This window comes from Vulpes lagopus, chromosome 10, assembly GCF_018345385.1.
Source record: "Vulpes lagopus strain Blue_001 chromosome 10, ASM1834538v1, whole genome shotgun sequence".
Classification (NCBI taxonomy): domain Eukaryota; kingdom Metazoa; phylum Chordata; class Mammalia; order Carnivora; family Canidae; genus Vulpes; species Vulpes lagopus.
Window position 1 is genome coordinate 91,973,382 of NC_054833.1, and position 106,617 is coordinate 92,079,998.

Below are 106,617 nucleotides of genomic sequence, written 5' to 3' on the forward strand. Positions count from 1 at the left end.
TTCATTTCTTTTCTGCGAGAGAGCATGGGCAGTGCTGGGTTCAGTTTGGGCCTGGTCACCTAACAGCACTGGTGCCCAGTGGGAAGCTAGGGTGCAGCCAGTGGCCAAGGATATAAGCCATCAGGACTTGAGCCCCCATGGGTGCGGCCAGTGCTGGGCCTGGTTTGCTGGTGCCGAGCAGGAGTGGGACCTTCTGGACCAGACCTGAGCTGGGCTTGTGGAGTGGGGGAGCCATGTGCCAGGGCTCTGGACTGGGGAGGTGGGTCTGGAAAGACACAAGTATTATCTAGGGAGCTGTCCTGAGGTGGGAGAAACTCGTCAGAAAGGAAGGCTGAGTAAGCTCCCCATGAACATAAATCAAAGGAGGCTGAACAAAGCGATGCCATGAGACCCTGGGGCAGAGCCTGTGGAGGGGAGTGTGTGGGGCCAGTGGTGCTGGTGGGGCTAACTCAGGGAGGAGGGGGTGCATGTCAGGCTGGGCTCCCAGAGCCCTCCTGCCCAAGTCCTAGGACACAGGGCTGCATCCAGGGGGAATGCAGGCTCTGCCCCAAGAGGGAATTCACATTTCTCCCTCTCAAAATTTTGGCATTAGAAGGAGATTGCCGTGAAGACCCTGATCTGTAATGAGATGATGCAAGGGACCCAAAGTTTTCAAATGATGTTTATTACTAAAAGGAGCAAAATTGTTTTAAATCTTGACAGTATCCCTTGCTTTCAGATAGTGAAATACATAATAGTGGTATGATTTGAAGTGTTACATTCATTAAGGAAAAGTATTTAATTTTCATTTTATAAGTAACCAAGCTATTTTTCCCAGCTAAAAGATAAAATGGCGAGGTAACATTTTTAGCCGCTTCATCAATAAGAAAAATCAAAACATAGTTAACATTCCCTTTTTGTCAATGCACAAACGATTGCACTGTATTAAAGTTTACATGCACCAGGGGGAAAGTGGGAAAGAGAAAACGCAGATCGAGACCGATTTATGTCAGAATTCACAAAAAGGCATCTCTGTCAGGGTGAGCGGTCTCCTGTGTAGTGTGAGGGCACGTGTGCACACGCTGCTCACCTGAGCAGTGAGGGCTGCGTCGGTTTTGTTTCGATCAGGCTACAGCGGTTGCTGTTTCTTTGGACGTGGTGAATGGTACAAGTAAGCAGAGTCCAGCTGTGGGTTCATCAGCTCAGTGCACTGGAGGCACCAGCAGCTCGGCAGCGGGGGGTCCCCGCCTGCCAGTAACCCCAAGTGCCGGCATTCCACGCACAGGGCCGACCCAGCACCAGCGGGCATCAGGCTGGAAGTGCAGGCCACATTGCTCTGGTGGTGGCAGTGACAGTGCTACATAGAGCAGGGCCCACCCAGGGATCCCAAGCTGGGGCTGCAGGAGCAGCCTGTGTTGGGGCGTGCCTGTGGAGCTGACTACCCCCCTCCTGTACCCACACCTTTCTTCTCCCTGCTGGGTGCCTGGGGGGCAGCTCTCCTCCTCACTCCTGCCTTCCGCAGGCAGACGAGGGTATAGGGTATCCTGGGGATGGACAGTGTTCAGGGAAGGAGACCCCCTCAGGTGGCAGGAGTGCTATTGGCCTCATGGTTGAACAGCATCTGATGGAAAGCTCTTCATTTGTGACGTGTGTCCTCGCACAGGAAGCACTGGGAGACAATAACTCTGATCTTAGGGGACTAGAAATCTCAAGCTGCTCTGCTAGATCACACGCTGACCTCTGACCTTCATAGCGGGCATGGAATGAATCGTCGGGGCAGGTGCTAGTAGCAACAAGTAGGGGGAGCAGGGCCCAGCCCACACCTGCCCTGCCCACCTGCCCTGCCGTCCCTTGGGGCCTCCTGCCCTTCATGAGTTTGGGCTGCCACTTCCCTGTGTCACCGGGAATTTGCGGCTCAGACAGGATGGAAGGGCAGTGGGAGAGGGCATGCGCAGACACAGCAATGAGGTGTGTGTGGGGGTCTTCAGCAGGTGGGAGTGGGGGGAGGCGCAGACAAGTGAGGTAGGTATGAGGTGTGCTGTTCTCTGCCTTCCCTGCCCGCCATCCCCTGAAGCCCTAGGCCGGGGCTGCCGCACCTACACTGGCCCTGGGCTGCTCTCAACTGCGCAGATCTGCCCTCAGCAGGGCTGCCTGCCTCTCTGAGGTCAAAGGACACGCCAGAGAGCTTGCGTCTGTCCCCCTACCTCTCAAGTATCTCCATGTGGGGGTTTTACGCAGAGGCAGACTCTGAAAGCGACCTCTGTTCCTAGCTCATGGGCTATAGTTTTGGAGAAGGTGAGGCCGTCCTTAGTAGTTTTCACCATCCGGGCGCCACATGGTGCTGGTGTCTCCTGTCTGCAGCTTTCCTAGGTGCCTGGTGTCCTTCCTACCCTCTTCCATGGAGGCTTTCAGCACCTGCGACCCTTGGTTTCCAGAGCTTTCAGACTGTAAAAATACGGCTTCATTTTTCTGTTTTTGAACAAAGGCAACTGTACTTTTTCTGCTTTTAAGGCTGAGTTAGCAACATTTCATGAGAACAGATCTCAGGGACACTTGAGGACAGATCATTTTTCCAGTCTTCTCTTACGGACAGTATCGCGGGACACATGGCCAGGCCTGGACAGGGAACAAAACTAACAAGGCACCTTGCATTTGCCAGCAAGAGCACACTTCACCCTTGTTCCTCATTGTTTTGTCTGAACTCCTGGTCCTGTTGCTTCACATTTATGCTTATCTGACATGAGCAAATCCTGTCTAAGGCAGGACACCGTGGACACATGAGACGCCATCAGCTCTGCTCCGTACTGGCCATTATGTGGGGTCAGGCCGCACACGCGGCTGTGGACAGAGAGGCTTTAAAATCTAGTAGGCACCTTTATGTTAAGTTTCTGAGACCAAAGGCAAGAAAAACCGGAAGACAAGACCCATAGGAGTTGGAGAAAGTGAGCTTAGTCCAGACCTGAGGCTGGCCCTCTCCTTAGTCTAGAGAGGTGTCCTCTTGTGTCTGTAAAGAGGAAGTGAGCACCTGCCTCCAGAGGAGGGCACTGTGGGTGTCTGAGGCATGTCCACCCAAGTGCCCATGAGACCTGCCTCCAGAGGGGACCCACAACTGGTGCTGATTCAGGAGGGGATCAAGAAAGGTGGCCAAAACCCAAACTAAAAAAATGCAGAAAACACCAGCACATTATCTTCTTCGTACCCCCAGGTGTTCGTCTACATGGAGCCCGTCAGGCTCTCAGTAACGTCCTTTGGTTTTAAGTGGGGTGCCCGTGTAATTTATCCTCCAAACTGGGACTGTTGAAAGTGAAAGGGAGCGTTTCTAAGACCACGTGGGGACATCAGGTATTAGCCAGGATGTGGGGTGCCTGTTGGTGTGGGCACCAAAACCAGGCACCGAGGGCTGGTGAGACCTGAGCCGAGTCCAGGCACCAGGGCATCTGGGTTGGCACAGGTGCTGAGGAGCCAGCTCTGCCACTGTGTATGTGTGTGTGTGTGTGTGTTCGCGTTTGCGTACACGTGCTCATAGCCCATGTAGTAGCTTCAGCAAAGACGTGAGTTTATCAACTGGTAAATGTGGCTGTGGACTTCTTGGGAGAGCGATTTTGGCAATGGGCATTGCACTTTTTTGGGTACCCGGAAGTTTTTTCCATCGATGTCCTCTTCCTGGTCACTTATTTGGGCGTCTGTATTGCATCCCTGCTCTGTGTCTTTGGGAATCCCGTGTGCTAATGATGAGGAAGCTTGGAAGTGTGAATAATTTTTCATGTGCTTGAAATTATCCAATCACTTTACAGGCCCTGAGCAAATTTCAGAAAGCAGAGGTAGCCTGCCATGTAAGTTTCCTCACATTTTTGGTGAATGCAGCAGGTGTACCGTGGGCACAGACAAGCTCCCCTGCTGAACCCGGGGGTGGGGAGGGGAGGGCAGCATCCTGCCCAGGTCTTCTAGGTGACATGTGACTTCAGGGCTCCCAGCCCAGGGAGGGCGGCAAGAGCTGGGCATGGAGCGGTGACCTGGCTGCCCCCTTCCCCACAGGCCCCAACTCAGGAGCTCTTGGCCTCTGACTTCACATCTAGCACATGGAAGCAGCTGTCAGGGGAGAAAAGGACTCTCATGAGGTTGTTCTGGGAGTAATTAAAACTTGTCAACACTTGGTACCACAGGGGGCCAGCCCTGACACGCATGTCCATCCATGCTTCCTGACAGTCCCGTGTGACCTTTTCTAGCTCCACATGCGCGTCCATCGGGAACATGCAGGAGAGATGCTGGTTAGCTGTCCCGGCCCCAAAGTAGGACAGGCACACCTGTTGGGGGATCCCAAGGCTTGGGGCCTATAGGAAAAGCCAGCCAGGTGTACGGAAGCACTCATGCCTGCTGAGCTGCCCGGTCCTTAAGCAGTTTGGAAACCACTTCAAGATCCACTTCTAGAGTCTCTGAGACCTGGGACGTTGTGGTCTTCGTGGAACCCACGGGTAGTTCCCCGGTGGGCAGGGAAAGGGCAAGCGCTCTGGGTTCCACAGCTGTGGTTTCAGTGGTCAGATGCGTGATGTGACCCAAGCCAGTCACTGTGTGAGCCCCTCCTGCTTTCACCGGGCGGCATACACACATTTATCTGAGCGCCTCCCAGGTCAGCACATGCATACGCGCACGTGTGTGTGTAACCAAATGTAGGTACCATTTTGTGTCATCCTGTTACCAGAATGTACTAAAATCTGTGGTCCTTATGAAGAGTTACAAACACAACTATAAAACCCATGTCCCAGCATGGAGGACTCTGAGCTGCAAGGAGCAGGAGTCTTTATTTGGTTCACCTCAGATCTGCAGCAACCACTCGATAGTAAAAAAAAGAACGGAAAGTAAGATGTACAAAAAGATGCAATTTCCCTTTAGAAAGTGACATTACCAGCAACGTATTTCTTACGGATCCTCGCCTCCCTCTCCTATGTCCCCACTCCCCAAAAAAGACCCCCAGACTAAGCCAAACTGAGAAGAAGTGGGGAGTGAATGTAGAACGGAAAAAATAAAACTGGCTTTAACTGGAACATGCTCTAATCTTTAGTTTATTTCTGGTTAAAAATATAGCAATCCAGTGCAGTGTAGTAAAGAAATCTGCTTGAAAGGTAGCAGAGAAACAGCTGAACATAAGCAAAGCAAGGCAGAGTCCATAGCCGGGCCGGGCCCAGGACGGCTGTGGAAGCTCCCGGTGAGGGCCGTCCCAGGTGTGAGCGCAGAGGCCTGTGTATGGACGTGGCCATGCCCCATAGACACGTCCATACCCACGGGCTGGGGCTGGCTCCAGCGCTAAGACCATGGGGCGCCCAAACCTCCTGGAACCTTTTTCCTTTCATTTGGATGATGGAGCAACAGTGGTAGAGGATATAGACCCAAACTCAACCACTTGTATTCGGGTGAGAGGGAGAAGCTACGACTGCTTAGGAATTTTCGTTCACATTCCTGTCCTGGGACCAGTTCAGCTCCAGGGTACGAATGAGGCATCTAGACAGAGTGTGCACATCGGGAGGGGAGGGGAGGCCCACACAGGACAGCGCTGCAGGGACCGTGTGCTGAGTGACCATGAGAGAGGATGGTGCGGAGGGCCAGGTCACTGCCATAGACGTTGGACGGGGCCAGGGGACCTGGATACACCTGCTGCATGCCAAGTGTACAAATGCCACACTTGGGGCCAGCCTGAGGGCTAAGTGGCCCCACGCCACTCTCCACCCTCGGTCCTGTCTGCAGCCCTGCTTCCTGGGGATGGGGGAGGGGTTGGGGGGAAGGATGGTGGGCTTGGGTGTGGGGGCAGACCCGGGGAGCAGAAGGACCTTCCTTTCAGACTCTGTGGGGAGCTAGTCTCACCTCCAAGGCCAGAGGGAGCAGAGGGCAGGATGTGGCGTTTCAGGGGGAAGAGAAGAGGCAGCAGGTCCCTGCTTCCTCAAGTACACAGCACATACTCCGAATAGACGCCCAGGCTGCTGCCAACGGGGATGGCACTCCCTCTCCCCCCTGCTGCACGCCCATACGGTCACCCGCTCACTCTGCCAGGACCCAAAGGAAAAGCAGAGGTAGCCGACTTCCTGTGCTCAGCCTGACAGCAGCTGCTTCCCCATCGGCCGGGCACAGCTGGACACGCGGGGGCCTTCCTCCACTGCCTCCTCTTCCAGTCCCAGGCCGGCTGTGATGGCGGCGAGGACCGTGGCCGCTTTAGTTTTCGGCCATTGATTTGCTGGGATCCCTTTCCTTTCCACACCAAGCTGGAGGGTCGGCGTGCTGGCCTCCTTCTGCCATGCCACACAGCATCGTGTTATACAAGCAAAGAATTTTGGCTAAAATCCAAAAAACATTACCCAGAAAAAAAGGCAAACTGTGAGTAATACCCAATCATGTTGTTCTGTGAAAAGACTCGGAAGTGGTTGTCGGGCTGTCCGAGTTACGATCCTTCCCTTTTGTCGTGTGTTAAGGTCCCTTTTGTACACCAGTCGTTTTTGCTAACGCGACATCTCATCAGATGAAAAAGTTAATAAACAAAATGGCGACTCCGATGTTGAGCAAGATCACCATGGCCACCAGGATGGGAGCCGAGCCCTGCAACAGGAGGAGGACAGGAGAGTTGAGCCCACACCCGGCCTGCCCCCTCCCCGCCCCTCCCCCAAGCAGGTGCTGTGGTGGCCCAAGGCCGGGAGAGGGTCCTCCTCCTCAGGCTGCAGTGACTGGTCTGGGCAGCCCCTGTACATCTTCCCTCCCCATGCGCCAGGTGGCCTCAATGAAACGTCCCCAGCTCTGCAGCTGGAATGAAAGATGACTGTCCCCGGGATTTCCCATGTGGCCCACCCAGAACGCCCGGCCTTTCCTGCCCCTGGAGCATGGCTGCCCGGGCCACAGCCTCCCTTCCTGGGGCTGGCTGTCCCTGGGACCTCAGCGCTGAGGAGTGCAGAGGCCACGTGCTGGACGAGGGGCACCAGCAGAGCCCAGCTGGAAGCCAGCCACCTGCTTGTGCCTCTCCCCCAGGGCGCTTCATCTTCCAGCACCAACGTGGTCCTCTCCCACCCCTGTCCCTCATCCAGCTTCCTAAAATAACTTCACATGCACTGTGCACATGTGTGTACACATGGGCACACACACCACATACAAATGTGTGCAGACCTTTCTGGCTGCTGGGTCAGTGGCCGGAGCTCTGGGTGCCAGCTCATCTGGCCCAGCAGATGCACTCAGGGCTGCTCTGTGGTGGGATTTGGGCACGGGGAGGCAGAAACACCAAGGAACCAGCCCACCAACAGGACAGAGGCACCTGACCCCAGAAAGCTTCCCTTCAAGGAGCACAGGGCCCTGACGTGCCAGATGGTGCCACTCCTGGGCACAGGCATGGACGCTGACTCCACCTGGCAGCTCTGCTGGGTCCCAGATGTGTCCAAGGCTCTGCATACCCCATGGCGCAGGCGTGTGGCCCTCCACCAGCAGGTGAACAGGCCCTTGTGGGCTGATGCTGCAGGTCCCAGCTGGCCCAGGCGGGTCTGAGAAGCTGTGGCCAGGGGAGCAGGGTGGAAGCCTCCAGGGGAAGGGTCCCAGAAGGTCCCTCCTGTGTGAGAACCCACCCGGCCCAACACAGTCCAGCCCAGAGCCAACATTCTATCCTCTATGCTGCCTGCCATTGGAGGCATACAAGGACCGTGAGCAAGCCCTGGTGTCCCCCACTGGACGTGGTGACCTAGATCATGACCCCATCCTGAGTGTCAGATCCCAAAGGCAGGTGAGCCAGAGGGGCTGTATTCTCAGGCTACTTGTGAAGACTGCAGCTCTCGTGGGGAGGGAAGCCTTGGCATGGATGGCCTTGCCCATGAGAGTGGGCATCGTGGGAGGACCCCAGCGCCTGGCCCCCAAGGGAAGGTCTGGACAAAGCAGAGAGGTGAGAAAAGTGTGGTCTGGACAAAGCAGTCCTGAGCCAGGGTGCAGCGCAATGCCCCAGCTGCTTTGGCCAGCTCTCCTTGTTCTCCAGGACCTGGGACCGTCCTCAAACCCAGTGTTAGCAAGGGCTCCTTGCCAGGGCAGGGGAGGACCCTCAGAGGCAGTGGAGTCCCGCTACAGCCCTGTTTCTTTTGGGAGCTTCTAGAACCGCCCAAGTGCATACCCTGTTGCCCACCCAGGCTTCCTCTGGGGAGGGTCCCTCCCCGCACTGCCAGTGGCCGGTGACGCTCACCGTGCTGGACTTGAGCTCGTCCCCGTTCTCCTCGTCCGACTCCAGTGCCACAGGTGAGGACCTCTGGGGCGGGGAGAAGGCCAAGTCCCAGCGCAGCAGGCGTGGCTCAGCCCGGTCCCCCAGCCGCAGGCTCTCCAACCTCTGCACCGCGGGCTCCGCGCAGGGGCCCAGCCTGGCACTGTCCTTGTTCTGGGACTTGGACCGCAGTCTCTGGGTCCCAAAGCCCCGGTCGTCGGCGCGGTGGTCCTCCCCCAAGCCCCGGCAGGCCGCCCCCTTGCTGTAGCGTCTCTTCTGGGGGTGCACCTCCTGCACGTACGAGTCCATCCTCAGCAGCGGCTTCATCTCCATCTCATAGTTGCTCAGCTTCTCCTCGTCCAGCTCCAGCAGCTTGGCACCCCCAGAGCCAGGGTTGCCGGCCCGGTGGTGGGAAGTCCAGGAGAACGTGGGGGGTGATTCCGTCCGCCGCTCCCGGGACTTGGGGTTGCTGGGCTGCTTGTGGCCCGAGCCTCGGGAGCGGAAGTCGTCCGCAGGCTGACCGCTGCGGAGGGCACCGCCGCGGATGCCCCTGGAGCCTCCGGCCTTCTCCTCACCCCAGCTATTGCGGGGATAGTCCCCTCCCCGGCCCTCCAGGAGCATCTGGATGTCCCCGCCTCGCTCCTCATCCACCGACACCTGCCGGGAGAAGTGGGCAACCTTGTTCCGTGAGGCAGGGGCCGGGGGCGGGGTGGCCGTGGGGCTGGCAGGGAAGCTCTGCAGGGGGCTGTCGTCGGGGGTCAGGTCCGAGGGGGTGGTGCCTTTGCGGTACAGCTCGGGGCTCTCCTGCTGCAAGGGCGTCCCCGTGGAGGCCACCTCGACATCACTGCTGGAGATCGGGTGCTTCGGCCGCTGGTACTCGAGCCCTTTATGGAGGGGCGGGAAGCACACACGGGTGGGGTTACTCACACCCTCGGTGTCTCGTGAGGCCTGACCTCACTAGAGGACCGCAGGAGAGCAGGATGGGGCGAGGGCCCTCGCCATGGTGCCCAAAGCCCTTTCATAGAACCACAGGCCCCCCACCTGGCGGGCACTTAGACGGTAGGTCCCACGGTGCAGTGGTGGACGGAGGCTCCAGTCCACCCCCCTGGCTACACCCTGGTTACCCAAGGCTCAGTGTGCAAGTGCACGGCCAGCCTGCTCTGTGCTCCCACGGCCCACCCGTACTCCAGGTCCCTCCAGAAGGTGAAGGAAGCCTCTTGGTAAGGAGGCCTTCTCCAGGGTCTCATGGCCTCCCTGGGTGCAGCGTGCTGTCCCCTCTCCACCCCCATGCTGGAGTCTCTGAGCTGCGGCAGCAAGGGCCACAGGAGACATGGCCCCCCAGCCTGGCAAGGGCTGGGCCCCAGCCCCTCCATCTATGAGGGAGGAGAGGTGCACCATGCCATCGGCCACACACGCCAACAAGGCTCCTGCTCCTGCCTCTGGAATATTGAGATGGGGCAGGGAGCAGTACAAGGCAGAGCTTCAGACACCTGAGTAGTCACCGTGGCTGTTGGTGACCACAGGAGGCCCCACCTGGTCCCGGGGAGGCTGTGTCTGGGGGCACAGTGCACCCCTTCAAGCACAGGGTCTGAAGCTCCACACCGAGGGCTGGTTCCCGCACTGGGGTTCCTAGGGGGCCAGTGATCACACCCCTGCGCTGTTGTGTTTGGGACTTCCAAGGGCCAGGGCGCCCAGGACGCCATGCCCTGTGGTAAGACCTGGAGGCTGCAGGTCCAGCTGCCCTGTGGACTCCGCACAGCAGAGGGAGTTGTGCCCTCTTGTGCGGCTCTAGCACCTCCACTGCCCAGGCCACCAGCCGGGAGATTATTCTCAGCTGAGATTAGTTCCAGAGCACAAGTCGTTCCTGGAAGTATCACTGTCAGAATCAGGGCAGAACATGCAGTATCAGTGGCTGGACTCCCAACATTGGCGTCCCCTGTCTTACAAGAGTCCTGGGGTTGCCAAGGCCACTCGGGTCCTCCTGCCTCCCAAAAACAGGCCTGGCCTCTTGGCTGCCCCGGAGGCCAGAACCCCTACCCGCGAGGCCTAGAGCCACAAGCTGTAGGAGAGCTTGGGGTTATCTCAGGACAGACTGGCACATGGCCCTAAAACCTTGAGTGGTTTCTTGCTCTCTAGTCCTAACCTTCTGTGGTTCGGGGGTTCCAAAGGTGGAAAGATATGGGGCGGCTGGTCCACCCTAAGGGCCTCCGCAGCCTCTGGTCATCACTCACCCCAGAGGCTCCAGGCCACCTGTTGGCCCCAGGCTGTGGGCTCACTGGGCTGCACGCGGCTGTGCCCTTGTTAACCCCTCGTGATGCAAGAGGGGCATACAGCCGGCTGACATGCACGGGCTTCTAGCACCTGCCGGAGGAGGGGCCCAGAGCTCCCCCTGCTCTAGAGCTGCGCCAACCACCTCGGCCAGCACCCCCAGTCCCATGTGGCGATCCACATTTCATGACGACCGAAGCCCTAGTTCCTCAGCTGTCCTAGCAGCCTCTGCATGGCTGAGAGCCACCGGGTGGGCAGAGTGGCTACAGAAGAATGACCGGAGCAGGAAAGGCAGGGACAGGACACGGACAGTGACCTCCACGGAAAGCAGGCGTGGTGCACAGATGGTGCACAGGGATGCAGGGGCGGGTGATGCCGAAGCCTCGCACCCCGACATGCACGTCTGAGGGAGCCGTGTGCTGCGGTGCCACGGATGCCCCTTGTGGGATGCGCACTCACCATTTTCCCGGTGCTGGAAGGAAGGCGAGAACTCTTTGGCAGTGATCCTGGCGATGCGAGCCTCCTCCTGAGCCTTCTGTGCTGCGGTGAGGGCGGCCTCGGCCTTGGCCCGGGAGTGGGAGGTCCTGGCAGGGGGAGGCAGGGAGGGCGGTAAGGGCCCCAGAAGCAAGGCGGAGGGCCAGTGGCCTCCGAGTCTCCTGTAGTCATTCAGCCAACATACTGCCCACCCAGCAGCCGGCCGAGGGTCTGCCAATGCCTCCAGGCACAGGGCCCCCCACAGCGAGGGCGGGACCTGGCCTCGGACAGATGTCTGCACCCAAAGGACAGCCTTCACCCCGGGCGAGCGAGCACCAGCTCCCGCGGTAAGGAGCCTCCCTCCTTCCCCGTGTCGTGTCCGTAGCCTGGAGGACAAAACGCATGGCCATCTCATCTCTGAGCCTCCGACACAAGCAGGAGCTTGATCAATGCTGGTCTGCCCGGGAAGGAAGAGTTGGGGGACACCTGTGCCCAGCCACAAATGGGGGTGAGCAACCTGCCGGCCGGGCGCCAGAGCCCGAACAGGCCAGGCCTGATGCCAGGACCAGGTCCGAGGGCATAAGGAACCCCAGCTCCAGGCCTGGCACCGGGCCCAGTGAGGGCATCGGTGGGCAGCGCTGGAGACCGTGTCAGAGCCAGACTCCCCTTGCGAGAGCGCCAACCCCGTGGCCGCCTCTACCCCCTTGCCGTGCCCTCCTCCCTCATCCCATCACATGGCACCTTCTGGGCTCTGGGAAGGGAAGCCAGGGTGACGGGGCTGGATTCACGGTTGCTGGCCCACGGCCACCCGACCCTCAGCACTCGCTGCAGGGCACAGTCTTGGCCATCACCTGGCACCTTCTGGAAGCTGGTATCACTCCTGTACGCGTGGAGGAGACCAGCTCAGAGTTTGAAAGATTTCCCCAAGTCAGCATGAATCATGGTCTCTAGAGAGAAAGCATGTCCGCTTCCCACGGGCTCTGCGCTGGGAGAAGCCCATCTCCCACTGGCTCTTAACTGGGGGTGACTGCGCATGGAGCCCAGGCACGGCCCTTCCTGGGGAGCCATGGCCCCGGGAGGTCACGCTTCTGTGTGACTCAGCTTCCCCCCCGGCAAGACTCTGGCACCACTGACCTCACGTGTGGGCCCGAAGTCCCTAAGCTCAGGCCTGACATGGGCGACTCTTCCACACACATACACGAGCCAGTGGCCCAGCCTGATGGTGCCACACCCCAGGGTGGGTGGTGGTGCACCTGCTGGCAGGACGACCTCCCCACCCAGAGTGGTCCCAGAGGCTCCAGCTCCGGACTCCAGGGGACCCTCCTCCTCCTCCTCCTCATCCTCTAATGGTTAGAGGCGGGTGGCTGAGCCTCCCACCTGCCTGCTGGCCTGGCCCCAGGGCACTGCTTCCCAGCCCTGGAGCAGCCAGTGTGCCACGGCCCATCCCTGAGAGGGGCAGACTGTCCTCAATGACTCCTCAGCTGACGAGTGGTCACTACTAGGTGGGGACCCCTTCCCCAGGTGCCGGGGCTCCCAGGAGCCCTGGAGGAGCCGCTTCTGCTACACCCTGCCCAGCCTCTCGGCCGCAGCCCTGGTGCACAGGGGCCTTTGGGTGGGTCCCCATGTCCCCCTGACCTTCTGCTCAAAGCGCCCCACACGGTGTTCTCCTGGCCCTGCAAGGCCAGCGGCCGTCACCATGCAGCGAGGTCCTGAGGCTGAGACGCAGCCCGAACACAGATGGACAGACAGGGCCCAGCCGGATGGCCTGGCCCGGGGAGGAGAGGTGCTCTTGCTGACGGGGCCTTCTCAGCATGCCCAGAAACACACAGCAGCGGAGCTTGGCTCTGGGGGAATGCCACAGCTCTTCCCAGAATGTTCCATGTGGTGGTTTGGTTTGCGGCAATGGCCATTCCATCCAGCGATAACTTGTGTGCTGTACAACTGCCCCATTTACGGCCCCCAGTGGTTTCCAGCGTCTTCATGCTCGTGCCTGCACTGCACTCCCCAGGCCCTGGCCCTTTCTCATCAGTGACTCCTCCCCACGGCCCGAAGCACCCAGGGACCCCCGCCTCCCTGTCAGGCAGTGGGCCTGCTCTGGACTTCCTGCCCAGATGATTCTTTGGGGACTGAGTTTTTCAACGGAATTGAAGCTCACATAACAAGCCAGAAACACAGTCGGGCAGTGAGCGCGCTCACCAGGCTGTGCAACAAGTATTAGCGTCTGTTTCCAGGACGTTTCCGTCACCCAGAGGGAGGCCCGTCCCCCTCCCACCCTGCCCCAGCGTGGGGGCTTCTGAACAACCACGTGGTGTTGACAAGGCGCCCACCATGGTCACAGGGCCCAAGTGCGTGTGGCTCCCGCACATCCCACACTGTGGCGCCCCCCACCCAGGACCTGGGTACACGGCTGGCAAGTGAGCAGGTGCTGTCCACAGGGGCCTTGGGACACATTCGTGCACCGAGTCCAGGAAGGCCCGGCCCGTGGGTGTGCAGGGCACTCCTGCCCGTGAGCTGGGATGCTGAAAAAGGAGTATGTCGTGCGGGCTGAGAATGGAGCCACGGAGAGGGTCAGGTGAGGGGACCCAGGGGCTCCTGGACTTGGGGGGGGCGCCGTGGACAGACGACGGGCAGGCCTGTTGGCGTCTGCAGCCCCATGAGGGCCCGCACCCCGGCGCCTTCCAGTAAGAAGCTGACCCGTGGGCATGTTCACGAGCAAACCGAGCGAACTGGACCTAGGAGAGCAGCGCCAGCCGGTCGCACACACGGGGCGTGCCTGAGGGTGCGAGGGGCACGTCAGGCACCCTCAGACCTGTGGCTCCGGGGAGGGATGGCCAGGCCCTGGGCCTGGAAGAAGGTTCTCGGCCTCACAGGGGCCTCAGGGGCTTCCCACAAAGACTCTCACTGCAGGCGGCTGGGGCCACGGCAAGTGAGCTCAGGGAAGACCACTGGAAGGGGCCAGGATGACCTGAAGCCCAGCATCGAGGGTCTGGCTCAGGGCCCGGCGCTATTAGGCTGAACGAGGGGGGCTTAGGGCAGGCACACACCCCCGCCAGGCCCCTCCCCAGGAAGGCGGGACGTCCTCTGCTGCCCACTAGTCTCCCCGTTCCCAACAGTTACTGGTGTCAATCAGGTGTGGGTGGATGTGGAGCCCAAATGGCTCTGGACTGAGAGACGGCTGGCACAGCGTGGCCACTAGAGACACTGCACGGACGGTCGCTGAGGAGGCGTGGTTAGAGCTTGCAGAGCGACAGCCAAGTGCAGGTGGCTGGATTAGACGAGGTGGCGCACGGGATGGAGTTGCAGGAAAACATGCATGAGATTTCATGTTGGTTAAAGCAGCGAGTCTGAGGGCTCCTACAGCAGCAGCGAGAGCGTGTGTTCGTGATGCAGGACTTGGCTGAAATCCCCCCAAGTGTCGGGCTAGCGGGTCGTTGTTTGGAGCCCCAACAACACGTGTAAACACGTGGGTGCCACCCCCCCAGTCCTCCGTCCCCACTGGACACGTGGCTGGGCCACAGCAACCTCCCCCATGCGGGGCGCATCCAAAAGGCCCATCAAGGGACGCCTGAGTGGCTCCATTGGTGAAGCATCTGCCCTCAGCTCAGGTTGTGATCCCGGGTCCCAGGATGGAATCCCGCATCGGGCTCCCCGCTCAGCGGGGAACCTGCTTCTCCCTCTACCGCTCCCTCTGCTCCTGTGCGTGCGCACTTGCTCTCTGAAATAAATAAAATGTTTGAAATAAAAATAAAAAGCCCATCAAGACTGATGCTCCCTTCCATTTCTGGCCAAACCCCTGTAAACAAAGTCAGCACACCCCAGCCCCCTTCCCCACCCTCACCTTCTCCGGGTGAGGCAGGTCTGCTGCTGGAGCAGGGGTTCTGCTGGACACAGCACGTCTGGGCAGCATCTACGCCTCGCCTGTGGGGCCTGGCTCGTTGGCCGGCGAGAGCCTGGTCACTACCTGCAGACCGTCCGTGAGCACCCGGCCTCAAGCCCAGACACTGCAGCAGGTCCTCCAGGCCAGCACAGTGGCCTGCGAGCCCAGGAACAGGGCCTCAGCCCCCACCCCCAGGGGACCCTCCCTCCCATGGTGGGCAGGCTGCCGGAGAGGAGGGCGTGCTGCACCCCTGGCCCCACTCACATGCCACCCCTGCAGGGGCCACTGTTTGGTTTCCATGTATTCGCTTGGTAAAAATACCACAAACGTTAATTCACCAACATCGTACGTGTATTTACATACATACATTCACACATAGAGAGAAAGACTGTGCTGTGCCAACCCTAAAATAAAATTGAATCAAGAAGAGTGCATTTAATAGAGAAGAAAGCCTCCCGGCGCGTCACGAGGGCTGATTCTGTGGGAGACTCTCAGGGCCGGCCGGGCAGTCAGGCCCCCTGGGTGAGTGAGTGGAGGGGTGAAGCCCCAGGCACCTGAGCCCCCTGCCCCCACAACCCCCACAGGGGCCCAGCGGGCAGGCGGGGAGGGGGCAGCGCCCTACGGCTCCCTCCGACTCGGGCCACCACCTCTGGCTACTGGAGACAGGGTGGCAGAGGATGCCGGGTGACCTGTCCCAGTGCATCCCCCACCCGGTTCCACCCTTGCAACCTGTACTGGACCGGTCCCCCCCGCCACCCCGTCCACCCAGAACCTGGGACTGTGACCTTACGGGGTCCAGATGGGCCACACTGGACATCCTGGCTGCCCCAGAGTATCTGACTCTGCGGGGCTGGGCCCAGAGACCTGCATTCCCGCTGCTCCAGTGACGCTGCCGGCGGGCGGGCCGGGGACCTCTGAGAACCACTGCACCACACGCTGGAGCCCCCAGACTATGCCCCCACCCTGACCGCGGCCCACTCCCCCTCCACCCGCAGTGGTTCTGCATCCAGCCCCCCCTGCCAGGTGGCCCCCTCCTCCCAGGTGCATGAGTCGGACCCCACAGCCAGCTGGCTGCCCACTCCCACTCTGGACTGAGGCCATCCTGCCCCCAGGCAGTACCCCAGACCCAGAGCAGGGGGTGCGTGTAACCCTGTGACGGGCTCCCCAGCTCTGGGGTCTCCAGCCTTGCCGGACTCCCCACCACCCAATTCAGAATGTGTCTTTCCTCACAGTCCTCTGTTGCTTGTTACTCTGTGAGGGCAGGTCTCTTGGAAAGGAGGGGCCCAGGGTTCTGTCAGGTTGCCATAGGATGTGGCTGCGAGGCCCCTGCTGGCACCAGTGCTGGTGACCGAGGGGGTGAAGGGGCCTTGGTAGGGGCTGGGGGTGCTTGGGGGGGGTCGTGCTGGGTGTCAGAGGTGGGCCACGGGGGCCCTGCTGCAGGGGCGCACCCCTCACCAGCCTGGCGGCAGGGGTCTTCCACACTGCAACATGACCCCTGCCTCATTTCCACACCCCGGACAGATGGGGACACTGAGGCACAGAGGTCTGGCCTGATGATCTAGTTCTCCTCCAGCTCAGAAAGGTGTCAGGAGTCTCGATAAGTGACTCAGGCTGCCACCGCCATCTGAAGGCATCTGCTTTCTGAAAGCCCCTGTAGGGGGTGAACAGCCTCCCCCAGAATTCACATCCATCCAGAACCTCCGAATGTGACCTTCTCTGGAAATGGCATCTTTGCAGATGTGCTTCGTTCAGATGAGGTCGCTGTGAATGGGAGGGACCCCAATCCCATGACTGGTGTCCTTATAAGCCGGACAGAGATGCACAGCGGAGGCCCTGTGAGGATGGAGATGGAGGGATTGGGCCGAAAGGGGCCCTGGGGGTGTGGCTGGAAGTGGGGCAAGACACGCATGCGTCTCGGGCCACGTGAGGGCCTGCCTTTCACAGGGGGAGACACACTTTGGGCACACTGAAGGTCCATTGAACGAAGGTCCAAACAGATGTCCCTTCTCCCTCGTGACCCCACAAGGTCCCAGGGTGGCCCACGGGGCTTCAGGCCTCGGGGCTGAGGATGCCTCCATGGTACCCAGGCACCTGCCCAACACCACACCTGCCCCTCCCGCCAGGGCCACTGGCCAAGGGGCCTCCGTGTTTCCCGAGAGGCGACCCGGGAGAGGTCACACTGGCCGTGGCGTCCAGATGCTGTGACTGCCACCCGCTCCCTGTCTCTTACACCAACCACCCCGTGGTTCACCCTTTTACAGCTCGGGGCAGAGCTGGGCGGTCATCACCACTGACTCTTGAACATCTCCAGCTCCAAAACCCTGGCCCCATCAGCAGTCACCCCCGCCCCCGGCAGCCACCATCTGCCTCTGATTCTGGCCCCTTCCTGTGATCAGGGTCCCGTGACACCCCCGCACCGTGTCTGAGGGTCACCATGCTGCAACGTGGCCAGGGCTTTCCGGGCTGCACACGCTCCCCAGCCTGCTGCGGGTTTGGGGACCACCTCCCCCCGCAACCAGGTAGTGCCCGACCCGTCTGCCCCCACCCTGCATGGGGCCCAGGGAAGGACTTGGAAGAAAAGCTGGCAGCTCAGGGCCAGAACAATTATTAACGCAAAATCCTTCCTTCCCCAGGCGTCGAGCTGGCGCCGTGAGCCCTGTTTCTACGTTACTGAACCTGCCGGAGAGCAGTGGGTCAGTCAACTAAGGGACACGCTGAGAGCCGTCACGAGGGAGGGCTGCGCTCGAAAGCCCACTGGCACTCCGAGCCAGGGCGGCCCTCAGGGACACCTATGTTGTGCCGGGCCCCCCCCACCCATCCCTCTGGTGTGCCGTCTGCTGGGCCCCCTGAGCCCAGCCCTGGGCCCCCCCATGGTCCGTGCGGCCCCACACAGGGAGGGGACAGCGGGCTGCCCCGGGACTGGCAGCAGAGACAAGGACACGGGCAATGGGGGTCCACGTGGCTAAGGAGGGGCCTGATGTCACTGAACAGGAGCACATTCCGTGTGCCCACCAGGTGCCCCTGGTTCGAGGTCTTGCCCGCATCCCACATGCGGCTGCGTCCCCAGCCCCGGAGGGCAGTGGCGGGAACCCGCGGGCCGCAGCGGGAATAGCACGCTCTTCCACGGGGAGGCTCGGAGGCCTCTTGCCCGCACAGGCGCCAGTGCACCAAATGAAGGGGCACCCCCGGCAAGGCACCCGAGGAGGCGGTTGGCGGCTCTGAGACCACGTGTGACAAAGCTGTGCTCTAGCAGCCACCCAGGGTCACCACAGATGTCCCTTCCCGTCTGGAAAATGCAGCTTTTGTCTTTCTTAAGCCCGGGAGGCTTGCAGCCTCAGAGGACATGTGTCAAAGTGAAGGGCCACGTTGTGTCCCCCAATTGACACACTGGGACTCCTAACCCCGGTACCAGTTGGCATGACCACTGATGGAGTTAAGATGTGGCTGTCAGGGTGGCCCCCAGGCAGCAGAGACCAGGGCACAGACATGCCCAGGACAGAGGCCTCTGGAGGGTCCAGGCTGCCCACACGCCCCCTCAGACGTCCAGCCCCCAGGACCCAGGGTGAGCAGTTCTGGTTGGCTGCCCACCCTCTGCCCCCTGCAGCATCTGGGGACGCGGCCCCAGCTGACACAGGGTGTGCTGTTTCCTCCACAAACAAGCCCCTTACTGGCACCATCACTTCCTCCTCAGCCAGCTCTGGTCCCCGAGTCACCCTCGGGCCTTTGGTTTGAGCCAGTCCCACTGGCCTGGTGGCTCCGAGACGCTGAGGCCAAACCCAGTTCCAAGAGCGAAGGAAGAGAGCCCTTCCACCACCCCAGCAGGCCAGAGCCCGACCCGACCTCCGTACGGAGCATGGGGAAGGCCCACTCGGAGCCAGCTGCTCCTGCAGACACGGTCGTGACAGCTCCCCCTTGTTAGGGCGGGACCCCCACCCCTGCTGGGGTGCAGCCCGCTCCCACCCCCTCTGAGCCAGTGCCCGGAGCACCCCCCTGCCTGTCTCTCTGAACCCAAGCCTCCCCAAGCCCTGCAGCCCAGCACCCGTCAGCAGAGGCTCCAAGTAGGAACAGGCGTTGTTCATACAGCAGGGGAAATGAAGGCCCAGGGGACGCAGAGCCAGCTTCTGAGTCCGATCTGCCCACAGCTGGCCTGCTCTGCACATCTGCCCACGAGGTGCTGTCCTGCAGCCCGGGTGTGCTCGGGGCCTCCTGAGCAGGACCACCTACCTGCCAGTGACCCGCCCCGCCCTCCCGCTGCCCCCACCTGCCCTCGCCTGCCCCTTCAGATCCACGACGGTACACAGAGGCTGCAGCTTTTGCAAACCCACATGACTTCTCCCTGTGAGTCCACTCTCTGATACACTGTAAGGAGGTGGACCCTTTCTGGGCTGGGCTGGGTAGGAGCAGGGTCAGGGCTGGTGCAGGGGAGAAGAGGAGAGGGGAGGGAGATGCTGGCAGGGAGAGCACGTGAGAGCAGCCACAGCACCACCAGGAGTTGGCCAGAAATGCAGGTTCTCAGGCCCCGTCAACCTGCACAATCACAGGAACCCAGCTCAGAAAAGGCCACACTGAGCCTCCAGCATGCTGCCTGACACCAGGACTCCATCCTCTGTCCTTCAGGGGTGCCAGGAAGGTGGGCTCTCCTTGGAAGGACACCAGAGCCTGGCCAGAGAGCCCTGGATGTGCCCTTACAGGCCTGGACTTGAGGCCTTCCAGATCCTTGGGCTGATCACCAGGCCCCATGGGCCCCAGCCTCGCGGCCGTGGAACAGAGGCCGCACAGGCCATGCTGCTGGCACGTGCCCAGCACACAGGACGCCCGGGGGACCCACAGCTGGGTTCCCCTCTGGCCTGGCTGGCAGCACCGCCCATCAGTGGAGAAGGTCCTGGTCCATCCCCCAGACCCCAATCTAAGGGGGCAAGCCCCTGGCAGGGCCCATGGAGCATGAGGCACAGGGCTGACCCCTACTCCAGGGGGCAGGCAGGGAGAGGGCATCAGAGAGAGCTGCCTCAGTCAGAGCAGACCGGGAGGCCCTGGTGACCCTGGGGTGGAGGACGGCCCTGGGACATCCCTGGTGGCATAACCCCGAGGCTGCTTTATTTCAGGAACCACAGGAGAGCTGTGCAGAGGGTGGCCCTGGAAACCACATCAGCAGTGGGGCAGAGAGGCTGCTCCCACGCCCCTCCAGGGCAGGCAGCACTGAGCAATCCCGCATTCTTTCCGGGGGGTCCTCCTCTCAGCCGCCCCAAGCAGCCGTGGTCAGCAGATAAGCTGAGAGCTGCGTGCTGCCCCTGGGTGTCTGCCACATGTGCAGAAGCACGCAGGGAGCCCCAGCCAAGTCTGATGGTCCCTAAATGCACCGCGCACGGCGCACATGCCCATCAGGGGGCCCCCACCCACCCACCTGTGCCCAACCCTCCCCATCACGGGGACGCATCAGCTGGAGGAGGAGCGACCTACAGTGAGGTCCTGGGGGGTCTGTGCGAGCTAGCCCCACCCCCCGAGAGGGCATGGGAGGAGCCAGTACCAGGGTGGGGGACCCGGAAGCTCATCGGCAGAGACAAACAAGACGAAACGCCTATGGGGTTATGTAATCAAGGCCTTGTCAGCTGAGCTTCATCAGCGCCTGGGATGGGGTCTGGGCAGGGGTGCGGCAGGGGGTGCGGCGGGAGCCCTGGGTGGGGGCCGTCCCTGGAGATAAGCCGTCAGGTTAGCTCCAGAGCACACCGTCCTCTGGAGGCCCCTCCTTCCCCAGGGAGGGAGCTGCCTTCCCAAGGCCCGCCGTCCCTCGGCCCTCGGCCAGGTGCTCTGTCCAGGGGGGCTGCTTATGGGACAGTCCCACGGCCTGGGGGCTCATTTCAGAGCCGGGTGCCTGGCCCAGAGCCCCTGGCGCACACCCCGTGGAAAACATTGCCACTGGCTTTCTGCTGCTTGTCCTAGGCGCCAGCCGAGAAGCCCAGCAGACAGGCTGGAGGCTCTCAGTGCGTTCTCAGCTCCGGGCTGCCTCTCCTGGCCTCCATCAGCCTCCCAGAGTCACGGGTCAGGGCCTCGATGCTCCAGCGCCAGCACCCTGCCAACAGCCAGTGCTCACAGAGTGCCCAGCACCCACACTCAAGGTGCCCCAGTGGCACATGAGGGCTGGACCCCAGCATCTGCACAGGGTGTAGGTGATGGGCAGCACACTCAGCTTGTCCTGACAGGTGAGGATGCCAACGCCAGAGACGGGAAGACCTCAGCTCTGAGTCACCCCCACGGCCAGCCGTCCTGGAGTGCCACCACTGTCAGACCTCAGGCAGGTGCTGCGGACGCGGGAGAGAGCACGACCCAGCTCTTGCCCCTAGGAGACTCAGAGAGCAAGACGGGCCTTCACCACCATGCCGCACATCCCCAGGCTAGCACCAGGTCAGCGAGGGCTTCCTGGAGGAGGCAGACTGGGACCTGGGATCTGAAGGACCAGGAGGAGAACGGTAAAGGTGAGTGGGGGAGACTGGGATATGTGAGGTCTTGGGTGGGAATGAGGTCACAGAGCACCCAAGGACATGAGCAGAGAAAGAGGATGGGGCAGGAGCTGGATCCCAGAGTCCGGGCTCCTCCCAAGACCAGCAAGAGGCCTCCAAAGGGGCCTGGGCAGGTGGGAACTGGCACCCACAGCTGGTGTGGGTGGACAGGCCAGGGACAGAGGGGACGCAGGTGGCCCGGTGGAGAACTAACCCTCCCCACGGGCCCACTTGGGCGGCCGCAGCGCCTGTCACCTGTCACAGCCCCAGCAGCAGAGGCAGCATCGCACGCCCGCCCAAGCTGGTCCACAGGAGGACTGTGGGGTTTGGTGGCATGTTTAAGCCCTTGTCAAGCCAGACAGGAACTCAAACAGAGCCAAAGAGTGAGACGAAAGCCCTCGTGGTGGTGATTTCAATGAGGTTTTCTATGGGAGCCAGAGCCAGGGAAATGGGGGGGGGGGGGCAGGTTTCTGCAGAGCCTGAGTCCCGCCTGTCTCTGGAAAGCATGTGTCATCTGGTCAGAATGACAAAGACATCCCTTGGAGCGGCCTGCAAAGCCAGGGAACATTCTAGATCAAGCCACAACAGCTGGCTTCTCTTCCTCCCGCCAGATCCTTCCCTACCCCCATTCTTTTCCTGTTAAAAAATCCTCAAAGAAAGAAAGAGAAAAAAAAAAAATCTAACGAAGGACATGTTGCCCTGCGCACTGACGGGGTCAAGCAAGGCTGACTCACAAAGGCGACCAGACGCCGACAGGGTCACAGAGGTGCCGTCACAGAGGGACAGCCAGCCGCCAGCACTCCACGCCCGTCCAGAAACGGCCCTCACCTGACACAGAGGCTGTGCCCAGAGGATGGGGGCTGTGCCAATGTCCTGGGGCGGCAGGAATAGGCCACCACACCCCTGGGGGCGGGAGCGACAGACCCGTGTTCATTCTCGCCAGAATCGCGGCCCGGGCCCCCTGCCTAGTCCCCAGCCCCGGTGCTGCCGTCATCGTCTGTGCTCCTTGGCTTGCAGATGCTCACCCCGGGCCCTGCCTCTGCCTTCTCAGGACACTGGTCACTACACGTAGGGCTCACGTCATCCAGGATGACCTCATCCCAACATCCTCAGTCACATCGCAGTTCCCTCGCTCCGAAGAAAGGCACAGCCGGAGGGTCCGCTGCACAGGTCCCCTGAGGCCCGCCCTTCGAGACCCTCCGTCCCGGGCCAGATGCTCCCAGGAAGCAGTCCTGCACCTGCCCCCCACCCCGCAGCGCCCGGCTCCCAGGAACACTCCATCTGGGGCAGGTCGGGCCCCCGTGAGCCTCAGTCTACCCAACTGTGGAGCGGGTATAGCAAGGGTCCCGCAGGAGGGCGCTCTCCGGAGCGCCAGGAGCTGGGTGTAGACCGCACACAGCCACTTGTTAGCGGCTGCTTTGTGGGTTTCGTTGTTCAGCGGCGTTATCGAGCTACAGTTCGTGTACTGTGACAGCCGCCGGTTCCAAGGGTACAGGTCGGTGGTTTCTAGCGTACTTGGAGCTGTGCAGCCATCACCATAAGCTAATTTTATAACATCGCCCTTACGAGAAAGCTCACGCCCGTCAGCGCTCACTCACGGCTCCTGCCGCCCCCGGCTCCTGCACCTGCTCGTCTGCCTTGTATTTTGGTTGCTGTGTCGAAAGAACCTCTCTCAGGAGGAAGCCGAGGACTCAAAGTCTGGGGCTGTGGTGCCACTGTGTGGGGTCCCCACCTGCTCTCTGGCCGCACCCGGGCCGCCTCCCACCTGGCATCATGGAGCTCCTCTTGGAGCTCAGAGAAACTCTTTGCTACAAAAACAGACAAAACTCCAGAAAACCACCGTCTTAGAACAGCAAAGAAGACAGAAGGAGGCTCACACTCTCACCCCAGACACAGAAGCACCCCCCACCCCACCCACAGCACTGCTCAATCACTGTAGCCCACCGGCCACCCCCACCACGGAGAATGGGCCTGGTGTGCCCATTGACCACGTGCTGGCACCAGGGACTCAAAGGACGAGGCGGGTCCTGCCCTGAGGAGGTGGCACGGCTGATGGGGACGGCTGGGGTGCACAGAAACACAGCGCAGTGGGTACCACCAATGCCCTGGGGCACGGGGACAGGGCATCCCTGAGCTGGAGGTAATGAGGGGCTGGCCAGGCGGTGAGTTCCAGGAGGAAGGGACAGCAAGTGCAAAGGCCCAGGGGCAGGGGAACGAGCAATGTGCAGCACATCAGAAAACAAGGAGGTGAGGTGGGGGGGGCAGCAGGATCCGCCTTGTAGGGAGACAGTGGGTGATGGAGATCATCCTAAAGACCGGCTACGACAGCTGGACATACACACACATTTCTAAATATACAAAAGCAAGAGGAGTCCTTTTAAAACCTCTTTTTTCAGGTGTAGAGAATGAATGTGAATTTCCACTTCCACCTGTTTGCCCACCCATCCAACGTCCCACAGGGAACTACTCTTAATTCTGGCGGACTCTCGCCCGGCGCACGGTCTGCGGACTTAAAGGCATTCACGTCTTATTTTTGAAACCCAAACGGCGCCATACGCTACATATTCTTTTCCCATTAGTTGTGTCGCATCTAATGTGTCACGGACAGGTGTGCATACGAGTTCACTGAGGTTTCCCTCACCCCTTACGGCGCCTGCATGACATCGCGCCGCTCGGCCGGGCAGCAGCCCCCACGCGCGCACACTCATCACAAACTTCGGACACAGATGTTCGCACACCGCGCCCTGCTCTGCCTCTTGCCGTTTTGTCGTTGGTGGTTTTTTTTCCAACCTAACGCTGTATCTGGGAGATTGTTCCACACCAGCAAACACAGAGCTCTCTTCTCTTGTTCTTTTTAATGGATTTTTTTTCCCCCGAAATAAACTGTGCCTGCTCCTGCTGATGAACATGGAGGTTGTTTTTGGTTTTGCTTTTACAAATCACGATCCGACGATATCCCGGCACATTTGAATCTCGACACACATATCTGTCTTCAAGGACACGCTCCAGAAGCACAGCTGCCGTTTCCACACATCTGCTCTAATTTGGTGACTGTCATTTTTTTAAAAAGCCCTTCCCAAGCTGACAGGTAAAACACAGCGTGATTCCATTGTTGTTTTAATTTGCATTCTGGTTAAGAAGAGGGAGGCTGGGTTTCTCCTGTTAAGGTGGAGGAGTTTATTTTTTTTTTTTAAAGATTTTATTTATTTATTCATGAAAAACAGAGAGAGAGAGAGAGAGAGAGAGGTAGAGACACAGGCTGAGGGAGAAGCAGGCTCCATGCAGGGAGCCCGATTGCGGGACTTGATCCCGGGTCTCCAGGATCACGCCCTGGGCCCAAGGCGGCGCTAAACCGCTGAGCCACCCAGGCACCCCAAGGTGGAGGAGTTTACAGAGAAACAGGGAGGCCGCTCCTGCCATCCCCATCTCACAGGTGAGAACACTGAGGCTCCCGCAGCAAGTCCCGCCGGGGCATGGCAGGTGCGTTTGCCACCCACAGCCCAGCCCAGCCAGAATGCCCGCAGGCCCCAGCCTTCCTGTTGGGGGGCTTGGGGGTGTGCATCCTGGTTGCCATGGCAACCCACAGGCTCCTCTCCTCAGGCACCCGCTTCTCTTAAGGAGCTGATTTTCCAACATCATTCTGCCCTTCCCGCCTCGCCGCCCCTCCCGGCCCCAGTCTATGTTTAGACTGAGCGCCCCCTCTTCTCCTCCCTCACCCCACACCCAAGCCCCCGCACACCAGGAATAGCAGGCGAACCGCCACCCTGCGAGTAGCCTACATACCCATTGAGCAAGTGGAAAGATGGCTAATTTGAGTGCTGCGCTTCCACCCGCGGGCGAGCGCACAGGCCACCTCTGCCTGTGACTATGTGTGCACCGGGATGGGGCCAGGGCGGGGGGAGGGGAGCCTGGGGGCCAGGGGGCCAGAAGATGCGGGGCCTATGGGGTGGGAGGGCACAGGACAGGACGGGGGCAGGGCACCAGTGTGGGCCTGGAGGTGGGAGGCCCAGGGGGTGAGAAGCATAGGGGGTGAGGGGCCAAGGATGGGGGGCCAGGCACAGGCATATCCTGGGCGTACGAAGAGCTAAGTCACGTGGTGGGTGCTGTCCTTCTCAGCAGCCTCCCCCCACGGAACACACATTTACCTAAGAAGCAGCTCCTGCCCCTGCCTTCTGTGGTTTGCCTACTTAACACCCTGCCCCAAACCTGATCTTTGAAATAACACTCAGGTATGTTCCGTGAGTAAAGGAACCCATGTGGCCATGACGCCTGGACTGGGCCCAGGACCACTGGCCTCCACGGGCTGGAGAGGAAAGGTGCCTGCCTCCTCCAGGAACCTCCTGGCACGGCACGGGCCAGTTCTGGGGCCACGTCAACAGGGCAGCAGAAGGGACCATGCACTGGAGGTTACCACCAGGGGCCCCGGTGCAAGTGATAAACGGGACCTGGTGGTTACTCTGCCCTCCCGGGGCCTGCTGTCCCTGCCTCCAGTGGAGGCAGGATCTCCAGGCCCTGACATGCCACTGTCTGATGGAGCAGAGCAAGGTGCCGTGCCATGTGGCCCATCAAACATGCTGTGACCCCATCCACTCAGGGCCCTGAGTGCCTGGGCCTACCAGGTACCCCCTGGGGCAGCGGGTGATGGTGGGACTTGTGTCCCTCACCAACATGACCTAGTCACCATTGTGGGATGATGAAGGGGATGCCAAGGGACAGGAGAGGTCGAGGGCTGGCAGCTGCACACCTGTCCCACGGAAGCCAAGGTGCCAAGCCTGCAGCTTGTGGTCCCATCAGACCACATTTACATGACACAGCTGCCGAGGTTGGGAATTTCAAAGATGGGAACCCCAGGCACCAAATCCCCAGAGCGGGACCCCTGTGGGTGTGGGGTGGCAAGTGCACCGTCTGCACACCCACAAAACCACCCCGATTACCACTTTGCCACCCTCTGGTGATGTTACGCTGTCTCCTGACTCAAGAAGGGCCAGGACTAATCTCTAAGGCCCCCTGACCTCTGACCAGGTGGTGCTTCTCCTGGCAAGTCCTTCCTGTCCAGTTGCCAACCCCCTGCCAGGCCAGGGCAGGTAGCCTCCGCCTCCCCCTCCTGCTTAGAAGCTCCCAGAGGCACGGGGCTTTTATCTCCTTTTCTATTTCTCACAGACAGTGCATCTTCATCCCAGGAACCAAGAACAAGGCTGGCGCAAGGCAGGCACCAACATGGACATTCGTCAAACCGATCCATTAACATACTTCTGCTGTTTTCTGGAAACATATCCTTCTCCGAGCAGGACTGTGACCGTCCCACGGCACACAGTGTCTGGTGCACAGCAGACACTCGAGATATCAGCGTGTGGAAAGGAGGACGGAACAGCATAAGCAAAGGCACGGAGGAGGCCTGACAGGTGGTCGCTGAGGAGGATCATGTGGCAGACGCTCGCCCGTGCTCCACCCTTGTGGATCCTGGTACCGGACACAGTACTGTTCACACAGCAGAATCAACACATTTGTTGATAGAATAAATGAAATAAAGCCAGGCCTGGCCCTCGGGGACCCCCGGTGGCAGGGATGCCAGGCGGCGGCCTTGCTCTGCTCCTACCTGCACCCCCATGGGTCTCACCCATTGCCCTGCTTCTCCCAGGGGCTCAGTTACAGGACAAATGGAGACCAAGGCCATTTATAGGACACACCATATTTCCAGCAGCTCCCCGCCCCAGGCCTCCCTCCCTGCTGCAGGGCGCCCCACATCACTCACCCCGCCAGACCCCTCCTCAGCTCCTCATCCTTTCTGCAGGAGGGACGCCAGTCGCGCTGAAGGCCTCAGCTTCTAGCAACCGGCTGCCTGAGGGACGGGCCCTGCTTGCTACTGACCTGCCGCCGCTGCCACAGAAACCTCCCCACGTCCTCGTCTCCATCCGTGGAAGGGTGGAGATGTGCAGGAGGCAGCCAGTGGGCTGGCCCTGGCAGCAGCCCCAGGAAGCCAGGGAGGTGACTGGGTTCCATGTGCAGCCAGACACATAAATTGGGGGATCTAGAGAGTCTGCAGGCACAGCCCCACGGGAGGGCCAGGCTCTGCGGACGTGCCCCAGGGGTGCTGGGCGCTGCTGCTGCTCTGGCTACAGCCAACAGCAGATCCAGCCTGGCCTCCTCTTCCCCCAAACTGGGGACGCTCACACACACATGCTACTTGGTCCCAGCCACCCCTGAGCCAGGCTGGAGCTGTCACCCCAGGCTGCAGACCGCCAACACCCTGCACTTCCCACACGGTACCCGTCTGCACACCTGTTGCTGGGGTCACTTTACAGAAAGGGACCCCGAGGCAACAATGTTCTGCAACCTGCCTGAGGGAACAGGAAAGTGTGTGGCCCAAGGGCCCACTCTTCCCCACCATGATAGAGCACCGGTCCAGGCACAAGCTTCAGCCTCAAGGCAGCCAAATCTCCTTTCTTCAGCCCCTCCCACAAGTCAGGCAAGGAGATTGGGTGCTTCTGGGCACTCAGCCTCCCCAGCCCGCCCCACCCAGCAGGTGAACATCACGGGTCCCACACCTGTCACTCAGCGACACCTCGACTGGGCCTCCTACTGGGGTGAAGGGAAGCAGGGTCTGCTCCTTGCACCCCCTGTGCCCCCTGCTGCTGTGAGGGCCCAGGGCAGACCCTCTACTGCCCCCTCCCACCTCCACCTGGGATGAGACAGCAGGTGCCAGGAGCATCCTGACGCTTCCCTGGAAGTCCTAGAAGCTGAGAGAGGCTTCTATGCCAGGGTGCAGTTCTCCAAAGGCAGAGCCTCAGGAGGTAACGTCCCAGGACACAGGGAGGATTAACGACATGTTTGTCAAGTGTCTGGAGCTCCCCGGAGACCAGACCTAGGTGTGTGAGGAGCAAGCCAGAGCTCTGCTGGGTGGTGTCTGAGGTGGCGGGATGGGTGCAGGGGCTCTGAGGCCAGGGTCCCAGCCTGGGGGTAGAGGAGGACGGGGAGGTGCCCCCCCAGAGCCCAGTTTTGTGGTTTGCCATGGTGAGCACCTGAGGAGCTGGCCACAAAGGACCCCTTAGACACTGACCACTGAGCAACCTGGCCAGGGGCCGTACTCCATGGGGGGTGGGGTGGGGCGGGTAAGGCCTACAGGCCACGGGCATCACCCAGGCCCCAATCAGCAACACTGACTGCTCTAGACACACCTGGCAGGCCAGGCGGCGTCCTCCACTTTACAGAAGGGAAGTCATGTTGGGCGGCATGTCGAGAGTACCCTGAGCAGAGGGAGCCCTCCCCCTGAGCCCCCCACACCCCAAATGCTGGCTTTCCCTCTCTTGGGATCTGTCACTCAGGGCAAAAGGCCAGCCTCTGAGCAAGCAGCATTCACGTGGCAAAGTCAGTGGGTCTGGGGTGGGACACCAGGAGGACTTCTCAGAGGAAGCGCAGCTGAAGCCGCTGCACCAGGAGCAGCAGAGCAGAGAGCGTGGAGCAAAGGTCAGTGGTGCCAGGGTGCTCTGCTCTTCTGCGCGCAGAGCGAGAACAGGGACAGACCCTGGAAAGACGCCTGAGGACCAGGCAGGGTCCACCGCCACTGCCGGGAGGGGCACGCTTCACACTGTAGGGGCTGCAGAGAAAAGGGAGCAGAGACCCCAGAGGCAGCACAGCCTGAGACACTTACTGTGTGGACCAGTGACTAAACTCTCCATCTTTGGGGCTCTGAGAGGGGTAGCACCTGACCCGACACAGCAGCTGTCACCATGGAGAACTGAGGGCAGGCTTCCCGGTGCCGGGCACAGCCCATGATCCCGTCCTCGGCCCCAAGGACCACAAGAGGGATCCTCAGGGCCCTGACCAGCCTGGGGGGAGCGCTCTTCTTTCTTTCTTTTCTGGGGCTTGAGGGGAGAGGCAGACAGCAGATCAGCAGATGGAGGGGAGACTCTTAGATGAGATGTGACACCCTCCTCCTCTGCCCGCACTCAGACAGCGGGCCCAGGGCAGCAGGGCACAGCTGTAGGTCGAGTGGTGACCCCATTTGGGAAGACGGTCCTTGCAGATAGGATTTTGTTAAGGATGTTGAGACGGAAGATCATCCTGGATTACGGGGTGAGCTCTAAACGCCATCTCGAGTGTCCTTAGACGAGGGGACAGAGGAAAGGAGGCACATGGCCACGGAGTTAGGGAGTGAAGGGATGTGGCCACAACCACAAACACTTGGGGAGGAGTGTGGAGAGGCAGGAAGGACCCTCCCCCGGCCATGGCAAAAGCGAGGCCCTGTCACACCTGGTTTGGGCCTCTGGCCTCCAGAATGGCAGGCTCCTAAGGCCCAGCCCACGGGGGATGGAGACACTCACACAGCCATCAGGGGCACTAGAGGGCTGCAGCGGGCCAGCTGGGCTCAGTGCCACCGTGCCGAGCTCTTGAGGGTCACAGTCCCTTTAGCCTTCCACATTCTACAGACGGGGACGTGGGAACACAATGATGCCTGCCTCCCAGGGTCCCTGCTGAAGGGGTGGTGGTCACCACGGGGAATGTGCATCTTGAAGTTAGCCATGGCCTTGCATCCTAGGTTTGTGTCTGTTGGCTCTGCATCCACGCTGCAGGATGGGGGTGAGGGGGGTGCCCGGCAGCCTGGGGTCAGAGGTCAACAATGAGATCCGACTTAGAGGGGAGGAGGGCGTCATGAGGACCAGAGTTCTAGCTGGGGACAGAACATTCTAGATAGCGAAGCCGGTGCTCTGTGAAAGTGGCCTCAGCAAAGGCGGTAGCTGTAGCCAACAGGGTGAGCAGGAGCAGGACCCAGGGCAGACAGGAGGAAGGGACAGCAGAGGGCAGGTGCCAAGCATCCATGTCCCTCCTAGCCCCTGCCTCCCGGACCCTCGGACCCCAGCCAGAGAGGGGGTGGCAGGAGGGGCTGCTGAGAGCATCTGTGATGTGCGGCTGACCCAACAAGGCCAGGGCCTCATGGGAGACTGTTCCTGGGGCGCACCAGCCCACCACCAGGGTTCTCCTGTGGTCGTCATTATGGATACAACGGCTCAAGCAGGGCCCCCTGCCAGGGTCTGTGGCTGCGAGTCCCATAGGCCCCTCACTGGGACCAGCCTGTGGGGCAGAAACCAAGGCCTCTGTGTGCCCCATGTGTCACCCACTGGAGCCAGCCCCTGAGAGCAAAGAGCAGGTCCCCAGACAGCCAAGCCCTGTGGGGTCCCAGCTCAGCAGCCCGGGTGCCCATCCTTGGGAGGAAGGTTCCAGTGGAACACGCTGCAGAGGGCTGGGTGGATGGGCTTGCTGCCTCCCCTCCCTGCATCCAAGGAGTGAGGGGCTTGGGGCAGGGGAGGAGCAGCTGTTAGCTCAGCCTCAGTTTCCCTATGTGCAACGTGAACCATGGCGCCTGTCTCACTGGTGTGACTGGAGTAAGGACATGTAGCCAGCCCTGAGGCTGGACAACTCTGGGGGCCTTTCAGTCCTGCCTCCCCCAGAGCCTCCCCCAGAGCCACTTACTTGGGGACAGCCATCCATCCACTAGATGGCCTGGGGCCACATGCCTGTCCAGCAGCAGAGACCAGGGTGTCCCTCTGAACCACCCGTGGTGACCAGTCTCCGGCCCTGCCCTCACCAGGATGCTAGTTCAGTCCTCCTGGTACCTTCCAGTGGCTGCACCCAGCCATACACCTTCAGCTGCACACCTGCATTTGCCTCATCACCTGAGAAGTGGGACGGTGACAGGTGGGCAAGTCACACATGTGAGCAGCTGGGACAGGGCCAGCTCTGGGCCCCGACGAGATGACTGTAAGCTGACCATCAGCCGGGGTGAAGGTGGGACGGGGCCCCAGGAGCTGATGCCCCGGGTGGACGCAGGTCTATGCGAAGCAGGTCTGACACCTGCTGGCAGGCGTTTCCCAGGGCCATCCCTCCTGTCGTCACCACCACGCTGGGCCTCACCCGTCAGAGCGGGCTGGGAAGCGCCAGGGCTTATTTGCAGGAAGTTTAAATAAACATTTGGTAAAAATGTTTGTGATACGTATTAACTGGAAAAGCAGAGTCTGGAGAAAAGTAATGTCCGGAGAGACTACGGTTCTGAAGGGCCCCGGGAGACGCCGGGAGGCGTGGGGGTCTCCCTGAGGCTGCCCGAACCCCATCCTGGGCGCTCCCCCCACCAGCCCCCCGGGGAGGCCAACGATGCCAGCAGCATTGTGGGCAGAGGGGGAACGGGCGCCGAGGCCTGCGCCTTGCCTCCGCCGGCCCCACTGCCCCCTGGACGCCCTCAGGCAAGCCAGCGTTCAGGCCCCTGGGGAGGTAACAGCTTTAAGCTCTAAATTCTTTAGCATTTCGTGAAATCAAGGGCATTGCCTCCTGTCAACACAGCGCAGTCAGGGCTGGGACGCAGCAGGTGTTTTCTTAACAATCACCGCACCGTGCAGAATCCCGCGACATGTACCGCAGGGGTCATGGGGGAGACTCAAACCCTTCATCAGCGACGCGTGGAGACGGGAGCCTGATAAAACGGCAGCCCAACTGCACCTGCGTTCAGGGTGGAACACGTCAGGACCACAATATACACGGCCCGCGGCTCGATGGGATTGCGGGGACTGCGGGGGTTGGGGGGCACCCAGCCTGGGATGGGGGGGGCGGGAGGGGCAGCTGCTCAGGGGCCGGAGGCGGTGGCAGGAGGGCGGCTCGCAAGCTCGGGGGGCGCCCTGTCCCTGCTCAGTTCGGGGGTGCAGCTGCCTGTCCACCCTGTGTTTCTGGAGGATGAAATCACGCACAAGAAATCACGCCACTTAGGTCATGTTCAGATTGTTCCCCAGTCGGGAGCAAACACTGTAGCCGACCTGGTGGCACGTCTACGCTATTCAGAAAGCCACCTTGAAAGCGTCCCGTCACCGGGTCTGCAGGCTGATCACACCTCACTTGCTCGTCCCCTCCGGCCCCGGCGCACATCCTGACAGCAAGGCTGGCGAGCACCGCCAGGCTGGGAGGTTGGCGCCAGACTCCGTAGGGCTGATGCTGTGGGGAGGGTCCTGTGCTCGTCCCTGCAGGCCACAGCAGAGCTGGCATGGGTCACTTCAGAGCGAGCCAAGAGGAGGCCGTCAGGCCCTTGGCTGGCAAGTGATTAGCGTCTGACCAACATTTTATTTAGGGGGAGAGCCAGCCAACCAACCCTGGCAGAGGGCATGCGCCTCACCCCAAACCCTCAGCAAGGCTTGGTGGACACAAGGCCCAGACCCAGGACTGACCGTGGGGGGGGCCAGGGCCCCCTTTCCCCTTGCGCCCCTCATAGGATCCTGACCCAAAACAAATACCTAGAAAGTGAGCCAGACCCCAACGTCCAATTCTATCCAAACCAGTCCCAACCCAGACCTGTTAGCTGATGGTCCCAGGAAATCAGACACGACCCTGGCAAAACCAGGCAGCAGGGAAAAAACCCAGCTGTCGTTTGGGTTTCAGGGGTGCACGGAGTCTGCGGCCAACAGAAACCACTGGCCTGCTGGTTCTCAGCGTCCTCAAAGGTCAGAGGGGCACCTCCCAGGCCAGGCAAGCGTTTCCCGTGGCGCACCTCTGACGACAGGGCTGCACCGTCCCGGTCATGACACGGGGTGGCCGTCCCGAGACCATGGACTCGCCTGTGCCGGCCGTGGGTGGTTTTCAGTAGGTGAGCTACAGCCCGTGAGGCCACCAAGGAAACCAATTACTGGAAATGTTATTGACAAATCACATTTGAGACGCGGGCACACGCCGTGCTTCTGGATGAACTCATGAAACAAGCCACGCTTGTGGCCTATGCTGCCCGTGACCCACGGGTGCTGGGTAAACGCTACTTCGCCGCCTGACCCTCCCCTGGCGGATGAACGTGGATGCTCCAGACACCAGAGCCAGAACACCCGCTGGGAAACCACATTTCACAGAGGCTGGCACAGCGGCGGAAGTGATCCCTTCCCCCTGGAGCTGGTCGTGAGCCCCTGGCACCCACACTTCTCTGACCCCTGGCAGGCTGGGGTGCTTTGGGGGTGAGGGGCATGTTCCCCAGATACCAGCCCTCGGTGCAGCTGCCCTGGCAGCCCGACTCCCAGAAGGCCAGTCCACCCTTGGGGCGGAGGCCTTGCTCCCTCCCACAAGGATCTACTGTCATCCCCAGGTTCAGAGGGTGCACCTGGGATCGGGCGGTCAGCACAGTGCCGGCCCCAAGACGTCCATGCCCTAAGCCCTGGAGCCCGGGAGTGCCCCTTGCGCAGCAGAAGGGTCTCCGCAGCTGCAGTTCAATCAGGTCTCCAGGTGGGGACAGTGTGCTGGACTATCCAGGGGGACTCCGCGTCTTCACAATGTCCTTGGTTGATGGGACGGAGGCAGGAGGGTCACAGCGAGAGATGAGACAGGGCCAAAGAGGTGGGATAGCAAGCTGGGAGACCAAGCTATGCTGCTGGCCATGGGGGCAGAGGAGGGACCACAAGCCACAGGATGCGGTGTCTCCGGAAGCCAGAAAGGGCAGTGAAGGGATGCACCCTGGAGCCGCCAAAGGAACCAGCCCCGCTCACAGCTGACCCAGGCTTCAGGCTTCCAGACGGACGAGGTGATAGATGTGTTTGTTACAGCAGCGATGGGCCACGGCAGGGCCCCAGGGCATCCGGGGCTGCAGCCCTGCTGGGGATGGGGCACAAGGACACCCTCGTGCCCTCTTCTGCTCCCTGCCCAGCCAGGGCTATTGGTGTCCCACTTGACAGACGGGTAAATTGAGGCTCAGAGAAGCTAGGATGGGTTGCAGGAGATCCAGTGGATGCGAACGGGAACCAGGAGGATATGGGGTCCTGAGCTCCAACATCAAGCCAGGTGACCCCCAGATATGTCTCTCCAGCCTCATGTGGGTTTGTCATTTAGTGCCCAGGATGGCTGTGGGGTGGGCACTGCCGTCCCGTCTCACAGACAAGGACAGGCTCGGGGAGGGGAGGTGTGGGAGCCACGTGTCCGGGGAGTCAGCTGGTAGGAGGCTGGGGACCTGCCTGGCAGGGTGCGGCTTCCACTCTGCGGCTGACGGCTGCAGTGGGGACGTGGGTGTGGACTGGACGCCACAGGATGACCTGGGTATGAGTGTCGGGCACCCCCCACTCTGCTTCCACCTCCCCGACATCCCACTGGGGCTCGCAGGCTCTGCCCTCGATGGGCAGATGTCCATCGCCGCTCTGGGGGAAGGCCCGCGGCCCTGGAACAGGCTCCGGAAGCCCTTCTTGGAGGGATGTCACACCAACAAGAAAGCCACCATGCCCAGGCACCAGAGCAGCCTGGGGCAGCTCTGTCCCCAGTTCCTCTACAGACGGGGAGCTCGAGTCACAGACAGGTGACGGCACCCACTCACTCTAACCTCTGCTGCCCTGGTCTCATCTCTCACTCTGACCCTCCGGCCCCTGTCCCATGAGGACCTCGTGGAGGAGTGAGCAGAGGTCCAGGGCCTGAGCTGCCCCAACCTGGGAGTCCCGGCAAGAATTCTCCTCCAAAGCAGAGAGGGGCGGCCTAGAAGTGGGGGCAGGCGGGGACCCGAACGTCTCACCCAGCCCGCACTGGTTGACACCTCTAGTGTGCAGTGGGGCAGGGTGGGAGGACACAGTGCTGCCCTCAAGGATGTCCACAGACCGGGAGGGGACAGGATGGAGTGGGTACCTGGCTGTTCATGGAGACAGGAGACCGAGATTTAACATGAGCTGTGCCAAGTGCTACCAGTGCGCACATGTTAGGTGGCCACCGTCACACAACCAGGACACAGCTAGGGTCGGAGAGAATGTGGGGGAATCGGGGCCCTATTGACAGGAACAAAGGTCGGAGCAGTGCTGCAGAAAAAGCCCCGCGGTTCCTCAAGGAACCCAGCCAAGGACCACCATGTGACCCACCCTAGAAGCACGAGAGCAGGGTCTCACAAGGGAGCTGTGCGCATGTGTCCACAGCAGCCAGAGCGCGCAAGGAACCAAGTGTCCACCGCGGGATGGGGGTGAGCAACATGAGTCCCATCCCCATGGCAGGACGCCCCTTGGCTGTAAAGGGAACAGCAAGCCTGAGGCCCACTGCAACCAGAGGGACCTCGAGGACATCATTGTGCTCAGTGAGATGCCACGGCCACAGGACATACACTGCACAGTCCCATGGACGTAAGGCCCCGGTGTCATCTGTCCATGGACACGGGACACATGCTGCACAGTCCCACGGATGTGAGGCCCTGGTGGCATCACCCGTGAACACAAAGCAGCTGATGGGCAGTGTGGCTGGGGAGGCAGGGTCAGTGTGTCAAGGGGACAGCATCCAGTTTGGGAGGATAGGCGAGCTCTGCAGACAGTGGTGGGGCCAGTGGCACGTGTGTGAATATACGAAGCACCACTGACCCGGTCACTTAAGGGTGGTCCACGTGGTAGGGCATATGTTCTGTGTATTTCCCTACAACACAAGTTTCGGAAAACCTGCCACCAGAGAGGGCAGCTCACCAGAGACAGGTCCTCCTGCGTCCACTCCCCTGCAAACCCCGAGGCAGCCCGGAGAGGACATGCACGCCTCTGGTGGCCCCGGTCCAGCCCTGCCATGGCCTCTGCATCCCTGGAGACCCAGAGCCCTGGGCAGGCACACCAGTTGGTGGACGGTGGCCAGCACCCACCCAGAAGCCGCTCTGGACACAGGCGGGCTGGCTCAGGCCTCGGCTATGAGAGCCATGCATCTCAGCTGTGCCAGTGGTGACCACAATCACAGGGACAGTGGCCCTGCTGGGACCTGCTCCCTCTGCAGACACTTCACCTCATCTCCCTCCCAGAGGCGCCAGCCAAGCTGCCTACTGAGCCAGTAACTAAGGAGGGGGGGTCAGTCGGCAGGGGAGGGAGCCGGGGCCACAGGGGTGGGTGTAGACACCACGCTCCAGAGTCACCTGCCGACCCACGGACAGGGGTTCGGGTCCAGATCCCCAAGCAGATGGCATGGAGGATGAGGAGGTCACCTGCGGGCCTCCCCTGCCAGGCAGCCCTCAGCCTGTCAGAACCCACGGGTGGAGACAGACAGGATCCCTGTCCCAACGCTCAGGCCCTTCCCAGAACACAGAGAACGCCGAATTCTCCATCCAGAGGCACTGTGTGTGGGTTCGAATTCCAGCCGGGCGCTCAGGGGCTCCGCGACCTCAGGAAGTCACTCTCACTGTCCGGCTCTCACTCATCCGCGTGGTATTTGCTGAGCACGTGCCTGGAGCCGGGTTCAGGCCAGGCCCTGGAGACACAGCTTCATGTGCAGGCGCACCTCGGCCCCCAAGGAGGAGGGAGGCTGGGCAGGTGGGAGAGACAGAGCTGGCCACATGGCCTCGTGGAGATGGGGTGGGGACACTCAGACCCCAGAAGTGACCGCTCCGTGGCCAGGAACCATTTGCCCTTCTCCCCCACAGCCGGGCGCCCAGGATGGAGACTATGTGTCCCAGCCTCCTGGGTGGCCGAGTGGCCGCGTCACTGAGCGCCAATAGTGTGCACAGCGCCCAACCACCCTCTGGTCACACCTTGGAGGAGGGACCGGCCGCGATGTTATACCTGTGAGAAATAAGCATCTCTCTGGTTTAGGCCACCGTGAACTTTTTCATTATGGTTTATATTATATTTGCAAAAAATTTTGCCAAGTCAACCCCTTTATGCGCATGATCCAGCAGCACCGGGCAAGTCACACTGCTCTGTAACTGAGCCTCTTCCCCACCGCACACAGAAACCCGCCCCCGCTCATAAGGAGACCCTGGTCTGCGACACTTTGTCACGGCAGCCGGAGCCGACCGGCACAGCAGGTGGAGGAGGAGCAGACATGGCAGGACAAGAGGAGGCTCGGCGCTCAGCTGTGAACCAGGCCTAATGGGTCCCACACGGCCTACAAGGTGGGACAGCTGGAGGAGGGAGGTTCACGGTCAGGGCACCTTGGCTGGTTGACCCCAAGGGGCATTGCTTGCCAACGACCCTCAAGACCCCATGTGGGAGGCGGTGGTGAACTCAGCAGTTTTGCAGAAGCCGTCGGGTGGGTGGGAAGGGGACTCGTCGGGCAGGGCGGCAGTGGAGCGGCAACCGTGATCCCAGTGTGTACTCGATGGAGGTGTGGCATGCACGTTCTGTTCCCTTGGATTCATCTGGAACCTCCTGGGAGGCAGGCACAGCACAGTGTGGACCTGTGATGGTCACACACGTCCCCTCTGCGGAGGCGGGACGATGGCCCACTGGCGCCACGCCAGGTGGGCTGTTAAATACTTTCACCATCTCCCCAGGAAGTTAGAGTATAGAAAGCACAGAAAATGAAGATGAAAACATTAGTGGAAGATGCTCACCCCATGGGCAGGGAGATGGAGACCAGGCAGCAAAGCCCCAAGCCAAGGGGGCCCGAGCAGGAGCCAGGCCTGGGGGCCTCGGTGTGATAGGACACCTGCCCACCGAGGTCCCCACGCCACATGGAACCAGATCTTCAAGGAGAAGGCAGGCCCTGGCGAGCCCCAGGGTGCCACCACTCTGCCCCCGAGGCTCACGGCTGCCACCAGCCCCCACCAAGGTGAACAACAGCAACCCGCCAGGAACAATCTTCGGGTGCTTGCAACGAAGAGCCGCTCGTCTGCAGGGACAATGTTTTCTAGACTCCGCGGGATTCACCGTGCAGCTCTGCCAGGAGGTTGCCAGGTGAGCATGCACGTGCGTGGTTTCCCTCGGGCTGGGCACAGCCGTGATCAGAACCCAAGGGAACTCTGGGGACACAGGACCCAGAGCCCTGCTGGAGGACCGTTGGTGAGCTTGTTGCAGCTTTGCGCCAGCCTGGAGGATCTCAGGCTGAAGACTATTACAATCCTGAGGGCTTTCTGGTGGCAGGGACGTGCTGAGCATTCCATGAACACCCTCCTGTCCCAGTCTACTGCCCTGGGAGTGGTGCCCGATGTACAGATCAGGAAACTGAGGCACTGACCCTACAGCACATGACACTGACTCCTCAGATAAGTTCATCTGTGTCAGAAGACTTCCCTCCTTGTGCTCTTCCTTCCTATGTCTGCTGCACAGAGAAGCAAAGCCCTGACTGCAGGGAGCTCATGGTCCCCCCACGATAAAAACTGCACCTCAACACAGATGCCAACATGGAGGGATCACTGAGAGGGGGCAGCTGACTCTTCTTCTCCAACTTGAGGATGAGTTCTGAGAGGTGCATCTGAACTGGGTCTTGAGGGTTGTGTAGGAGCTCACTAGGCTGAAGGAAGGGCATTGCAAGCAGAGGGAACAGAATGTGCAAAGAGGAAGGCTGCCCAGAGGAAGGCTCCCACCAGGGTGGGGCAGGGGCAGATCCAAGGCCAGAATTCAAGGAGGGCTGTGATTAGCAGGGGAGCCTGGACCGTATCCTAGAGACTTTGAAGCAATGGAGCAGAGACCAGACTCCTCTTCATCGGCTGTTGATGTGCCAGCGGACAGGAGATGCTAAAGATCCCCCAGAGGAGGGTACCCATCATTGCCTCTCTGCACCAGCAAAGACCTTGCATGCAGCTGGTCGATCCCCCTTCACAGGTCCCAGACCCCTGAGACAGGCCGCCACTGATTAGTCTGCACCAACTGGTCTCCTGGTCATTCCGGACCTCCGTGGGCACCTGGAGGCCAGCCTGGCCACTGGGTCCGAGTTGAAGAACACGCCCCGTGGGGTTGGACCCTGACCACTTGACCTCCTCTCCACTCCCCAAAATTCCCTCGTTCCCAAAGAGTCAGCAGCAGGTGCTTGGCCCCCTTTAGAAGAGCAGCCCCACAGACCATGCCTTGAAGTCTGTTCGGTGGGTGGCACCAGCAGTCACAGCCTCGAGCTCAGCCAACCCTTGGCGTCCTGAAGGGGATGGGACGCCAAGTCAAGGGGGCTGGTGGGCACAGTGCCGAGCCCTCCCTGAGGGCCTCCTGGGCCTGGTCTGTGCCGTGGGGGGGGGGGGGGGGCGGAGAGGAGCAGGGCACACAGCCCCCGCGGCAGGGACCCCACCGAGGCCCTGCTGCTCACCACCACCACATTTGGAGCCAACAGCGCCATGCTAGCCACGGGCAAAGTTGGGGCACTTGGGGAAGTTACGTGTATTAAGCCACGAAGCCAAAACTCGAGCATCTGAATATTCATAAGCACATACCTCTGTCTTCTTTGCAAAGATAGGATCGTGTTCCACACAGGGTGTTGAATTTCTCCCGGAGCCTCACGTTGGGAGCACCTTGGAAGGCGTATGTCTAACCGGTGCTGTGACACCGCGCCAGGTCGGAAGCATGGTCACAGAACTCCAGAAGCCTCCTAACACCCTCCCGCGCAGGCATGTGCGTCCACATGTGCAGGGGAAGTGCACCCTTGACGGGAAAGTCCTGACATGTTGACAGTGGGACATGAAGGTGGCGCCGGAGGCCATGGCCTGGGAGCCCGGGTGTCCCTCAGACTCCCCATCTTCAGTGACAGGAAGGGAATCATAACATCAGAACTGGCGGAGCAGGAAACAAGGAGGCCCAGAGGCCAGCTGGAGACAGAAGCGAAGAAAAGCTCCCCAGGCCAGGGGTCTTGTTCCTGAGCCCTGGGCACAGGATCCCACTGCCAGCTCGGCCCCCTCCCCTGCCTTCTGGGTCACAGCAAGTGGACTCTGCCGTACGCAGGGCCAGCATCGCCTGGATCCATCCAAACAGCACAGGGCTCTGGAGCGCCTGGCGGCTGCGCCCTCCAAACATATAAACCGGCATGTGGATGGGCCCCTTCCCTCCCCACTCCTCCCTCTGCACCCTGGGGTCTGGCCAGCAGCCTCAAGAGTGCCCAGCGGGCTGGGCTGGCAGCGCTGTGCTGCATCAGGATGACCTCCAGCTTTCGAACCCGTGGGCCGTGGCTACAGACTGGGCCAACTGTGTAACAAGCAGGCCCAGTGGGCAACGGCTGAGACGGACACACATGAATTTCTTGTTCACATCGAGTCAAAACTGGGTGTTCCTGAAACAACAACGGACCGGGCAGCGGCTGCAGCCGACCACTGACCTCACCAAGGGAGTGTCCTTGTGGAAAACAAGCAAACGGAACTAGATTCTGATAAAGTTTCCTGGCCTAACTAGCAGTTTTGGGGAATCCACAGGCCCGGAGAGCCAGTTAAGCCCACCCTGGATGCACTCAGCCAATCCCAGACTGTGGAACATTCTTGATTTGTTCAACAAACATGCTGCCAGGAGAGCAGGTTGGTAGAGAGAGCCTGAAGCCTCAAGACCCCAGAGCCATACCAGCCAATGACAGCAGACTGAGGGCATCGCTGGATTTTTAATATTAGGTATTGGTGCTATTTTTTTCGGGTGGGATAATATTGAGCTTATGGTTTAATTGTTTTTATCTTTATGGATGAGATGGCAGGATGCCCAGGATTTGCTCCCAAAGCAACCCTGAAGGGCAGGCTAGGTCAGGGGTCAAGTGAACAAGACCAGTCTGAGCTCTTAATGGCTCAAGCCAGGTGAGCGGCCCCGGGTGTCAGAGACACTTCTCTCCACTTTCATACGTATTGGAAATTTTCCCCAATACAAACTAACAATAAAAGGACACACCCAACTTCACAGCAGCATTAACTCACAGCAGCCAAAAGGTGGAAGCAACCTGAGCATCCACTGCTGGGTGAACCAAACAGGGTCTGTGCTGACAATGGGAAGGCTCTCGTGACACCTGCCACGGCACGGAGGGACCTCCAGGACATGCTGAGTGAGGTCAGCCCATCACAACAGGACAAATGCCGTAGGGTTCCACTCATACAAGGCCCCTGGAGGATCAGATCCACAGGGACGGGAAGTGGTGGGAAGCGCTGGTGGCAGTGGGCAACTACTATTCCATGGGGACATAGCTCCACTCTGGGAGGATAAGAAGGTTCTGGAGACGGAGATGGTGGTTGCACAACACGATCAATGTACGTAATGCCGTCTACTTAAAAACAGCTCTGCTGGTAAAGTCAATGCTGTATGTTTTTTACCACGGGTAAGTCTTTTAAATAACTGTTTCTGAGTGGCTGCGGCTCCCTTCCGGGGGGACGTGGGACCCAAGTGCCTTGGCTCCCAAGGCTGCCATGCGTGTGAAGCCGTGGACCCAGGGAGAGGGTCATTCCACGCCAGCTCCTGCTCTGTTGGCATGTGTCCGGCACATGGCCACCCCACCACAGGGACCGCTGTGCGCCCAGGGGGCAGGGGGACAGGTCAGTGGACGGCAAGCCAGCCCTGCATGGTCACGCTGACCAATACCAGCAGGGCAGGGACAGAAACTCCCTCGTCTTAACTTTTATTGTGGCCTCATGAAAATTCCAGCTCAAGGCAGCATTCAAAGCCAGAGAGGAAGTGAGGAATCTACCCAAGCCAAGACAGGCAGGTGCAGGTGGCCATGGGACCCACAGGGGGTGTGACGCCTCCTGTCACGGCTGTGGAGACAAGGGGCCGACAGCACCAGTGGTGGGTAACAGAGTCACGGTGAGAATCAGCATGTGAGCCTCCCTTCTGAGGCTCTGGGGGCGGGTGTGAGTCTAGGGGACCGTTCACCCCAGTGCCAGCCCCCATGACAGGCAGGGCTATACTGTCCATACATGCAGCCTCTGGCCAGCCACAAGGGGCAGTTCTTACCCAGCATGGTGGGAGGCCCGGGTGGCAGGGCTGGGACTCTATGTCTACACACCCACTACAGGCCCAGAGTTGGGGGCTCAAGGGGACGGGGTGTAGGAGCCAGAGAGGCTGAGGTGAGAATAAGAGAAGGACGGACGTCCTCCTGCCTCCCTGACACCCTGCAACATGCTGGGTGCCTGGGGGGGGGCATCTGCAGGCAGGCAGGGGTCAGGGTCAGGGTCCTGAGCAGCCGCAGTGCCCTCCCCGAGGGACCCACGCTGGGGAGGCCCTGCAACAACATCTCTCGAAGATGAGCACAACACGGCCTCGGGGCAGGAGGGACTGAGTCTTCCTGGAGACAACCCCAGAGACTCAGATCTGTCCCCAGCCTGGCCACAGCTCCCCCTGGGGTCAAGGACTCACGGCCAGCTTTGGAAGGGGTCCCTCCCTCAGGGCCTCCCTAGACCATGGCCCAGGCCCTCTGGACACTGAGGAACACAGGCAGCACACAGGGCCCGGCCCTCGGGGAGCTTGGCCTCAGGTGGGGAGCCAGACTCCAACAGGTAAGCACGGCCAACAGGGCAGCAAACATGAATATTAAAAACCCAGATTGCAGATGGCCCCCCAAGAAGATACACAAACAGCCAACACATGCATCCTTATCTCACCATCGTCAGCCACCGGGGGAGAGGCCCCCTCATGCTCACGGGGGCGGAGAGAAGCAAACCAAAGGACAACGAGAGCCAGCAGGGACAGAAGAGCCCGGAACCTTCCTGTGTGGCTGGCAGAAACGTAACACGGGGCAGCCACACGGCAAACAGCGAGGTCCCCGGGTTAAACCTAAGAATGCCGTATGGCCCAGCCATTCTGCCCCTGCTGTATACCCAAGAGAAGCCAAAACGTGTCCACACAAAACTGTGTACATGAAGGTGTACATGGCAGGTTCATCACAAAGCAGCAAACAGCCCGAATGGCCGCCGCCAGGGACCATCCCTGCCCCACTCTGCATCCCAGAGAGCGGTGGTCAGGGTCCTGGTCCTCCACCATCTGCTTCACGCTGGAGGTGCACACATGACCCAGTCTGGCCTCTCCAGGCCTTTCCAGATCGTTCCGACATGGGTGCTGGGAGCCAACACTCTTTTTATCCTTCTGGATCGAGAACTGTAAGGATTACGTGAGCACAGACCTGCTGGTCTTTCCTACCACATGCAGGGAACCTGCTGGAAAAGGAGATGAACACACAGAGGGCAGCAAGCCGAGGGGGTGAGAGAGGAGAGAGAGAGAGAATACACGAGAGCAAGCCCCGACATCGTCTGGACCCCTGGATCCAGCTGTGCCTGACAGCAACCCTTGGAAGCCCTTGCCCTGGCACGGGGGCCTGAGCAGGTGGTGGTGAGTTCCGATCCCGCCCTCTGAAGGATACACTGATTCCCCAGACAGGAACTGTGATTTACGGGAGGTGCAGGAGCAAGCGGAACAGTGTTCATAAGCACTGGAACAGCCTAGCTGTGGTGCAGGTGTGCAGAACACCATGGTTGAATCAGGAGTCTCCACCCAGAGTCACACCCACCCAGAACTGCAGCATGACCTTACACGGCCTGGGGTCTCTGCAGATCTAGTTAAGAGGAGGTCAGGTTGGGTCAGGGTGGCCCCAAACCCCATGATGTGTCCTTAGAAGAAGGGACACAGACACCAGCACAAGATGAGGGTAAGTGAGGACAGAGGCAGAGACTGGGTGGACATGGCCACCAGCCCAGAAATCCCTGGGACCCCGGAGCTGGAGGCGGCAGGATGGACCCTCCCCCGGAACCTCCAGAGGGAGCACAGCCCCACCTACACCCTGATCTCAGGCCTCTGCCCCTAGAGCTGGGAGAGAACAGATTCCCGTTGTTTCAGGCCCCACTGCTCTGAGTGGGTGGTACGTTGTCATAGTGGTCCTGGGACACTCACGTGGGGACAATGAGGAGTGTTCACCCCAAAAGGACCAACAGTCACACATGGCAGGAACACAGCAGAGATGCTCCTTCCTCCCTCAAGAACCACCCACGGGAGGCTGTATCAGTCAGCTGCAATGCTGTGTAACAACCCCCCCAAAGACGGTGGCTTAAAATACTCATTTATTCTCGCTGGCATACATTGGGGTCTTCCAGGGATCTCTCATCCCCAGGGACAGGAGTCTGTGGGTCATGCTGTCATGGTACTGACAAGAGCACACAAGGGCCGAGCTGGGGCTGGCTGCTACTCCCACCCCATCCCACTGACCAAATAGGGCACATGACTGAGGCTGAGGTACAGGGACCCCAAAGTCCATGGCAAAGGGCATGGCCAGGGGTGGTGGTGGTTGGAACAAGAAACAAACGAAACAAATGTGAAGTTTGCCACAAGCACCTACAGGATTCTAGGCTTGACTGAGACAAACTCCAGTAAAACTAAACTTTCAGGTCTGATCAACATGGACATGGGTGCCCTGGGTGCCAAGTGTGCACGTGCCTCACTCAGGTGGGGTCACAGACACTTGGTGACCACCCAGGGGTCAAGGGCAGGGGCTTCACTCCACTCTGCCCCTCTCTCCCTGCCTGCTGTAATGTGCCAGGGACAGACAACTGAGTGTCCCCTGTCTGTCCTTGCGACGCCACCAGGCACCTGCTGCTTTCAACCCATTTTACAGAGTTGAAGACACAACCCGGGTAGTCTTCAGGCCTCGCCGGAGGCCGGATCACTGCACACACAGCAGGACCAAGGGGAAGAAACGGGCTCTGGCTGCAGCAGGAGAACTGCAGGTCCCACGGAGGAGCAATACTCTACAGTCACCAAGTCTGGGGATGGACTGTGGGCACCGATTTGCAGTCCCTTTCTCCAGGCCTTTTAAGAAGTATTGCTTCCCTCAAGAGGCGGCCAGGTCAGGGGAGGACGCGTGAAATGGCCCCCAGGCCTGCCCTGGGCCTGTGCCCCCCAGTGCAGGGCTCTCCTGGACTTGGCCGGTGCGGCTGGCTCCTGTGTCCCGTGTCATCCAAGGTGCCTGTCTCAGGGCCAGGTGGGAACGCTGCCTGGGGCTGAGTCACAGGCTGTGTGCATTCTGTCTGACAAGTGGCACAAGTGCAGCCACGAGCCTGATCACATCTGACAGCCCACATCCCCTGACCCTGTGTGCACGGGTGAGGCACCATGGGGCAAGGCACGGCACGCAGGGGTGTGGGCAGGAGCCGCACCCCACGTCCCGGGCACCAGCCTGTCCCCGTGAAGCACCACGGAGGACCCTGGACCCAGGCCCACGCTCAAGAGCCCCCGACCTCCCGGGACAGGGGGAGGGCGCACACAGCCCCAGAAGCAGCAGCCTCTTGTCCCCGAGTGAGCGCGTGGCTGGCGCTGGCCCCGGCCCCTTCCCAGGATGTGCACCCCATTCCCCAGTGTCTCCTCCGGTTTTTATGTCGGGAGGCCAGAGCCGGAACAGATGGCTCTCGCCCACCAGAAGGCCTCTCCCAGCAGGTGGCGGGCCCTCCCCCGGAGGCAGGAAGCTCACGTACCCTGCACAGAGAGCCTGGCTCCGCGGGGCCTGGAAGAGCCGGCCGCCTGGCACTGGCAGGGAGGGAAGGGTTGGGCATGCCCACTCTCCAGAGGGGACCGGGGGTGACATACCCTGCCCTCAGCCGAGCAGGGAGTGACACGCTTCCCAAGGAGCTGCAGCAAATCACCACACATGCAGAGGCTTTAACACCCATTGACTGGCTTCTATCCTTGGAGGGCAGAAGCCAGGGTCTCGGGGGCCCAAGTCACAGTGCAAGTAAAGGCCGCATCGCCCACCTGGGCCTCCACCATCGGCCCTCTGACCCTGACCCCATGTGCACCTCCTAAGGGACGCTTACAATCACAGTGCCCCCCGGTCTTGCCTGGTCCCCTCCCCTCAAAATCCTTCCCCACATCTGCAAAGCCCCTTCTGCTGTGGAAGGTCACAAACTCACAATGTCCAGGGATTGGGAGGACGGCATCTTTGGGGCATCGTCAGGCTCTGACTGTGACAGAGTGGTCTGTTGAGGCCACCCCACCTCCTGCTGTGGGCCTCCCTCCCTCCCTCCCAGCCAGGGTCAATCAGGGCAGCCTTCCTGCCAGGCCACGTGACGGCATCTACCACGGACTTTAAACGTACGCATGTATCTGCAAGCGAGCAGCAAAGGGGGCGGCAAGCACAGCCTCTGTGGCCTCGTCTGTAAGACTGAACAACCGGATGCATCCAAAACCCATTCACAGAGTCAGGGTTGGACCAATACAGTGCGTCCATGTCATGGAATATCATGCAGCCATCAGAGAAACACTCAGGCCTGGACATCCTGACACGGAAAGACGTCCCTGACATAGGTGAGGAGAAAAGTGGGCCACGGACAGCACGGTCCCATCACTAACAGGAAACCACAAGGGTGTGAGACCTCTATCTGCACAGACATGGAAAAAAGTCGGACAAAAATGTACGAATGGGGCAACATGGGTGGCTTAGGGGTTTAGCGCCGCCTTCAGCCCAGGGCGTGATCCTGGAGACCCGGGATCAAGTCCCACGTCGGGCTCTCTGAGTGGAGCCTGCTTCTCCCTCTGCCTGTGTCTCTGCTTCTCTCTCTCTCTCTCTCTCTCTGTGTGTGTGTGTGTGTGTGTGTGTGTGTGTCTCATGAATAAATAAATAAAATCTTTTAAAAAAATGTATGATTGTTGGGGCACCTGGGCGGGGGGGCCCAGTTGGTTGAGCATCCAACTCTCAATCTCAGCTCAGGTCATAACCTCAGGGTCTTGAGTTCAAGCCCCGAGTTGGGCTCCAAGATGGGTGTGGAAACTACTTAAAAGATGCAGATTTGTCCTCCCTTGTCCATGGTTTCAGCCACCCACAGTCAACCAAGGTCTGGAAGCAGGCGATCCCCCTTCTGCCCTGAGGTCAGAGGTCAGAGGTGGCCTTAGCTTTGTCACACACCCACGTCATTCCTCGCACTCCATCTCCCCACGGGGGCACGTCCCCGTCCCACGCCACAGAAGAAGGGTGAGAGAGACCATGTTCCCTCAACTTCTGTTACAGTATATTGTTGTCGACGTTCCATTTTATTTTTATTATAAATCCCTTACTCTGCCTCATTTGTCAGCTGAGCTTCCTCACAGGTTCAGAGTCCTGGAAAACACGGCACACAGGCCTTGGTTCTATCCATGGGTTCAGGCATCCACCAGGGGTCTTGGAAGGGATCCCTCGAGGATGAGGGGGACCTCCGCTGTAATCCCCTCTAAGGAGATGAACTGGTCTTGGTGGGACACAGCCACCACACCAATCTGTTTTATTGCCTTACTGTTTCTGCGTGGATATATCATTTCAAGAAGAAATTTTTTTAAAAAAACCAAGCCACATCCTCCCCCAGTTTCAGATCCTGAAAGGTTTCATTTCCTTTAAGAAGGAAAGATGCCCCCAGGTAATCTCCTGGCCAATGATGATGATGATGATGATGATGACGACACTGCACCCAAGCCCTGGGGACGGCCCGGGACAGATCCAGGCCTCACAGAAGCTGAAGCCATGGAACTCAGCTGAAGGCAGACCAGCAGGGCGCCCTGAGGCCCGGCTGCAGAGACACCAGCTCGGCCTGGGCATATAGCAGGTACTCAAGAAGTGGCTGGGGGTGCGGGGGTGGGGAGGAGTGGAAGCCCCTCCTGGAGCAGGCCTCATGGAGGTTTGGGGCACCAAATCCTTCCTGTCCTAGTGGCAACACTGTATTTAGAGAGCGCTTCATGGAGCCTAGCCAGCGCCCCCATATTCAGGGGTCCCACACTTCGGTCAGGCTTGAAAGGGCAAGAGAAGGAGAGGGTGGAGGCGTGCACCTAGGCCTGACTGGGCCACTGCCCGCTGAACATGGGGGCCGGCTCTCGGCCACGCTGCCCACGCGGCTCACGTCCCCACCCTGCAGGCAGGGACAGCTCCTGCCTCAGACGGGCCGGCTGCCTGGCAGGAGGATCCTGAGTGCGTGGTGGTCAGGGAGCCCCGTCTGCCAGAGCGAGGGGCCAGCTGCCAGTGTGGCAGGAATGTCATCTCCCATCTAAATGCCTGGTCAAGGACGCTCCCATCTCCTCCCACCTGCAATTCTGCTCACTCAGTCCAGCATCCATGTCTTGCTGCCCCTGTCTGCCCTGCTCGCGGCCAGGATGACCCGGCCAGCCTCAGCACACAGGAAGATGTGTCCTCAGCCACCCAGCCACCACCGGGGCACCTCCCACCCCCACCAGTGCAGACTCGAGGACACCTGCCCCAGCCCAGGGCCTCCCGGCACAGCCCCTCCTCCCACCCACACACCGTGGCCCATCTGGGGCTGCTCCCGCAGGAACAGAGCCCCTCCTGAACAGCACAGCTGCCCCCGCACCTCCTCATCACTCACCCCAAGCTCCACGGCCACTGCCAGGAAACCGCTGGCTACAGGCGCCAGGCTGCAGGTGGAGCGCCAGAGGGAAGCCAGACCAGGAAGAGGGGGAGGGAGAGAGAGCACTTGGGTCACTGTCCTTGCTCCTGCCCAGCATGTCCTGGCATTCCATCCCCTGACCAGCCACTGTTAATCTCAGGAGCAGGCCCAGAGGCACACCTGGCCCCTGCAGGGGTCTCTGGTGTGTGTGCTGGGGGGTGTTTGGGGGGGCATATGCTGTGAGTTCTCATCCTCATCTGCACGAGGGCCCACCACACCCTGCACCATGCTAAGCAATGCACAGACACCATCTCATGTAATCCTCACGGTGTAGGATGCAGCCAGGGAACCTACTTCCACCCCCCTGCATAGCCGGTGACCCACCCATGGATGCACAGTGAGCCCCCACGGTCAGGACCTGATCCCATCTGCAGGATGTCAGGGCCCGGGAGCTGTGACATCAAAGTAACCCTGCAGGAAAATGCAGTTCTTGCTTCTCTGAACTTTGCCAGGAGGCACAGCCTTGCTGGACCCACCAGAATCCATGGGTGCCCAGGAACAAGAGGGTTCCTGGGGTCCCCTGGGAAAGGACGATGTAACTGGGGTGACCCTAGCTCCCCAGGAGGCCGTGGCCACCACCACACTCCCAGGTTCCCAGCCCCCAGGGAACCATTCATTCCTTCACTTATACATTCATACGAAGCATGGCTATTGCACAGATGCTCCACTACCCAGCCACACACCGTCCCAGCCACCAGGGGTTCAGCAGTGGCAGAAACACCCCTGGCCTGGAGCCTAGCTCCCTCGGCCCATGTGAGGGCTTTGCATATCCACTGACAGCTCTTCACAATAGCATTTGAGAGGTACCCCGAAAGAGGCAACAGACAGAGGGGCCCCTCACGACCACCATCGAGCCCCTCCTAACACTCACAGGCTCTGGACCCCTCCCCACCCTCGTCCGGCAGGGGGCTCACTGCACTCTGGTGGCCACCTTCTCAAGCAGCCCGGGTGCTGTGTCCCAGGGTCCCCCTGTGGGGAGCAGGGAGGGACAGGCCCACCCCCAGCTCAGCAGCCTCTGGGCCAGGTGTCCTGTAGGCATCCTTCCTCGCCAGGAGGGGACAGGTTTGATTTTGACTTCCAAGCAGACCCCGGGCTGGTCCTCAGGAAGACCAGCTCCTCTGGTGAGATCACAGCTGTCACATTTTGTCCTCCAGGCCAGAGAGTTTGCAGGAGCACTGTGATCAACCAGTTATGTCTGTCACAGGCACTGGGAGGGGCGATGGAGATGCAGCAGGTGCGAAAGAGACGGGTATGCTGTGCTGTGAAGGATGCTTCACGGGATACAAGCCGCCTGGAGCAGGTTCCAAGGGTACTCAGGGGTCCCCCAGTCACTGACAGGGCAGGGTGGCAGCCATCCCAATGGGGGCAGAGGACTCTACAGGCAGTCACAGGGGAAGGACAGCAGGACCTGCTGCTCTGACTGCAACCCAGACCGACCATCGGGCACACTCTCCCCTACTTGTCTCCTACAGCACCTCCACCCTGTGGGCCTCTTGCCACACGGAAGAGCTGGCAGTTCCCAGCATCCTAGAGGCTCCTGCGGAATGCAGGTTCTCAGACCACACCCAAACCCTCCAAACCAGCAGTTCCAGGGCCTTAGGGCCCCGGGTGATTCCTATGCACAGACTGGGGGCCGAGAACCAGGCTGCAGACACCCCCGGCCCCGCTGACTGCTTACCTGTGTGGTAAACACAGGACCACCTCTCAGAACTCAAGCTCTGGGTGCCACCGACCCCCCAAGCGTGTTTTCCAGGAAAGCCCATGTCCCTGTCCCCTCGGCAGCTGTCCCCACAGAGCTGTCCCCCCAGGGAGGGGCCTGGGCGCCCTGATGAGGAGACATCACACTGTCTCTATGGACTTGGCTCAGTAATTGTGCCCAGCTGGGCCCTGAGGAGGGAGCGGCGGCCCCTCTCTGCTGCTGCCCTCACGGCCTGGCCTCTCTTGGCAGCAGCCATGACCAAAGCCCACCTGGGGCCAGCCACCTCCCAGGCGCCAAGGCCACTTTCATGCTCCAGTGGAGGGTGGGCCTCGGGGGTTCTGGGCGTGGACCAGCTCTCCTCTGCGGGCTTTGCTATCGAGGACAGATGCTCATGCCCTGTTTTTTCCAAATCTAAGCCCATTGAAAAAGTGCAGGAAGCACTGCTCCATCCTGCAGCCTGGAAAGGAGGCTCATCCTCATCTCTATTTGTAGGGATACAGGACGCTGTCACCCCTGCCTCCAATGGGTGACCCTGGGCACTAGCAGGCCCATGTGGCTCAGGGTCACACTGCAGGCATATCCACATCCCCAAAAGGTCTCAGGGTTGGGGGTAGAGGGGCTGGTACGGCAACCACAGCCTGCTCCAAGCCCCACATGGGCTGAGGGCACTGTGCGCCACATTATCCCATTCTTCCACAGGGAGCCCAGCCCAGAGAGGGGAAGCGCCCACCCCAGCCTGCTCAGCAGCGATGGGCCTAAGCCAGATGGTGTCTGCAGTCCCCCTGAGCCGGCCCCCAGTACTCGGAGCTGCTGTCACTGGAGTTCTTGAACCTTTGTCATGGGCAGAGGCGGTCACTCTGCCCTAAGTGGAGCTCATCAGGTGTGTGGACTCTGAGCTTTGCTCACAGCATGAACTCTGTGGGATTTGTCGGACAACTGCCCTGCATCCTAGGCCTCAGTCCCAATCAAGTTTTCCTGGCCGCTGGACGTTAAAGTCATTTCTGCAGAAGATGGTCGGCTACATCCTGGGGCTGCCTCACAGACCCAGGGGCTGAGAACGGACCTGCAGCCAGACAGGTGCTGCTCCGAGGACCCCACACCTTGGAGCACGCTTCCCCAAGCCCTGTAACCGCCTTTTATGGATGGATGTCAACAAACCACACCAAACACAACCGGAAGGCAAGAAATACACACAAACGCCAGCCTGTCTGGATGCCGGAGCCAAGGAGAGCTGATGACGCTTCTTCCTTTTACATTCCACGTTCTGTACAAGCAAGTGTCACATTCAGGATGGAAAAAGATAACCAATAAACCTGATTTCATCTTAATCTCCCAGGGGAGTCATCATAAATGCTGGTCCTGTTTGTTTCCGAGCCTGAACATGTCTGGTGGATGGGTCGGGGGGGTGGTAAGCAGAGCAATTTGGGACCTCAGTGCTCAGGGAGCAGCTCCGTCTTTGTCCTGGTTTCTCAGAATGGATTTCCTTCCCTCTAAAATCTCAGATGTGGGGAGCAGCTCATATTCTGCTGATAAACCCAGGCTACCATTTTCCTTCTACCGTGGATCAAAGGTCACAGAAAAATCAGAGCCAAATAAACTAAATCTTTAATTAGTGATGAGGTTGGACAGCCTGAGCTATAAGTGAGCCCCTGGCTGGGGACACAAAATCATCCAGAAAGACGCAAGGGTCTGTCCTCCCAGATGCCTCTGGCCTGGGCAGGCTGCGGCTTCTAAAGAGGTCCTGGGGACAACCACCCAAGCCCTACGGGGCAGACCCCCAGGTCCCACCCTGACTTAGGAAAGCACACAGACAGCAGGAAGCTCTGGCTAACTCAGAAATGGTTTCCCTAGAACCAAGGCGTGCAGCCTCCCACGGAGACCTTGGCTTTCAATGGGGCGACTCCCATCCAGCTGCAGCAGATGGTCCCTGCCCTCCAGGGCCATCCACAGCTACCTACCCCCTCACCTGGCCCAGACCCTGCTCATGCACCTGCCCCTGCAGCTCCAGGGGAGCTGGGCCCTGAGCCCCTTCCTCCAGCCCGGAAGCTTGTACCCAACACTAAAGTCACCTTGGAAACCAACACAGTGCCCACCAGCAGCCACCTCAGGACCCATTGCTCAGTGCCCGGCAGCCCTGCTGAACCCAAACCCAGTAAAGGCCGCATCTCACACCAGCTGTTGGCCCACAGCACCACATATCACATGGGCCCCGTGCCGGGGGCCCCCAGCTGGTCCGTGCACCAGCAGAACAGCCCTCCTTCTGTATGCACCTGCTACCCCACAAGTAACACCAGCACATGGAACAAAGGAGATGCTGCTCTGTTGCAGGAAAGGCTGTTGGGGGGCCCAGAACCCGGTCAGACCATCCATGGCCTGGCCCCCCACAAGAAACTTCAAGGAGCCCCCTGGTTCCAAGGAGCACAGTTCGAGAAACACCGGTCCCTATCCTGAGGACAGCATAGCTGAGAGGACCAGGCCCTGCAACCCAGCCCTGCCCGCCACACCCTCCTACCTGGAGGCCGCGATCTCCGCCTTCTGCTTGGCAATGGTGGCAGCCCGCTCGGCGGCCTCCACCGCCCGGTCCACCTTCTCGCGGATCTTGCTGGCACGCAGCGGAATGAGGTTCTTGCGCTTGCCGCTCACGAGGACATTCTGCTTGTACTTGCCCTCCTCCTTGGTGCCATCGGGGAAGGTCATGCAGCCGTAGCCGTGCCGCCTGTTGCCGGCCCACTCGCCCTCGTACTTGAGCCCGTCGGAGCGCTGGCTCACGCCGAAGCCCGAGCGCTTGTCGCTCTTCCACTCGCCCACGTAGGTCTCCGTGGTGGTGGCGTCGATGTCATCCTCGATGACCGCCAGCTCGGCCTCGCCCTCGCCCAGGCTGATGGTGGAGTGGATGTCGCTGGCCGTGGAGCTGACCGTGCTCATGCCGGCCTCGCTGCGGAACGAGCTCTGCTTGCTGCGCTGGCTGGCCAGGCTGCTCTTGGACTCGGACTTGCGCAGCTTCAGGCCGCTCAGCAGCGAGCGCCGGAACAGCCCCTTCTTTTTGCTCTTGAGGATGTCGGAGTCGCTGTGGGCCACGAGCACGAAGCCCCCTCGGGACACGGCCGGGCTGCTGGCCACCGCCGGGGAGGCGTCGGGGTGCAGCGCCGCGCCGTTGGTGTGCTCGCTGCGCAGAGAGTTGATGGACGTCCTCAGGGGCGAGCGGATGACCGCCGCCATGCCGTAGGGGACGCTCTGCCGCACGCCGTAGCCTTGCCGCATGCCGCCGACCCACTGGCCCTGGTAGGTCCCTGCGGACACCAAGGAAAGAGAGGTGAGCCTCTGGAGGGCGACGCGACCGGAGGACGGGAGCGGTGGCCTGAGCCCTCACGCTTCTGTCCTGGGACAACCTGGTGGGCTTTGCTGGGAGGCAGACAGACCACCGCATGTCTTTAGGACTCTATCACCCATGGTTTTTGGTGAAGACGCACCCGTCCTGCTTTGCACCGTTGCATTTCTTTCTCTTAGAAGTTGGGAAAGGGAAGCGAGTTGTCAGAGTCTGGAACTGAGGGATCCTTGGGTAGCTCAGCGGTTTAGCGCTTGCCTTGGGCCCAGGACATGATCCTGGGGTCCTGGGATCGAGTCAGGCTCCCTGTGTGGAGCCTGCTTCTCCCTCTGCCTGTATCTCTGCCTCTCTCTCTCTCTCTCTCTCTCTCTCTCTGTCTCTCATGAATAAATAAATAAAATCTTTAAAAAAAAAAAAAAAAAAGAGTATGGCACTGAGTCTAGAGTGAACCGGAGAGCTTCCCCTGCACACAGGCAGAGGCCCCACCCTGAGAAGACAGGGAGGAGCACAGCGGGCAGGAAAGAAGCAGATGCTGTGTGAGTGGCCCCAAATGGTCATGGGGCCCGGGAGTCCAGCTACAGGGACACAGATCCCGGCTACAAACCCGGTGTGAAAGGGCTGCCCCGGGAGGCAGTAAATTCCCAACTGCTGGGGGTATCCAAGAAGGGTTTGCAAGAGCATTGAGGCACATTAAGGTGTTGCAACCAGCAAACCCAACATCCCCAAGAGAATCAAAAGCAGGAGCTCAAAGAGCTCTTTGCACACCCATGCTCACAGCAGCATTAATCAGAATAGACGACAGGTGGAAACAACCCAGGTGTCCATTGATGGACAAATGGATAAACCAAATGGGGTCCATCCAAACAATGGAATATTTTTCAGCCTTAAAAGTGACACCCACTACAGCATAGGGGAACCTATGAAACAAGCCAGTCACAGGAGGACAAACACCATGTGAGAACACTGACACAAGGCCCTTCCAACAGTCAGGTTCAGAGACAGAAGAATGGCAGGTGTCAGGGGCGGGGGTTGGGGACACAGGGAGTTGTCCTTTAATGGAACTAGCTTCTACTTGGGGTGACGGAGAAGCTTTGAAAGTAGAGTAGAGGTGATGGTTGCACAACACCATGAATATAACACCACTGAATTGTGTAAGGTGTGGTTACAGCTGCAAATTTTATGATACGTAGAATATCTTACCACAACACAATTAAAGGGGAAAATAAATTGATAAAACCAGGCTCATGTCCCTGCTCTACTTACCCCTGTGTGATGGGAACCTCTCTGACCCTCAGTCTCCTCGTCTACAGAAGGGGACCTACGTCACCGGGAGAGGAGAACAGCCCCCAGCGTTCCTGGACTCACTGCCGGGCCCCCGCTGAGCTCCACTGACGGGGTCCCCACCCTGGTCGGGCTTTTCAGGGAAAATGGGGAGAATCTGTCCCACCACACTTCCAGCTCACTGTCACAGGGGCTGCAAACCAGAAACTCACCAATACACAGGCTTTATTTGTCCCATGGTATTTTTATAAAAAACTGGAATTGCCAACATTTCAAAATCAAGACGTTTCACATAAAAGCTCAGCTCTTCTTTCTCCTAAAAATTTAAAGGCTCTGGCAAGCCAAAATCTTTGTTTTCAGATGGAAAAATGGAGTGGAGTCCAGCAGCAAATGGACTCCAAACCGGGTGCCCCCTCCAGTTTGCCCCACTCCCAACTCCTCCCTACTGTCTCCCACCCAGGCCCTCTCCATCACATGCCTGCCCTGTACCAGAGGAAAGACACAAAGCCTTGCCATGTGGCCCCAGAGAACTTCAGTCCCTGTTGTGTCACTGCCCATCACAGTCACTGACAACGCCCAAGTCAGAACAGGTCCCCACCCTTCACAGGCTTGTCTGAGACCCCGGGATTCAAATCCCACCCAATCCAACCCAGATGGCACCCCCTCCTCAGTAACACCTCGGGGTACCCCAGCCCGTAGAGCTGACCATGCTCCCGCACAGGACCTGCAGCATTTAAGCCAACATCCAGCATTCCACAGGCAGACTCTGGAGGGTCTTACACATTTGCAGGACACGTTTCCTGCTCAAGTGGGTTGTGAGCTCCCGGCAACCAGACACCTGATTCTGCTGGCAACTCATGCCTGGCCTTGCTGGGGAGAGATGTATCTGGGGCTAGAGGCCAGGGCAAGGGACCTGGGAGCCCTGTGCTCCAACAGACAGTGGCCTGTCCACTGAACAAGTGACCCCCCACAAAGGTACTTTCTAGAAGCCGAGCCTGAGACCAGTGTCCTCCTGGACATGTCCATGAAGGAGGGCGTCTTAGCTGCACGTGTGCTTTAGCCTAATCCCGTGGGACTCATCCCACCCTGAGGTGGGGGCTTCTGCACCCCCACAGCAGACAGCCATCTGGTAGCCCCAAAGCTGGGTGGGGGGCATGCTCTACAAAGGGACATAGCCCAGGGCACAAATGCAGAGCAGCAGGGGTGCTCCTCACCCTCTCCCCAGCTCCCACCGTTGCCCCAACCAAGAACTCCTCCCACCTCAGGCTGCATGAGCCAGGCGTGGCCCCTTCCCCATGGGAGGGCAGGATGTGGGTTTTACCCGTGTGCCCCACAGCGTCCACTGCACCCCTTCCCAGAGCCAACCTGGCTGTAAGCAGGTGACTGTCATGGGGCAAAGGTGGTGGTGGATTCCGTGCCATGCGGTGTGCCGGTGTGTCTCACGCTGGGACAGAGACCCCGTGGCTCACAGCAGCCAGGGTTATGAGTAGGACCCCGGGACCAGGCGTGGACCAGTATTGTACACTTTAAGTGGTTAAGATGGCAGATTTTATGTTTGTTTTGCCAATTTTTTAAAAATTAATAAAGTGAAGACACCTCCAGGAGCTTCATGCAGAGCCTGGCAGAGGCTGTGACCAGCAGGGGAGGCGTCGGGAAAGGGCCAGACCTGGGTTCGAGTCCTGACTGCACGCTTTCTGGATCTGTGACCTTGGGAACATCTCCTTGAACCTCAGTTTCCTCATCTATAAGGTGAGGAAGGCAGCTGTGCAGGTATGGAGGGGGTCACGGATACAGAGTGTCGAAGGTTATCAACACTCCTCATCCAAACCTGAGGGTGCCAGGAGCACCTCACTGCAGGTGAGGGAACACAGGCCCACCCAGGCACACTGGGCCAGAAGCCGAAGGGCAGATCTGAACCTAGGGCTCCCCATCCTCGCCCCTCTCCCCAAGCACCCGCATCCAGCCACACTGGCCTTCTAGGGGCCACGTGAGGAGCAGCACGGCCAAGACAAGCCACGGCCACTGCAAACTTCAGTTCCCATGGCGGTGGAGCAAAAGCAAGGACTCGATGTAGTTTTCCTGAGCTCTGGGACTCCTGAGGTCCTTCTACAGATCAGGGGAAAAAATGTACACGTGCTCCGGGGCCAGACAGGGGCAAAGGCCAGGGGAAGGACCTTTCATGTCCCGAGCAGGCAAATCCAGAGCAGAAAGCAGAGTGGTGGCTGCTGGGACAGGGAACAGGGCTTCATTTTGGGGGATGAAAATGACTTGGTGCTCAGTACCAGTGGTGACCACACAACAGTGTGAATGTGCCAGATGCCCATGAATTGTTCACTTTAAAATGGTTAATTTCGGGACGCCTCGGTGGCTTAGTGGTTGAGCGTCTGCCTTCAGCTCAGGGCGTGATCCCGAGGTCCCAGGATCGAGTCCCACATCAGGCTCCTCGCAGGAGCCTACTTCTCCCTCTGCCTGTGTCTCTGCCTCTCTGTGTCTCTCATGAATAAATATATAAAATCTTTAATTAATTAAAATAAAATAAAATAAAATAAAATAAAATAAAAATAAAATAAAATAAAATAAAACTCCTGTGCCCAACGTGGCGCAGCCGAGCAGAGCCCAGGGAGTTACACCATGAGTCAGGCAGCCCGAGCCCCGATCTGGGCGGCCTGGGGCGATGACTGCGCCCGCCACATGGTACACAGACCGTAGATAGCACCCACGCACATGAAGAGCTGGCCATGGCGGAGCCTTCCTTGGTCAGAGCCTGCAGTTTGGTTGTATTTGCATGGTTACCCCCAGTGGGAACACATCTCTGAGTATGGCCAACGTCAGGAAGAAACTGGATTCGACATCTCGGAAACTGCAGACCAGCTCTGCTAGGATCGGCCTGGGAGCACCTGCTGCAAAGGGCATGTAGGCATCAAGAGACCAGACCCAGGCCAGCTCTGCGACCAGGCAGGCCATGGGGAGGCGGCTTCTCCCGAGGGGAGGCTCCCCTCTACCCTCCTTCCCAGCATCCTCTCTGCCCCAGTCCTCTGGCGGGCTAGGGTGATAAAGGGTTCATTTCAAGCTCCCCCACCCCAATTCCCGTGATTGTTTGAATCCAACTGGTTATTTGCACACCGTTAAACCGTTAAACCCAGTGTGTTGTTTCATTTTACACCCCAAGCAACCTGTGTGTGAAGAGGCAGGAGCCAGGGTGCCCAGTTCAAGGGGAAGCCAAGTGGCCCCAACAGGTGTTGTCCCGCTGGATGCTGGAGGGACCCTGGAGCAGAGGCAGCTTCCTACACACACCTTCACCCTGATCCTGGGCTGCCCCTCACAGGAAGACACCCAGAGGTGGACGGATCACTGAGGGCATCCATTCCACCTTCCAAGTCAGCTCAGGAAAGCAGGGGACCCTCCCACCGACACTGCCACCCCCTCACCTGCCCACCACAATGAAGATAACGGACTGACCCGTCCATCCCCATCAGCTGGAAGTCGGAATCAGGAGACCCAAGGGGACCCCAGGCGAGCGGGCAAGCCTCCCTGGGCCTCACCTGCAAAATGCCCCCTGGAGCCAGCGGGGCTCACTTGCAGGGAGCAGCACACAGGACGAGGCCAGCGGGGGTGGGGTGCTAAACCTCCCACCAACTTCCTGACTACTGGACTTGGGTGCAGGCTGAGCTCCTGCATGCCTAATCCCCCAGGTGAGGCTGATGCTATGCGTGGGGCCCCACGGAGGTCCAACATCTGGCTGGGCTGCTGCCAGGCATGCCGTGGGCACCAGCGATTCCAGATTCAAGAATTCACCCCGTCCAAACCCAGCCCTCAGCGTCTAGCACCTTGGGCCGGGCAGGCAGCCTGCTCTCCTCGAGTTACAGAAGTCCCACTAGGGCCTCCACGCCTCTCACACGCCTGTTTGACCGAAACCCTCGCCTGTCAGCTGCAGTTCTTCCAAAGCTCTTGTCACACAGCCCCGAGGACCAGCCTGGTGGCAAACGCAGCCTTCATCACGGCCCAGCTGCTGGGGCTGAGCATCCGCAGACGCCCGGCCTGAGGAAGCTGCCTCCTGGGCCCAGGGCAGGGTGGGGCGAGGCCAGGTCGTCCTGGGGGGCACCCAGGGGAGCACCCCAGAGGCAAAGGAAGGAGAGCTGGGGGGCGGAACACGAGCTGTGATGTCCAGACACACTCTGCTCACCTGACAAAAAACACTGAGGCTTGTGGCAAAAGAGACACCCAAAGTCACCAACAGGAGTGGGATGTGGGCCCAGCTGGAGCCGAGCCTGAGGCCTGCCTGGAGGGCCTCGGGCCTGTCAGCCCCACACCTGCCTCCGCAGCCCAACACCACAACCCAGGCCATACTGCCCCCTCCAGAAACCTCCCACCCCACCCAGACTGGCCTGCCTCCCAGAGGGACATCCTCTCTGGGGGCACCAGGTGCGGTGCCTCCCCTCCCGTCACAGTGACTGGACCCAGAAGGGTGACTGACCACCTTCTCCCTCTGGGACGTCGGCCAGGAGGTGAGGAGGCCCGCATGACTGCTTCCTGCCAGAGAAGGAAACAGAGAAGCTGCCAGGGTCTTCTCCCTCAGAGCAAGGCACGGGGGTAGATGCTTCTCCAGTGCCGGGTCCCCAGGACACCCTCACTCCTTCTAGAGAGCTCATGTGCCCCTTGAACCCAAACACTCCCTGAGATACCCCAGAATCACCCCTGTCCTCAGGATCTATGTCTGTGCGCCCCAGGATGTGTCACACCTGATTGTGAGGGCCCCATGCTGAACAGGTGTCTCCCTGCGAGGAACAGATGGCGTTTACAAGGCTCCAGGCTTCTCTGTCCTCAGTGGCGGGGGGAGGGGGGGCTGGCCAGAGCACGCTGCATCCCCACCTTCATGCCCAGGAGGACACACAGAGGCCCCTCTATCTCTGCATCCCAGCCGGGCAGGGGGGGGTGCACAGGGGCCATCTGAGCAGCTGGAGACGACACACCGAGCAGTCAAGATGCACCCCGTATTTCTTGTGCTTCACACTTCACCAGGAAGTGGGCTTCCTGGAGTTTCTGGAAACGAATGGCAGAGTGCACTGCACCCCAAGTGCAAACTACCCTCCAGCACTTCCACACACCAAGGCCGACCCCAGAATCCCCAAGCCAGACAGGACTCCCAAACAAGGCAACTAGTGCTTCCTACACGACCATCAACATGAAAGACACTTGTTGCAATTGGTTTTTTGTTTTGTTTTGTTTTTGAGAAAACCACAGTTCCAGGCCCAAACTCTGACCTATGAAATTAGAATGGTCAGGGAAGACCAGGTGATGTGCACTGGCTACCACCCCCAGGTGATTGATTCTTCTGGTCGGGGCATCCCTGGGGTGAGGGATGTGGCAGGAGGTGAAGAGCCTGGGCCAAGGACACCTGGCCTGTGGGCTGCAGAGCCAGGGAGGCAGCATCACCGCACATGTGGGCAGACTAGGTTCTAGAACCTTCTTTCAAAATGTACCCTGGACCTCCTTCCACCTTTTCTGCATCATTAGGGATGGCTGCAGCTAGCCAAACACATGAACGTTCCACCACATAGAAGCTACAAGCCCATCTTCTGTGGGACATTTAAAGTCATTCCTCATTTTTGATAATTTATCTTTGTGTACAGATTATATCCTCAGGATAAACTCCTAGAATGAATTTGCTCATTCAAAAGAAGTTTTTTTTCTCTGTTGTTTTAAGGTTTTTGATATACTACCCTTGGAAAGGACCACGAGAGTGATTGCTTCCCCTCATCATCACCAACGCTAGAAAGTATCATTTTTAAAAGATTTTATTTATTTATTCAGGAGAGACACACAGAGAGAGGCAGAGACACAGGCAGAGGGAGAAGCATCTTCCCAGCGGGGAGCCTGATATGGGACTTGATCCCAGGACCCCGGGATCACGACCTGAGATGAAGGCAGATGCTCAACGACTGAGCCACCCAGGTGCCCTGCAAGTATCATTTTTAAAGCTTGGTTTTAGCTAGGCTCTGAAGAGTTACCACGGGGGTCAGGGTACAGAATTTATCCCCCGTGTTACAGTCCTGCCCCCCAATACCTTAGAACCAACTGTATTTGGTGACACAGTCTTTGCACACAGGATTAAGGTAGAAGGTGAGGCAATAAGCACCACGAGAAGATTCTCAACATCACTCGCCATCAGGGAAACACACATCAAACCCACAGCAAGACCCCACCTCACACCCACGAGGAAGTGGAGAAAGCAGAGACCCTGTGCACCATCAGTGGGAACATAAAATGGTGCAGCTGCTGTGGGTGATGGCACAGTGGCTCCCCCGACAATAAACCCAGAACTACCAGGTACCAGGGCCTGGATGGGACTTGTTTATGGGTGCAGGGGTTTTTATAAGAGAAGCTTTCTGGACATAGATGGTAGGAACTGCTGAACAACACTCTGTATTTAATACCAGTGAACTGTACACTTGAAAATGGTTAAGATGAGGGGCGCCTCGGTGACTCAGTCAGTGAAGCCTCTGCCTTCGGGTCAGGTCATGATCCCAGGGTCCTGGGATCAAGTCCTGTATCAGGTTCCCTGCTCAGTGGGAATCTGCATCTCCTTCTCCCTCTGTTCTCTCTCTCTCTCTCTCTCTCTCTAATAAATAATCTTTAAAAAATAGTTAAGATGGTAGATTTTATGTTGTATTTTACCACAACAAGCAATAGGGGGCTTGAGTCTGGGCCCTAATACAATAGTTCCTCTAAGAAGCGGAGATGAAAGGGTACAGGCACAGAGCATAGGAAGAGGTGGTGAGAGGGTGGCCGCCTGCAAGCCCGGCAGAGGGGGCTCAGAGGAGCCCAACCTGCTGGCACGCTGACCTTCAACCTCCAGCCTCCAAACGGGGACAGAACAAACAGCAAGTGGTTAAGCCCTCCAGTCTGTGACATTCGGTTACGGCAGCCCCACAAGCGAATATAAATCCTCCATCGTCAGCCAAGTGATGCAACTATACATGTAAGTCAAAGTTAAGAGGACAAACCAAGAGAGAGGATAAAAACCGGGGTACTGAGAACATATGCACGTTCTGTCCTGCAGGACACAAAAGTTTCTAGAGATACAGAACCAGAAAATCATACCCGAGAGACACTCGGCAGAGAGGAACCAGACACAGGACTTTAGGAGGCAGTCCCTGCCTGCATGGCCAGTCTGACTCAGGGAGGGATTGGTGGCTGGGGTGACAGCAGCCAGGAGGAAGAGGGAAATCCTCTGAAGGGGCTGCACTGGGCCAGCCAACTTTTTGTTATTTTGCTTTAATAAACACCCCGGGATGCCCGGGTGGCTCAGTTGGTTAAGGGTCTGACTTCAGCTCAGATCATCGTCTGGGGTCCCTGGGATGGAGCCCAGAGTCTGCCAGACTCTCTCCTTCTGCCCCTCCCCCTGCTTGAGCTCACTTTTAAATAAAGTCTTAAAAGAAAAAAGAAAAAAAAAGAACAGTCAAGGGTCATTAGATGTTTGGAGAAAGCCTCTAACAGGAAGAAAGACTCCAACATACAAATAAATGTGTGGCAGGAGGAGGGTTGGGGAATTGGAGAGAATCACGAAAAATGCAAAGTATGAAAGACATCAGGGAACCCAGAAATTAAATCTGTAGAGAGAGAAGGCACCGAATCCACACAGTGCAAATAAAATGCAACGAAAGAGAGAGAGAGAGAGAAAGAGCGAGCTCCTGGAAATTAAAGGCATGATGGCTAAAATAAGAATTTTGGTAAGTGAGTTGGAAGATAAATTCAAGAAAATCAGAAACTGGAACAAAAAGAAGAGGTGGGCAAAGCAGTGAGAAACAGTAAGGAGAAAATCAGAGTCGCGCATGAGTCAGCTGGGCCCCAAGTCTGTGTGGCAGGAGTTCCGGAAAATCACCAAAGGCTAACAATGGGAAAGCTCCCAGAATTGAAGGGTCCAGGCTGGAGGGGCTCACGGACGCCAGCACGATGGAGGAGAAGGAATCCACCAACATTCGATGTTGTGGGGTTTCAGATCCCCGTCCCCCAAAGATCCCACTTTGGGATGGGGAGGGGGGCAACTGCGTGTGAGGGACGGAGAATCTGAACGGTATGGGCCTCCTCTGCAGCAGTGAAACCGAGTCATCAGGGGCAGGTGCTGCCACCACCGCTGCTGTCCCCAAGTCCTGGATGATTTCAGCCTAGAATTCCCCACATGACCAATTTATCAGTAAAGCCACAAAACAATCATTCAGGCATCTTTCCTTACGAAGCTACTGCAGGACGCACACCAGCACGGTGAGGGAGTAAAGCATGATAAAGCAAGCCGCGGGGAGATTCCACGAACGGGAGAGCTCAGGGTATAGATACGGGAATTCCAGGAGACAACAGAGAAACAGAGAAAATGTGTATCACACATAACGCGTACATGTGCCTCTGTAGGTATGGGTAGAGAACCTGGCAGGCTGGTTCACATGCAAAGCTGCACACGGAGGTCTTCCACAGAACACGTGGAAGGTGGGGAAAGAACGGGGTTGAGAAACCATGCAGCTGAAGAGGGGCAGCAGTCAGGAGCTTCAGCTGTGCTTGGGGACATGGCGAGGAGCGAGGAGTCGGGGCAGGGCCTGGCCCCATAGTAAGCCTTTGCCGTGTGCTTACAAAGTGCACCAATTCTGGGCTTAACAAAATATGCCCTTAATCCCGGAAAATTAGGGAAGGGGGTGGGTTCTCGAAGACTCAAAGTTCTCCATGTGGCACACAAGTCCACACACGATGACTACGAGTGCAAACAAGCAGTAAGTGCACATGGTGAGCAGCGGCTCAAAGCTCTGGGCAGGTGGGGCCAGGGCTGGGGGCTGTTTGTGTTGGGCCCTAATGGACGCCTTCAGCTGTGAGCACACGTTATCTTGATGAGAGGACACACTGTGAGGGGGGAAGGGGAGGAGCATTTGCACTAAGGGTCGTCACCAGTCATCACATCCTCACCATTGCAGAGTGGAAGCCAGGGCTCGTGTAGGATTCAGACCTTGTGGGGTGCCAGGTGCCGATGCAAAGCCCCACACCCCACAGAGGACGCCAGCCTGCTGACTGCTGTGCCCAGGTACTGAGAAGGGTGGTGGGGATGGCCCCGGCGGGGGGGCAAGGCCTCATGTCAGTGGTCTCCTTGGGACGGAAGGGAGACGCTTCCCTGAGGTCAGATGTGTGCAGACTGGAGGCAGGAAACAGACCCTGGGCAGCGGGAACAGGTAAGAGTCATTCTGGCGCTGAGGGCAGGAGATGAGCCAGGAAGTGCCCGGGGGTCAGGAGGGGGTGGAGCCACCACAGCCACCACACTGGCTCCTTGTTCATCCTCCTTCATCCTCCTGCAGCTCCAAGAGACAGGCCCCATGTGCGGGCAGTGCACCCAGACGCTCAGTTGGAGTGCACTTGGGGTGGGCATGAGGAGCCCTCTACGTGGGTGGACCGTGGAGGGGGGCACACCTGCGTATGCTGGGGGCACCAGGCTCCAGACCAGCATCTCCACGGTCCTCAGCATGCGGGCTCCATGGCAGTGTCCACAGTGCCCTTCTGCTCCCCACGCCCGTCCATCATGGGTGGGCTTTTTCAACTTAAGCGCAGTTTCAGGTTTACAGAAGAACTGAGTGGGAACCACACAGACTTTCCAGGTGCCCCCTGCACACACATTTTGTTGCAATGCATTTGTTTCAGTCCATGTGCCAGTATCAACCCACTACCTGGAGTCCACAGCTGATGGCAGGGGTCACGCTCGGACTTGGACAATCTGGGTTTGGACAAGCGTACACGCACCCTACAGATGTATCACTCTGCCCACAGGACATGAGTCCTGTGTTCTGTCTGTTACCCCCTCCCCCAACCCCGGGCAGCCACAGACCCTTTTACTGTCCCCCAGAGCATTGCCCTGACCTGTGTCACAGAGCTGGGATCGTGCACAGTGAAGCCTTCCTGGCTGGCCTCTTGCACACAGTACCTAGCACTTGAGACTCTGCTCTCCCGAGGCTGCGCACCGTCGTGTGGTCATCCACCACTGGGTGAGGGGCAGCTTTGCTGCTTCCAAGTCTTGGCAATTATGAGTCCAGGGAAAGTGCTTTTCACATAAGGAAACAAAAATTTCAGAATAAGGACTGTTCTTTCAAGTCAGGGATCCTGATGGTCACTGAGACTTCTTTCTATCCATTGTCCTCTCAGCCTGGGGGCACCTGGCTAACCCCGCTGGGTAGGCTGGCTGTCAAGAACCACAGCCACCGAGGCTGGAGGACATGGGCAGCTGACGCTTGCTGAGCACTCAGGGTAGGCTGCCAGGTGTGGTCATCTCACAAGGGCCCATGGGGGTTCAGAGAGACGAGGGCACTGGTCCAAGGCCACACAGCAGGAAGAGTGAGGAGATCTGGCTGTCCCTGAGCTGGAAGGAGCCTCTGACTCCTCCTGGTCCTCACCACAGGGGAAGCCCACACTCAGGAAGGTCAGCTGGTCGGTGAGAGTCCAAGGCAAATCTGAAGTTGAGGGGGGTCTGCAGACCCCAGCCAGGTGTCCCTGTGTCGTTCCTTCCAAGCCATGTCCCCTAAGGAGACTGACTCTGCTTGCCTCGTCACCCTGACCTCGCAGAGCAGGGAAGAGGCTCATTCCCCTGCCAGGAGGAATGGCACAGCCCACACGGCCAAGGGTACACAGTGTGTCTGCATCATGCAGAGGTCTTCTTCCACTTGGTGCCCAGAGTCCCTTGGCCGAACTCCCCACATGGAGAGAAGCAGCTGAGCTGGGACCCCACCCAAGGGTGCCTGACACCCAGGCCTGATTCTGGACAGTTCTCTCCACTACCCCCTGAAATATAAGGAAGAAGCCTGCCACAAGGAACACGGGCTCTGGCTTCAACCGCACCCGTGCCCCCCGGGGCCTGGTGGTTCTCATACCTTCGTGCGCAGAGCTGCTCCTGCGGGATGAGGCCGGTGGTGAGAGGACTCGTGCTGAGTGAGACCCTGGGTGGGTGGCTCAGGTATGCAGGCTGACAGGACCTGGGTGTGTCTCACACTTTCCAGACAGGACCTGGGAAGCTGTGTCTGACAGGACCAGCTTCCAGATTTCAGCCCCACGTCCTGCCTGGCCTCAGGGAGCAGGGCCTGCCCCAAACCCAGAAGGACCTTAGAAGGCCCAGATTTTCAGACCCTCACCAGACGGAGAGCTGTGAGAACGGAGGCGCAGGTTCCTCTCCTTAAGCTGAGACCAAAAGCAAAGATTCATCCATCTAATCCACACTTTGGTGGCTGGGCATCTAGATGCAGTGCTCCATGCTATCAAGAATAAAGGGGGACCTCGGGGGTTGCCAATTTGGATCACTACTTTCATCCTTCAAAAAAAAAGGGGGGGACCCTCCCTTTGGGTGTTCACAGGGGAGGCCAGCCAGAACTGAACGCAGCACAGAGTAGGTGCTACTCTGAATCCCACCGTCTGGAGAGCACCCTTCCTGGTGCTACGCTCCCTGCTCTGGTCAGCCAGTGGGCACGGAGGCTCCGCAGCTGCCCGAGGCCCACAAGGTTAGCCCCTGTAAGGTCAGGCCCGCGCTCTGGTGGGCTGAGAAGTGACTGAGCAGAGGGGGCACTGGAAGGCTCTCCATTGGGTGCAGTTCTCCTGGGCAGTACCCACGCCACCTGGGAACTGCTGAAATGCAGAGTCTGAAGCAGAGCCCCTGGAGGCGGGCCGGCACTCCAGAATGAGACTCACCCTCCATGTGACTGAGGCCACTCCGGGTCAAGAACCCAGATCCTCCCATTAGCATCACCTGGAGAGCTGTGAGGACTTACCAGGGACACTCAGCCTGCCGAGCAGCGTGGCCCCGGGGGGCTCTGGGTGGAGTCCCAGCAGGAGGGAACTCCAAAAGCTCCTAAGACATTCTTGCTCCAGGACCACCATCACTTTCTGTTTTACAGTCTGTCATTTGAGAACCAATGAGCTTGTTCCTGAAAAGCCACCTGCTGGGCAAGCTTCCATCTTGCCTTCAGATAGCAGTGTCCACCGCTCACAGTGCTGGGAAATCTCCCTCTGACCTATGTCACTTCGCAGGGTCGGGGTGTCACACACACACCACAGGTACACCAGGACGCTGCTGAGAGCCCAGCCTTCGAGCCCTGGGCCCGCACTGAGACAATGCTCGTGATGTGGTTGATGAGCCATCATCCCAGGAAGACACCACAGCTGACACAAGGGCTCCAGCCCCTCGAGGCGTCTCTAGGCCCCTGTGAGACCTCCACAGGCCTCAGTTTCCCAAGCTCTGGGCCAGAGGGCTTGGGGCAGGTGGTCTCTATGCAGGGCTGCCAGTTCCAAGCGACAGGCCCAGGTAAGTGTGGAGTGTAGCCAGGACTCCCATGAGGCCACTCGCATGCACCATCAGCCATGAGGTTGGCCGAGCTACTTACCCTCACTTTCCATGTCCATAAAATGAAGCCAATGGTCCCTAATCCACTGGACTTCAGCCAGACAGAGACTGAACATGAGAACCTAGGAGGATGTGGGCAGAGAGCGAGGGACGGGGCCCTGTGTGTTCTTTTATCCTCCTGAAGGCCCCACCTTCTGGCTATGGCCCCACAGAGCCCCCACCTGCCCGCTACGGCCCCACAGAATGTCCTACCTGCCCACTATGGCCCGACGGAGGCCCCCACCTGTCTGTTACAGCCTCATGGAACCCCCAACCTGCCCACTATGGCCCGACGGAGGCCCCAGGTACACGTTATCACCTCGGGGATCTCCAAGTCCCTGTTATCTTCTTGGAGGGGTCCCCCAGAACTCTGTCGCCTTTCCATGCAGGTCTCCCAGAGCCTACCCTCTCAGACAAAAACAGATTGATCAGTGGTCGGGGATACCTTGTACATCGGTGTCCTTTGCCATGACCTCTCCCATAGAGAGCAGGATCGCGATGATCACCTAGCTACAGAGTTCCTTCTAGGTCCCTCTCCACCCCCTAGGCCTCACTTTCCTGCAGGGTGGGGAGAAGACCCCTTCTCTAAATAACGTTCATTCACCTAGCCACTACCTGCAAAGGACCTATCACGTACCTGGGCAGAGAATATGCAGAACAAAGAACCCCCTGGACCTGAGATTGAGAGGGACAGGGTGAGAACACTACTGGCAGGAAGAGGATGAGAGCAGGGGAGAGGCAGAGTGGCAGGGCTGTGGCGGGACTACCTGCAGGAGGTGGCACTGAGGGCTGCTCCCCATGCCTGGCATGACTGCCATCCCCATCCCTGCTAGGGTTTTCTCCACACACAGAATATGCCACGTTGGGGAATAAATCCACCCCCCACCTGGGGGTGGGGGGATGCTGGGAAGGACTTCTTAGCTTCCAGAAGATTCTTCTTAAAAAATAAGCTGAGTGGAAATGTACAAGGGTGCAGACACTTTGGGAAACAGTCTGGCAGTTCCTCAAACCATTAAACCAGGAATTACCATATGTGCCAGCAACTCCATGCTTAGGTCCACCCCCAAGAGAAAAGAGAACGCCTGTCCCACAAACACCCGCACACAAACGTCCACAGCAGCGTTCTTCAAACAGCCAAGGGTGGGAACAGCCCAGATGGCCATCAACGGATGACTGGGCGAGCCAGATGTGCCCCCTCCATGCCCTGGGGTAATGCAAAGTCTTCAGGAGGAGCAGAGCTCTGGCACTTCCCCTAGAAAATGGTAAGGGACTTGAGGATGCAAGAGGCCCCGTGTCAAATAGGACACAAGGACATGAGGTGTCCAGGACAGGCCAACCCAGCGACGGAGAGGAGATTCGGTGGTTGCCAAGGGGAGTGGGGAGCTGGGGAGAGGACGGCTAGGTACGGGGTTTCTCTCTGAGACCATGAAGTGCTCTCCGGTTGATGGCAGTGATGTCTGCACAGCTCCAAACACGCCAGGAATCACTGAATTGTGCACTTGGAGTAGGTGTCGTGTGTGCTAGGTGAACTCTATCTCAATGAATTACAAAAACTAAAGCCTTGGGTTAGGAGCACCCCGCTCTGCAGCCCCTGCAAAGGACGGGCCATGGTGTGAGGCAGCTCCAGCCTTCCTGGGGAGGGAGACGGGGTTTCAAGCCCTCCCAACAGACATCACTGCCAGGGGGACACACCCCGACTTCCCAGAATTGCCAAATAACAACCCTCCTCAATCCCCCTGTTTATTGGGCGCCCCAGGGGGCTCCTGCTCTATGGCCTAGAGGGTCCCATGGCCTGTGCAGTGGAGAGTGCTCAGGGCAAGACTCCCCACAGGACATGGAGGTGGACAGTCCAATTTCAGACATGACATCTGCTCCCAAGGGACGAGTGGGAGCACGGTCCCCCAGGACGAGTGTGCAGACTCCCAGCAGGTCCGCAGATGGAATTGGGACCCATGGGGAAAGAACTTACACCTTTATTTTCACTACCCTCTCTGTACCTGAGGTCTAGATGGGCAGCGAACCACAGTGGCCAGTGGCCAAACCTGCGATTTGGTCAGCGACAGATACGGCATGTCCCGGGAGAGTGACTACAAATATCCTGGGGAACCAGGGCCAGAGCCCAGGAGGAACCTCACACCTGCCCCGCTGGATGCCAGTGTGGCCGGCTGAGGGTGGGCCAGGCCAAGGACATGCAGGGCTGGGGTCCCCGCCTGCCCCTGCGGCCCCCGTGGTCGCCAGCTCCAAATTCGTGCTGGGCCTGGGGAGGGACGTCCAGCAGTGTGTCCTCAGGCCCCCAGCGCGCTGCTGTCCAGAGCAAGGAGGGATACTAGAAGCTCCACAGGCGTCTCGGCACAGAGCAGCTCTGGAGGGCGGAGTGAGGACAGGGAGGAGCCCAGCAAGCGGGGGCGATGGCCCGTGAGTACCCGCACAGACCTGTCCACCTGCGCCCCCTTGGGGACTCTGTCCAGACAGCTGTCTCAGTCCGGCTGACAGGCCCTTGAGATTGGGTTTTCCCGAAACCATTTCCCTTGGCCATCGGCCAGAGTCCCGGAGGCTGAGAGAGGAAGAGCAGAGGGAACCCCGCCCTCCCCAAACCACCCACCCAGAGCCCCAGCCCCACAGCTGGCTCTAACTTCTGGCCCCATGGTTCCATGGGAGGGATCCCCCACTCCCTGCAACGAGGAAGAAACCAGACTGTTCCACCGCAGGGCAGGCGGGTTCCTGGGTGTCTTGGCTGGAAGGCCTGGACCCCCCCCCCGAGGGAGTTCTGGACATTTCTACAGGAACTCCTCTGGCTGCTGTGGGAGGAGGGGAAGGCCCAGAAGCAGGGGTCTGCAGGCCCTCCTGAGGGACGAGGAAGCCCCAGTGCTGACCCCTCAACTCAGAATCAGCTCAGACAGCCCTGGGCCTGATTGCCTTGCTGGGGACCTGGGGATCCTGCAGCATTGCAAGGATGGAGGGGGGGCCCCCAGGCCAGGGCTCCAGACAGAAGGGGGTCCCCAGGACGGGACCCTGTTGCATCAGGCAGGTGAAGGCAGGGTTTTCACCTCTCCACTTTGGGCCACGTGGGAACAAGCTCAGGGGGGATGAGCTCTGGCAGCCAGGGGTGGAGAGCTGTGCTCATAGGCATCATGAATCCCCCATGCTCTGGGGGCCTCATTCTCATTTAAGGCTCCTGCTCCTCACAGGCCTGAGGGGCAGGGGCAGGGCTGGAAACTGAGGCAGGGGTGCCTGCCCAGAGATGCTCGGTGCCAGTGAAAACAAAGGACGGGTGAGAAGTAGTAGGTGTGCATCCCTCCTCCCTCTCCCCTGTCTCCTCCCTCTGCTCATCTCTCCCTCTCTCTCTTCCTCTCTCTCTCTCCATCTCTGTCTCTGTCTCTCCATCTCTGTCTTTCTCCATCTCTGTCTGTCTCTCCATCTCTGTCTGTCTCTCCATTTCTGTCTCTGTCTCTCCATCTCTGTCTTTCTCCATCTCTGACTCTTTCCATCTCTGTCTCTCCATCTCTGTCTCTGTCTCTCCCTCTCTGACTCTTTGTCTCTCCATCTCTGTCTCTCTCCCTCTGTCTCCCCCTGTCTCTCTCCCTCTCCTGGTCTCTCCCACCTTCCCTCCCTCCCTCTCTGTCTCTCCATTAACTTCCTCCCCTGGCTGGCACATTCCTGCCCTGCCCTCCTCCTGCTCAGGCCTCCAACTAACAGGGCATTCTGCACTTGTGAACACTTCATGGTCACTGTCACCAGGGCCGCCTCCAGTCCCGAGAAAACTCTGACCTCTGCTATATTTCTGCCGCATTCTCTCGGGGATCTACAATTAATTTCCTCCAGATGGGGCCCTGCACCGCAGACGCGCCACTCAGCCCCACGCCGTCCAGGTGGTGGGGGACACCTGAGTCCAGGGAGGCTCCAGGCCAGCTTTGGGCTGAGATCTTCATCTCCAGTGGGTTACCTCCTGGCCCCTAAGAGTCAGGCTGGCTCTGTGCAGACCCAGGCAGGGCCTGACCCCTCGACACTGCCCCTTGAGTCTGACACAACCACAGCCACAGCCGCTGGTTCCCCGTGCTCCCGGGTGGTCCTGTTCCCTTTGCCTACGCGCACACTTAAAAACACTCCTCCTGGGGATCCCTGGGTGGCGCAGCGGTTTGGCGCCTGCCTTTGACCCAGGGTGCGATCCTGGAGACCCAGGATCAAATCCCACGTCGGGCTCCCGGTGCATGGAGCCTGCTTCTCCCTCTGCCTATGTCTCTGCCTCGCTCTCTCTCTCACTGTGTGCCTATCATAAAAAAAAAAAAAAAACCACTCCTCCTGGAGCATCTGCAAGCTCCCAGGCTGCTCAGCCCCACTCCACCATCCTCTGGGTCTCTGTGGGAAAGCCCTGGCCCAGCTCCCTCCATCCTGTCAGCAGTAAAAGGGGAGCTATGTAACAGGTGCATGGACAGGTCCCTTCAGCCGGCCCAATAGTACCATAGCACTTAGCGCCGGCTCATTGCCAGGGACGTGGTCAGTGCTCAATAAATACCTGTGTGGGTCCCAACTACCCTGTGGACACCACGACTGTTATGTCCCTGCTGGTGAAACAGCCCCTAAATGCGGCCCCTCAAAGCCTCCACTGCAGAGCCTGGATGGGAACTCTGACCTCCTAGCTGGTGGGCAGTGGCTCCAGTTCTGTCAAGCCAACATTTACTGAACACCTACTGTGTCCTGGTACCGCGCTCATACTCTACAGGCAAGAGAAAGGCATCAAATTTATTTCAAGGAATCCACTGTCCAATGGGGAGGCAGCAGGCACAGGGGAATCCTGGGGGGCAGTCAGGAGGCAGGCGCTGGACTTTAAGTCAATGTGCTATCTACAATGTATTTTAAACATCTGCAACTCAACAAAAGACAAGCCAGTTTTAAAGCAGGCAAGGACCTGAACAGACATGTCTCCAAAGACCTGCACGTGGCCCACGAGCACGTGGACAGAGATCCAACACGACCAGTCCTCAGGGAGATGCACATCCGAACCACAGGAGACAGCACTTCACAGCCACTAGGATGGCCGTAACAGAAGGACAGCGTAGCAGGTGCGGTGAGGACATGGGGAAAGCGGCCCCCATGGCAGTGCTGGTGGGAGCCCAGGATGGCCAGCTGCCGTGGAGAACAGAACGGCGGCACAAGGCCCAACACGGAGTCACCCTGGGACCCAGCAATCCCCACCACCCCACCCAGGTCTCTATAGAACTGAGACCCGAAACCGCGTGTCTGCACAACAACTTACCCAGGACTGTTCACACCTGCCCTCTTCACACTGGCCCCGAGGTGGAACCCACCTCAATGTCCATGGACCGATGTATGGATAAATGAAACGTGTGCTCACCACACCATGGGATATTATTCAGTCTTAAGGAGGAATCAAGTCGTGGCACAGGTGACGGCCTGGGGACATCCGTGAATGACTCGGAAAACAACACACTGAGGGCGAAGCCTGCCACAAAGGCTCCCTGTGGGACCCCATCCACACCAAGCATCCAGACCCAGAGACAGAAAGCAGATCGGGGGCTGTCCAGGGTGAGACTGCTTACTGCACGAGGGGTTTCTCTCTTCAGCTCATATCATGATCCCAGGATCCTGGGATCGAGTCTCGCAACAAGCTCCCTTCTCAGCCAAGAACCTGCTTCTCCCTCTCCCTTCACGACTACCCCGCTCATTCTCACTCTCTCTCTTTCAAACAAATAGAATCTTGAAAAAAAATATTTCTTAATGTTCTAAAATCAGGTGGTGGTGACAGCTGTGCAACCTCGTGAACATACTGAAAACCACTGAATCATACACTTGAAAAGGCAAACTTTATGTCACTTACACCGCCACAAAGGTGATACCAAAGACATATCACGGTGCTACCATTTGCCCCCTCTCAGGGTGCAGACACAGAACCACATCTAGGGTGCAGAAAGGACAAGTGGGAAGAAGGCAAGGTGCATAGCAGGGGCCATAATCCAGCACCGGTGCCTTTAATGGATTTGTTTTTTTTTTGTTGTTTTTTTTTTTTTTTCCTTTAATGGATTTGTAATAACAACACAAAGTACTGGCAGCTGGCTCACGGGACATCTGCATGCAGCAGGCACATGCATAGAAACCTTCACCAGCTCTCCCATTCGCTCTGAGTCCTGGGGCTTCTCCCCTCTAGTGCCACCCCTCCCGACTTCATGGGACAAGTCCCAGCGGGCGGTGCCCCCACCTAGATTAGGTGTACAATCTCCCTGCAGCCTTCCACCCTCATCTGGCCACATGAAGCCTCTCACACCACACTCGTCCCACATGCAGTTCTTGCCCATAGACCCACTCAGCCCTCAGGTCCCCACTGTCTGAAAGGGAAGGTCCAGGAGGTCGCTCACAACTGAGAGCTGGCTGTCTGGGCTCCGCCCACTGCTCAGCCAACCTCCAAACACTTGGGGCTCTGTTTCTGCCCAACCCACTGCCCCCATCCAGACCCAAGCCATCATCTCCCCTCCCCTGGACACAAGCACCCTCCCAGGGGTCTCCGGCTTCCACTCTGGCTCCCATCTCCTTCCCCGCCAGCAGCCAGAGCGATGACCCAAACACACCGCACAGGCAGCAATGGTCCAGCAGTTGCGCTCCTAGGCATATATCCCAGAGCCACGAAGGCTATGTTCACCTAAGAGCCTCTCCATGCAAGTCTGCAGCAGCTGTATTCATCACGGCCCCAGACACCCCTCCATGGTACATGGTTACACAGTGTGGTCTGCACACACGCACAGCCCAGGACCCCGGCTGGCAGAAAAAAGGAATGAGGTATGGATGCACACAACGACATGGATGGGTCTTCAGAGAACCACAGTAAGTGAAGAAAGCCAGTCCCAAAAGGTCGCATGCTATATAATCCCATGTATAGAACATTCTGGAAATGAGAAAATGACAGGAGGGAGAGCAGATGAGTGGGTGCCAGGGATGGGAGGGAGGAGGGTGTGGCTCTGAAAGGCGGCTGGGGGTCCCTGCTGATGAAACGCTCTGTGTCCCTGTGGGCATCCTGGCTGCAACGCTGTGCGGTTCTTACGTCAGGTGCTACCTTTGGGGAGACTGGGTGGAGGGCACAGGGGATGCCTCTGTGTTAGTCTCAAAACCACGTATGAGTCCACACGCATCTTGAAACGAAAACTTAGCTACAAGAGTATGAACCCCCTTTCCTCCGGTGGGGCCCTGGCAGCTAGGCTCAGACCCCCTGCCCCCGGACCCCTTTCCTTAGGTTAATGAGCCACCTGTTGTGGCCTGTGAGCCTCTGCACCACTGTTCTCCCTCCCTGCACACCCCTGCTCCTGCTCTGCATGAGGCTGCCGCTCCTACCCTCCAGCTCTCCACGGGTTTATCATCCATGCATCAGCCAAGCAGTATTTCCAGAGCTCTCCCTGCTGCGGGGTCACAGTGAGGAACTCACCAGACCCGGTCTCACCGCCCAGAGCCTCCGGTCCACAGGACGGGACCTCCACGGGAGCATGTGTGCATGGAGAGCCCAAAGGCACTCTGGGGCCCTGGCGCCCCACCAGCCTCATCAAAATGCATTCAACTCTTGCCTTTTCTCCCCCAGAGCCACCCCCCGCCAGGCAGGCCTTTGACCTCAGCAGCAAGCAAACAGCTGAGGGAGGGGGCACTGAACGGTCGTGCACAGAAGCTGGCTGCCCAGTCCCCAGATGGGCAGAGGGGCGCCAGCTCATGGTCCTCCGGGTTAGCCTCTGCAACCAGCCTCCGAGAAACCCTGCACTGGTTTGCCATGCATACCCCCCACCCGGCGGGACTCCTGGGCGCACCCTCAGGGCCTCCCTCAGTACCTGGAACCCTCTCCACTGAAAAACCCTCCCGAGCTCCTTACAGTGAGACCAACCCTCCGGCACCTTCAGAGGTCTCCTCTTCTCCGGTTAGCAGTCCTCGCCCAAGGCAGAGGCTGACGGGAAGGGGCAGGTGGTTCTCAGGTGTGGTCCTCAGGACTCTGGCCCCAGATGGCCCCAGACGTGTGTCCTCTGCTAGGTTCCCTCCTGGGGAGCCCAGGGTGGGAGGTCTGGAGCAGATCGCTAGCTGTTGAGACCCTTAGCCAGCACCCCCATCTCCTTGGCCTCACTGGGCCTCTGCTTCCCCCTCCAGAATGGGGGAGTCACGCCTTCCAGGCAGGCTGAATGAAGGAAGGCACAGGCAGCTCCTAGCTCCTGACCAGGCGCCTGCTGACACTCGAGTCTAGCTGAACTGGTGGGGAGGGCGCAGGATGAAGAAGTTTCAGGGGTCAAATATTGCCTGGACCAGCCGATGGTCCTGCAGGAGAAGCTGAGGGCCCTGGGGCCTGGGCACAGGAAGGGGCGTGTTCATGGGACAGGAGGAGGGGAAGGCCAGTGCCACCCGCTCCAGCCCTTGCTCTGGACTCACCGGCTGCAGACATCTGCTGGCTTTGCCCTCCCTCCGGGTCCCAATTGCTGTGCACACTGATGATCGTGTCTGGGCACCATGAAAAGTTGGAGGGTTCCTATCCTGGGGTCCATGGATAAGTCTTAGGGAGTCTGTGCACCCCCACAAGCACCCACAAAACGTCACGTGTGCAGGGACCAGCATGTGTCCTGGGAGAGGACCCTCAGCTCCACTACACTCTCAGAGGAGTCTGGAAAACCCACGAGTTCATGAATGCTGAGCAAAGAGCCACCGAGGGCCCGGCTTCAGAAGACGCGGCCACTCTTCCCTGCCTCTGTGTTACTATTGGACCGTGGGTGCCTCCCTGGTCCTCAGCTACCTCAACTGTAGACCAAGGGGGTGGCTGACGCTACTGTCCCCACAGTGCTGCAGACAGCTCTAGGCCAGCCCCACTGCCCACCGGCCCTGCGGCCTCACCAGGCCACCCAGTGCTGGGAGCATTACCTTCTCCCTTCTTTCATGGGAGCACGTTGCATGCCTCGACACAAAGCACTATTTTAAGGACTAAAAGGGATAACATCTATGGTAAAGCACACAGACGTTCAAAAATAGTGAGTATTGGGACACTTCAGTGGCTCAGTCCATGAAGCATCTGCCTTCAGCTCGGGTCACAATCCCAGGGCCCTGGATTCAGCCCCTCGTTGGGCTCCCTGCTCAGCGGACAGTCTGCTTTTCCCTCTCCCTCTGCTCCTCCCTCTGCTCATGCTCTCTCTCTCTCTCCCTTTCTCTCTTGCTCTCTCTCAAATAAATAAAATCTTTAAAAATTTTTTTGAGTATCCTTCCTTCAAAGGAATCTCCATGACTTTGGGATTGTAGGTGACCACGTATGTGCTCTGGAGCACTTTCAAACTGAAGTCTGTGACTAGTGTCCCCCAGATACACATGTCCTTGTCCCAACCCCAACACCCATGAATATGCCCTTGCACAGACACAAGGTCCTTGTGGGTGCAATGAAGTTAAATTAAAGATCTGGAGAGACTATCCTGGAATTTGGCCCTAAATGTAGGGACAGTGCCCTGTAAGGAAGGAGGAGGAAAAGGCAGAGACAGAGTGGGGGCCACACACACACAGCAGCTCCCCTCGCTGGAACATTGGCAAATGCTTGAAAATCTGTACATCTGTTTTATTTATTTATTTTTTTTAAGGAAGCACAGCATCTACTTCATGAGCCACTTGACCTGGCGTTTGAAGAACCACCTAGAGTAGGGGCTCTCAGCCCTGCTGGGTTTTATCACGGACCCAGGCCAGGAGGCCACTCTCCCAGAGGCTGGCTGGAATTCCAACTGGGTCTTCGCTGCCATCCTCCCTGCAACACCCTGGATGCATAGCCAGCCGTCCATCCCAGATGCACACCAGCATCACCAGGACAGTCTTCAAAGGATCCCAATGCGCAGGCTGCACCCAGACCACCTCAGTCAGTATCTCTGGGTGAGGCCTGGGCCTCAGCATTTTCCAAAGCAGCCAGATGATTCCACGTGTAAGCTGAGACTGGGACTAGTGGTAGTTCCTACATTTGAGCCACCCGGGCATCTTGCAAACATGTGGCTTCTGGCCCTGAATGTCCCTGGGCCATGGCTGGGGGTGGGGGGCTGAGATTCTGCATTGTTAACAGTGTCCTGGGGAACCATCTTCTGTGGCTTTGCTGTGCTGCTGGGGTTAAGAAGCACCAGCCTATACAGCCACCTGGAAAACTGTATGGAGTTGCCTTTAAAAGTTAAAAATGGAGCTACCCTATGATTCAGCAATTGCACTACTGGGTATTTACCCCAAAAATACAAATGTAGTGGGGCGGCCTGAGTGGCTCAGTGGTTTAGTGCAGCCTTCGGCCCAGGGTGTGATCCTGGAGACCCGGGATTGAGTCCCACATCGGGCTCCCTGCATAGAGCCTGCTTCTCCCTCTGCCTGTATCTCTGCCTCTCTCTGTGTGTCTCTCATGAATAAATAAATAAAATCTTTAAAAAAAATACAACCGTAGTGATCTGAACAGGCACCTGCACCCTAATGTTTATAGCAGCAAAGTCCACAATAGCCAAACTACAGAAAGAGCCCAGATGTCCTGTGACAGATGAATGGATAAAGAAGATGTGGTCTACATACACAATGGAATATTACTCAGCCATCAGAAAAAATGAAATCTTGCCATTTGCAACGACGTGGATGGAACTACAGGGTATTATGCTGAGCGAAATAAGTCAGTCAGAGAAAGATAAGACCATCCGGTCTCACTCATATGTAGAACTTAAGAAACAAAGCAAATGAACATGGGGAAGGGAGGGAAAAATAAAACAAGGTGAAATCAGAGACAGAGACAAACCACAAAAGACTCTTAACTCTAGGAAACAGAGTCGCTGGAGGCCAGGGGAATAGCAGGATGGGGTAACTGGGGGATGGGCAGTAAGAAGTGCACTTTTTGTGATGAGCACAAGGTGTCATAGGCAACTGATGAATCACTGAACTCTACCTCTGAAACTAATAATATACTATATGTTAATTAATTGAATGTAAGTTTAAAAAAGGAAACAAGAAGCACCAGCCTAGAGCCATGCTTCTAAAGGTAGGGTTCTCAGACAAGAAGCAGCAGCAGCACCAACTGAAACTTATTAGAAACATAGATCGTCAGGCAGCATCTCAGACCAGAAATTCAGGGGTGGGGCCAGCAAATCTGCTTCGGGCACCTTCCAGGCAATTCTGATGCACAGTCAAGTTTGCAAAACACTCCGTCCAATAGCGACAGTGGTGGGCCAGCCCCCTGCCCAACACCTGCTCTATCAGCAGCACAGAGGACTGTGGTTTCTCTGGACACCCAGGAAGGTGGGAGCCACACCTGGGGAGAGGCAAAGAGTGTGATGGCTCCACCACAGAAGACATGCCTCCTGCAGAGTCGGCAACGCTAGTCTTGAAGCCACGGCCCCCTACCCGCTGTCATTCAGCCTGAGCTCAGCTGTCCCCTCCCCTGGACACCTCTGCTGCTCTCAGGGACACACACACTTCCCCTTCCCTCCTCAGAACCCTCGCCTGCGGGGTTCCATCAGAGCCCCCCCAGACTCCAGAATGAGAAACCCTTGATTATTTACATGTTTTGGTTTCACATCCAGACTTTTTGGTAGAAGTCACTTCATCCTGCTTCTTGTACATCGCTGCAAACTACGTACGGCATACCTCGGGCATCAACCAGATTCACAGGTAATAAAGGAGATGGTGTTAGGAGGTGGGGCCTTCAGGGAGTCCTTAGGAATGGGATTAGTGCCTGATAAAGGAGACCCAGAGCACTCCTCTGGCCCTTTCCCCACGTGAGGACACAGGGAGCATGGCAGTCTGCAATCCAAAAGCAGGCCTTCACCAGACACCAATCTGCTTGCCCCTTGACCTCCAACTTCCCAGCCTCAGGAGCTGTGAGAGATACATGTCATTGTTCAGAAGCCCCCAGTCTGTGGAATTCTGTGACAGCAGCCCCAAAAGACACAAGCACAGTCAAGCTCAGCAGCTATTTCCAGGTTGATTCACAAAAGGCCACCCTGAGCTTGTGTGTCATTTCCCCCCTGAACATAGCAGAGACTCAGGAAATGCACCTCAGCAACTGGACGAGTCAAACCAAGGCAACTATAGCAGCAAAGAGAGTTATAAAGCAGGTGGAGGAAAGGCTGCTTGTTTTTCTGCATCTCTCCCAGCACTTTGCCACAAACGCTGCTCACTAGACAGTGCTCCCACCGTGCCCTCTGGTCACAACTGCGTCGCACCCTCAGGATGTCAGAACACCATCAGAATGGGTTCCCTTTATTCTATACCATCCATCTCACTCCTGGGAAACAATGGCAGAGCCTTACAAGCAATGACAGAGCCAAGAGCAAAACAAAACCCATTAGGGACTTATCACAGAGATGCTTTCAGAGAACCATGAGTGAGGGTGACCTACTGGCATGAGAGTCTCAGGGAAAACTTTCCTTTTAATGCTCAATGCCCAGCTGTAAGTGCTTGCAATGAAGTGGACGTGTGGCATGATGGTAGTGATACATTGCCCTCATTCATCCACAGTCAGCATGCCGGCACCACCGCAGTCACTGGACACACGGCAGTGACCGGCATAGACCCATCCCTCCCTGTGCGAAGCTTACACACTCGCAGAACCTTCTGTGATGGTGGACAAGTTCTATCTCTGCACCATCCATAAGTCCCACATTGCTATTGAGCACATGAAATACAGCTAGTGAGATGGAAACACTGAATATCTACATTGTGTTTCACCATGATTCAAATTTAAATTCAAAAGGCCACATGTGGCCAGCAGCCACTGTACTGAGTAGGGTTGGTCCAGGTGAGAAACCCCAGCACTGATTTAAGGAGAAAGGTGGCACAGCAGTCTCTTACTGGCTGCTACAGACAAGATCATCCCTCTGCCTGGCTCTGGTTGTATACCTACAGCCTCTGCACACCTCGCGAGAGCAGAGGCGCACACAGAGGCACAAAAGTGAGCCTCAGGCAAAGACCTCACTCCAGACCCACCCCACCAGCCAGGAGATACTGTTAGGTCACCAGCAGACACCAGGAGGCACCCAACATGACAGTATTGGGGTGCAAACAGCAAACCCCCCTCACCAGGGGTGGTGTTTGTTGGAGTATGGAACCCACACACTGACAGGGCGGGCAGGAACAGGAAAACTTCTGGTGGCCGAGGGTGCTGGACAGGTCAGGGGTGGTGGTCACGGGCCGGGAGGCTCAGTTTGGCGGCCCGGCTGGAAGAGAAAGAGAGCAAAGCGCGGGCCGCGGGTGTGCGGCGCTCTCCACGGTGCTGAAGAGACCAGCCGCTCCTCCGTCCTAAAGGAAGACACAGTGGGTCCTGTGGGTCTGAGGGAACCCCTGGTCGGATGCACAGAGCAAAGCCAGGACCCCAGGTTAGCGCTCACTCCATCCACCATGTGCCTTGCACGAGTCGGGAGACTGTAAGTTGGGGGAGTGGCTGATCTAAGAGGGGGCGACCACGGTGGGAAATCCAAAGAAACATCACCCCCTCTAGATCCCACAAATCCACATATCCTGTTTGTCCTCAAAGGATGCTGAGCGTTAGATACACAGCTGTCAGCTCAGAGTCGACAACCACTTATCCAGAGTTGTGCTGGGGGAAAGCGAGGAGGAAAAGGAGCCCCAGCAGCCACCACCACTCTCTGTCTTCCCAGCCATGCCCCCTCCAGCCCACAGTCCTCCTCCCTCTGTCAGCTGTGCTGTCACCATCAACCAGGGCTCCTCGCTACCTCAGCGGCCAGGGAGCGGCTATTTCCGGAGGGTGCTGACCCTCATCTCCTCACCCGCGTGTGGTAAGGTGCCTGATCTGAAGCACCCACATCGCTCCAAGGCTGCGCTGGGTGAGGGGAGCGTGCAGAAACACTTCCTCCTCAGCTATTATTGGCAACAAAGAACTAGTTATTTGCTTTTTCTTTCTCCCTTCACCTCCCAGAGCCTTTTCCCTCACCAAAGTGGCTGAACCAGAATCTCTGAGGAGATGCTTATCTTCAGGAGCTGCTTTTGTTTCTGAAATGAATTCCAATTGGTCTGTCCATCCGCCCATGTCCATGGACCTGCTTCCTCCCTAACCTGGGCATGTGGATTCTTTTTTTAAAGTTTGCTTTCACATAGTCATGGCCTAGTATAAAAAAATATGCCCCATGGTCATTTATTTTGTTTGGATGAGGGCTTCTTCCCCCTTAAAAGGGGCATTAACTGCATAAACGTGTGCTTAAAGTGGAAACAAAGCTCCATCTGACCCTCCTAGGAGGCTGGCACTCACCCTTCACAGGGACACCTGCTTCTCAGGAGCAGGAGTTGGGAGGGATCTGGAGGGTACACGTGGCTGTGTTTTGGGGGACGAGGTGGAAACGTCTCTGGGTGACAGGTGTATTGTGTGTGTGTGCGCGCGCACAGGCGCAGAGGGACTAGAATTTAGACTGTGGGCGTGTGTGATTTGTGTGGGCCGAGGGATCTGGGCCAGTGAACGGAATCTGCATTTGAGGGGGGAGGCCTGGTGTGTGAGATGACTCACATCTTTCAGGCTGTGGGAGGGTTTATTTGTGGGGGTAACTTTGGTCCGAGGGGTCCTGTGTACACGGCACCAGGAGGAAATATTTACCTGTGCGGAGACCAGCGAGTGGAGAAGGGGCCATGCAGTGCCAGCAGGGCTGGAGGGAGCAGCTGGGTGTGCACCTGTGCCTTTGCCTACAACTCTGGGCTGCCGCGCCCCAAGAAGAAGCGGGGTGCGGAGGAAGAGGAAGGAACGAGGAGGTCGTTTTGCACAAGGGAGTTTAGAGAACGTGTTCCACACAAAAGCACAGGCTCTGGAATCACCGTCCTGAGCGCGAATCCTGGTGCTGCCCGGCACCCGCCAGTCAGGTCTTCTGCCCTCTGTGAGCCTCCCCTTCCCAATGTGGGAAAATGGGAGAAATAAGAAAACTAACCCCACAGAGGTAAGGGAATTAAGTGCTAGAATCCATGCAAACACGTGCCCCACGCCTGACACACAGTACCTGTTTAATAAGTGTTTGATATTGCCATTTGTCATCATTATCACCATGATCACACCTGGCTATTGGCTCCAGTAATGATCATCGTAAGTGGCATTCATTGCATGTGTACCGTGAGAGCAGAATAGTGGTAAGTAATGATGAAAGCTTACTAGGATCCTAGCACAGCCGTGCACGCACCTCAATCAATCCCCACCTACTTTACAGATGTTATCAGCCCTTCGTACAGATGAAGAGATAGAGGCTCAGAGAAGTTCAAGAACTTGCCCAAGGTCACAAAGCCTAAGGGTTGCAACTCCAAAGCATATGCTCCTGTGGGCCCGGGCCCTGCAGTCTCCCCATCTCCAAGGTGTCCCCCCAACAGATGGACCCTGGAAGTCACTGGGCTCACTTGGGCAGAAAGCGTGTGCCTTGCACTCGGGGAGAGGATGAACCCAGAGGAGGAGGAGTTGGCAGAGGCGGCCCCAGTTGAAATGGAGTCCATACCCATTCCAGCCAAATGTAGAATACATTTGCCGTTTCTGCATTATTCATGAAAATCCCCGTTTCCCAAAGTCAGCACTGCGAGCTGGGCTGATGCCTGCCCAATCTCCCCACCCCTTGTGCAAGGGAAAAGTCGGACCGGAGTCAGGACCATGAACTCCCTGAGGGCTCTGCTTGCCCTCCCCAAAACATGAGCCGCCACACCCACCAGCTGAGCGGGGACACACGGGACATCCAGACCCACAGCTGCAACACCCTGCTTTGGTTCTGCTTGCCTGATGGGCTGCTGCAGGGCACACATTCTCAACAGTCACTTCCTTCCTGAGGATAAGCACGGACCATGTCGCAGAAAGGTGGCCCCAGATGTCCAGCCTGATTATCCCAGGCCGGAAGGGTCAATTCAATTTTCCATCATGCCATGTTACCAACCGACAGGGAGCAGTCAGCTCCCGCACCCAGTGCCTGTAAGCCTACCCTGGTTGGCCTACAGGTGGTGTGATGCGGGGGGGTGGGGGCTCCACTCTGGACAAATTCAAGTTCCAACCATGACTCTGCCACCGTGGGTGGGGGGCTCTGGCCTGTCCCACAGGCTCCTGGGTCTCTCCGGCCTCATCTGTAAACTGGACATGGTCCCCCTCTCTCCATCATGGGAGGGCCCAAGCAGGGCAATGTAGGAGGTGCTTTGGGGAGCAGAAGGCTATGTAGCTGCTTGGATGGGGGATAGGGACCCAAGAACATCAATCCACAGAAGGAAGCATTTCTCACATCAACATATCAGACCCTAAACTCATGGCCAGCCACAGAATCAGGTCTCTTCCCTCCATTAGCACAAAGGAATTCCTACCCTTCCCTCTAAAATGGAAGCTCTCTGAGGACAACTTTTGTCTGTTTTGCTCACTGCTGGTTTCCCAGAACCCAGAGCACCTGCTCATAGCAGGCACTCAGTAAGTATCTGTTGAACAAAGGAGAGATTTCTGCAGGCCACCCAAGGTGTCCGGGAAGGTGGACAGCCTGGAGAGCTAGACCTCACTCTTAGATATTCTGGGGACTTCCACAGGGACAGGGGCCTGCCTCTTTTCTCCCCGGGCTCCCACATGAGACCGCGAAGCTGCTCTCCTGGCTCAGGCACAGCTGGCAGCACCTCTGGAGGGACAGATCCGCAGAGCAGCACAGCCAGAGCCCCCAGGGTGACAACTACCCTTGGGCTCCCGAGGAGCCCAGCTGGGAGCGCCAGGCTGCTGAGTCGCCCACCTCAGCCACCCACATCTGCTGCCCGAGCCTCGCTGTGTGCGCGCGCACACACACGCACCGCCTAAAACCCAGAGAGTCTGCTCAGTTGAGCCCCTGTGCGCCAGGGTCAGGGATGCTCTCCAACCTGCTCCATGAAAACAACAACAGCACAGAAGAGGCCGCCTGGGACAGGGCCGGGCACGGCGTTGACAGGCAGGAGCATTATATAATTAACTGCCCCCCACGCCTCCTCTCCTTTGAGTAATAATGAACCTGCCTCTCAGTTGCATAAGCCAAAATAATAATTACTCTCCAGCCCTCCATCAGTCCTGGATGTGGCCGGGGAGCAGGTGTTTAGTGCCTGCTTCATGAGACGTGGAGGCAGCAAGCAGGCAAGGCGAAGACCACACGTATGTTCATGATCTCCATGCCCAGCAGAAGCACACAAGTCATTGCTGTGCCCCATGCTTTTCCCAGGCATCCATGCCTGACAAATTACCAAGAGGGAGTCACAGAGCCACTTCTGAGGATAAGCTCCCAGAGGGGGGCTGGGGGTATCTAGAGAGCGGGCTTGTTTGGGGTCTGGCTTCCAGGAACAGTACATGCTCCATGCCTCTCCGATGCACGGAGAAGTGGACACTGGAGTGTCCAGGACAAGCGGGCAGCTGCAAAGCTGGCCAAGGCTCCCTGCACAGAAACCATCTTGCAGCCAGGGCAGGCAAGCAGGCAGGCTCAGCCCTGAATGTGGTGGCATGCTAGAATGAAGGCACAGAGCATTCCCTAAACTACCGGTGAAAATGATTCAGCCACTGGAAGGCAAGATTCCTGGGCTCTTGCTAAACAGATGGGCCTCCTCCTCCCTCCCTCTAGCAGCCTCTCTGGCTGCGCTAGCCCGCGTCCAACCACCTAGAAGTTTATTGCCGTGTTGTGTTGCTTTGGGTTTGTGTTCCTCTCCCAATCACTCCCTTTCCATTGGCTTGGGTTGATCAGGACTAAGGGAGGCCCTTCGGCACCGGCACCGCAGGAAAACAAGCAGAGCTGGGGCCTGACTTCTGGAGGCCCAGCACCAAGGGAGCTCTGCCAACAGGGGCTGGGGCGGCGGGGGGGGGGGGGGGGGGGGGGGGGGGAGGCCTCTCCCAGGTCCCCTCCACCCTTGGTGGGTCCCAGATGAGGCCCTGGGCCCAGGGCCTGGGGCCCAGCCTGGCCTTTCCAGCAGGTCTCTGGCCTGCGCTTGGATGATGCACTGACACTGCTCAGCCCCACGGCTCTGGGCCTGGCTCTGCTCCTGGAAAGCCCCCAACAATCGTCAGCTGGCACAGGGGTGCTGTCCCCCACCAGGCAGTGGGGCAACCTGTAGCCAGGGCAGCTATGGCCTCCAGGGAGCCCCAGGAAATGCCCCAGGTGCACACGGCCCCACTGGAGGGAGAAGCTCAACTTCCCCAGAGGTAAACAGAAGAGGCAGACGAGAAGGTCCCTCCTCCGCCCAGCCCCCTGCCCTGCCCTGCCCTGCCCTGCCCTGCCCTGCCCGGGGGCCACCGCCAGCGGCACCTACCTCCGTCAGAGTACGTCTCCGTGCCGTAGCCGTCCTGCAGCCCGTTGCTCCAGGTGCCTTCGTACTTGGCCCCGTTGCCCGTGCACTCCCGCACCCCGTAGCGCCCCTTAAATCCGTGCGTCCACTCGCCCTTGTACACCCACTTCCCCTTGCTCTCCAGGCCGATGCCGTGGCGCTTGCCCTGCGCCCAAGTGCCCTGGTACGTGTTGCCGCTGGGCCAGGTGTAGACGCCCAGCACCTCGAAGCCGTGGCTCCACGAGCCGGTGTATTCGCCTTGGCCCTTGGGACCGGTGCAGACGCCATGGCCGTGCGCCTTGCCGTCCTCCCAGCCTCCACAGTAGGACCCTCCATCGTCAAAATTAAACCTACCCCCACTGGACATGCATGTAACTCGGTTTGCAAATCCCGCAAACGGTGAAAAAAAAAAAAAACCAAGGCGATCAACAAACCGGATTCTTGGTTGGCTGGCTGGCTGGTTTTGTTTTGCCTTTTTTTTTTTTTTTTTTTTTTTTTTTTTAAGGAAGAATGGAGAAAGCAAACACCACAGCGAGCAGATCCCGGGCGGCGGGCGGCCGCGGCGCCGGCTTCGGCGGAATTTAAGTCAATTGGGGGCGATTCTTCCTTTTCGAGCTGCGCCGCGGAGCCTGACCAGCGTCTCGCGCTCCCGCTGGAGACAGGACCGGAGGGGAGGAGGGAGGGGGAGGGGAGGGGAGGGGGAGGGAGGGGGCAGGAGCAGGAGCGGCTGGTGCAAACGGCTCCACCTCAGCGGCAAGTGCCCCTCGGAGGCGAGCCCGCCGGGCTGGCGGCGCAGGCCGGGGCGGGGACGGCGGGCGGCTCAGGCCCGGGGCGCAGCCCCCCACCTGCGGCTGCCGCGCTGCGGGCGCCCGAGGGCGGCGGCGGGGCCCGCGGGCGGCGGCGGCACGGGCGGCGGCGCGGGCGGCTGCACCATATTGGGGGCCGCGGACCGGGCCGGGCGGCGGCGGCAGCAGCAATGCGGCGGGGCGGGCGGCGGCGGCGGCGGCGGCGGCGGCGGCGGCGTGCGCTCCGGGCCCGGCTCGCGCGCTCGGGGAGGCGCGGCGCGCGCCCGCACCCACCGCGCCCCCGGCCTGCGCGCCCCCCGCACCCACCGCGCCCCCGGCCTGCGCGCCCCCCGCACCCACCGCGCCCCCGGCCTGCGCGCCCCCCGCACCCACCCGCGCCCCCGGCCTGCGCGCCCCCGCCCGCGCCCCCCGCACCCACCCGCGCCCCGGCCTGCGCGCCCCCGCCCGCGCCCCCCGCACCCACCCGCGCCCCGGCCTGCGCGCCCCCGCCCCCGCCCGCGCCCCCGGCCTGCGCGCCCCCGCCCCCGCCCGCGCCCCCGCCCGCGCCCCCCGCACCCACCCGCGCCCCCGGCCTGCGCGCCCCCGCCCCCGCCCGCGCCCCCGGCCTGCGCGCCCCCGCCCCCGCCCCCGATCCGCTCCCTTCCGGCGCCCGCGTGCCCTCTCCCGGCCCCCGGCCTCGCGCGGCCCCCTGCGCGCCCCCGAGCCCACCCTCCGCTCCCGCGCCCCCCTTCCCGCCCCCGGCTCAGCCCCTCGCCGCCCCGCGACTCCCACGCGCGCGCCCCCGCGCCGGCTTCCCGCCCCACCCGCCCCACCCGGACCCGCGCGCGCCCGAACCAGCCCCGGGCCCCGCCGCCCCTCCCGGCGCAGAGCGCAGAGCGCAGGGTGGAGGGTGGAGGGCGCGGGGCGCGGGCTGGGACCCCGGGCGCCCGCACCCCCGCACCCCCACGCGGCGCTCCCGCCCGCCCGGCTTTTCCTCTGCCGCGGCTGGCCTGGAAATAGGGGTCCAGACGGGTCGCCCCCGCCCCCCTTCCCGGGACTCAGATTTAAAGGGACAGGAACCGCGTAACGGGAAGGCGCCCAGCACCCAGGGCGCCTTCCTCCCCTCCCGGGAGCCGCGGGGTGAAGCCTGGCGGAGCAGGCCCCGGGTGTTCTGGGGCGCCCTCGTGTTTGCTCTCTCCCACCCTGCGCCTCGCCTCTGGCGCCCAGCACCTGTCCCTGGCCTGCCTGGAGAGGCTCTTGGCAGACCACAGGTGGTTTTTCCCTAGGACAGATAATCCATCCTTCTTCCTTACGGGGCCGTTTGAGGTCTACATGGGGGAGGAAGGGGGGCAATCACCTCAGAAAACATGTAGTTGGTAAATGTCCCCTCACCGCCAGTTAACAAAGTCCGGCCACACACACCTGCTTTGGAGTAAAGATACCCAAATGCTGTCCCTACCCTGCGCCCTGACCAACAGGTAGCCCCCAAGTCCGAGAGCGGTTGCACTTTGGGGGAGCAAAGTGGGATCCTCACAGGGCGTTCACTGGGTCTTTCTCCATACATACTCCCCTCCCCACCCCCAAGTGATGGTGTCTGATTCCTGGATCCGAGTGTCCTGGGACCAATTTAAAATGCATTTCCTGGACCATAAATCCGCAGGCAGGAGCCCGGTTCTCAGGTCTCCCGGAACGGAACGTGTGCGGCAAATGGCAGCAGACAAGTGCTGCTGGGGGAGGGAGGAGATTGCACAGGGTCCCGGCTAATTGCAGTGCCGCTGGAGAGAGACTCCGCCTGCGGGGAGACAGGAATTGCAAGCCAGGCAGCAGAGCCTGAGACTTAGCCCGAGGAAGAGGCGTGATCTGAGGTCTCCCAATCAACCGGGGGCCCAGCTCACACCTCCTCCTGCCCTGTCGTTCCCATATTTGGCTAAACTAGCGGGTCCAGGACTCCCAGAGTTCAAGCTCAACTTTCCATCTTGCGCTCAGCCAAAGCCCCCTGCCTGAAGCGCCGCCAGCCTGGAGAGGAGTCACCACCTTGTCCACTCTGCAAGTGGAGGGCCATTTAGGGAGTTTTCGGCTTTGCTTTGTGATTTGCAGTAACAATGATTCAATGCGCCTTCTGGTTGGTGTCTGCCTCCCTAAGCGACCTGGAAGGTTTCTCTAAATGCCTAGGGGAAGAATTGTTGGGCCAAGCACATCTTGGACTTAATAGAGGTTGGAGCGGTTTCCTTCCCTCCCTGCAGTGCCCCGAGTTTCTGGCTCTCCGTGCCCTGGCCACCCCTTGGTATTATGAGACTTCCTATTCTGTTTCCATTTATTTTCTTCTGTTAATCCTTTTTTTAAAAAAAGATTTTATTTATTTATTCATGAGAGACACACAGAGAAAGAGAGAGAGAGAGAGACAGGCAGAGGGAGAAGCAGGCTCCATGCAAGGAGCCCGACGTGGGACTCAATCCCAGGACTCCAGGATACAATCCCAGGACTCCAGGATAATGCCCTGGACCAAAGGCAGGCGCTAAACTTCTGAGCCACCCAGGGATCCCCTCTTCTGTTAATCCTAAATAGATAGGAAATAGTGTCTCAGGGACTGTTTGGTGTAAATGAATAATTACATATTGTGAATGTGTAGATCAAAGGGCTGCAGATGCTCCTCACAAACAAAATTCAGGTTCCAATCCTGCCTCTGGGGCTTGCCAGCTGTGGGGTTTGGGCAGACACTTGCTACCTTTGTGCTCAGTTTTCTCATCTGTGAAATGAGCATCTACTAGCTGCTGTAAGATTACTGTGAGGATTCAAGGAGCTGACACCTGGGGCATGATAAGCACCGAAGAAGTGGAAGTGGCGCTGTCATCAGGAGTCCAGACCCTCAGCGGAGGTCATGGATTCCTACATGGGACACCCGCCCATTCCCCCCAAGCCTCACTGAAGTAAAATTGCCATTGCCTTGTACACTCTGCACTTCCTTTCTTCCATTTTATTTCCAACCCAGTTTTTGCTGATTCAGCAGCCCTTCCTCACACCAGTGGTGGATCACAACTGAGGTCTTGTTGGAACATGAGGACTTGAGGCTTCAAGCAGTCTCTGGTCAGCACCTTCTACCTCTGGCTAATGCATACCCTTCCCCTGGCAGTTCCAACAGACCCTCCTCTGACCGCTCTGAGCCGAACCCGCCTCCTCTCCCACGCATGGTCACATTAGCTTCAGCGCTGACAGGCTTTATTCTCCGAAATGCAGGTATTAGAGGCATTCATTTTGTGCCATTTGGAAATCATTTTCCCATGAAGTATGGCTAGTGGTATTGATTTCATTTTGGAGGAAACTCTCTAAGGCTATAAACACAGTACAACCCAGCAATTTCAAAACAAAAACCAGAAGAAAAAAAACAAAAAGCCATGGGGACGCCTGGGTGGCTCACTGGTTGAGTGTCATGCTCAGGGCATGATCCTGGGGTCCTGGGATCAAGTCCATCATCAGGCTCCCCACAGGGAGCCTGCTTCTCCCTCTGCCTATGTCTCTGCCTCTCTGTCTCTCATGAATAAATAAAATTAAAATCTTTAAAAAAAACTTATTAAAAAAAAGCCATAGCACCATTCAGAATTTCATGGCTCTGTGCCTCAGGCTCTGGATGAGGACCTTGCCATAGTGACCTCACAGATACTCCTCAGGTGACCTGCACTTACATACTCACCTTTCTTTTTTTTTTAATTTTTTTAAATAAATTAATTTTTATTGGTGTTCAATTTACCAACGTACAGAAAAACACCCAGTGCTCATCTCGTCAAGTGTCCCCCTCAGTGCCCGTCACCCATTCCCCCCCATCCCCCGCCCTCCTCCCCTTCCACCACCCCTAGTTCGTTTCCCAGAGTTAGGAGTCTTTATGTTCTGTCTCCCTTCCTGATATTTCCCACACATACTCACCTTTCGTAAGAAGCGACTTGGAGACTGCCTCCGTAAAGTGGCCGGAGGAAGGGAACAGAATGACGGATCAGGACTGCTGCCCAAGTCGACTGCTCATCCACCCTGGAAGCTCTCTGGCCTCCAGATGTGAGCACTGCCTCTCCCTTACCTTCTATCTTTCCCCATGGCCCAGAAGTTCTCTGGTTTCAGACCCAGAAAGGCTCCGGGATTCCCTAGATAAAGGACACCCCCCCTTTACACCTCCACAGAAGCCTGTTTACTTCCTTCAGACAACTGAGCAGCAGCTCACAGGCACTTGCTCATCTTCTTGTCATGTCTGCATTTACCCGAACACTGGATTGTCCCATTCTGTGTGCTCTCCTGCAACAGGGCACTGACAATCTTATTGCTGCTGAGTGTAGCCCAAGTGATATAACATGGCTTTGAAGGTCAGGTAAATGGCAACAGAGTCTCTGCTCCTACTCTCAGATGCTGTGCGTAGAATCCAGTCACCATGCTATGGGGAAGCCCAAGCAGCCCATGGAAATGCACACAGGGAGAACAGAGCTTCTAGCCCACATCACCAGCTGGACCCCCAGCCCACAGCCAGCACTGCTGACAGTTGCATGAGTGTACCATTTCCAAAGCAGATCCTCCAGCTCCCAGCGGGTCACCCTAGCTATTGCCACATGGAGCAGAGCCCCTACCCATGGAGCTTTCCTCACTGTGCCTTGTCATGATTTCAATTTTTAAAAATTGAGGTATAATGCCATACAACACTATATTAGTTTCAGGTGTACAGCATAATGATTTAATATATGTATGCATTGCAAAATAGTCAACACCATAAGTCTAGGTAACACCCATCACCACACATAGTGACACAATTTTTTTCTTTTTTAAATATTTATTTATTTATTCATTCATTCATTTGTGAGAAACACAGAGAGAGATAGAGAGGGGGGGGCAGAGACATAGGCAGAGGGAGAAGCAGGCTCCATGCAGGGAGCTGGACGTGGGACTCGATGCTTGGTCTCCAGGATTACGCCCTGGGCTGAAGACAGTGCTAAACCGCTGAGCCACTTGGGCTGCCCGACACAATTTTTTTCTTATGAGAACTTTTCAGATCCACTCTGTTGGCAACTTTCAAATATGCACTACAGTATTATTAACTATGGTCACCATGTTGTTCGTTAGATCTCTGTGACCTATTTGTCTTATAGTGGGAAGTTTGTACCTTTCAACCTCCTTCACCCATTCAGCCCACTTCCTACTTTGCACCTCTGTCAACAACCAGTCGGTTCTCTGTATCTGTGAGCTTAGTTTGTTTTGTTTTGTCTTTTTCGATTCCACATATAAGTGAGATTATATGGTATTTATCTTTCTCCAACTGACTTATTTCACTTAGCATAATGCCCTCATGGTCCAGCCATGTTGTTGCAAATGGAAAGATTTCCTTCTTTTGTTATGGCTTAATAATATTCCATTATATGTATATACACCACATTTTCTTTACCCATTTATCCATCAGTGGACACTGTTTCCATCTTAATTTCAATTTCTGAACAAAATAAATACTGCTGTTATGCTAAGCCAGGCAGAGGTCATGTAAATTATAGGTCAGGGGCCAAATGTTTGTTTATAGAGACAAAGTTTGATTGGAACGCGACCATACCGTTCATGTGCACACAGCTACAGACGAGTGATTCCACACTACAGAGGCAAAGTTGCGTTTCGACAGAAACCACATGGCCCATAAAGCCTAAACTACTCACCATCTTGTCCTTTATAGAAAAAATGTGCGAAGTCTTGTGTCTTAGTCTACTCAGGCTACCATAGACTGAGTGGCTTAAATAATGGGAATTTATTTCTCACAGCATGGGAGGTTGGAAATTGAGCTCAGCATGCCAACAGGGTCAGTTTCTGGGGAGAGCCATGTTCTGGGCTTGCAGATGACCACCTTCTCACTGTGTCCTCACGTGGTAGGGAGGGAGAGAATGGGAAAACTCTGTTGACTTTTCTTACAAGGACACTCATCCACTGGGATCAGGGTCCCACCCCTATGACTTCATTTAACCTTAATTACTTCCTTACTCCAAATACAGCCACACTAGTGGTTAGGGTTTCAATATATGAAATGAAGGACATGAACATTCAGTCCATGACACCCTGATTTAAGCCATTAAGTTTTGGGGTAGTTTGTTTGTAGAGCATTAGCAACCAGAACAGACCATATGCTTCCTGCAGATGGCTCTATGCCCCTTTATTCTCATCTATAGAATGTCACCAATACTAATTCCTACTTTGTAGGGCTGGGGCAAAAAGGACAAGACTCAATTCAGGTGGGTAAGTTGTTTGGGGGTCCCCAGTGCCTCAATGGTCCCCAATAACTCATGGCTCTAATTCTTTGTCCTCTCTGAGGGTGGTCATGCCCAAGAATGAAGATCACCCCGAGAGTACTAGAGGTGGCCTGTGTCCTCTTTCCAGCCCCCACTACTCATCGTCTGGTTGTAATGCTCCACCTGTCCATACTTGTATGGAAAAGTATACCATACCATATAGGATGACTATTACTTGAAGGTGCCATAAGATTGTGCCAGAACTCTTGATTATCCCCAATCCAGAGGCAGAAAAAGATGCCAGCCCTGGATGGGAACAAAATCAGGAGTAGTCAGGATTATTGGATGTTGCTGGCTGATTTCTCTTTGCCAGACCTTTGAATGCCTTATTTCATCTGAGTCTTGGTATGGCTCTTTGGGGTCCTGATTGTGATGATCTCCTCCTTCTTAAAGATGGGGAAATTGAGGCTCAGGCAGGTAAACCCAAGGCCACATATAGCTAGCAAGTGCCAGCTTCAGGGCTTCACCCCAGAAAGGTCAGGTGAACTTTGAGGGGAATATCTTCCTGGGCTGCTGTCTACTGCCAGAATCCGGCCTTCAGGGCAGGTCCCATCTCCAGGGACTGGTCCATGTGGACATGAGACAGAGGAATCCTATGTTCCTGATTAGTTGCTGACCAGCTCCAAGATCTAAAGTCTGCTAAGGAAAAAAGTTGAGAAATCTAGTCTGAGCTTTGAAACAGTACTCGAAGACTCTGCTGGGAGTTTTATTCTTCCTTAGGAACTGGCTCACCTGCATTTTTATCCTGGCAGTGCAGGCATAACAGTGGCTGACAGGAGTGCCAAATGGAGTGCCAGTGGTTAATTCATTTATCTCTCATAGCAACTCCAAGACAATGTTGTTATTTCCACGTTATAGATGAAGAATGTGAGGCAAAGAGAAGATAAATGAGTTGCCTAAGATAGACAAGTAAATTCTCAAGGAATCAGATCTCCAAGCTTGACATTCCAATTTCATACAAATTAACTGTCCTCTCCACCTGGAGTGCCAGAAATCTGGATCCCTCACCATCCTTCATAAGGATAGCCAGGGGTGCTTTCTTCGAGCTTTCTTCGAGTAACCCAAGGCCACATATAGCTAGCAAGTGCCAGCTTCAGGGCTTGACCCCAGAAAGGTCAGGTGAACTTTGAGGGGAATATCTTCCTGGGCCCACCCTGAAATCCCTACCTCCCTCAAGACACATCAGCCCCTAGGGTGGGCACCACTTTACAGAGGAGGAGCCAGAGGCTGGGACAAATGAGCTATCCTGTCAGTACATGGCAATTGGGGTTCCTAGATGCATGTGGCCACCTATTGACCTGCAACATCCTTCCAGCTCAGCCACTGGAATCATGGCATCAGGAGCTAGCAACAACAATAGCACTAATTGTTCCCTGTCACTGCTCTGCCTGGGGCCCACCCCATGTAGGTACCAAGCACAATGGCAATAGTAGCACCACCTGGTTCAGGATATCGAGCGTTTCTCTCATGTACCTCCCACCACACACACACCACCACAGGAAACAGCTCTGCTGACTTGCATCACCATAGATCTCCCTTATCCTTGAACCTCACATCCACAGACTCATACGTTTGTGTCTGGCTTCTTTCGTTCAACATCACGTCTCAGATTCATCTGGTTTGTTCATGTATAATAGCACTTTGTTCTTTTTGGCGATGCATACTATTCTGTTGAATGAATATACTACAGTTTATTTCTCTCTCCGACTGTTGATAAACATGTGTCTTGTTTCCAGTTGGGGATAATCTTGAATGAAGCTGGTATAAGGACCCTTTTATGTGCCTTCTGGCAGACACCCATCTGTCTTAAGTGTATGCCTAGGAGTGAACTTCCTGAGGTCTAGATAGATGTATATTTAATTTAGTATTTAGTTCCCAAAAGTGGTCAAGTCAATTTGCAAACTACTCTCCCCAGCAGAAGGTGAACATTCCAGTTGCTTCATGTCCTCACCAACATTTCATAATATCAGCCTTTTATGTAAAGATATTTGTTTATTCATGAGAGAGAGAGAGAGAGAGAGAGAGAGAGAGAGAGACAGAGACACAGGCAGAGGGAGAAGCAGTCTTCCTGCAAGGAGTCCAATATGGGACTCGATCCCAGGATGCCAGGATCACTCCCTGAGCTGAAGGCAGATGCTCAACTGCTGAGCCACCCAGGCGTCCCCAGCCTTTTAAATTTTAGCCAATCGAATGTACCTTAGTGGTGTCTCATTGTGATTCTAATTTGCATTCCTGAAACACCTTGTAAATTAATTAGGCTTCTTTTTTACTTATAGCTCATTACTTAATTTTAATTTAATAGATATAAATATATCTATTCTTATTATTTATTTGTTGTATTTATTTTTACAGTCTCCTGAAAGTATCATATGCTATTGTTTTTCTATTTAGATTACTAATGTAATGTTTTCCTTAAAGATAAATCCATTCAAGTTAAAAAAAAAAAAAAAAGAAGAAAGGAGGTGGAGGGAGATCCACTTAAAGAGAAATATTAGGCAACTAATAGACCAGCACAGGTAGGAATGTGGCAGTTGTTGAAGAGATAGAGACCCTTCCAACCTTGAGGATAGAGGTAAAAGTAGGCTCTGGACAGAAGCTGAGAACAAAGAAGTCAGAACCCAAGTCTGCCCCTCATCCTGGGCCCCCCATCTCTCCTCTTGGCCCATCTGCTCTGTGTGTCTACTCTTCTGGGTTTGCTGTACTTTGCTCTTTCTTTCACCTCTCAGTCCCAACCCTGACAGTCAATAAACCAGCTGACTCTACAGATCTAAATTCCTGGGAGAGACTCTGATAGGGTCAGCTCGAGTCAGGCACTGATTCCTGACCATCAGCCATAGTTGGGAGTGAGGACCTACATTGTGACAGCAGGAAGAATACATGATTGGCCTTTCCAGCACAAGTAGAGGAAGGACATCCTGAGGCAAAAGTTGGGATATTCTGTTGATGGAACAGATAATTTGAAATTGAAAATGAAAGAGCTTTGAAAAATAGTAGGCATAATTATACCTCCTTGTCAAGATCTAGAACTGTCTATGACCCCGGGGGCACTGTCACTGGCTATTTAATTTCTAAATGAAGATTATTATGAAAAAGAGAGAGGTACAGAAGGGAAGGATGAAGAGGAAAAGAAGGATAATGTAGAAGTGATTTGGATGGATTAGCAAGAAGAAAAAGAGAGGTTGTGGTGATGATGATGATGGTGATGGTGGTGATGAGTATGATGGTGATGGTGATGATGAGGATGGTGGTGATGATGGTGATGATGATATTGGTGGTGATGAACAGAAAAAGGATGAGGGCATTGATAAGGATGACAATGATGATGATGATGGTGATGTTGGTGGTGATGACAGTGGTGGTGATGGTGGTGGTGATGATGGTGAGGGGAGTGATGAGGATGATGATGGTGGTGGTGATAATGATAGTGATGATAGTGATGATTATGGTGATGATGATAATGGTGATGTTAATGGTAATGATGATAGTGATGATGATGAGAGGGCGATGAGGATGATGATGATGGTGGCGATAATGATAGTGATGTTGGTGATGAGGATAGTGATGATGGTGATGGTGATGGTAATGAGGATCGTGATTATGATGATAATGGTGATGAGGATGGTGATGATAAAGATGAGAGGGATGAGGATGGGGATGATAATAGTGATGATAATGGTGATGATGATGATGGTGGTGATAATTAAGATAAAGGTGATGAGGATGAGGATGGTGATGATGATAGTGATGATGGTGGTGATGATGATTGATAGTGGTTACATTTTTGTACCTGGCTCTGTACTGAGCACTTTATGTTCACTATCACATTTCATCCTAAAACAATTCTATGAGGCTGCTACTATTATTATCCCCATTTTACAGGTGAGGAAACCCGAGGCTTAGAGAGGTCAAGTCACTTGCCCAAGTAGAAATGAACTCAAGCAGCTGACAGCAGAGCATGAGCATATAACTACCATGTTTCTTTGTTTTAAGAGTATAAATGTCCCCTCACTGGAGAAGATGAGCTATTGTCTGCGTTCAAGCCACATATTTGTACAATTTAATGATTGGTAATATATCAAATGTCCATGAACAATCAAGCACCCAGGCCCAGGAACTGAACATTATTCACACTCCCAAAACCTGCTGTGTGCCCCTCCCTAGTCATAACCATCTCCACCCCTGAGACAGAACCGTTCATCTAAATCTACGGTCATTTTGTTTTCCCACCTGTGAATGTATGTTCCTTCACACTGTAGTTTAGTTCTGGCTGTTGTTGGACTTTATGTGGCTGGAATTGGACTGTCCACATTCTTTATTTGCCCAACGTTGTTCTTGGGGTTCATCCTCATGGTTATATGTCTCTTGGGGTCCTTTGTCCGCTTGGCTGCACAATGTTCCATGGTATGGATACCCATTCCACTGTAACTGGACATTTGGGTTGTTTTCAGTTAGGGGGTATTGTCTGTGTATCCTAAAATGTATGCACAGGAACACTTACCATAAACCTCCCTCTCCATGGGCAGCCCGGGTGGCTCAGCGGTTTAGCGCCACCTTCAGCCCAGAGTGTGATTCTGGAGATCCAGGATCGAGTCCCACATTGGGCTCCTTGCATGGAGCCTGCTTCTCACTCTGCCTATGTCTCTGCCCCTCTCTCTCTCTCCGTGCCTCTCATGAATAAATAAATAAACCTCCCTCTCCAAGGATCCCCAGGCCCAGGGGCTGCCTCTTCTCTGACCTTTGTCAACACTTGTGCTCTCCCCGCCATTATTGCATATGCCACTCTGCCAGGTTGTTGTGCTTTAATTCATGGCCTCACCCACTCACCTGGGGCCGGGACCCTGTTGGGTTCCTCTCCTCCCCACCCAGTGCCCAGCACAATATCTGGCACTAGGAATGCGATCATAGAATTCATCATAGAGTCAATGATGAATGAGCAAAGGAATAAATGAATGAACAATCAGCATTCCCTCAACATTTGCTGAATCAAAGCACGTCACAGAAGCAAATGGTAGAGCTTGGAGGTACTGTTAAGACGCTCAACTGTGGCTGTTTCCGATCTGCATTTTGACCTTGTTCGACACTGGCTGGCATCACCGACATGGCACTTGGGGACACAGTCTACTGGCGGAGGAGAGAGGAGGAGACCTCTCTTCCTGCTTAGCAGATGGTGTGTTGGACATAAAGACATCTAGAGAAACGCTTCCCAGCTGGATTCCTTTCCTCTCCTTCTCCTCCTCCTCTGCTTCCCAGGGCTAATAAGGGTGATTAGATCTCCTCAGAAGGAGGCAGCTAGTGGCTTCCTCCCAACTTTTCCTCACCTACCGTGTATCTGATCTGTCCATCCTGGGAAGAGGAGTGAGCTGGGCAGCAGCAGAAGACTCCCAGATCTGCTCCTTTATTGAAGAGGAAGATGAAAGTCATGGAGTCTGAACAAGGGCCATAGGCAGAGGGCTGAGCTCCCATAGGTTGGGGGTGTAGCCAAGGGTCCAAGCCAACATAGAAAGGCTCAGAAGTTGGGGATGCAAGTCCAGAAGTCACACTAGTGGATTGGAGCCCTGGCCAGTGTAGACCAGCTCTGTTCCACAAGCAGGCCTGGCCAGGTGTGTTCACATCGTCCTATTAATGATAGATTTCATGAGCACCCACTGACCTTCAGATAACGTCCAGCCTCCTTAACACAATTTGCCAGGCCTCCTTGCCCAGTGCCTGCCAACCTCTCGGTCTCTCCATGGTCTACTCCTTACTTCCTGCTCCTCTGCCTCACCTTGCCTGGGCTTGTTCCTCCCTCACAGGTTCTGCTTCCCTGCCTGCTGCACTCTTGTTTGGCCCCACTTAGTGACTTCTTCTTCCAGGAAGTCTGCTTGACCTCCCAGCCCGTTCAAGGCCAGGACAGTTGCTCCCAGTGCCCCTTGGACCTTCTGAATCGTAGCACCTGGCACACGATATGGTCCAGGCTTGTTTCTTCTGCACCACTCTCTGCTGGATGATTAAGAACAGACACCACGGCTGCTGTATTCACATTTTCTCTCAACTCAGTGTCTGGACACAGCATGTGCTCAGTAAATATGTTCTGGGTGACTGAGTGAATAAGGTCATCAAGTATTTGCAAAGCATAGAAAAGTGTAATCAGGTGTGGGGACAGCTTCTTTCCTCTTCTGGGCCTGTCCCCCAGCCTTGCCTTCCCTATAGATAAGCCAGGAAGGTCTCCCTCCCTACTTCTCGTGGGGGCTGCCTCCTGAGCCAACTCAAGCCTGCAATGGGTGCTCAGGATCCATAACCTGCAACTCAGGCAAAAGCACTCAGACCACTCCCCAGTTTTTAGCCTGGGTGTTGGCAGTCTTCACCCAGGCACTGATGACCTGTTTCAGCCCCTGAATCCAGCAGAACCTGAAGCCAGCCTATGTTTGAACTTACCCACTTATTGATGTATAAAAACCAATAAATTATCTTTTTGCTCACATCACTCTGAGCTGGATTTCCTGGCATTTTCAACAGGAATTTAAAAAAAAAACTTTACTGAGATATAATTCACATGTCACATAATATATACATTTAAAGCACGTAAGTCAGTGTTTGCAGTATAATCATAAAGTTATGAACTACCACCACAGTGTAATTTTACGTTTTCATCACCCCAAAAAGGAACCTTGAGCTATTAGCAGTTACTCCTTGTTCTTCCCCCCCCCAGCCCCTGGAAAGCACAAATCTGCTCTCTGTCTCTACAGGTTTGCTGACTCTGGATGTTTCATAGAAACAGAAGCATCCAAGAAGGGCCTTTGGGACCATCTTCTTTCACTGAACATAATGTCCTCATAGTCCATCCATGTTGCGGGAGGTGTCAGAACTTCCTCCCTCTTTATGTCTGAGTCATATTCCACCGTGTGGATGACCACATTTTGTGCATCTCTTCCTCAGCTGATGGGTGTCTAGGTTATTTCTAACTTGGGGTCCTGTGAATAGCGCTGCGGTAAACGTTTGTGTTTGAGCCTTTGTGTTCATGTATGTCTTCACCTGCTGTGGGTGTAAACCTAGGGATGACATTGCCAGGTCATGAGGTGACTGTTTCACCTTCTAAGGACTCTAAGGAGTCCCCACCCATTTCTGGGACCAGCCGCCCTACTGCTCTGGTGCTTACTGATGTGGACTGTCTCTGCATGAGCTTACTGGCCACTCATATGTCTTCTTTTGGAGAAATATGTATTCAAAACTTTTCCCCTTGGAGATTCATGGGTGGCTCAGTGGTTTAGCACCTGCCTTTGGCCAGGGCATGATCCTGGAGTCTCAGGATTGAGTCCCACGTCCGGCTCCCTGCCTGGAGCCTGCTTCTCCTTCTGCCTATGTCTCTGCCTCTCTCTCTCTCTGTATGTGTCTCTCATGAATAAATTTTTAAAAATCTTTAAAAAACAAAAAAACACAAAACTTTTCCCCTTTTCTAAATTTGTGCTTTTATTATGAGCTGTAGTTCTTTATATATTCTGGATACAAACTCCTTGTCAGATAGATGATTTGCAGAAGAGTTCTTCCTTTACTGTGACTTGTCTTTTTGGTGTCTTTATGGAATTTTTTTATTTTTATTTTTTTATGGCATATTTCATTGCAACACAAAAGTTTCCAATTTGAGGAATCTGGGTGGCTCAGTTGGTTAAGCATATGTCTTCGGCTCGGGTCGTGATCTTTAGGGCCTGGGATTGAGCCTCACATCGGGCTCCCTGCTTAGTGGGGAGCCTGATTCTCCCTTTCCCTCTACCATCTCCCCTGCTTGGGCTTTCTAACTCTATCACTCTGTCAAACAAATAAATAAAATATTTTTTTTTAAGTTTTTTATTTTGGTGAAGCCCAATGTACCTAATTTTCCTTTCATCACTTGTGTGTTTGGTGTCATTGCTAAGAATCTTAACACACCCACCTTCTCTGAGAGGACTGCTCACTTTCAAGAGTCTGTCCCTGCCCTCTGTCCTCCCAGCATAGCAGCCTGGCCTCCCTCTCAATGAGAACCTGAGGACGGGGGTATGTGAGCCCATGATGCCTGGGTCGCCCGCTCTCACAACAGTGTGTTCTCAGAGACAGCATCTCGGGAGCCAGGGGGGACCAGGATCTGAGCCACACATTCCTGCCCCCAAGGCACCCAGAGCAGATGGACATTCGAGGGCTTCCTGAAGGAATGACCAGAAGGAAGCTGGCAACAGGGAGGGGGCCAATCATGGAGTGTGAGTGCAAGTCCCATCCCATCCCTTTGGGGGCTGAAACCCTACAGCTTGCTTCCAAAACATAAACCCTTCACCCTCAACATTTAAGAGCTCAAGGCTGGGGCTGGGGATGCACAGGGAATAAGACAGGTGCAGTCTCTGTCCACGTGGCCAGAAAGCTATCACACTGTGGAAGTTCAACACATTCTACTGGCAAATGGCAATCAGGTTCAGATGGTAAGCAGTTATGTCAGTAAAGGAATCTCCTAACCAAATGAAGAACTGCCCAAATAAAGAACTTCCCGAAGCCCAGAGTGGATGCAAGAGCTGTGCTCAGTTGTAATCCTTCCCCTCGCTGGCAGTGAGGCCTTGAGCAGGTCACTAAGCCTCTCTGAGCCTCAGAGTGGCCCTGTCACATAGGAAGACACAGCAGCCCCTCCTCCCTGCACAGACGGGCTGACCTGGTAGGAGGTGGTGACAATCTCCCTGCTCATGGAGAGTTGTGTGCCAGGACCTGGCCTAGGCATTTCCCAGGGACTGTGCCCCATGTGAGTGGCACCTCAGGAAAGGAGACAGACACCCCAGAATGGGAGAGGCAGGGCCTCTGTGCTCACCAAGATCGGAAGAGAGCAGCGGTTGTCACATCCCACGCTGTCTGAATCCCCCCACCTCACCCTGTCCTGCCGCTGGGTGTCGATTCTGGGGAAATGAGAGGAAGCTCCCTTGCAGGAAGAGTCAGGACCCCTGAACTATAGCTTTCTTCTTTGTAGAGCAGCTGTTAAGGACGTGCTTGATTCAAATAGGAGCCATTGCACTTACTGTACACCTTCTGGGAAATGCAGAAAAGCACACACAAGAAATGAAAATCCTCATTATCCGAACACCCAGTGCTTACAGTAAATAATTTATGCCCTTTAAGTTGTTTTCTTCAGGGCACAGTTAACACAGATATAGTTTACGAAATCAGTGTCGTACTGAGAAGGCTGTTTGATACTTACTTTTTCTTCAGTTAGCAATATATCCCAGACATTTCCCCATTTCATTAAATGGTGTTCTACAGCCCATCTTAATAGTTGTTGGGGTCTGTCTGTAGCCGTTAATAATGGCAAATGTTTATATATGGGTGTGGTTTATATCGTGCTTTAGAGCCTGGTAACACTTACCTCCTGCTCATATGTTCTCAGTGCTCTTCATTTAATCCTCATACCTGCATGAACTAGGTATCCTATTAAGACCCATTTTACAGAGGAGGAGGCCGAGGCACAGAGAGGCAAAGCCACTTGCTCAGGGTCACAGAGTTGCTAAGTGGTGGGGCCAGGATTTGAACCCAGGAGTCTGACTCAGGAATCCACGCTGCCTCTGATGTGCTCTCATCATGGGCGCAAATGGGACAGGGGTGGCACTGGGTGGTGAGGGCATGCTGTCCTCTTCAGAGCTCTGGAAGCATCCTGAGAGGCAGCAGGATGCCTGGCCAGCTCTGCGCCCAAGCATGTAACTGGTGCTGGGCTGTCTATGGCCCCGCCACACCATTCCCAGGAGTCTGCAGTGGGGAAGGTGGCTACACCTGCCTGTGTGGACCTGTGTGCCCTCTTGCACCTGCATAAAGTGCTGGAAACCCATTTGACATGGAGCTCGCATTAGCTTCAGTAACGGCTCCCAACCCCTTTGGTCCCAAGCATCATGCTCTAGAACGAGGACTGCCTCGGGCTGCCTGTGGCATTGCTGGCCTACATCGCCACAGACAGGGGCTTCGCTGGTCTGTGGAAACTAACGATTCCAATAACAGCCACACAGCAAGAGCCAGATCACAGGCCTCAGCTGGCAGAAGAGGAACGCCTTCCCCTGGGAAGCCATATGAGCCCCTGGAGCTCTGGGACTCCTTAAGAGGGGAAGAAGAAGGAAGGAAAGCATAGTCTTCAGGTCAGTGTGGAGGGCTGTTTTTAAGTGTCCATGAGGGATCCCCAAACCAGAGAGCAGAGAGCAGGGCAGCCAGCTATAGAGACAGACTGCAACATACCTGGCCAGCCCCCCGGGTGGGAGATGCATCATCCTGCCCCTTGCAAATAAATAACATAACTCCCACAAGCAGGCAGCCCAGATGCTGATGGGGGCAGGCAAACAGTCTGCAAGTGACTGACCTTAATTCCTAACCCTGCCATGTCCTGGCTGGGTGACTCTGGCCTCCCAAACTTGCATAAGCCTTGGAGACCCATCCCCCAGGGTTGCCACAAAGATGGAATGAAACATCCATGGTAAGTGCTTCATCACTAGATCAAACGTTCCCACGTATATGCCTCTGATTGCTTCTGTTGAATAAATTCCAAAGTGTGCAAGGACCAGGTCAAAGGGCACCTGCTGCTGTCCCCTGAAGGTCCCCCTTGTCACAGTGCTTTTCAGCCTCCCATGGTCCTTCCTGGACCCTTGTGAAAAAGTAGATGCTGGTTCGGCGGGGCTGGGTGAGGCCTGAGCTCTGCATTTCTAAAATAATGCTGATGCCGCTGGTCCAGGAGCACCCTCTGGGTGGTAGGGGTCCCCAGGTGTCCACGCGTTCTCTGCCACTGCCCCTCCTGCAGGAAACCTGGTGCTTGGCGGGGCCGGGCAGACCACCGCCTCGGGTGGGGTGGTAATGGTCAGCCGCACGTGGCTGTGGGAGCTGGAGAAAGCTGGTTCTTGGCATGCCGCCTACGGCCAGCACAGCTCCTGCCCACCCCGCAGAGCCTGAACCTCCGCCGTTAGCCACTAGCCCAGCCTGGCTGTTTACGCAGCCAGCTTCTGCAAATCTAATCCACCCAGAGAGGATTAGAGAGTCCAGCTCTCTGCACCAAGGCCAGGCAGCCGGGGTCCAGCCCTGTGCATGGAGGGCCTTCCTGCAGCCTCCTGGGCCTGCGGGCTACTGTCCCTGCTGCGCGGCAGTGAGCAAGTCCAGAGAGGATGGCGGGCCGAGGGAGACCCCGTCTGGACAGGAGTGGCCATGCAGCACCGCAGCGGACTCCACTGCAAATCCCAGCAATGAGACGTGTAATGAACTGGAGACGTGTACGTGGGACAGGGGTTTCCATTCTATTCCCAGAGCTGCAAATGCCTGTGCTTTCCTTGTGTCCGGGTGGGGGGAGGGGAGAAGCAAAGATATTAAAATAACTTTAATCCTGGTAAAAGTTGGAGGGAGAACACAGAACACATAGAGTTTTGCTTTCCATGTTAATGCTCAGAGCAACCTTGAGGTTGTTTGTATAAGTCCCCCCACCCCGTTCTATGGATGCATGAAGCTGGTATATTTGCACACAATCACATATTTCACACATATTGCTTTAACACACATTGGCACCACGGGTGCCGTATTTCATGGAATCTGAGATGCCGCCAAGTGTCAGGTACTCTGGGTCCCTCTGTCACTCCAACACCTAAGGAATCCCAGACAGTGCTCTGGGGACTTTAGAGAGTCACGGCTCCTATTTCCTCTTTCCAGCGTAATAGGGCTGCTGCACCTCATGGTACAGCAGAGCCACATGCCTGTGAGGGATAATGAGCTGACACAGGGGAGGAGGCCCCTCAAGAGCCTGGTGTCTGTCTGTGTCAGTAGGGGGCCGTCCTCTTCCTCTTTCTTCTCCCACTAAGACCCTGAGGGTCAGCCCCAGGGAAGAACAGCAGGTGGGGTGGGGATGGAGGCCAGGCCAAGGGCTCCATGCCCCAGAGTATGCTAACCCAGCGTGGGGCTGAGTTTGGCCTGCTCCCAGGAAACAAAGATGCTAATATGCGAATACATAGCCAGATTACTGACTCCTTTGGCCCTGGCCTTCCAGAATCAGGAGGTGAGAATTTCCCAGGTGTCACTATGTGGTGACCACACTGGAGAAACAGGGCAGATCCTCACCCAGTGTTCGGTTCGGATGCCAAGAGTGATGAGTCACACATACACTCAAAGAGTAGGAACAGGTTGCTACTCCTATGCTAAGGCTTTCTGGGGAAAGCAGGGCAGCTCCCAATTTCTCCAAAATTGCAGGAAGGAGCAGGGAAGGGAGACTGTCCTGTGGTTGGAGGGGGGGCCAGAGTGAGGGTTCCTCCACTCAGAAAGGAGCTGTGTGGTGTGAACCTACTGTAGCACCAAAGAAGGGAGCAGCTGGACTTTTTATCAGCCAGCTAGGACATGAGGCACAAGGAAATGGGGGTAGGGCTTAACAGCCACCAGCAGTGCAGCATCTCAGATGGAGTCAGATGCCACCACATGTGGGCATGCCGGCTTCCCGGTTCCAAGACACTCAGTGACATGCATGGCAGGCATACATGTGCACATGTGAGCATACTACACACGGGGAGCGTGATGACCCTGTGAGTCTCCATCCTATTAGTGTCTGTGGGAGTGTGTTCAGCCCACCTCTCCCAGAGCATCCTCATACCAGTTCCATTGTCAATATACACTCAAGATTCCAAATTATGAATAGTTCAGCATGTACCAGACGCCCATGTACCACCACCCAGATCGAACAAATGTTAATTTTTTTCATATTTGCTTTGAATGTTTTTTAAGGAGATCGAAGTTAGAGTTGAAGTACTCCTCTCCCTACTTCTCTCTCTTTCTCTCTCATCACTCACTCTGGAAAGCCAGCTGCCAGGTTGGGACCCACCCTATGGAGAGACACAGCAAAGAGTGAAGGCCTCCCATGAACAGCCAGCAAGGATCTGAGGCCTGTCAACAACCATGAAGATAGCTTGGAAGTTGACCCTTCTGCCCCATTAGAGCCCTACTTGACCCTCTGACCGCAACCACAGGAAACATCAGGAGCCAGCTCCCAGATTCCTGACCTGCTAAAACTATGAACTAATATATGTGTGTTGTTTTCAGCCTGAGTTTGGGGGTACTTGTTATACATCAATGGATAACTAATACACCCATTTGGCATCACTCAGAGGCTGGGTGCTAGGACATAGGCAGACTTGAGCACCACCTGGCTCTATCACCAACAGTCTCAAAGCATCTCTTCCTTACAGTGTCCTGGCATTGGATGTGGCGTGATGACCTAGGAGTCACCAGTGTGGACCCCTGACCCAGCATGCTGAGCTGTGCCCTGGAGGGCTGAATCCAGGCAGCATGTCTGTATGAGCAGCGGTGGCACATGCCTCCTCCCGGCCCCCTCCTTGTCCTCCAGGAGGCCATCCTCAGCCAGTTCCCTTATCACCCGACCATCTGCCCCTCCAGGGATGGACACCACAGAATTAACTCAGACCAGCTCTGATCTGCTGCTCAATCGCCTGGCCGAGCTTCCTTGCCAACATCAGTTCCGACACAGAATCCAGCAATCCTTACCACAGAAAGTGTTTTGGAATTTTGCTCCCAAGTCAAGAGGTTTTGGAGACAGACAGACTGGGTTTCCAATTTCCTCCCACCATCTCTGCCCCCGAGGCTCACTCTGGAAAGCAGCTCCGTAATCATGCCCATCTCCAGGACAACAGAGAGAATAATGGAAGCAGACGGGGAGGGCCAGTGCGTAGTGGAGAGCCCTCAGCAAACATGCTGTGCGGATGTCATCCCTTTATTAACATGATGACAGGAGGTACTTGGCAGTCCAGCCCTGGGGGACGCCTGAGACCATGGCTGAGTGTGGCTTCCAAGGGAGGCCTGGGGTGGGATGCGGTGGGGTGTGGACGGGGAGGTGCTTCCAAGCAGGGAGGGTCCCTCCTGGTTCCTTCTGGTGTCTCTCATGTCCCGCAGGACTTTCTCTAGGCTCCACATGGAAGCATGCTGCCTCCCACCCCCTGCTAACTCTATTTTTTCTTTCTTTTTTTATTGAAGTAAAACTCACACAACATAAAATTAACTGTTTAAAGTGAACAATCCAGTGGCATTTATTACATGCACTGAGCTGTTGCAACTGTCACTGCAAGCTAGTTCCAGAACATTCCATTACCCTAAAGGAAACCCTCCCCCATGAGTATTCACTACCCGCCCCCGCCCCCCACCCCTGGCAACTATGAATCTACCTCTGTCTGTGCAAATTTGCTTCCTCTGGACGTTTCCTGTAAGAGGAATCATATACTATGTGACCTTCTGAGGCAGGCTTCTTTCACTTCGAAAAACGTTTTTGGGGTGCATCCGCGTTGTACCCTGTGTCAG

At 57.1% G+C, this 106,617-nt stretch overlaps 1 protein-coding gene across 1 annotated transcript; it reads right to left on the reverse strand.

The window, feature by feature from the left end:
- Positions 1-4,759: 4,759 nt before the first annotated feature.
- On the reverse strand, positions 4,760-85,933 carry JPH3 (junctophilin 3). The gene is made up of 5 exons (XM_041771429.1): positions 85,227-85,933; positions 52,523-53,300; positions 10,913-11,037; positions 8,171-9,069; positions 4,760-6,561 (listed from the first exon to the last, which is right to left on the reverse strand). The coding sequence occupies exons 1-5, from the start codon at positions 85,606-85,608 to the stop codon at positions 6,481-6,483; spliced, it is 2,265 nt and encodes a 754-aa protein (XP_041627363.1). The 5' UTR covers positions 85,609-85,933; the 3' UTR covers positions 4,760-6,480.
- Positions 85,934-106,617: the final 20,684 nt, after the last annotated feature.

Excerpts from the sequence above, each read along its gene's own strand:
- JPH3 (XM_041771429.1), bottom strand. The coding sequence starts at position 85,608 with ATGTCCAGTGGGGGTAGGTTTAATTTTGACGATGGAGGGTCCTACTGT. Across the intron at positions 11,038-52,522 it reads GCGGAGATCGCGGCCTCCAG|GACCTCCCACTCCCGGGCCA; the intron begins GTAGGAGGGTGT and ends TCCCCCTGCCAG. Across the intron at positions 9,070-10,912 it reads CTTCCAGCACCGGGAAAATG|GGCTCGAGTACCAGCGGCCG; the intron begins GTGAGTGCGCAT and ends CCCTCCATAAAG.